General features: G+C 28.9%; 4 protein-coding genes across 6 annotated transcripts in view; 3 read left to right on the forward strand and 1 right to left on the reverse strand.

Annotated features, from left to right (window-relative positions):
- Positions 1 to 45,842: 45,842 nt before the first annotated feature.
- On the forward strand, positions 45,843 to 95,010 carry LOC107441029 (phosphatidylinositol 3-kinase regulatory subunit alpha). Of its 3 annotated transcripts, none has more exons than XM_087161387.1 (19): positions 45,843 to 46,256; positions 60,508 to 60,730; positions 73,796 to 73,867; positions 75,073 to 75,109; positions 75,192 to 75,293; positions 76,393 to 76,473; positions 80,104 to 80,214; positions 81,192 to 81,269; positions 82,132 to 82,260; positions 82,344 to 82,551; positions 84,014 to 84,114; positions 84,201 to 84,351; positions 84,899 to 84,997; positions 86,323 to 86,503; positions 87,767 to 87,966; positions 89,735 to 89,908; positions 90,874 to 90,957; positions 92,156 to 92,311; positions 93,204 to 95,010. In XM_087161387.1, the coding sequence occupies exons 2-19, from the start codon at positions 60,560 to 60,562 to the stop codon at positions 93,412 to 93,414; spliced, it is 2,346 nt and encodes a 781-aa protein (XP_087017513.1). In that variant the 5' UTR covers positions 45,843 to 46,256; positions 60,508 to 60,559; the 3' UTR covers positions 93,415 to 95,010. The 3 variants fall into 3 exon arrangements, with proteins under 3 accessions (XP_087017513.1, XP_087017515.1, XP_087017516.1); XM_087161389.1 differs by having other exon boundaries at positions 89,735 to 89,891; positions 90,872 to 90,957; XM_087161390.1 differs by lacking the exons at positions 45,843 to 46,256; positions 60,508 to 60,730 and adding an exon at positions 71,093 to 72,670.
- LOC139425834 (uncharacterized) lies at positions 94,175 to 101,884 on the reverse strand. The gene is made up of 3 exons (XM_087161386.1): positions 97,258 to 101,884; positions 96,443 to 96,536; positions 94,175 to 95,222 (listed from the first exon to the last, which is right to left on the reverse strand). Exon 1 carries the CDS (start codon positions 101,763 to 101,765, stop codon positions 97,920 to 97,922), a length of 3,846 nt encoding a protein of 1,281 aa, XP_087017512.1. The 5' UTR covers positions 101,766 to 101,884; the 3' UTR covers positions 94,175 to 95,222; positions 96,443 to 96,536; positions 97,258 to 97,919.
- A 4,531-nt stretch (positions 101,885 to 106,415) lies between these two features.
- On the forward strand, positions 106,416 to 118,281 carry LOC107441030 (ERI1 exoribonuclease 3). Its single transcript, XM_043054110.3, has 7 exons — positions 106,416 to 106,932; positions 107,290 to 107,406; positions 110,747 to 110,806; positions 113,415 to 113,506; positions 115,197 to 115,269; positions 116,382 to 116,478; positions 118,143 to 118,281. Exons 1-7 carry the CDS (start codon positions 106,690 to 106,692, stop codon positions 118,223 to 118,225), a joined length of 765 nt encoding a protein of 254 aa, XP_042910044.1. The 5' UTR covers positions 106,416 to 106,689; the 3' UTR covers positions 118,226 to 118,281.
- Positions 118,282 to 136,491: 18,210 nt separating this feature from the next.
- The window catches only part of LOC107439401 (pancreatic triacylglycerol lipase), a 14,261-nt gene continuing 6,573 nt past the window's right edge, over positions 136,492 to 144,179 (forward strand). Inside the window, exons 1-4 of the mRNA XM_043051299.3 lie at positions 136,492 to 136,500; positions 137,601 to 137,751; positions 142,141 to 142,424; positions 143,659 to 143,805. Of these exons, the coding sequence (XP_042907233.2) occupies positions 137,652 to 137,751; positions 142,141 to 142,424; positions 143,659 to 143,805 (531 nt within the window). The 5' untranslated portion in view covers positions 136,492 to 136,500; positions 137,601 to 137,651. The remainder of the gene's footprint in view (positions 136,501 to 137,600; positions 137,752 to 142,140; positions 142,425 to 143,658; positions 143,806 to 144,179) is intronic.

The following is a 144,179-nucleotide window of genomic DNA, read 5'->3' on the forward strand; positions in this document are numbered from 1 at the left end:
ATGCATTCCTATATAGAACCATTCAATCCAATATAGATAGATTCTACTATCCAACCATTCTATTCAATATAGTAGATAGATGCATTCCAATATAGAGCCATTCAATCCAATATGAATGCTTTCCAGTACAGAAAAATTCAATCCAGTATTGATGCATTCCAATATATAACCATGCTTTCCAATATCAGACCAATCAATCAAATTTAGATGCAATAAAAAAAATTTATTTGCGAATTAGAAAGCCTTCCTTTTTTTCTATTCGATTGCTTAAACACTGGGCCATTGCCGCAAGTAATATTTTCTACAATTAAAGACCAAATAAATCTATTACAATTCGATTCAATTGATTCTTGATTGAATTCAGTAATTAAATGTGATTTAAAAGGCTTTTACTTTTTTTCAAGTGGTATAGATTTTGTACTATGATAGCAAATTTCTCTAACGATAATCATATAGTTTAATTGAACAATTCCATCAAAAATAATATAAATAGAGTAAAGAAAATATTAGTGAGCTAGGAAGTCTTACTTCCTTTTTCAATTCAACTATACAAAAAAGATTTGAACTTTATTGTGGGCGATAAATTTATTGTGGGTTTTATCTATCTGTTTATAAATATACAATGTTAGTTACATCAATCTCGTTCATCCTTTCTTAGTTCAGGAGCTTGAAATTTTACAAAACTTTGTTTAACAGTCGTATGCTTTGTGAACTAAATTTCATTGAAATTGAAAATATCATGGTAAAAATAGACGTGCTTGACATTGAATGACCCATGAAAATTTATTTAAGTTTAACTTCAAAATAAAAAGTCGAAATATGATTTGTAAATTTTAGGAATCGGAATAACAATTGTTACAAAGCAAATTTGCTTCCTGTTTCCTTTAAAACAAATTGTTTTACAAATTTACATTTACACCATCGAAACACTTCTATTTTTGGAAATGTTAATTTACTTCCTCAACACCACAATGTATGTTTCTGCATTTTAAGTTTTAATACACAAACAAAACAACCTGCAACTAGAAATTTGAAAAAGAATATATCTGAAAGAAGAACCGAATGAAATTTATAAAATTCCCCATTTTAAGAAAGAAATTTTTCGTAAAATGTTTTTCTTCTTAGCTCCTAAGCTATTTCATATGCTACGTATTTCGTTGAAGTTTCTATACACATAATCTGCAACTAACTACAACATAATCTAAGCAAACGTACATTGTATGAATTTATTATTAACTGGACGATATAGATTATTTTTCAATCTTTAAAAAAGCAGGAATTTTTTTTTTGCTTCTTTTACCCAGCTATCAGGCAAACAGATATATTTTTTATTAAATATATATATTCAGAAATATATATATATAGCAGATATATATTCTATTAAAATATATAATATTTTATACTTCTTATTATCATTATTTTATTTATACCATGTGTAAAATGATTGTACAGTGCATCAAAAAAAAAAAAAAAAAAAAAAAAAAAAAAAAAAAAAAAACGGGCCACCCTAAATAATTGAATAATTTAGATCTAATGATTGATTCTTCACGTTCTAGGTCTCAATCTTAATGGTTCGAAGGGGTGACATCAAATATGCTAATTAATTGGTGCAGACGATATTTTAAGTTACGAAATAAGACACAAAAACGTACTTTCTCTGAATAAACATACCTTTTTTTAGACAGTTTCGATTTTCGGACTCCTAGAATTTAGAGGATAGCCGCAATCTAGGAAATATGGTCACAATAGTTTGGACAGAAGAACGGTCCAAAGTTTGGACACAGTGATGTTAATTTCACTTAACGTGTATTTTACCTTATTTCGAGATTTTTCATGCAAACGGGAAAATTTTTGCACCCAATTATTAAATTCATTTATCCAAAGATAATTCCATGCAAAAAATAAATTTTAGGAAATATTTATTATTTTTTTACTATTTTATTGAGTAATAGTTGAAAATATTTCGAATTGCGAGGTATATAATTTTTTAAGTCCTTTTAAAATATGTAATTTTGCATAGCAAAATGCAAAATTTGAGCGAAATCGGTTCAGTAGTTCCTGAGAAAACGAGATTTAAAGAAGTCATACATTTAAATAGTCCCTGAGAAATCGAATTTTAAATATATGACTTCTTTAAAATTCGATTTTTTAGGAACTATAGATCCGATTTTGCTGAAAATTTTGTGTTTCGCTGTATGAAATTAAATTCCTTAAAATGAAGTAAAAAATTTTATACCTCTCGATTCAGAAATTTTTCGTCTATCATTTAATAAAATAATAAAAAAAAGATGGATATTTTCAAAAAATTATTTTCTGCATGGAATTATCTTTGGATAAACGAATTGAATTGTGTAAAAAATTTTTTAATTCGCTTAAAGAATACTCGAGATGTGGTGAAATACACACAAAATAAAATTAACATTAAATTTGACCAAATCTCTCCTGACCAAACTATGGGGGCCATATTTTCCAATTTAAAGTTACCCCTTATATTTGGGGGTCAATAATTCAAATCCGTTGAGAAAAAAAAAGCATGTTCGTTCTTAGAAAGTACGTGTTTGTGTATGATTATCGTCTGCACTAATTAATTAGCATATTTGAGATCACTTCTTTGAATAATTAAGAATGAGTCCTAGCACATGTGTATTATCCGTATAAATATTTGGCTATACTTTATTTTCTCCATGCTTTTTTTTATGTTTACTTTTCTTAATGTTTACTTTGTGTTACTTAAATGTATTGAGAATTCGATTCTTAATCGCGCCTGGACAGGATATATCTTCTTAGTGGTAAATGTATGTTTATTTCACTTATTTATTTGTTAAAAAATAAATAAGAGTCTTAAGTTTTTTAGGAAAATAATTGGATTTTTGAAATTTCGTACTGTTGCATTTCCTAAGCAGATATTCAATTTGATTTACAAGCCCTTTATCTGTATTTCCTACCATTTTTCCATTGTCATACAAATGTATTCTAAACATGGTCAAGAGAGCGCTTATCAAGCATTTTACAAAATGTCATGCGTGACTTAAGTTCTAAGATGATATACTCATCTTTCCTTTCTTAAGTCTTTGTTTTACGATTCAGCAAACTCAATTGTACCATTTTTCATCAAGTTCCTCCTGGTCGCTTTGATCTTTATCTCCATTATCTCGCAGACTTGGGTAAAAATTAGAGCTTCGGAAGTGGTATGCTATCTATAATCACGTTCGCCGACACAGTAAGGCGGTGCTAGAAGATATTCTATTCTGATAAACCCCATCACTCATTCCATTTTCATTTGATAAGAACGAACAACTAAAGTCGAAACTTCCTTTTCATATCATCAAGAGGTTAGAATGGGGAGAAAAAAAATAGATCCTTTGGAACATAGGATATCGATTGGACATCTATAAAAAAAATGGTGCATCGAAAAGGAGGGGGGAGAAAGATTGAATGAGATTGAAATGAATGCTATCCTATCTAAGTGTGTACTAACTTGTTTATCTTCTTTTTTTTCTTATACTAAAAATAAAAATATGAGGATGTTGATGTATTGGCTTTAGACGATTTTGGAACAACGCTGCAAGTATTATCACTAAATAGAGACCACAATCAAAGTTTTATTATTCATCAGAATAAAATTAAACAAGGCATTAAAAAGCAACCATGGTTTTAGTCTATTTTGAAACAACATTCCATATTATCACTGAATAAAGATTTCAATTCCTGTTATCGTTCAGAATAAAATTCAACTATGCCTTAAATTATTAACTGAAATTTAACTTTAAATTGGATTAGTCGATTTTGGACCATTACTGCAAGTGTTATCACTGAATAAAGACTGAAGTCAAAGTGTTGCATTTTATGTATTTCAAAATAAAATTAAACAAGGCATTAAAAATCTATATATAAATGTTTAATCTATTTTGGAAAAATATTCCATATTATCACTGAATAATTAGTGTGTTAATAGTTGAGAATAAAATTCACTGTGTGTTAAACTATCTATTGAAAATTAACTTTAAATCGGTTTAGTCGATTATGGACCATTACTGCAAGTATTGTCACTGAATAAAGACTGAAGTCAAAGTGTTGCATTTTATGTATTTCAAAATAAAATTAAACAAGGCATTAAAAATCTATATATATATGTTTAGCCTATTTTGGAAAAATTTTCCATATTATCACTGAATAATTCGTGTGTTAAAGTTCAGAATAAAATTCACTGTGTGTTAAACTATCTATTGAAAATTAACTATAAATTGGTTTAGTCGATTATGGAACAACAATGCAAGTATTATCACTGAATAAAGACCGATATCAAAGTGTTATATTTTATATATTTCAGAATGAAATTAAACAAGGCATTAAATATCAACTATGTATAGGTGTAGTCTATTTTTAAACAGCATTCCATATTATCACTGAATAAAGATCTCAATTCATGTATAATCGTTCAGAATAAAATTCAACTATGCATTAAACTATTAATTGAAAATTAACTATAAATTTAGTTTATTTTGAAACACTGCAATTATTATCCCCCAATAATAATAAAGACTATAATTAAAGTGTTATATTTAATGCATTTCAGCATGAAATTAACAAAAGCATTAAAAATCAACTATGTTTAAGTTTGGTCTATTTTGAAACAACATTGCATCACTGAATAAAGATAATAATTAGTATGTTATGATTTTAACATTTCAGAATAAAATTCACCTGTGCATTAAACTATTAATTGAGGTCATGAGATCAGCTCCCTGACCTCATGTCAGAGAGGTCCCGGGTTCAAATCCCGGATACAGCATGGATGTTATTTTTCCTTCGCTTTTATGCACTATTTGTCCTTACTGTGGGAGCAACGTTGGCCCACCTAATATGGTGCCCCTGAAAGAGTTTTCTACAAATCTACCCTACTGATACTTAAATGAATAGTGTCAATCGGGTGGACATTGAAAAAAAAAATAAACAAATCTTTACAAACTTAATTTTGTCTCAATTGACGTTAAAGTAGGGAAAAAATTTAAATACGCAAAAGATTTCTTTTTATTTATTTATGCTCCCAGAAATTTTCAGCAATATTACTTTCATTTTGTTTTTAAGAAATAAAAATATCTAAGGGAATCAAAAAATCTAATAAAATAAAAATAATAATATGTAAAATAAAAATATCTAAGGGAATCAAAAAATCTAATAAAATAAAAGTAATAATATCTGAAACAAAAATATCTAAGGGAATCAAAAAATCTAATAAAATAAAAATAATAATATCTAAAATAAAAATATCTAAGAGAATCAAAATATCTAATATAATAAAAATAATAATATCTAAAAAAAATATCAAAGGGAATCAAAATATCTAATATAATCAAATTATCTAATATAGTCAAAATATCTAATATAATAAAAATAATAATATCTAAAATAAAAATATCTAAGGGAATCAAGAAATCTAATAAAATAAGAATAATAATAATATTTGAAATAAAAATTAAGGGAATCAAAAAATTTAATAAAATGAAAATAATGATATCGAAAATAAAAATATCTAAGGGAATCAAAAAATCCAATAAAATAGAAATAATAATGTCTAAGGGAATTCTTAAAAGGCCTTCCTTCTTGACTCAAAAATCATAAGATTAATTTCATCAAGACTAAATTTTTTATTCGCTTTTTGAGATTAAAAAGACGCAATAAAATGATATAGAAAAATTTTTTTATACCGTTGTACAGTTTCTAATCATTTGAACGCTTATCGTGACGTCAACCTGCGTTAGCAGCCTCATATCATCAGCACAAGTTACAAATTATAAAATAAAATAATAAATCATTCTTTTATGTTTGAAATACATTTTCATATTCGAAGAAATAATTTATTGACTACATAAAGCAATAAAAAAATTCTGATGTATGAAATAATGTGCAAGATGAAAAAGAATTACTAAATACAATGCGTACTATGGAACGAAAAGGAAAGTTCTAGATGGATCTTATTGCCCCCAAATAATGATTGTTTTGGTTTTATCTTTCTTATCTAATTTGATAAGAAAAATATATTTAAATAAAGATGAAACTTTACATTTACTCACACTTTGGCCGTTTTTATTATGAATTATAACTATTTGTTTATACTCTTAAAACAGTCTCCCATGCTTTATCTCTAATATAATTGATTTAAAATGATGTAATTGAGAAGTCCAAATCAGAAGTTGAACTATATCACTTGACTACTATCATTTAATCATTTGTCGTAATATTGTGGTTGCTTATGGCAACCAGTCGTTTACATTTTGAAATGAAACATATTCCAATTGATTGATCAGTGATAATTATTTCAATAAGCAAATATGTGAAGTGACGTCAGCTTTGACAGCTCTATAAGAGCTATTGATTGATATATATCTCTGAATGACAGAACAATCAATATCAATGATTGGGATAGGAGACGTGGTGGCTCAGGGAATAGAGCGTTCACCACCCAATAAGATGATTCGTGTTTGAATCCTAGCTGTGGCTGGTTCATAAGAATTCCACACCCGGTTCGCACTGACCACAGTGCTGACATAAAAATATACTCTGTGGTAAACGGATCATGAGTTAGAGTACCCTTGCAGTCAGGCTAACCGTGAGAGGTTTTCATGTCCTCTTCATGTAACGCAAATGCTGGTTAGTTCTCTAAAAAGTCCTCTACTAAGGCAGAATTCCCCCAATGCTTGATCCAGGTGTTCCTTTGTCTTCTGGATTAGGTTCAAAATTACAAGCCTATGGAGTTGAACATTAGTAGTAGCAAAACCAAAATTGGGTCTGCTGTTCAACGACGGTAATAAAATTATTGGAGTAGAGTCACCTCAGCTCAAAGGATAGACTGCTTGCCTCCCAATGAGGTGACCTAGGTTCGAAACCCAGCGGGAGGCAGATTGATACAAATTTTGCTACCGGCTCGCCCCGGCCATAGTGCTGACGCAAAATATCTGCAGTGGTAGAAGGATAGCGGGTTAGAGTCCCTTGGCTATCGGACTAATCGAGGTGATTTTCCTCTCCATGTAACGCAAATGCTAGTCAGTTTCCTCAACAACAAAAAAATCCTCCATGAAAGCAAGTTAGTCCCAATGCTTAACCCACGAATTCCCTTGTCTTCAGGGTTGGTTTCAAAATTGTAATCCTACGGAATTGAACGTTGATAGGCGTAAACTCAAGATTTAATCATCTGATGTTCAATGGTTATAAAATTATAAATTGATTGGCGAAAAGCAGCGGTGCCTCAGGGGATAGAGGACTCGCTTCCCAACAAGGGGACTCCAGTTTGAATCCCAGAGCTGGCTGGTTGATACGAATTCTGATACCGGTTAGCATCGACCACAATACTGACATGACATATACTCAGTGGTAGACGCATCATGGGTTTATGTAATGCAAATAGGTATTAATTTCATTATAATGTCCTCCAGGAAGGCTAGTTTGTCCCAATGCTTCAATCAGAATTTCGTTTGTCTTCAGAATTGGGTTCAAAATTACAAAGCTACGGAGCTAAACACTGATAGACGTAAAATGAAAATTGGGTCGGTTGTTCAATGCCGGTTATAAAATAATCGGAATCGCCGGTTATAATATCGGAAATATTCAGCTCATCTCACATGATCAAGGAGTGTTTAGGTATAGATATATTTAGCATTTTCAAGTACTATCTTGTACGTTCACGTACATAAGTTCTGAACTAACTGCCTGTAACACCAAGTCCTTAAAACTTACTCGGTTATTTCAGAAAGTCGTGATTCAGAATGTACATTGAGTTTTTCATGATTATGCTGGACAAAACTCTAAATCTGTTTAACATGCATTTATTGTACTTTCTAGGAAAATTCGACCCACGCGATATTTTGTTCAAGAATAATTTTGTACTCCTGAAAATTCATCAACGCGATATTTTTTGTGACATTTCAATAACACCTTTTTAAAAAATAGAGCTTTATTAATAACGTTTTTATGATTACGTAATAACAATATTCACCACAATTCGCTTGAAAAAAAAACACATTATTATTGCATAGAGAGGTATTTAGCGCTTTCATGTACCACCTAGTACGTTCACTTCAGTTAATTATGAAGCAACTGCACATGCGCGTGACACTAAGTCCTCAAACTGCAGCTACACAGTTATTTTAGAAAGTCGTGATTCAGAACGATTTGTTATTATGCGGGACAATACTCGAAACCTCTAAATATCTCTAATATGCATTTATTGTACTATCACGCCAAATTTGACTTATCGATATTTTGTTTAAGAACAATTTTGTACTCCTGTGAGCGACATTTTTCTCTGTAACCACTTTAATAATAACGTAATAATTAGAGCCCGGATTTTGATGACCTAAAAAATCTCAATTAATGCCCTTAAAAAGTGCAAAAAATGCCCTTAAAAAGTACGAAAAATGCCCCTAAAAATGCAAAAATTGCGCTAAAAATTCCCTATGGCATGACTTAAATTCAAAAAATATATAACAATGCAATACTTGTTCCACGTTCATTGAAGTTTGAAAAATATGTTTTATATCCTAAAATAACAAAAAAAAGGAAAATATATTTACTCCAAAACATTTTCCTTTTCTATCGAAGCTTTAATGAATATAACAACTTCCATCTCATAATAATTACTAAATATCAGAATTACATTGGATTATTAAATTTTTTTTGAAATGTAAACGAGCGTCTCTTGTCTGAAAGTAAATTTTTATACCTGGAGAAGCTTCTTTCAACGTCTACTCATGTTATTGGTGCGTACTTGAAAAAGACGATCTCACTTACTGACAATTCTTCTTCAATTTGAAAAGATGTTGCTTCACCTGTTAATATCCTAGAGATTTTCTTCATTGTTTGGAATTAAAAAATGATAAAAAAAAATAATAAAAATTGGAAAAAATTAACAAAAAATTTAAAAAATGCTTCAAAATGCAAAATACGCCAAAAAATTTAGAGAAAAATGCCCTATAAATCTAAAAAAATGCTCTAAAGGGAAAAAAATGTCCAAAAATGCAAAAAAATACAAATGTCATCAAAATCCGGACATTAGTAATAATATTAAAAATAGTTTAAAATTTTATAACTCATAGTGCGTTTAATACTAAATAAATTATCATATTTCTAGATTTAATTTCATTCATGCACGAAAATGATCACTTAAACTTTTAAACATTATTTGCACACATAATCCTTTGATGTTTATTGCCGGGAGTTAATTCAACTGAATTATTTTTTATTAATGAAAGTAAATTATGTCGGGGGAACTAAAGTGTCTTCAGTTCAATGAGGCATATTTCGCTTGAACTTAATTATCGTAACCTAATTGCACTTTTCTTTTGCATTCAATTAGATGGTTGAATTTACTTCCGGTAAAACAAAAATTTGTGAAATATTTCAGGAAGGTATGCCTGGAGCATATTCCCCTAAGACTGAAATGATGTTAAATAGTTTTCTTTTTTAAATGATTATCTCATCACCTGTCTTTTTATGAAATCTAGACTTAAAATGAAGACTTAATTATCTAATTATAATTATTTACTTTTTTTATTTAAATATATAGGTTATTCTTAGATAAAAAGGAAATGCGAATTTCCAGTCTTTTAGTCATTTATGTAAGAGTTAAAGAAATTCAAATAATAAATGTTTTATTAATACACTCTGTAACAAAAAACTCGAAGCACCAAGAAGCAATCATCCGATTGCTTTGAAATTTCGTATGCATGAATTTTTTCAACAGATATGGCTGGAATGAAGCCGACTGGGGACGTATAGTCTTTAGCGACGAATCCCGCTTCCAACTGTGTCCTGACGATCATCGAAGACGTGTTTGGAGACGACCAGGGCAGAGGGGGGATCTTGCCTTCACTACTGCACGCCACACCGGCCCTCAACAAGGCATTATGGTCTGGGGTGCCATTTCCTTTGACAGTCAGACCCCTTTGGTCGTCATTAGAGGTACACTTACTGTACAGCAGTACGTCGTCGACATCCTAAGACCTGTTTTGCTACCGTTCCTTTTGCAGCACCCTGGGCTGGTTTTTCAGCAGGACAATGCCAAACCACATACGGCTCGTGTTGCTATGAACTGTCTGCAAGCTTGTCAAACTCTTCCTTGGCCAGCCAGATCACCAGATCTCTCTCCCATCGAGCATGTCTGGGATATGATGGGAAGGCAATTGCATCTGGCACGGAATGTTGATGACCTCGTTCGACAATTGGATCGAATTTTGCAGGGAATACCGCAAGAAACCATCCGGGAGCCATCGGTCTATGCCACGCCGTGTGGCAGCTTGTATCCAGTCTAGAGGTGGGTCAACACCTTATTGAACTTGTTACTGTAACTCTGCAATAAATTATTCAATAGTTCTGAAATTTTAATCATTTACTATTCCGTACATTGTCTTTCTATCCACCAATTTTCGTTTTAATCGGACAACTCTTTCTTGGTGCGTCGATTTTTTTGTTGACGAGTGTATATATATATATATATATATATATATATATATATATATATATATATATATATATATATATATATATATATATATATATATATATATATATATATATATATATATATATATATATATATATATACATAAAAAATACTTATAATAAATATTTAAAGTAAAAAATATTTTCAAAAATTTAATTTTTTCGTAGAATTATCTTTGGCTAAACAAATTTTATAATTGTATGCAAATATTTTTCAATTTGCTTTTAAAGTTCTTGAGATATGGCGAAATAGACAAAATATAAAATTAATATTAAGAGGTCCAAGCTTTGGATCGCTTTCTTGACCAAACGATGGAGACCATGTTTCCCAGATTGCGTTTACTCCCTATATTTATTACTGTAAGATATGTGGTACCTTAAAAAAAAGCATAATGTATCCCACCTCTGTTTCTTGTCCTTAAGCTTCCAAAAGTAAACATGCATGATTGTACATGATTGAACTTAGTCACCTTAAGGCCTGGTTTCTTAGGACAGGACGCCGTCAGCTGGAAATCAGCGCTAACCTCTGATTGGTCCATTTGCGAGTTTGATAGTATACGTCATCGAATGCTCATCTTGAACTACAATTGCCGTCCAACTCAACTGCAGTTGGATTACAACGTGACGTTAACCACAGAAGCAATGGCGGACAACATCCAACAGCACATTCAAATCAGCCAAGATTTTGATTTTAACATTAAACATAGCACTCTTCATTTAGCTCAGCTATAATGTGTTTTTTCTTGGACAAAGTCATTATTTGTTCTCTAAAACACTGGTCGACAAAAACAAAATCAATACAAATTCAAAATAAATATTTGTTTACGTTATTAACCCATGCACAATGAGAGATAATGTCTGCGTTGGACCGACTGCTCACGCTGAGCTAACAAAAAAGCATTTTTTTGGCGTCAGCTCTACGTCAACTTTCCGCAGACGCCCAGATAAGGCGCTAGTTCTAAGAAACCAGGCCTTGAGCTAGCAAACCAGTATTTTGTTGGCGTCAGCGGGACGTTGACGTCCCACTGACGCTCAGATAAGACGCTTGTCCTAAGAAACCAGACCTTTGGTCGAAGTGTCCAACCCAGGCTGAATTATACTACTTGATAATTATCATATAACAGATTGCCTTAATAATGTGGTTGTCGATGGTAACCAGTTGCTCACAATATTGTACTTTGTTAAATATTACACTATTTTACTTTGTTAAATTAAATGTATTTCAATTGTAACTATTTTATCATTGATAAATTGTCATTAGGCAGGTAAATGGAGTGACGTCAGCTAAGGCATATCTATATCATGGTAACAATACCATAGCCCCTATCACCGTGGCAATATTTTTCACTTGACAAGCATTTTATGTATTCCACATGAAGTAACACACATTTCTTAATTTAAGCTTTGTGCTCCTTGTAATTACCGGCAGAGGTCGCTGCTGAAATGTTTTGAAATCTCTTACTTAAAATATTATTCTAACTACACAAGGTAAATAATCAAAGTGCAATTGCTTTAGATACAAAAAAAAATTATTGGTTCAAAATATTGCCTTTATCATATAATTCGATTGATAATCGATATATAACCGATCGATAAAGATGATGGCCGACTTTCAAAATATACTTTTGATGGTTAGCAAGTGCATTAACATTTACTTAAATATTTTAGCTTTGTCAATTTACTTAAGATTTATGAGATATCTCATTTTTTATGAATCCTCATGATTTGCAAACAGAGATGCATGATTGAACTTACACTCCTCAATAGAAGTGTCCAATCAAAAGGCTGAACTATATCATTTGACTATCATTATGTAGTCAATTGCTTTAATATTGTAGTTGTTAATGGGTACTCGTTGTTTACAGTATTTTACTTTGAAATTAAGCGCATTCCAATTAGTTGCTATATGTAACTAATTGATCCATTGATAAATTTTCAGTAGATGGTAAGTGAAGCTACGTCTACTTAGGCATCTCTATGTCATGGTAACAATACCGTGGTTCCAATCACCATCGTAACAATACCATAGTACCAATCATCATCATAATATTTTTCTGTTAACAAGCATGTTAATTATCCCAGATCAGATTACACATATTTTTTGACTCAAGTTTTATGCCCCTTGTCCACGCTGACGCCGCCCGTGGTCGCTGCTCCAACGTTAATCTCCAACATGAAATCTCCAACGTGAAATGTTTAACTGAGTACACTAATGAATCAATCGAAATACAATTGCTTTGGATACAAAAATACAATTATTGGCTCAAAATATTACTTTTATCATAAATTTCGATTGATAATTGATGTGCTATAAAACTTACCATTTGATAACCGACTTTCAAATTCCACTTCTGAAAGTAAGTCCACGTGCCTGTCCTTGAAACGGTTAAAAAAATATCTGGTTTTAACCTCATTAAATTAAAAGAAGAGTGAATTAAGGTCATTAAATTACCGACGAAAAGTACTCATGAACTTGAAATAACTTTGCAGTCATTTTGACAGTAAAGATCCCTCTCATTAATGGAGAAAACATTTTAACTACATGCTATCAGAACTTTATGCATAAATTAATGAATGAAGGTGAAAGGAAAGTTTTATTCTTTTTAAAAAAATTCTTGACGTAAGTGACGTCGTTTTTTTTTATTTTTGCATGTCATTACTTTTATTTACTTCGAAAATTTCTTTTGCTATCTTAAAAAATGTATTAAATGATAGCTGATGAGTTCATTAATAAATTCGGAAGCTTTTACTTTATAATAGCCATTTTTTATTTAAATAGTAAAAGTTGAATTACTCACTTCGTGAAATCAGAACTCTCACAAACTTGATAGCTGAATGAAACAGAATTAACTAAACACATTTTTTTTCTTTTTGCATTTTATTGCACTGTAACAAATGGATACTACTTAAATATCACTTAACTCGCTTCGTTTTTGACGAAACCGTTTCCTGCATTTGCTCCGAGCAAAAACTTTGTCAAAGTGACCTAATAACTATCGCCACTTCTTAAAAAATAATTTGCCATTCTATTTTTTCTCAAAAACAAAGGAATGCCTAATGTATCAAAGTTCTCTAACAATTACTTTAACGTGGGCACCATATAAGCGGCTCATCACAACAAGAACAGATAGATAAATTACACCCATACCGGGACTCGAACCGTGAATCTTCCCGGTACGAGGTCAACTCCCTGACCACAATATAGACCGGCCAGCTTAACTCTTCACTTTACTTTCGATTGTCTAGTTTCGATTGTCGAAAAATTTTTTTGTTATCTTAAAAAATGTATTAAAGCTGATGAATTCATTAATAAATAAATTCGGAATTTTTTTTAAGTTAAAATTCTAGTTTCGTCATTCTAGTACAATCTACCACAATGCTCATCGATGAGGTTTCAGGTTGAGGAAACATTTTCGTCTTATATTTGAGAGTTCGCGTTTCGTCACAAATCACGTGATTTCGTCCCGAAATTATTCTAAAAATCAACGTAATGCTAGTCAAAGATTTCTGAATTGTCAAAAGTGAGAGTTTTATATCTGAGAGTAAATAGCTACTATTTTTATTTATGTAGAAGTAGTTCTGAAAATTTTGTAAATATAAATTTCTTTAGCAAATTGAATTCTTCAAAAAAAAATTAACATTTTTAACTCTACGCTACTATGCAGAAAAAAATCTACTCGGGCCTACTTATCTAACCAACAAACTAGAAAATTTCCTCAAAAAATCAACTTATCTTAAAAAAAAAAAAAAAAATGGTTAATATCTAATTATTCTTCAAAAACCATTAATTTTCCTCAAGTCAACTTATCTGTATAAAATTGTATTTTCTCACTTATTGTGCGTTAAAAACCATTAATTCCCATTAAGCCAATTTATCTGCATTAAAATTGTATTTTCTCACTTATTGTACGTCAACAAACCATCAATTTCTCTCAAATCTACTTATCTGTGTTAAAATTGCATTTTCTCACTTACTGTATGTCAAAATCATCTAATTTCTCTCAAACCAATTTATCTATTTTGAAATTAAATTTTTTCACTTATTTGTAAGTAAAAAACTATTTATTTATCCCCAAGTCAACGTATTTACATTAAAATTATATTTTCTCATATATTGGGCTTCAGAAAACCATCAATTTCTTCCAAATCAACTTATGTTAAAATTATATTTTCTCAATTATTGCACTAAAAAAAAACAATAATTTCTCCCCAAGTTAACTAATCTGCATTAAAATTATTTTTTCTTACATATTGTGTGTCAAAAATCCATAAATTTTTCACAAATCAACTTATGAAAAAATTACATTTTCTTATTTATTGTACGTCAAAAACCAATATTTTCCCTGAAGTCAACTTGACTATTTTAAAATTATATTTTCTCAATTATTGTATGTAAGAAACCATTAATTTCTTCCAAGTCAACTTAATTGCATTAAAAATTATATTTTGTATCATATTGTGGGTCAAAAAATCATACATTTCTCTCAAATCAACTTATATTAAAATTACATTTTCTCACTTACTCCTTTATTTCAATAATATATTGTTTAATCGTTTATCTTTATGAACTCTTTTTAAATTATTTTTTTCATAATTCTCTCTGTAAAAATTACTACCGTGAAAATTACTACTGTAAAAATTTTTTTTTTTGATAAATTAATTACATTATTTAAAAGATGTTGTTATGCGTGGATTTTCTTTTTACTATTTATTAATTTAAATTTCAGAAAATTTACATTTTACAAGAAAATATTTCCACCAAATAAAAATAAATTAAGATAAATGTTTACAACAAAATAAAATTGAAATGAGAAAATTTTTCTTTTATCTTCTAATATAAATTTCAAAAAAATTTACAATTTTTTTTAAACAATTTAAAAATGGCACAAATTTACTAATATCTGTTTATTTGAATTTCAGAAAGATAAAAAAAGTGTTTTTAAGAAATAAAGCTACACTGTGATAAATTTTTTAATATCTATTTATGTGAATAATATAAAATAAAAAATAAAAATATTTCTGCCAAATGAAAATATAATAGGGCAAATTTTCTACTATTTATTCCTTTGAATTATACAAAAATTTTTATGACTGATAAAATTAAAATAGGATATATTTTCTTATGTCTTTAAATTTCAATTTTAGAAAATTTACCAAAATGTTTTAAACAAATTTAAATAAAAATGGGCTAAATTTTCTTACTTGTATTATTTCGAATTTCAGAAAATAAAAAAAAAATTACAAAGTATAAATAAAATAGAGTATGCTTTTTAATATCTATTCTTTTGAATTGCTGAAAAATAACAAAGATTCCAATCAAATAAAAATAAAATAGGGTATATTTTCGTTTCTACTTATTTTAATTTCAAAAAGCTGCAAAAGGCTATTTATACAACATAAAAATAAAAATTGGATACTTTTCATGAGATCTATTTATTTGAATTTAAAAAAATGATAAAAATATTTCTCCCAAATAAAAATAAAGTAGGATATATTTTCTGACGTCTGCATATTTTAATATCAGAAAGCAACAGAAATGTTTCGACCTTATAAAAATAAAAGTGAGATATATTTTCTGACATCTATTTATTTGAGTTTCAAAAAAACAACAATAATATTTCTCCCAGATGAAAATTAAGTAGAATATATTTTCTTACATCTACATATTTTGATATGAGAATGCTACAAAAATGTTTTGTAATAGCTTTTTTTTTTCGAAAAAATGAAAAATGACTTTTCGAAAAAATGAAAAAAATATTTTTAACAATTAAAACATAAAATACGATACACTTGAAAACCTTGATATAATTAAAGATTTTAAGAACTTATTTTTCGAATGATAGCCAAAATTCTTTGGATAATTCTGTAAATGATGGGTAGTAAATAGAAAATCACGTCTTCCTTCTTAGCAAAATATAATTAATCATTAATCGTTTTTTCCTCCCGAAAACTTTAAGAAAATTAGATATTGGAGCTGCAACTAATTCTGTGGAATATGAACATCAACGAAACAAACGAAAAAAATTCATGCGACAAAAAGTAAATTATAGATAAGTCTAATGACATTTCTAACTGCAATAATCGTTTTCTTTAATTCTCTTTTCCTTAAGTTAATGGAGATCGAATCATTCAGAAAAATTATTTATTTCACCGCTTTATATCCAAAGGCAAGTGATAAAAATTACGAATGCTATTAATAATGCATTTTTGTATGCGTGAACAGTTCTTTCCGACCATTCTTTTGTTTAAAGTTGTTTGAAAGAAAGGATTTTTTTTTTTTTTTTTTTTGGTAGAAAATTATAAAGCCCTTTACACAATTAAGAAACACGTGTGAAAATACACGTGAAAATAGATAATGGTATAATCATGACGGAAAATAGAATTCATGTATTGTATACAATATTGCAATCGCAATAATTTGTAAATTATAGATTTATGATAAATATCTATAGTATTTCCTTAAAAAAAGGCAAAACTGGAATAAACTGAACTCTTCCTATATAGAGCGAAATTAACGCGCTCTATAGGCCTTAGGATGACTAACTAAAACAAATGACGACTAAAATTTTATCTATCAATCGCACCCAAATCGCCATTTTTTTTCGTCGGAAAAGCATTCAAGCCGTGGTGTCTCTGTTCCAAGGGATAGTGCACTCGCCTCTCAACGAGGTAACCAAGGTTCGAATCTCAGCAACGGCTGGTCGATATGAATTCTGCATCCAGCTCGCACTGCACAGGTCTGACGTAAATATTCTCAGGTGTAGACTTATCAAGGATTATAATCCCTTGGCATCGGGCTAACCGAGGGAGGTTTTCGTTGTTTTCCGCTCCATGCAACGCAAATGTGGGTTAGTTCATCAAAATGTCCTAAGTGAAGGCGAGTTTGTCTCAATGCATGATCCATGAGTTTCTTTGCCTTCTGGGTTGTGTTTAAAGTTACAAGGCTACGGAGTTGAACATTGATAGTCGTAAACTCTGAATTGAGTTGGCTGTTCAAGCGGTTATAAAATAAAAGAAAAAGCCCCTGATGCGCAATTTATTATTAATATTTTATTAATAAAAATGGAATTGTTATAAATATTTCAAAATATTCTGAAAATTACTTCCCTTTTCGCTTCCAATTTTTCTTTTCTCCCAATTTTTCTCAAATTTTTCAATTTGTCTTCCTTTTTAAAAAATGTTCGCACTAGCACTCTCTACCCTACACTGTAAAAAATGTTCCCACTAACTCCTTCTCCCCTACTCTGCGAAAAAATGCCCCCACTAACTCTTTCTCCCCTACTCTCTGAAAAAATGTCCACACTAGCTCTCTCTCACCTGCCCTGTAAAAAATGTTCACACTAGCTCTCTCTCCCCTACTCTCTGAAAAAATGTCCACACTAGCTCTCTCTTCCCTGCCCTGTAAAAAATGTTCACACTAGCTCTCTCTCCCCTACTCTCTGAAAAAATGTCCACACTAGCTCTCTCTCTCTCCTGCCCTGTAAAAAATGTTCACACTAGCTCTCTCTCCCCTACTCTCTGAAAAAATGTCCACACTAGCTCTCTCTCCCCTACTCTCTGAAAAAATGTCCACACTAGCTCTCTCTCCCCTGCCCTGAAAAAAATGTTCACACTAGCTCTCTCTCCCCTACTCTCTGAAAAAATGTCCACACTAGCTCTCTCTCCCCTACTCTATGAAAAAATGTCCACACTAGCTCTCTCTCCCCTGCCCTGTAAAAAATTTTCACACTAGCTCTCTCTCCCCTACACTGTACAAAATGTTCACACTAACTCTTTCTTCTACACTGTGAAAAATTGTAAAGACTCTCTCTCTCTCTCTCTGCCTCTCTCTCTCTCTCTGTCTCTCTCTCTCTCTCTCTCTGCCTCTCTCTCTCTCTGTCTCTCTCTCTCTCTCTGCCTCTCTCTCTCTCTCTCTCTCTCTCTCTCCCTCTCTCTCTCTCTCTCTCTCTCTCTCTCTCTCTCTCTCTCTCTCTCTCACACACACACACACGCTGTAAAAAATGTTCACACTAGACCTCTCTTCCCTACACTGTAAAAAAATTTGGTATTGTTGTATTTTGGTCTTGAGGTAAACTAAATATATTTTTAAGCACAAAACTGTAACTTTAATGCAAAAAATTATATAAAATTCACCAAAAAATAAACAATTGCTTAAAAAAAATTAGGGCGAATATATTGCTAAAAATGTGGTTGTTTTTGTAACGAAATGTTTTTGCAATGAAGCTATCATATTGATTCTAATGTGCATGAAAATATGACTTGTCAGTAAACTAGCGAAAAAATTAATAAAATATATAAAACTATAACAATGAAATTGTAAATAGAAAATGATGCTAAATGCCCTGTTAAAAATGTTTGTTTACCTCAGCACCAAATGTGGTGGGAGCTATACACCAAAATATTTTACCGTGTACAACCTTAAGGTATTCAAGAAACATATCAATTTCAAGGTGATTGTCACTTTAAAACGAGTTTTATGATTGCCATACGAAAATGATTGGTGAACAGCTCGGAAAAGATGGCATTATGTCTAGACTCTATTGAGTTTTTTGTCTCAAAAGAAAAGGTTTTACTTTTCTTTATTTTGATAAAGCTGAATTTTCTTTCACAAATCGATATACTTTGTATTAAATAGTCAAGAATTCAGATTAAATATTGATGCAGTGCGCAAAATAATAACAAAACAAAAAAATGGAACAGGTGTATAACTTTAGTTCTTGTGATCGGATTTTCAGGTACTGTCTTCTCGGGTGCAATGTAATCTGTGAAAGTCTTTTGTCCAAAGATAATTTCATGTAGAGTAAAAATTTTTACGATCATTTACTATTACGGTGTTACTCTTATGGTTATTTACTATTATGGTTATTTACTATTATGGTTATATACTCTTGCGGTTATTTACTGTCACGGTTATTTACTCTTACGATTATTTACTATTGCGGTTATTTACTCTTATGGTTATTTACTATTATTGTTATATACTCTTGCGGTTATTTACTGTCATGGTTATTTACTCTTACGATTATTTACTATTGCGGTTATTTACTCTTGTGGTTATTTACTATTATGGTTATATACTCTTGCGGTTATTTACTGTCACGGTTATTTACTCTTACGATTATTTACTATAGCGGTTATTTACTCTTATGGTTATTTACTATTGTGGTTATATACTCTTGCGGTTATTTACTGTCACGGTTATTTACTATTAAGATTGTTTACTATTGCGGTTATTTACTCTTGATGTTATTTACTATCACAGTTATTTACTATTTTTTACGATTATTTACTATTACTAAATTTCTGAATGATCGAACATGTTTTGAGTTTAGTGCTTATAAACTTTTATCTGATTTCGAACTATAATGTTTTATTTGATAAAATCCATAATCTTAGTGTAATAAGCTGAAGCAATAAAGAAAAAAACAATGGAAATAAAAATAGAAATAAGAAATTCAAAGAAAGTTCTGTTATTATAGAATTAAATATTTTGTATTCTTTTACTACTGCAATAAGCTGAATAGTTTTCTGAAAATTTTAAGTAAGACTTTTTTTTAATTCTATTACTTCTGAATTTAACGCACTTTCGCTCAATTTGCGGATTTTATCGTTTAAATCATTTAAACTATTCTTTAAAAATATGTAAATTTTTTAAAAAATTTCTAATTCTAATTTCTTTTGCTTATATACGAAATAAATAAATAATCGTAAAATAAACATTCAGTGTTTGAAATTATATATAAAAAAATAATTTTTATAAATGTGTGCAATTTTTTTAAAAATTTGTTAAAATGTTTTAAATATATAAATGAAATACACAAAAAGTAAAATTAACATTAAGAGGAGAAGTTTTCGAATGCTCTACTGACTAAATTATTTTTCGAACCACATTTTTCAAATTCTAGATTGAGTCAAAAAATCGAATTCGTCGAAAAAGTTTGTACGTATTCAGTGAAAGCTCGTTTTTGTATTTGATAATTTTTTACAATATTTTGTTTGCACTAATTATCATATTTAAGGTTAGACCCTCAAGCCATTTATATTGTAACTTTATTACATTAAAATCCGTTCATTAGATGAAAAGTTATTTGAAAATAAATATTTTAAAATTTATAAAAAGTTATTATTATTATTATTATTGAGAAGTATATTGATGTATTGGTTTTTAAACTTTTTATTCCTAATTTTTTTTCAAAATTTACTTTTTTAAATAAATATTAGGAAATTCTTCTTATAGGAATTATGTTACTTTTCACTTTTCAAACATATAGTTGTGATTGAAAATCAAAATCCAATACAATCTTACTTGTCATCAAAATATATTTTTAATAAAAGAGTAAGATAAATAAATTTAGTCTACTTACCCTCAGTGCCCAAAACGTAAAAAGTTTTTACAAATTTGGTACGTTTTCACTATTACCGGGAAGATATGAGAAAATCAGATCCATCATAATGTACTTAATTTATAACTTAACAGTGTAATTTCTTCACATGACATTGACTTATAATGTAAAAGAGTTACACTTTCACTACAGGGCAATAATGTACCACTTTTATATATCTTTATGCATTTAATGCAATCCGTTCTTCCAACTCCGACTCTAGGTTTCAAAAATTTGTTTGACAATCAATAAAATAGTTTAGAACACATTCTATTGAAACATACAGAAAATTCATACGCAAAGATTTAAAATTCATCAGTAATGAAAAAAGAATATTTCATGTGAAAATATAACTTATTGGTTGAAAATTATAAGATTATTAAATATAGACTAGGAATAATAAATATAAAATATAAACTAGGTATAATTCTATCAAATTATACCTAGAAAATTATACATACTTCGAACAAATCGGAACCTAATTTAAGAGTTCTAAACAAGATGGAAGTTGTTCATTTCTATAAGACAAAAATAAGTTACAACGATATTAAAACTTTCGACACTTACAAAAAATATACAGTATGTCTAAAAATAAATACACTATGTTTATAGAAAACATTTGTAATTAAAAAATTATATCGAACGCATATTAAACTAAATAACTAGAAACCACTATTATAGACAAATGGTGATATCATGTAGTAATGATCGAGATGATTTTTTTAAAAATATCATTGAATGGTTTTTAAGATACCACCATAAAAGTGCTTAACATAAAACTATTTCATAAAATTATTGATTAACTATCTAAACTTAATAATTTTTTTATTAAATAAAGAATAGTTTTTTTGTTAATTTTTAAAAAAAAAATAGTTTTAGAAAAATTCAGAAGTTTTGAAAAATTATTAGGGGGGGGGGGCACTTGCCCCCCTGTGACTCCCCTCCAGATCTCTGAGCCTATGCTTTTAGATCATACTATGGAGTAAATTATCTTCAAACTATATTAGCGTGAATATATAATATAGTTTGAAGTTTAGGAACCACGCCAGTATAGTGTTGAACTATACTGGCTTGGTTCCTGAACTTGATTACTTGATACTATGAATCAACTTGAACATTAACATGCTTCAATTCCGCATTTTATCATGGTTTTGCACTGTATTTTGGTTCTAGGTACCGATACTAAACATCAATGTTGAACAAATGTTTTTTGAAAGTTTTATTCCTCCTGTATTTTGGTTCAAGGTACTGATACTAAACATCAATGTTGAACAAATATTTTTTGAAAGTGTAATTCCGCCTGTATTTTGGTTCAAGGTACCAATACTAAACATCAATGCTGAACAAATGTTTTCTGAAAGTGTAATTCCTCCTGTATTTTGGTTCAAGGTACCGATACTAAACATCAATGCTGAACAAATGTTTTTTGAAAGTGTAATTCCTCCTGTATTTCAGTTCAAGGTACCGATACTAAACATGAATGTTGAACAAATGTTTCTTGAAAGTGTAATTCCTCCTGCATTTCAGTTCAAGGTACCAATACTAAACATCAATGTTGAACAAATGTTTTTTGAAAGTGTAATTCCTCCTGTATTTTGGTTCAAGGTACCAATACTAAACATCAATGCTGAACAAATGTTTTCTGAAAGTGTAATTCCTCCTGTATTTTGGTTCAAGGTACCGATACTAAACATCAATGCTGAACAAATGTTTTTTGAAAGTGTAATTCCTCCTGTATTTCAGTTCAAGGTACCGATACTAAACATCATTGTTGAACAAATGTTTTTTGAAAGTGTAATTCCTCCTGTATTTTGGTTCAAGGTACCAATACTAAACATCAATGTTGAACAAATGTTTTTTGAAAGTGTAATTCCTCTTGTATTTCAGTTCAAGGTACCGATACTAAACATCAATGTTGAACAAATGTTTTTTGAAAGTGTAATTCCTCCTGCATTTCAGTTCAAGGTACCAATACTAAACATCAATGTTGAACAAATGTTTTTTGAAAGTGTAATTCCTCCTGTATTTTGGTTCAAGGTACCGATACTAAACATCAATGTTGAACAAATGTTTTTTGAAAGTATAATTCCTCCTGTATTTTGGTTCAACGTACCGATACTAAACATCAATGCTGAACAAATGTTTTTTGAAAGTGTAATTCCTCCTGTATTTTGGTTCAAGGTACCGATACTAAATATCAATATTGAACAAATGTTTTCTGAAAGTGTAATTCTTCCTGTATTTTGGTTCAAGTTACCGATACTAAACATCAATGTTGAGCAAATGTTTTTTGAACGTGTAATTCCTCCTGTATTTTGATTCAAGGTACCGATACTAAACATCAATATTGAACAAATGATTTTTGAAAGTGTAATTCCTCCAGTATTTTGCTTCAAGGTACCGATACTAAACATCATTGTTGAGTAAATGTTTTTTGAAAGTGTAATTCCTCCATGAAAACGAAATTTGAAATTCTTTTAAATGCAATAGATTTTAAACGTAATAACAACAAAATGAGATACTGTTATATCAAATCAATCAAATTGCTTAATTCTGAATTAACAAAAATAAATCTAGAATAATTTCTGCTTTGAAATGAGTATATTATCTCAGATAAAAAACAGATAAAAACAAGTTGTTAATCAATATTGCACTTTGAATCAGAAAAAAATAGGTCAATATTTCTAAATAAAGGTATTTAAATGAATAAAAATATGAAATATGTGTCTTATTAAGAGATATTATTGTACACATGAAGACAGATATGAACGGACAAAACATTGTCTGTTCAACTGATTAATGTATGAATGGTATCATTCACTTTCATTTTTTTTTTAAATTTTATCGCGTAACCTTGAATGTCCTTTACAAACCCTATGAATGAGTTTCTGTTTTTAGGTATTTTTACAAAATATAAAATCTTTTAAAGCTATTGTTTATTGTTCCAAGTTTTTAAAAATATATCTGAACTTAACTATCGAGAAATTAACTTTATATATTTGAAAAATAGTATGCGTTATATGGTATACATATACACCGAAGACCCATTACATTATGACCACCCTGCTAATAACATGTAGGACCACCTTTAGCCCTCAAAAGTGCTAGCACCCGCCGTGGCATTGATTCCACAAGGTGTTGATAGGTAGTCTGAGGTATCTGGTACCAAGCGCTCACTGGTCCTGCAATTCCCTCACATTGCGAGGGGGTAGCGTGGCAGCATGAATTTGGTTTTCCAAGTAGGATCACAAATGCTATATTGGATTAAGGTCAGGTGAATTTGGGGGCCAAGACATGACTTGAAAGTCACTGGAATGTTCCTCGAACCAATCCACGACGATTCGACCCTTATGACATGGTGCATTATCCTGTTGGTAAACACCATCCCCCGCAGGAAAAACTGTTGCCATGAATGGGTGAACCTGTTCTGCAACTATGTTCAAGAAGCTTACAGACGTCAGGGTTTGTTCAATGAGGATTATGCCTCCTAATGTGCCCTATGAAAACATTGTTCCTGGGTGAAAAACCATGAAAACCTGGGCGAGCCCATTGTTATAAATAGAGGGTGGTCATAATGTAATGGCTCTTCGGTGTATATATGTGGACGCATGGTATATAATGTGTATATGACAATAGATAATCGTAATCGGAGATCAATTAGAGAAATTCGCTTTTCGGTAACTTTTTATTTCTTTCTCATTAAAATATCATCCACGATTTTAAATAGATTTCATACATTATGTAAGTCACTAGTTATTACACATAACTATACTCAAGTTTCTTTATTTTATATTTATTATGCTTACTAATAAAATCTCTAATGATTATTTTATAACTCAATTACAATATTTTCTAAGTATTTACACTAGAAATGAACAAGGTTTATCTGCTTGCAAATGTTTTTAGACACAAGTTGTTGTCTTATTTATCTTAAACAATATAGTGTACCATATTTTTTTTATTTTAATAAAATATTAAGCAAATTGAGGAACTATTATGTGTTGTTATATATTTTTTTTCAAATTTTTATTAAAAGAAATGTTATTTGAAAAAAATGTATAAGATAATGCATAAAAACATAAATAAATTAATTAAAACGAGATACTTTGGTAACAGAACAATCCGATAAATATTTTATCCATTTTTACTCTGTTAGAAATTTCTCGGAGGAAATGGTTAAATAACGATTTATTTAATTGTTATTTCATCACATTTAACTGAAACAGTTAAATAACACTAAAAAAATGGTATTTAAACTGTTAACTTTGAGAAAAATCGTTTATTGACTGTTTTCACATTAATACGGTTAAACAACCAGAATTTTATCAGTACCAACTAGTCCCACAGCCAATGAGTATCGAGCAAACGTTCTTCGAAAGCTGGAAGCTTAGTCATTTTAAAAGGATTCATATTTTTATAAGGATTATATTTTATATTATTAATATTTTAAAGGATTCATATTTCATCATCGGATGCCTGAGATAAAAGCAGATGCCTTGTAATCTTATAGTGATAAGTGCGCGGTGAACACCTTATGAAACCACTTAGTTCCTTGCAGCTGGGTACATGGTTTGACATACAGGGCAAGTCTACCAATCTCATGACACAGGGTATCAAATCCCAGCATTGCACCACAATATTTTCTCCATTCCTTCAACACCTGAAGATTTTCCAGTTGCACTCCTGAATTGGTGACCCTGGAGTATTAGAAAACGAAAATCTTAGATGAACGCACCACACAGCTGCTTAACACAAGAGAGTCACATATTACTCATCTTTCACAATACACGACAAGATACACTATTAACGACAAGATTTTCCTTATACGGTTTTGAAACCATGTTAGTTGGAAATTGTTACAAAACCGTTTGTATTTACGGTTTTTTAACAATACCAGTTGTAAACGGTTCAAACCCGTACAGGTAAGGAAATGCTCATCACTGTAAATTTTGCGTTTAATTGGACAGACAGTCACAACTTCAAAAACCCCTATGCACTACGCGTGACATCATTTATGGATTGGCCCCTTAAATTATTTATGCATATTTTGGGGAGAGGGCTGAAAAGTGTGTTTCAGAAAATTTCAAGAAGTGTGTAAACAAAATAAGAAAATAAACTCTCAAATATACATATATGTCTTTCTTTTTTTGTCCCCACTGTTTAATAAAAATGAGAACGATTTGCTTCTAATAAAATAAGCGATAAGTTTACAGCTTAGCCTTTTTTTTTTTTTTTTTAAGAATATTGAAATATAAGTTTCAGAAAAATCAATCTATCAGTTTATATGTAAAAAAAATATTCCTATCGCTCAATAAAAACTTTAATGATTTACTGCTAGCAACATTGAATAACATAAAATAGAGCAACATTGCAACTTGTTTTTATCTTTAATTCACTAAAGTTGAAGTAAAGTTTGATTACTTCAAATTCGGTAATATTTTTTTATTTATTTATTTATTTTTACTTTTATCATTCCCTCGTGTTTTTTTTCCTTCTTTTTTTAAGTAAAATAAAATAAAAATTACCTTAAAAGTAAATCATTGTAAGCTGATTTCTTGTGTGAATAAATTTGTGATTGATTTCGAAAATCAATTATGCCCTACAACCATATTTAAAAAGTAATATATTTATCATTCTCACACTTGTTTATAAAATGAAAAAATTATTCAAAAGCATGAACAACTGAAAGGATAAGTCTCTATAGCTTAAAATTATGTTTTTTTTTACTCGTCTGAAAATAATTAGAAATTATAATAACAATAGAAATTACAATTCAATTTAAATATTTTAAATTTCGTTAAATTTACTTAAAACGACGGCTTTCAGAAGAATAACCCATACAGAAATGTACCTTTTACTAGTTTATTTGTGCTTTATGCGTTATTTACGCATTTATTATTGTATTCCATGACAAAACTTACCTTTTTCTTCTTTGGTTATCTAATAGCCCTAAAATTACACACAGAAGCAGCAAAATGAAAGAAAAAAATAATTATGATTAAGAGACGTGAAGATTTTTTTTTAATGTTTTTGCAATTAATACCACATGACCGTCATTTGCATATTAAGAATAACGCTAAACGTAAAAGAGAAAAGAAAATCCTATTACAAAATCCTTTCGTATATCTTATTACAAAATTTAATACATAAATAAATATAACTAAACAACCTTAAGGAATTTTAATTAAATGCTCAGATAATTATATGTCTTGAAAAAATTTCTCTGGTACATCCGAAATCTGATCTTTATTTATTACAAAATGCTAATTATGCAACAAAATGAAGAAATTTTAACTATAATTACAGAACTCGTGGAATTTTTAGCCGTTCATTCTATCTTAGGACAAATTCTTTGGGTTTTTTCTTTATCTTAGTAATTTCTGTCTTATTTCTTATCTTCATTTGCAGATGTTTAAACTGATAGTTTCATCTTATTGACAATTATACCTTGTTCAGACGAAGTCTCATAACAAAAATAAATAAATAAATAAAAGAGAATTAATGAACTTATGAAACTTTATCTGTTTTGGGGGGCCGTAAAGAAATTACCATTCTATTTTACAATGTTGACGCCAGCATTGCTTAGGGCTGTTTTTCAAAAGGTCTACTGTCACGTTAGATAACTCTTTTTAGCGATTTTGCATAACTGTTACCGATTTGTGACAATTATCCATGATTGCTAAGTTTTGTCTGTTGTTTAACATCCTCTACGCTAGTAGTTAAAATGGTGGAAAGTATCAATTAAGGGAAATTCTACAATTACGTTAAAAAAAAGCGTTTGCAATCTAATTTTTTAATAACTGGAAAATTAATTGTATTGTCTGATCTTTTTTAAAAATTAACAAAAATAAAGATCTATTAATTTTTAATACTCACATCTGGGTGAAAAAATATTGCAAAATTGGCAGTTTTTAAAAAATGATCTATAATACTTGAATATTTACAATTGTTAGTTACGTGTCCGTTTTAAAGCTTAGATATTCTTTACTATTCTTTTTATTCTTTCTGTACAGTTTTAAATCAAAGCTTTGCTTTGAATTTAAAGCTTTCATGTAATTTTTTTTCTTGTCGAAAGAAAATTGTGCATCGTTACATCATTTGAGCTTAATAAAAATTAAGAAAGATAAAGAATTGTTAATTTTAAATATTTTCATCTAGGTAGAAAAATTTCGCCAAATGGTAAGAATTTAATAAAATGTTCGATAATATTTTAATATTATAGAATTATTAGTTATGTGTACTCTTTAAAGACCAGATAATTTTTTTTACTCTTTTGTATAGATTTAAAGCTTTTTTAATAATTTTTTTTCTAGCTTCTAAAAAACACCCTTAATGAATTGCGGAATTTAATAGATGCTGTGGAAATAGATACCTAATATAAATACGCAGTTAAGTACAATATTATTAGTTAAATATTTAGAGAATTACATATATTTTAAAAAACGATTTCTGTCACTTATAAAATTTTACTTTATTTCTTGAAAAATATTGATCATACCACAAAATGCGGAAAATCTCAATTAATTAGAGAATTAGATATATTGAAATATTTCAGCTGCTATTATAGCAACCTTAGGAGAATTTTCGCTTAATCTTACAAAATCTCATCTATTTCTCTCTATATTAAATAATTCTAATAACTTATAAAATGCTGATAACATATAGCAGCGACTCCATCTACGCTGTTTTAATGTTTTAACTATTCAACTTTGCGTTGCGGGCCGGGATAGCCAGGTCGGTAGGGCGCTGGGTCCATGTCCGAGAGATCGTGGGTTCGAACCCAGCCGGCCGAAGATAGTTGGTGACTGATGCGCGTTAAAATTTTGTCGAGTCGCAAAGTCCTCCATGTTCCCATAACAGATCAATACCTCTGGGGGTACTGGATAGGAGATCCGTCATTCTCTGATTCAGGTCAAAATTACGATCTGTGGATGAATGAATGTATGTATAAATGGGTCCGCCTTATAAACAGGTGTGACGTATGGTGCGGCAGAAGTCGAATTCTTGGCCATAGATGGCGCCACTGAAAAACAAGAATCGCACAGTCGGCCTTAAATTTGCTCGGTTTCACCAAGCAGGCTTGCCCGTGTGGCAAGTGGCATTAGAACCAACCAACCACTTTGCATTACACTCTGTTTCGCAGCGCAAAAACTTTGAAAAATTAAATAATCGAAATTATTTTTAATTATTTATAATTATTTTAATTATTTGAAATTAATTATAATAATAACAGGGAGTACAATGGAATAAGAAAAATCAACTTTCAATAATTAATTCAAGAATTTTTACTTATTTAACTTGCTGTATAAAAAAAAACCCTGTGGGCCTCTCTGCAGTCAGCAGAAATACAACTACAAGTTAAAATTTTACCTGCTAAACGGGCCATTTTTAATTTCAATATGTGTTTTTTTCTAAATTCCAATTGGTTCGAAATTTATAACAATTTTAATTGCTTTTTCCTCGATTATTCTTTAACAATGACAAATATCTACTATTACATGATGACACAAAAATGAATCGAAGCAGAGAGATATTGCCTGATTAAAAACTTAATATTTATATTACATTTATAAAAAATATTTAAAACAATTAGTGAGAGATAAAGCTCGTTTCCTATTAGAAGAGATGTAAATCTCATTAATGAGTACAATTATTTCTCATTTATTTCTTAGTTTTCAGTACTGCAATATGCATTCTAGTGTTTATTTTTTTATAAATTAGTTCATTATTGTTCAAGGTTAGGTTTATTTCGTGACGATTAACATATGGGCCCGGGATAGCCTGGTTGGTAGGGCGTTTGGCTCATGTCCAATAGATCGTGAGCTCGACCCTCCATCGGCCGAAGACTTCTCGTGTAGTAAATAGTGACTGGTGCACGTTAAATCTGTTGGATCACAAAGTCCTCCATGTTCCTATAACAAATCATGCCTCTAAGGGTACTGAATTGTAGATTCTCTGTCAGATGTTTGTTCTCTGGTTCAGATCAAAATTACGATTTCTGAATGAATAAGTGGGTCAGCCCTTTAAGTGGGCAGTGAAGGTGTGTGTGTGTGGCTGAAATCGTATTCTTGGCCATAGATGTCACCACTGAAAGACAAGAAACGCACCCTCTACTTATAATTCCCTTGTTTGCACCAAACAGGCTTGCTGGCATTGGCAAGTAGCGTAAGAAACAACAACAATACGATTAACATATTAAAAAAACTCCTCTTACATAAAATTATAGAAAATTATATATCAAAATGTTCGTTATTGTTATGCTTAAAATATCGATTTTTAAGAAAAAATACCAACGAATAATTAGAGCGGAACGAGCCTAGTAAGTAAAGTATCCTAGTCTTATTATGAAAGTTTAAAAAATATCATTAAAGAAGTCAGGATATCTTAGTTAATAGTTTAAACAATAACGTATTCCGCAAAATTTTCATTCTTTTTAAATTTCATCTTATTTCGTATAAAATATTAATATAAAGATATAAAATAAATGATAATCTGATGGAGCATGGATGGAGCTATGAGGGGGATGGCAAATTGCTAAATCTCGTGTATCTTTAGAAACACTTACGAAATTATTGGAGCTTAGATGAGAAGTGTTGTTGCATCCTTTATATCGTCTCTACATTGCGCCATCGAATTATAGGTGATTACAAAGTGATACAAAACTTTTTAACTGTTAAAAAATTCAGTGATAATGATTACATCTAATTGCACTGCTAATTGACATAATGAAGAAAGGTGTTATATCAGTTGCGACTAAAAAAAATAACAATAAAAATTAATTATAACAGAAATTCAATTTTTTATGTCCTTATTAAAAGCTTCCTTTTATCTTTATTCCCATTAACTTGAAATTAAAACTAATCAATGCAAACTATAATATTATCTTAGTTCACTAATAATTAAAGAATATTAAAAATATTGTTATTGACAAAAAGCATTTTTATAAAATGGCTTAGTTGGTACTATATAGTAAATTGTGATTTATTTTTAAATTTATATTTATTACAAAATAATATGAAGTTTTTTCGTTTTAACTAATTAAAATAAAACAAAAAAGTAAATGCCATGAATTTTTTTAGCAGAATATTGAATTTAAACAAATTTATTCTTATATAATTTTTTTAATAATTTACTTTTGCTGACGTTATTTTATGATATCAACAATGTTTATCAACAAAGTATATTGTATTCTAAAATGAATTAAAATTGTCTGATTCAATGGGAGACAAAAATTTATCATTTTTATAATATTTTATGATACCAATATTGCATTCTAAATTTCTGAAATATCACTTGATTTCATGAAACACAAAATCTTTCCGATTAATTTTGTTATTAGAGTTTGAAGTTGTTAGGGTAATTTTATGTCACCAATACAATTTAAGTTGCGTTTTAAATTTAAAATAAATCATGTGTATGTTTGAATCAATGAAACACAAAACCCCTTTTTTATTACAGTAAGATTTTATGCGTTACATATTTTATAACACCATACTATTAAGATTGTATTTTATATTTAAATCAAATCATCTGAATCCATGTGCACAAAATATTTAATTTTCTTTTCTTCTTTTTTTTTATTGGGATTTATTGTTTGTTGATGTTGTTTACAATTCGATGCAATGTAAATTGCATTCTAAATTTGAAATAAATCGTCTGAAACCATGAAAAACAATTTTTTTTAATCTTTAATTTTTTAGACTTCATTCATAAAACAGAAGCAATTTTTTTCTAACAACCGTAGTTGAACTACTCATTCTGTTGAACATTTTATGTTACCCTTTGGGCACCTGTGAATTTAGATCGTGGAGGCGAGCAACGCTACCCACGTCATAGTGCCATAGATGGACTGTTCATAGGATGGGCCACATTTACACATCACAGAACAACACACAGATACATTCATACTCAGAACGAGATTCGAGCCCGCGACAGCTGGGTTCGCAGTCCAGCAGCATAACAGCTCGGCCACCTGATCGACCCGAAACAATTTAAGTAGCACTCTAAATTTGAAATAAATCATCTAAATCCATATAACACAATATTCTTTTAGTATAATTTTTGTTGACGTTACTTTAAAAAACCAATTCAATTTAGATTACATTCTAAATTTGAAATCAACCTTTTCAATCAAATTTTTCCTTAATTTCTGTTGACGTTTTATTATGATATAAATTCGAAGAAAATTGCATTCTAAATTTGAAAGAAACCATCTGAATCCATGAAACACCTTTTTCTCTTTAATTTCTGTCGACGTTATTTTATGATAGCAATTTATTATAAATTGCATTCTAAATTTAAAATAAACCATCTGAATCCATAACAAAGTATTTTAGTGTAATTTTTATTGTTGATATTTTATAAAACCAATTCAATGTAAATTGCATTTTTAATTTGTAAGAAACCATCTGAATCCATGAAACACTTTTTTTTCTTCTTTAATTTCTGGTGACGTTATTTTATGATACCAATTTATTGTAAATTGCATTCCAAATTTGAAAGAAACCATCTGATTCCATGAAACACTTATTTTTTCTTTAATTTCTGTCGACCTTATTTTATGATACCAATTTATTGTATATTGCATTCTAAATTTGAAAGAAACCATCTGAATCCATGAAACACTTTTTTTTTCTTTAATTTCTGTTGATGTTATTTTATGATACCAATTTATTGTATATTGCATTCTAAATTTGAAAGAAACCATCTGAATCCATGAAACACCTTTTTCTCTTTAATTTCTGTCGACGTTATTTTATGATAGCAATTTATTATAAATTGCATTCTAAATTTAAAATAAACCATCTGAATCCATAACAAAGTATTTTAGTGTAATTTTTATTGTTGATATTTTATAAAACCAATTCAATTTGAAATGCATTCTAAATTTGAAAGAAACCATCAGAATCCAAGAAACACTTTTTTTTTCTTTAATTTCTGTCGACGTTATTTTATGATACCAATTTATTGTAAATTGCATTCTAAATTTGAAAGAAACCATCTGAATCCATAACACAGTATTTTAGTGTAATTTTTATCGTTCATATTTTATAAAACCAATTCAATTTGAAATGCATTCTAAATTTGAAATAAACCTTCTGAATCCATGAAACCATTTTTTTTTAATTCTTTAATTTCTGATAACGTTATTTTATGATTCTAATTCAACGTAAATAGCATTCTAAATTTTTAAAATGTACCATCTAAATCCATGAAGCACATATTTTTTATTATTTTTATACTGTAATTTTTGTTTGCGTTATCTTATAAAGGCAGTACAGTTTAAATTGCATTCAAAATCTATTATAAATCATCGGAATTCATGAAACAAATCTTTTCTTTCTTATTTGTTTATTGCTATCAGAGCTAAACAAATACAAAATGAACGAACTGTTGACCCACACTGCTCAAGGAGAGAGAGAAAAAAAAAATAAGTAACACCATACTGAAATAGAGAGAAAGAGAGAGTTTTAAACGGCATTCATTAAAGTCAGAGTTTATTGCCCTCACAATTCAATTCTTAATAATTTGTGCAAGCGTACTTAAGAATTAAAATATATATATATAAAAAAAAGAAGGACGACCGAGGAAAAAAAAGTTAGGGCGTTGCCATGCATATAAGTTAGCAATAAAGGCGGTTTTAGCAACTCCAACATTAGTTCTCGGCAATCGTTTTTGTCTTCTTTTTTTTTTACATACTTTACTTCAGTTGATTGAATAGGTAAAGCCATTAGCAACCTGTGCGACGTTTACACCTGTTGCGGCTTTGGAAGTACCCAATCCTATCTTTTTTTTTTTTTTCTTCTTTTCTCTTCTCCTTCCCTCTTTTCCCAAACGCATTTAATAAAAAACTGAGTTGCTTTATTGCTGAGGTTAGTTTATTCAAAATCGTTTGCGAATTTTTCATTTATCGTTTGCGCGCGTGTCATTTTTCCATTGTGATAAAAGTTCGAAATTTGTGAAATAAACAGTTTTAAAGTTGTTGCCTCCATATGTTAACGTATAAAAATTCCCCCAAAAAGAATGTAAATAAATAAAAATAAATAAATAAATAAATAAAAAAATAGCGTTTTTACTTCTTATAACTATTGTGTGAAATTCAATTTTTAGACTTTTTAAAACTTAAAATAACCTGCTATCGAATTATTTTTTTTTAATAAACTGTCCTAAAAATTAAAAATTTTCTTAATCGTTTTAGTTTTTTTCTCCTTTTAAAGGAAAATATTGTCTCCATGATTAAGACACTTTCAAAAGTGCTTTGTAGTTTTAACGACTTTCAAATTTGAGGATTTTTTTTCCCTTCAAGAAGTTTTGGACATAAAATCTGAGTTTTAAAGTAAGTTTCCAAATTGATGTAGTAGCATTTTTTTTTCACATTAAAGCAATATCAACAGTTTAAACATGTATAACTAATACTGTTTATGAACAAATATTTATGTTGATGAGATAAACAAAAATAATCAAAAAATTATATCTTTTAAGGTTTACTTTGTTTTAGACTATAAATTTTCACTTATAATAAATAAAAAAAAAAAATCATACGTGTTCCAAAATACCATGAGAATATACTATATATTAACGACATCGTTAATTTAAAATAGATGGACGTCTTACGATTGACCGATTTTATTGTTCAGGTTTAGTAAAAGAGTCAGATATTTTTTATTTACTTACCTGAATGTTATTAAAATATTACATGTGGCTATGTAATTATAATTAGTTAGGCTATGTAATTATAATTAGTTAGGCTGTGTAGTTATAGTTAGTTAGGCTATAATAATTCTAGTTATATTAGCCTATCTAACAAATCCTTGTTCATTATATTAGCCTATCTAACAAATCCGTTCTCAACGTTTTCATTCATATTTGGAATAAATATCATGTTTTAATAGTTAATCATCATTTTAATATGATTATCAGTTTACAGTGGTGCCATGTTTTTGTTTTATCGTAAAATTATTTAAATTTTACTATCGTAAAATATTAATAATTGACAGCACGATATTTTTTCAATTCATCAAATTTACATTATTTTTACAATTGTCAATATTTCTGTTACTTAAATGAAATTTATAAGTACTCGAAATAATATCGTATTGTATAATTATCATTCTCGATAATGCTCCAAATATTATCGTTCTCGATGTTTACATTTGTTGATAATAATCTCGGCATTAATATTTAATAACATTCACCACATTATCACTGCCGATAATGATTTCGCAATTATGACAATTATCGTATTTTTGATATTTGTAAAAAAATATGCTTTTAAAAAAATACCGATATTTTGCGATACATTGATACTGTTCTAACTAAGACAATTATAATAGAATTATATTATAATTGTGTAAACTAGAACAGAATCAATGCATCGCAAAATATCGGTATATTTCAGACATCGTCTAAATATCGTCAATGACATGTTTTTCTTATAAATATAAAAAATACGATAATTATCAGCATCGATAACACTGGCAATATAATCACTGTCGATAATGATTGCGATATAATCACTGTCGATAATGATTGCGATATAATCAATGCTGATTATTATCGTACAGGTGATATTTAGGTAAAAAAAATGTTATTGACGATGTTTAAATAAAATACAGTTATTTTACGATACATTGATACTATTCTAGTTTATACAATTATAATAGAATTACATTACGTTTGCGGTCACGAGCAACGAGTTGTACGGTTAACATTATAAGTAATAAATCATATCTTAATTTTTAATGCATTTTTTTCTTCAAAACACTCAATGTGAAGAACAAAAAGCGTGTAGCATATTATTCACGCAAATATTAATCCAGCGCATATAACAATGGAAAAAAATCATTTATGATTTTACTTTTACCATTGAATGTCCTGGTTTAAAATTATATTAGTAATATTTGCATATATAGTAGAATTATATAGTAGAAGTTGACATCTTCAATTCATAATTTGAATTTTATAGCGTATGCTGCCAACATCCATCGCCGCTAGAAAATAAGAAGTTTCAGAAAAATTCATCACAAATTTTCATTTGCAAAAAGAGAAACTTACCTTTAAAGCGAATTTTAAAGCTCAAATACTTAGCATTTGTTTTTAAGGCAATATTGAAATCGAAAATTTATATGTAATGAATTTATGTATGAACAATAAATATGACACTGATATATATATATATTTTTTTTTTCAATATTCAGAAACAATATTAAATGAAACAATGTAACTATGTTTGTTAATTTTTTTCATCATTTGCATTATACTTTTTAAGAGAAAAAAACATAAAGGTGAATTTGATGGTGAAAGGTGAATGCATAAAGGTGAATTTGAGACTTAGTATTTTTTATTTTATGTCATTTTTTTTAAATACTATCAATGAAAAATATAGAGTAAAATTGATTATTTGCTGAAGAATGAATTTGGTTCTAACATATTTCGTACTTCCTTTGTTTTAAAAAATAAGAAAAATAATGCAAAATGATAATATCCAGAAGAATAAATTTGGTTCTAATATTTTTTATATAATTTATTTCAAAGTAATGCTTTAAATGAGAAAAATTTTGCTAAATGATTACATGAAATATTTTTTTTAATTTTTTTTAAATTAGAAAAAATATTCCAAATGATTATCTGAAAGAAAATGAATTAGGTAACATTATTTTTTGTTATCATTTGTATTAAATGAATACTTTAAACGTGAAAAATAATGTAAAGCAGAATACTTATTTATGTGATTAAATGTTTTTAATGAAATAAATTTCTTTTCTGTTAATATCAAGCAACAAAAATTTTTTTAAAAAATAATAATCTTTTTTCTTTGCTTTTAAACCTCTTACCTACTTGTTATTCATTTAAAAAGACTTGTACCTCTTTTTATGTCAAAACGAAACCTTTCTATTTGATATAGCCCATCCCCCTCTGCTCCGCCCTCACCGATTCCTAAATGTCTTTAATCTGAAACTCTCTTTACCTGTGGCAATGTAATTAAAGAACGCATGCGCACTCGAGACTCAGCACTTGACGAGTTATTTCGGGTTATGCTCCCCTAGCAACTGGGAAGTTTTGTATCTCCTCCGTTGTTCTCACTCACTGTACGCGTTTTCATAACCCCCTCCTCTACCTACCCGACGAAAACCGGGGCCTTGGAGTGAACGAGTCACGTGGTGTGCTTTAGTTGCCGGGGTCTATCCTCTCGCGTTGCTTTCCGCTTGGTGACTCTTTCGTTTTTATCCTTTTTTTTTCTTTCCATTTTTTTTCTTCCCTTTTCTCTCTTTTAGTTTTAACGCGTTTGTTTGAAGGTTGTATTATTTGGCGATAAATCGCGCTTTTGGCGCATTTGGATTTTTTTTTGATCAAAGCTTTTCTAATAGTGTATTTTAAAATGAAAGTAATAAATTTAATTTATTTTATTTTAGATTATACTATTAAATTAAATTACACTATTATAATAATTAATTCTTCAACTATTATAATAATTGCGTAAAATGATGAAATTATAATTATTATCATTTTAAAATTATGATTAAAATTTTAAATTATAATTATTAAAATTATAGTTATTATAATTTTACTTATTTACTTTTAAATTATCATTTGTATTTGTATGAAAATGCGTTATTTACTTATAAATTATTAAGTGTAAAAAGTTGTATAAGTATTTAGGTTCATAATTACATAATTAATTAGCTAACTAGAGTTTCTTAATAAATTAAATAATTCATATTATAATTATAAACTTATTAAGAAAATACTAATTTCATACATTATTTTTCTTTTAGAAAAAAACTGTATGTCTCATTAATATGAAATAATAATAATTGTTTATTTTTCCTTAATAATAAACAATTCTAAATAATGTTGCCATTCACAAAAATATTTATCACTGAAACCGTACAATATTTTTTTTAAAATTGTTAACATTAGAGAATAAAAGAATTCTTTCTGTCATTTAAATCATTATTAATTTAACGTACATAGCTAAAAACATATGATTTAATAATTAGGTAGCTTAAACTTAAGTATTAAATATGTTGTGATATTATTAATAATTAAACATGTTAAATCGAAAAGTTTTCATTAAAATATTTTATAACATAGTTGCTAACAGTTTTATTGGAATTCCTATTACTTAATAAACTGTTTACATTTAATTTTTCCCATTACTTAATAAACTGAAAGCTCTCGTCTCTATTTCTTCTTTTTAAACAAAATTATCGAGGCAAATATGCGTGTTATAAACTGATTGAATTAATTACGATTGTGTGAATGTAATAAAATTTATTACATCAGTACGAAACTGATAGAATTTTCTTCATTTCTCCATTCATTTGTTGGCAATTAATCGTGTTTTACAATTTGATTTAGTTCTAGTTATAACCGAGTTAAATTAGCTATTTTAACCTAGTTGTTCTGATTTTAACCAAGTTACAGTAATTTTAACCTAATTTTGGGCTCGGTATAGCCAAACCACGGCTCTTGCGCCAAAAATTTCAATCAATCAATTATTGGCAATTAAATTTAATTACGAAAGGTTGTGTTCTTGAATTTATATGTTAAGTTTGTTCTTATTAAGCTGAAGGTTCTATTGTAGGGGGGGGGGGGAAAGACAATTGTAGATTTGAGATTCAATTCTGTTTTTTAATTTTATTTTTCTATTTTCTAATTCAATTCTATTTAAAAATTCAATTCTATTTTTCTTCTCTGGAAAAAAAAAGTAGAAGAAAAACAAAGTTTCTTACTTTCTCTCTTTTTTCTCTTCCCCGCTTGTAATTGTAAGAGTGTGAATACTTCCTTAATAAAAATAAATAAATCTGCAAAGAAATATAAAAGAGAAATTTGCTTATTCTCCGTTAATCTTGCATCGAACTCATAACTCATTTCATAGATCAGTTTGATTACCATGATTGTGTACTTGCAACTCGAAAAGAAGTGATTATGCTTAACCACGTGATTTGAATCAGATTTAATTACATAAGTGTGAGTGACGTCACGCATGTGTGACGAACCTGATTGGCTTCTAAATCGACACATGTCTCGATCTACCTACGATGGCGTCACTTGCAGGAATCCAAAAAGTCATCCACCTCTAACTTTAGATTGTTTCCTCTGTTGACTAATTACAAAATTACTAATTTTTGGGGAAAATCAAAATCCACTTAAGTTGGCAGCACTCAATATGTTTTTATTTATTTCTTTTAAGCAAGGATTCTTATTTTTAGAATTGATAGATAATTAACTACGTTCCACCAAAACTTCTACAAAAACCTACCGTCCGCTAAACGTGATTACTATTATTTCTTATAATTTTTTCCCTTTACAAATCCAACTGATTTAGAGGAATTTCCTCTAATTTGGCATCTAAATCACTAAAGATGAGCGTCGCGCCCGCGGCACGAGTTCTAATGTTTAAAACTTTTGTCGTATCGAAACTTAGGATAGACTTGGGGGTTTTAAAACTTATTTCATTTTTAGTAAATAAAGAACTTCATCGTGAATATGGAAAAAAAATTTCTTTTCTCATTTTGAAAGTTATTTATTTTTATTAGAGAATAAGGTATAGAAATCAACAACCTTTTTGAATCATATGATAGATTCATAAAACTTTAATTATTTTCCTTTTTAAATTAATTAAATTATTTACTGCACAAAAACCTCAGGTTTTCTATCCAAAGTCCGGAAACCATTTTAACTAGTTCACAGTTTTGTTTAGTTTTTAACTAGTTTTCCAAAACCTATCTGATTTACAAAAAAATTAATTAAATTAGTATTTAAAATGTTTTTTTGTTGTGTTTTCTTTTTTTTTTTTAAATTATAATTTGCGCAAACCTACTAGTGAACAATACTTCTCAAGAAATCAAATTAGAGTAGGTATTTTCCTTTTTTTTAAATCTTTTTATAAAAAAAATCTATTTGGCATTTTTCAAATACTCATTTTGAATCCATTCTTTGCCTCATGGCATTACTGGTTCAGTGACCGGCCATTTATCAATATTTCTCATCAAATACAACTAATTTAAAACAAATTTCAATTGTTGAATTAAGCATGACATTTTTAATTAAAATATTACTAAATTAATTAATGTATACTAAAAATATACACTAAAAATATAGCATAGTATTTGATAACTCCCCCCCCCCCTTCTCAATTGGCTATTTGTAACTTTAGAAGAAGGGATGTGATTAGGCAAAACCATGTGATTTAAATCAGATTTAATTGGATACCAGTAAACAACGTCACGCGTGTGTGTCGAACATGATTGGCTTCTGAATAGACAAATGCTTCAATTAACTTACGATTCAGTCACTTGCAAGTATCCAATTGGCGATATTTTAATATTAAAATAGTTTTGATGATGAAATGTAAGAAAACTAAAATAGCAAACTTTGAATACAGTTACATCATTTTATTATTTGATAAAAAAAAGAAGAAAAAAAGCGTTCATCTTAACTGATAAGACGAAATTAATCTATATCTTCTGGAAGTTAAGGATTATTGTCTATATTTAATGCCCTTGATAAGTTTCATCATATTGCTCAATGAAAACAAAATACTCATTGAATCGGCTAAATGATACCAATTATTATAACTTCGTTTTATAATTGTTTTGAAAATAAAAATGAATCATTTTTACAGTTACTTTTCTTTTATTATTGAATGGTGCTTATCAATAAATGTTTTGTTTGTAACTTGCTAGAAATAAATAATAGTACAAGCAATGGCGTGCAAAGAGGAGGGCTATTAGCCAAGGCATCTAGCCGGAGTGGGCCTCCTATAGACGACTGAGGATTCTAAAATTAATAATTGATAAAATAATTAATAAGATTAATAATTTTCCCCTGGTAAATATTTGGCTTGTGCACAAAATTTCATGAAGAATAATACATGATATTTAATATTGAAGTTTTATATTATTACAGTTTAGGATTTAAGAAAAAACAGAAAAAATAAATTATTTTTAGTAAATAACAAAATTAAACTATTTAATAAAATTAATATTATTAATTAATAAAATAAAATTGCGTAATGAAATTAATATTAGTAAATAATAAAATAAAATTATGTAATTAAATTAATATTAGTAAATAATAAAATTAAATTACATGGTAGAATTACAATAAATTAAATATTAGTGAGTGCTAAAATAATATTGTGTAATAAAATTGAAATAAAATTTATATTAGTAAATCATAAAGTAAAATGATAATGTTTCATCATTGTAGTTTACACTTACGGTTCATATCCACTTACATTTTTAATTCTAACATAATGGATTTAGATTTTTATTTTGAATGTTTTTCCTTAACTTTTTTTTTCAGAACTATCTAATATACCCCATAATTGAGGAGTTTGCTCTGGGTATCCAAATGCCCGTGCACGCTGCGGAATTTTAAAAAATGAACATAATTACTCAGGAAAATAAAAATTAGAAATATATGATAATAACCCTAATTTTTATGGTTGTCCACCGTAAATTAATGGTCTAATATTGCTGGATACATTTTAGTCATATTTGAAATAATGTTTAAAAATTTAAATTTTGTGCTCTTAGTTTAAAAATTAAAATGAAACCAGTCGAAAGTTTTTCTAAGAATGAGATCTAAAATTTAAGGACTGTGTCTAAACGCTTTTCGGTTAAATCTGTCACATTGACAGTTTTCTTTCAGAAAAGTTTTATGATTATATAGTTTATTATATTTTTTCTAGAAGAACTGAAGAATAACGCATATTGCAATGATATTAATGTGAAAGAGATTAAAAAGATTGCATTAGCATAATTTAGATAAAATGAAATTTATGAATTCATTCGTATTAAATTATACTTGATCTACGTATTTCTTAAAAAATGTAATTTTAATGCATGCAAATTTTTTCACTAAATTTTAAACTTCTCATACTATTTAATACATAAGTATACTTTATTATAGTTATTATATACTATAGAAATATAAACTATTTTATACCTAGAAATTATAATTTGCTTTAAATTAGGGATTTTTTAGTTTAATTAACCCGTTGACGCTGATGAGATCACGGAGTCCCTTTTATATATTTTTTTCTGACCTTCTAATTACGAGTAAAAATATATTTTGGTATTTTTTAAATGTAAAAAGCAGTCTAATAGCTAATAAAAAATTCAGTTAGTTTAACGGAATTATATTTGTACTAAATAATAAAAAAAAGCATAGTTTGAAAAAAAAAATTTTTTTTAATTATGTTTAGAAATTTATAAATAATTAATTTTGAAAATTAAAAAAAATTTCAGTGATGAATAGCTGTCTCTAGTTGCTTTAAATGACAGCAAATCAGTGAAAATTAAAAAAAATTGTTGTTTGGGAGTGAGTAAGATGTGTTTGGAAGATTTTACTTTTAAAGCAGAAAAAGACAACGATGTTTCGTGCTGTATTTCATAAGCATAAGTTATTGAAATGTTAAATATAATGTTTCTCACTTCTTTTTGCCAAAATTACTGCTAAATAATAAAAATAATATGAAAAATATGTTAAATAAAATTTCTGCCTTAAAAAGGTTAATCAGCAATAATTAGTTTAACAAATTTGTTAATAACTCAGTACTAGTTTATTTAACTTTTACTTTAATGAATAAAAAACTCGTTACAACGCAGAAAAGTAGTGAAAAATTCAATAAAAATATTAAAAAAAAAATATATATATATAGGGGAGAGTTGGATAAAACGGGATAGTCGGACAAAACGGGATACGTCGCCTAGGGACCAAACTATTGCAGCTATCTAGTGGACAACGACAGAAACGTGTTATTCGACCGTGATTATATCATTCTCGGTGCGTCCCGCCTCGAGATCACTATTTGATAGAAAGTTGTAGATCTCAGAACTTTTTTACTCTATTTTTTTGCCATTTTCTACATTTACGTGCGTTGTTTTTTACATTGTACTGCCTACATATATGGGAATAAAATTCCGGTGAGTATTAAATTTAATTAACCATTTATTTACCAATATTTTTATGTGCAGTCTATCTAATTTTCTTTTCACATTTAGGCAGCTGTCATGTTTGTTTCAAAAAGTGTCGGAGTCGGACAAAACGGGACACTTGTGAGTTGGATAAAACGGGATAGAGTCTTTATGTCCCGTTTTATCCACCTATTTATTTGTTGGATAATTACATTTTTAAAAAGGCATATATTAATGTAGGCCTATTAATGTAGACCAACTTATTTATATTAGCTATATATATTTTTGAAAAATTCAGTCTCTTTACATAGTAATGCAAAATTTGTTTATTAACGTTCATTATTAAGCATTTAATTTTCGACTCTAGGATTTCACATCTTTCTTTAGAACTAATTCTAATGCATTTCTCTGATGAAGTCCTGAGCTTTTTTATATATATATATAAAGAATATTATTTACATATTTGAATTTTATATTTATATATATGCAAAAAATTAAAAATTGTAAACCCTATCCCGTTTTATCCAACCCAAGTATGCTAAAACGGGATATGTAAGAGTTTGGAAATTAATTTTTTTTTCTATTTCGCAATCATTAAAATTAGTTGAAAATATGTTTTTTGTGTGCTTCAATAAATGTTGTAGCTACAAAAAAATAATGTATGGTTTACCTTAACAGATATTCCGTAGTAAATAAAAACAATAATGGTATCCCGTTTTATCCAACTCTCCCCTATATACTTTGGCCATACCTTGCAAAAGTGACCAGGTTATTGTGATTAGCAAAAATGAAACAATGTGCGTAATTTTTAACTCCTATTACCTTTCTGGGAAATAAAAGCCCAAATTAATATACTTTGCTTTAGGCCAGTATAATCAAGTTATGCATATTCACTTGTTTTATTTTTTTATTTATTTCTCAAAAAAGTAACATGCGTGACTCAGATGCGCATCATATAGCCAACCGTGGTTTATCACTTGGCCATTTCAGAGTCTAATCTTTTGGAAGCAATGGAAGGAATGCCACGCAATGTTGACCCCAATCAGACGACAAAGGCAGCACCTGAGCTGGTACCTCTCTCTCCGAACTTATCAAATTATTTCGAAATCATTTCTCGAATCTCTCGAAATCATGTGTTTGATAATATATTCGACTCATTATATTATCAAATTATTTTGAAAGAAGCATCTTCTGGCAATAAAAATTCCTGGTCCATAAATTTTTGCAATTTTTTAGTTTTTATTCAATTTTTCAAAATTCAATTTTTTAATTTATTTATTATTTATTTATTTATTTGATTTTTTTCCTGTCAGAAATCCTATTGATTTATTTCAGGATTTCCTTACTTTTGAAGTCCTGTATATCCGATAGTCAATAATATCGAATACTTATAATATATCATATAATCAATAATATATCAAATAATCAATAATATACCAAATAATCAATAATATATCAAATAATCAATAGTGGTATAATATCAATAATATCGATCGATATTTGAACGCACAGAAATCTGTAAAGTATTTTTTTTTTTCCAATTTTCCCCCCGTCAAAACGCGCAAATATGATTCAGTCAAAGAAATTACGATTTATTTTAATATGTTTTAATTTCTCCTTTTCTTTTTTGTTCTGCATTTTTTTTTTCAAAGTTGAATATAACACGTATTAACATAGATGACATGCACCATTATTCCTTTTAAACTTATGGAAGAATAATAAATACAAAAAAGCACGTTATTAATGATGATTTTCTTCTTCTTCTGTTTATTGTAAAATTTATTATATGACAGAGTAGAAATAATCGGGAGAAAACGAAAATTTGAAAGAAACATTTTTTACGCGTATAATAGAATTAAGTTCTAAAATAAATGTTTTTACATAAATGCAGTGTGTGATAAAGTTGCAAAACACTAACATAAACACGCATCCAATCTTAATTCAAACATTTTTATTGAAATAAAGCATAGCATCTTAAGTTTAAAACAATAAATCACAAAGGATTGTTTTTCATTTATGCTACAAATTTAATTGTACAGAAAATACAACTGTGACAGAAACACTACATAATGTATTGTTGAGTGACAACTATTCAAATCTACTCTATCAATTGCCTATTTCTTTAAAGTGTTGCCCTGGGGCCGGTATGAGTAAGAGAACGTCAGAGTGGATCGTCCCTAGTATTATCGTTCATACTTTTAAAATTTTAAAACAAGCTTATACATCTTAGAAATTGCAAAACATTACGTAATAGAAGGCGAAATGCGATTCTAAGACGTATGTTTCAGTTTCATCCAACAGTTGAAATGGTTTAATTGCTTTCAATTGCTCCTTTACTGTGATGTGCCTCAATAATGATTCGTCAAATTTTGAAAATGTTTATTTCGGACTTCAATATTAATTTCAGATCATTAATGTTTATACAATATACTTCAGTCTACTATATATTTCATTTTTCACAAATAATCGAAAATATAGGACAATAATTATTGAACACTTTGTAAAAAAAAAAAAAAATGTTCAGTATGTATTCTTATCTATTTGCAAATACTATGATTTCTATAATTTATCCAACTCTCTACTCTCCAAAAGGGAGTTTCACTTGGAGAGGGTGGGTGTGAGTGCCATAATTAATTTGAAACAAAAATTAATAAAAGGAAATTATTCTTTTTTCTATTATCTTTTTTTAGAATTAAGAATAATTAAAGTTTTAACTTTAAATATCAAGTGATGGTATGAAAATAATATTATCAATTATATATTACTAAATATATTATTATATATTACTAAATATATTATTATATATTACTAAATATAATATTATAATATATATATTAAATTATTATTAATTATAATATTTTATTTATCAATGTCTTGTTATTAGTTTCGTGCATAAAATAATCTTTTTTCCTCACTACTAAAATTACTAATAATTTAAATTTAATTAGATAAATAAATTTAATTAGTAATTATTAATTATATAATTATAAAACTACAAGCCGTGAGACGATAATCAAAATCTTTTTATGTGTAGATAAAATATTCTTCCATAGAAACGTTCTTCACGATCTAGGCTGCTTGGCGACAAAGAGCAGTTCACTTTTAGGCGACAAACTTACTGCAACAACCCTATACATCGGGGAAGAAACTGAGAGCGAGAATTGTACACTCATCTATAATTCTTTAAACCAGCAAGGCTTATGGAAGTGGGCAATAGTAAACAAGTTGCTGCTGAATTGTATTGAAGTGTTTGTATTCTTGACATCGTTACGTTTGCCGGGTGATTCTTATGTATAAAATCTTCATGTAGGATTGGATTAAATACCATTTGTGTGCTAGCTTGGACAGAACACGCAAGATCGTGTTTATCAGTGTGAACCGATTAAATCCCAAATTGGAATATCTGTTTAGTCTATAAATTAAGTGCTTTAAGGATATTACTCAAAAAGTAAGTTGTGTATTATTATTTATACATTTAATAATGTTAAAATAGCTTTCCATGTTGTTAATTACGTTGGCCTTGGAAGTGCATGTTTCTTTAGCTTGTTTATTTGGGCCTGAAAGGAGTTAATCCAGACTATTTACGTAAACGAGACCAGCTTGTATTTTTAAAATAACTTATGTACTAGTCACATAAACTGTTTTTAGTAGATTTTCAATGTGAATAAAATACCTTACGATATGGGAGCTATGAGTACTGTGCTATCAGTATACTAATATAGGTATGTGCTTAAAGAAGTAATATTAGAAAAAAAATAATTGAATACTGATTTTGATTTAAAATAATTTTTTTCGTGTTATATTAAAACATTTTTAAAATTTAGATGTGATTAATATAAATTTTAAAGCCACGTACAATTTTTCTTACGCTTGTAGTAATTTATCTTTGTTTATTGTTAAATTGCATGTTTTATTTTATACAAGGAATGCACTAAAATCATTTCGCTATATGTCTACATTTCCCGTAGTGTAGTTTAATATTTTCTTGAGTGTTTCCATAAAATAGCTTGACTCATACTAGAAACTTCCTGGTTTCATTAGGATTAATTAATATGTAATTTAATCGGATTTATCACTGGTACTTAGAGGATGTAATATTTTGCTTTGCATTTGTATGTAATATTTTGGTATTAGCATTTTCAGTTAGTTTAAATTTGGTAATACCTTGAATAAGCAAACGATTTATTTGAAAATTTCTATAAAAAATTCACCATTTACAAATCTTGTTGGGTTCATTTGTGTATGGTATAGCGAAATATTCTAATCATTATAAATACCATTGTATTTTTCAAGTGTATGTCACGATCTTTGTGGTAGTTAAATATTTTAGTGAATACAATGCTCATATTTATAAGCGAGACATTTATTCTTTATTTTTCGATCGTTACATAATCGTGAAATATCCAAGTTTGAATAAACGCAATAGATTCCTTCTTTTTAAGTAATTCAAACGATAGAAGAATGGAAATAGTTAAGCGAATTTGAGACCTGTGTGTGTTTTTGAAATTTTTTTCTTTCGTTTGCATACAAATACATTAATTCATTTATGATTTCTTAGCATAAAATGAACTTTTTTTTTTTAGGAAAAAAAATCTGACCAAATATTTGTAACTGTTAATTTGAAATATGATTAATTTTATCCATTTAATGAAACTTTTCTTGTTAAGTAGATGTAAAGTTATATAAATGTTTTTGCTTCTAAATAGTAATCTGATATTTTTAATATTCTAAATTGTACTGTATTATGTATTTGTCAGATTGTGTGTTGTCTAATCATGTTGCCTGAAAATTCAACTAATTATGAGACTGTATTTTATAATTTTGCTAATAGTGCGTTTTTAGATTTTTAATCTATTCATTGTTGCGGTTTTAAAATAGCTAAGAGCATATTTCTGAAGAGTATAAAAAATACTTTGTGAAATGTAGATTAAAGCCAAAAAAAAAAATGTGAATAGAGTACAGATTAAAGTACAAAAATAGACATACAATAATTTCGATTCTATGAACAAGAACCTATTTAGTGTCTGTACACTGAATGATATACTATCGTTTGGTGTTAAAACACTGAGGATGGTTCTTGTTTATAGAGCTTAAACTTATGTATGTCCATTTCTGTACTTTCATTTTTACATTTATATTTTTGTTTCAAGAGTTCATAATTTAAAGATAAAGATTTTAGATTGTAAAAATTGATCCTTAAAATTTAGCAGTGATTATAGCAGTGAAAATTTAGCAGTTAATATTTTTAGCAGTGAAAATTTAGCAGTTAATAGTTAATATTTAGCAGTGAAAATTTAGCAGTTAATATTTTTTTGCCAATTAGAATGTGGATGATTTACTTAACAGGTGATTATGCTACGGGATAGGTTTTATTTTTCTTCCAACATTTTTAGTTGTATATGTATGCGAGTCTTAAAAGAGAAGTTTCGAAGAAAAAAATTATCTTTGTATTTTTTTATGGTACTTTTAAAAATATGCTGAGTTAATAATATTTTTTATTTCTTTATGAAATATTTTTAAACAACTAAAATAATAATTAACTAATTGAACTTTAAGAAATGCATGTAATAATCTTGTTAACTAAGTAAACTATGATCTAATTAAAATTAAAAATGTAAACAAAATGATTTAAGCGTCTAATTCATTTGGTTCTACTATTTCAATTGGCTATTCTCTCTCAATTGGCTCTAATTTAATTGGCTATTTAATTCAATTGGTTCCTTTTTTTTTTCAAGATTTGAGTATTTCAGTTCATATTTATGTTTAATTTATTTTAAATTCATATCCATCTTAATGTTTGTTTTTTGAGTTTTGGTGTCCTTTTTTCCTATTATTAGCTATACCAAACCTGAGAATGTATTTCTTTATGTAGATTGTAAAGACGCGTTCCCCTCCCCCTTAAGGATTTAAGACTAAGTGTAAACAAATTAATTTTAACTTGAGCAATTAATTAAATTATTTTTTAAAAAATATTTTTGAATAATGAAATTATATTCGGTTAAGAAATTAATAAAATGTTCTAGACAACAGCTTAAAATAGAAGTACTGGAAATAATTTTTACTTAATGACATCAAGTGCAACTGTAGCATAAATATAGCTGCGCCTCAAAAAGTAACTGCAATATTTATGTTATTTAAGGTTGCTTTTTTTTTAAAAGATTGCTTAAGGTTACTTAATTTAAAAAAAAAAAAAGTTTTAAGTTGGTTTTTCTTAACCTATTGTGTTTTTCTCCCAGAAAGCCATAGCAATCATATGACTAGGATTATGGTGTATGTGAATAAACTAGTTTATTTAAAACCATTTTTGAAGAACTTGTTTAAATAATTACTTTTTTAAAATTGAAGTTTACAAATAATAAAACTCAAATTTAATTCAATAGTAATTTCAGTTTTATCTATGTAAATTATATAAACAAAAACTTCAGACCCTGAAAAGGTAAATTTCAATAATTTAAGAAATTTGTTTGTTCATATAACAATATTACTTGTACAGTTTACTAATGTAAAAATATATCTCACACATTATCTAATTATTTTACAAGTATTAATTTTTAAACTAAAGACTCATAGCTAGTAAGCTTTATGTAACATAAAGCTCACAATGTTATATCAAACATTGTGAGCTTTATGTTACATAAACTTATGATAAGTGTGGTATATGCATTATGGGTTTACTAAAATATAATTAGGTTTAATAAATACTGCTTTGTTTTGTTATAAACTGTAACAGCATTAGGTTTTTAAATTCTCTTCTTCTGAAATATTTTGACCAAATATTGATAAGTATCTTGGTCGTTTTTGTTGGTTCATAATTAACACGCAGAAAAGTTCAAAGTGACAGTTTAAAAAAAAAAATCCTGATTCCTGATCCACAGTCTTGAACTTTATGTTTCTTAAAAATTCTTAAACAACAGTATCTGTTTTAATTCCTCTTCAACCTTTTGATTGTGTTATCGCTAACAAGAATATTTAAATCATCCAATTTTTTTTTTCCTGGGAGATATTAAAATTAAAAACAAATGATAACACACAAAATTCGATTGATGAAAAAAAAATGTTTAATGTTTAAATTTCGTTCATCTGTTATATATTATAGTGACAAAATTTCATCTTTTTAAGTATTTTTTTAACTTAATTAGAATTTAAATAGTCGACAATTTGTGAAAATTTTCTAAATTAGTTTAAAATATTGAGAACTTTTATAGAAGTACCCAGCCTTCCCCATACCAGCCCAAAATTACTCTTCATTATTTGTGATGTATTAAATAAGCGTTAAGCCACATTCTTTTAAACAGGGTCCTGCTATTATGAATTTGTGCAAATAGGGTCCGCTTATTGCAAAAAACTTTTTCAAGGAGTTTTTAAATTGTAAATGGTGACAAAATTATGCTCAGCACTGTAAAATTATAATTAAAAAAATTAAATTTACGAAAATAAACAACAATTGCTGCTTCAAATTAGAGATGCTACATGCAGCAAATATTTGGTATTTAGCCTATACTGCTGAACGCAGAATATTCATTTTAGACGAATAAAGGAAGAAGCGTCTGCTGAAGACAAAACTTAGTTCGTTTACATCTGTCTTTCCCCCCCCCCCTTCTTGGGAAGGGTTTATTCGATTAACAAAACAATTATGAAGATAAACAAATTTTTGCAGGGTCGGATTAAAAGATAAATTGTTTTGTGAAGGGTCCGTTTTTAAGTTAAAATATTTTGTGAAGGGTCCGTTAACTGACCCAAATTTCTTCTAAACAGACCCCTGCCCATGCTAACAATACCCAAGGTTTCCCAGCAAGAATATATAGAAATTTAATATTTTGGACTTGCAATTTATGCCTAAACACTTCCTTCTGAGAGTTGTCACTGGTGTGACAAGGCATCTTTAATAATTGGGCAAATGGGAAATGACGGGCCATAAAATTGGGGCAATCTTGAGTTAAAATAGTAGATCCCAATAGGTCTTGAATTTGGAGAAAAATACATGAAAGTATTACTCTTGTCATTATTACTCTTTTCTTATATGCTGAAGTTCTATGTGAATTTTAATATGATAAAACTTTATTTTTCTTCCTTCAAATATTGTCTGAAGTGAGAACGAACTTCTTCTTAGACTTTCAAACAAATCTCAAAACCCGAGGTCAGTTAAAAATTCAGCTATTTTTATGCTAAATACCTCAGTTGTCATCATTTTTCTTTCACTTATTTAACTGTGGGGTCCCTGAACAGGACAAAAGAATTATCTTCATTATGCATCCTTTAAAATCTGACTGCTGAATCTTTCTGTGAAATGACAAAAGCTTGACATTTCTTGAACTCTTTAAAATAGGTAATTAATTGCATTTAATCTTTTTTGTTCAGTTTCTGAGTTAGAGTGTAAAGAAATTTCTTTTATACCATTTCTAAAATTCTGTAATCCTCTTTTTGAGAAGAGACAAAAGCTTGGCATTCATTATGAGAGTCTTTTACGATGGATAATTGTTGACAGATTTCTTTTATTCTAACAACATTATTGAAATCTAGGCTTTGCTTAATTTCTTTTAAATACTAAAATCATTGATTAAAATTAGAATACAAAATTCGTTGTGTTTGAAAGAGATTTTATTTATTGTGAACTAACATACCAGGGGTCTGTCCTAGCCAAATTTACTACCGTTTAGTGGTACCTTCACAAATTCAACTTAAAGAAAACACAAAATACTTTTTCTTAAAATTTTATTTTTGTGTCTCGTAAGGAACGATAAATCCATATTTTTACAAACAATACTTTTGTGTTGATTTTTTAATATAATTTTTAATCTTCACAAATTATGTTTAAATTTTCACAAAATAGGTACCTCTCAGAAAAACCTAGACAGACCCCTGCATATTTAATTTGTACCTGACATGTTTACTTATAACTAACTGATGTTAAGAATTTTTTTATCAATGCTAAGTTAGAGAGAAAGAGATAGCAGAAATTAGGTGCATATTTGGCAAAAATTTTACCTTTGCTATACTTTAGTTTTATTTTTTTATTTAAAACGAAAAAAAAAACTCTTGTAAAAACTGCAATTATTTTTTATTTCGTTATATTATTCAAAATTTTATAACAATAGTTTTTTTTTGTATTGCCTCTTTTAATATTTAAAGGTAATCATTAAAGTTCTGAATATAGTAACATTTAATTGATTGTTTTAGTGCCAAACTGCTAATTAATATAATTTGCGTGTAATTTCTGATACCTTTAATTATTGAATTGATGCAAAAAAAAAAATGAATGAATTAAACAGCATTTATACTCCTTTTATATCAAAATCTTTTCTGACTCAATTGCCTTATTTTTACTCATAGGTGTGTAATCTACGTGATATTAAATTACTTAGTTTAATATTACATAATTTTAAAAGTTTTACTTTTGAAAATTTTAAATGTTTTCGATAACTATTCAGCTGTTATCAATACAACTTTATAAATCAATAATTGAAAACTCAATAAATTCAACATTTTGGTTAATAAAAGATGGCAAAAGTAAAAAGTTATATACATATTTCGTTTATTCTTAAATCCTTATAATCAAACGAAACTTTATTAAGAAAAGTTAATGATTCTGATTGCAATATATTTTTAAATTTCAAATTTTGCTCTCATAGTATTATTTAATTTTTTTAAATTAATCCAAATTTATACAAAATAATATAATGAAAGGAAATATACAAATCTTTCATTACACGAACTATACTAACTTAGTCATTTGGATTTTTTTTTTGTTTACATCATCACTAGAAAGTCTTTTAAAAAAAGATACATAATACAAGTAATGATCAATTTAAGAGTGCAATTTTAGTTACGTTTTTCAACAAGTGAAATAATGTTTCAAGATATTTTTCTTGACCTACTTTCAAGTTCAAATTTTCTTCTTGGTGATGTAATCAAAGCGATCTAAGAGATGATCTGCCTATTGATTGACATATTGGCGATGCTCCTATGATTTTTCTTTTTTAGCATGAAATTGGTATCATTTGGTCTTTATTCTGCTGAAATAATTTTTTTTTTCATATTCTTTTTCTAAAAAAAAGAAGATAAATATGCATACAGTGTATCAATAAGACCATAAATTTATGAGGAACATTACTATTATTTTATTTTTGTATGCTTATAAATATGCATCTGCTTTCATTGTATCAAATCAAAAGGAACAATGATTATTTAGGAGCATTGATATTTTTATTTATTAATTGTGTTTATCTGCTTTGAAAAACTAGTATAATTCATGTTTTTTATTTTAATTATTGTGAAAAAGTTAGTACATCCAGACAGACACTTACATATACTTATAAATTAGGCTTATATTTTCTTTTTTTAACCATTATTGCAAATTTTATCTTTGTCAGGGTGCTTAGCGTTTTTAAACAGTGCTTAAAGGTGCTTTTTTCGAATTTTATTTTTTAAAAGCCCTTAAAGGTGCTTTTTTCATTGAGTGTTTTTAAAAAAGTGCTTAATTTTTCCTCTTCCAAAATAAGATTTTTTTTTCTTTTCCATGTTGATTATCACCACGAATTATGCAAAAAGACATAGTTTACATTGTAAGAACAGTTTGAAATTTCGGTCTAAAAACTGAAAAATGAACTTGGAGTACTGAGGGCAGAGAAGTAAATGAAAACTGATTTTACATAAAAAGAATATGATTGTTAAGTGTTTTTTTTTTTAAAGATAATTGTCTTTGTATTTTTATCCCCAATATTAAGCAAAGTAAGGGATTGGATTGATTGCAATTTGACACATTTTTATTTAAAATTTTCTACAGCAAAATTTGGGTTTTTAACAGTAATTTTCAAAACAAAAAGAGTTTAATGTTACAATAATTCAAGAACATAATTGTTGAAGCACTTGTAATTTTACAAATATGTTAATTTAAAATTGCTTAATATTTATAACAGGGTTGGGTTTTTGACGTCAAAAAGTGGTTTTTGACATGACAAGGGTATAATACTGGTTTAAACCGTCAAAAACCCGTCAAAAATGTCAAAAACTAAAGTTTGCCAAAAAAATATATAAACTTCAAAACTACCAACTATTCAAACTACCATGCATTATATTGAAATTTAATTATACTATAGGTAATCAGCAGGTTTTAAAATATTTTTTAATTAAAATTAAGGTAAAATAACAGATTTAAAATCTCAGAAATTTATATTCAAATGCATGTGCAGAAAAATTTTGCACAAAATTTTTTTAAATATTTATATTTTGAAAAAAAAAAATTTTTTTTTTTTGATACTTAAGAAAATTAAAAGTTTATTACTATGCATTTTTGACATATAAGGAACATATAACTAATATTTATAAGGAACTTACAAGTTATGTTGTATAAATACAAACTTGATACAAGTGTATGAAAAAATTTTTTAATGTTATATCGAATATCTTTATTATCCAGATTGTTAATTTGAATTTAAAAGTAGTTATATTTGTGAATAATGATAAATATAATTCATATTATTTATTACATTTATTTATAATTATTACACTTATCATTTTAAAACAATTTTTACCTCTTAATTTTTTCCCTCACTTGTATTAAGAATACAAATAATGCATATCTTGAAAGCAAGAAGTAATTATTCAACAGCTGAATATTTAGATATTCAACAAAACTATGTATATAGTATTCAGCAAAATGAAATTCACAAGTATTTGGATAAACTAAATTTTCAGCATAGTAAATGAATAGGCTGAATATACTGTAAATCGACGGTAACTACTCTGTGTATTTAACAGAAAGCACTTAAATTTGTATTGTCTTATGTTAAAAAGATTAAGAAGATTTAAAAGAATATTAAAAAGATTTTTCTTTAAAAGATGTCTAATGTGCAAAACTGCTAATGTTTATCTTATGTTTATCTTATGCTATACACTAAATTTGGTTATAAATAAATTTCTTAATAATATCACTGCAGATTTTCAATAACACATGAAAATGAATACATAATATTACAAAAGATGTGAGCTTTCAAAAGTACAAGATTTTGGTTACTATTCAAAATATAAGTGTTTCTTCAAAATTTTAAATTTATTTTTTCTAGAACATATTTAGAAACACTATCCTTTATAAAAAATATATAAATTTTATGTATTAATTAAATTTCACATATGAATATAGGTTTTTGACATTTTCGACATTTTTGACAGTGAGGTTTTTGACGTGACGGTTTAAACCATGGTTTAAACTGTCAAAAACTGTCACGTGTCAAAAACCTGCCAACCCTGATTTATAATAGCTAATAGTTATCCTTAGTCCAAAATTTTGGGTTTTTGACAATTTTCAAAAATTATCTTAAAAGTTTTTTTTTTTTTGACATGATGGTTAAAAAACCGTTAAGTGTCAAAAATTTGCCAGACCCTGCCTAATTATGATATATTTTTTTTTAAGTGCTTAAAAATACTTTTTGAGTGCTTGAAGAGTGCTTAATAGGTACTTAATTTTTGTTGAAAATTTGGCTACGCACCTTGTTTCTAGGTTCCTTAATTATTTTATTAATGTAAGCATTTTTCTCGAATAATTTAGAATTTTAAAATTAGAGCCTGGTTGCCTTTTTTTTCTAAAATAGAAGATTAAACATTAATAATAATGTAATTTTAAGGCTTTGCAATTTAAAACATTTTCGTCAGATAGTGAACGCACTCGATAGTAAGAATTGTAATTAGTATCACGTTAAATCTATGCTTTGTAAATGTTTTATATCGTTTTAAGTGCTTTTTTTTCCTTAACACGTTTAATGCCACGGGTGTCACCGGTGACCGGCGAAGCCAAGATTATTAGAAACACATAATTCGAGTAAATTTTTAATGCTTTTAATTTTTTTGATAATATTATCGTTAACAGGGGTCTGTTTAGAAGATATTTGGGTCCGTTAACGGACCCTTCACAAAATATCTTTTCATAAAAACGGACCCTTCACAAAATATTTTAACTTAAAAACGGACCCTTCACAAAATATTTTAACTTAAAAACGGACCCTTCACAAAATGATTTTTCTTTTAATCGGACCCTTCACAAATTTGTTTATCTTCATTATTGTTTTGTTAATCGAATAAACCCTTTCCAGGGCAGAAAACAAGAAAGATGGATGTAAACGAATTAAGTTTTGTCTTCGGCAGACGATCCTTCCATAATTCGTAAGAAATTAATATTCTGCGTTCAGCAGTATAGGCTAAATACCAAATATTTGTATTTTGCATCTCTAATTTAGAAGCAGCAATTGTTGTTTATTTTTTAAAATTTAATTTTTTTAATTATAATTTTACAGTGTTGAGCACAATCTTGTATGTCTTTACAATTTAAAAACTCCTTGAAAAAGTATTTTTTTTTGCAATAACGGACCCTATTTGCACAAATTCATAAAAGCGGACCCTGGTTGAAAGAATGTGAGTAATTTTTTCACAATTTCACGAAAAACGGACATTTCACAAAATGTCTGGACAGACCCCTGGTTAATAAAATAGTTTGAAGAAATTAATGCAATACATACTGAGAAAATCATTTTTTCCAGACGGGCAAGCCATGTAAAATTAGCGTGGCATTCAACGTGTTAACCTTTGTTTGCCATGCTTTTCTAATGTTACTAAGTTTTAAATTTTAGTGTTTTTGTGAGTTTAGTGTTTTTAACTGACTGACTCTATAAATTGACTGCTTACTAATACCGATTTTATTTTGCTTTTTAAATATAAAAATTTAGAAATGAGATTTATTGTCGAAAAAAAAAAAGATCGAATTTACTGTTCAGCTAATCTTGGCGCTCCTAATGCTTTTGATTTTCCTCCATTTCCTGTAGAAGTACAAAACAGCTATCTACTAGGGCAGGGGTTTCCAACTTACATGAGGCCGGGGGCCGCAATTAAAAACACCAGTCAAATGGCGGGCCGCAACTATATCAAAATGTTATATAGTACTCTTTTATGTTTGAAGGCACATTAAATATAGAAAATTTCTGATACTCACATGCTAAATTTAAATTATATTCACAAAATGCAAAGAAAAAAACGAAATAAAAAAGGACAACATACATGATTATTTTTGTATTTGAATAAATATTTTCTTGGATGCAAAACCTGTGACCGAAAAATCTTTTGCACCGTTAGTATGTTAAATTTCACAGAAACGAAGATTTTTTTTTTTTTTACGAAAGAAAAGTATTTAAACTCTTATAGATTTTCTACGAAAATTGTCCGCAAAAAAATGACAACTAATATATTTTAGTTCACGTGCCACAAAAAAACATTCGTCGGCGGATGCGGCCCGCAATCTCCCAGTTGGTAACCACTGTGCTAGAGAAAGAGTAAATCATCTCAATTATCACATGGCGCATTTTTGTCTCCTCCAAAATCGCTGATAGCACGTGACAGGGGGCCATGTGATCCTTGGGATCGAAGAGAGATGGGGAAATAAAAGAACATGCTGGCTGCTAAGGTGTAAAACCTATAGTAGAGAAAAATTACCGCGCTAATTAAAGTACAAATTGCCTTTGTATCAAAAAATACGAATGTTATATTCTAATTTAGACGAGGCTAGTGTTTTTGTGGAATCCGCACTCTTATGTGCGTGATCATATTCATCATTTTTCTCTTATATAAGTAGTGCCGTTAAGTCTACCTTTTACAAGCTTTACTTTAATAAAGTAATAGTTGAAGGAGCTATAAAACTTGATCGATCTCTCTCCCATTTTTTATTGACTTATTCTGAATAGATACTTTATGCTTAAAACAGCTCTCCAAGCATGATCGATGACTCAATGCCTTTCTTTATGACCTTCCATAACATCTTTCCGTTATTCTCTCTCAACTTGTATTATATCTGTACTACTAGCTAAATGCCTTGTTCATACAATTTTCAATGTATTAAATTTTTTTTTGGTGTAAACCGAGTTTACACAAAAAAAAAAAAAATTAACTTTACACTTTAAAAAAATTTACCTTACTTCAATTTTATTATCATTTGGCATTTTATCCGGTGATTTTAAATTGTTTGATTTAGAAAAATATCTTTTTAGAAATTCAAATAAAAAACTTACTTAAGAATTATATACAGGGTGTCCCGAAACGACCGCATAAACTCTGCGCAGCTAGATTCCTCGTTGGGAGTACATAAAAACTGCCCGAAGAAGCGTTCCTGTACGATTCATAGTTTACGAGAAAAATTCGAGAAACAAAGTATGACGTCACAGCCGGTGCAAGGGGAAAAAAAACATTTTATTGGACATATCAGCAACAGTATTTGAATATCTTTTCAGACGATAATGTTTAAAACGGGCACTTTGAACATCTGATTTAAATTGTGCATTGTATACTGCTGTTGCAATAAAGTGTTTTTTCTTGCACCTGCAGTGACGTCATACTTTGTTTCTCGTATTTTTCTCGTAAACTATGGATCGAACAGGAACGCTTCCTTGGGCAGTTTTTATGTACTCCCAGCGAGGAATCTAGCGGTGCAGAGTTTATACGGTCGTTTCGGGACACCCTGTATTTATTATATTGGTGCTTTAGTACTAAGTTCCTCCACTTTTTTATCTTCGCAGAACGGCCAACGTTTGATAATTTTACCGCTGGAGGTGGGGTAGGTGGAAGGTGTATTTTAGATTGCTTTGATTTCATAATTTTAATTTAATTGTATTTAAACATGCCCTCAAAATGAAATACAATTGGCTGCGCGGTATTGGTGCGGATTTAGGTAACGTATTTATTAAAAATAATAAAAATTTATAATTTTTTACTAAAAGTTATTTTTTGAATGGAATTATCTTTGAAAAACGAATTTTATAATTGTGTGCAAAAATGTTTCAATTTGCTGAAAAAGTTTTCGATGTATGGTGAAATACGCAAAAAGTAGAATTAGCATTAAGAGGTCCAAAATGTGGGTTGCTCTACTGACCAAATTATATGCTACTTAACGGTATGTACAGTATTCAAATAAACGCTAGATTTGATCTACCTTTATGTTTTTTTTTACAGCTTTATAAGCGAGATCGAACCTGAATGCTTTACTTTGCTACTTTTTAGGATATAATACGTCTTTTCTTTCGTTCCCAAAATTAATTTTGTTATTCTTAAAAATAAATTATAAGCCAAGTTCCCCCTTCCCTCATCTGCATGAAATTGTAAAACCGTGTTTTGTGATTACTTAGCTGTTTTTTTTAAATATTTTTTTAAATTTTTTTTTAGCCGAATGTACAGAATTTAGCATGCTAATTTTGATCACCCAAATACTATCTACAACGGAAGATAGTACCTAATAACGGCTTTGTAAGCTTGATCGAAACTAAATCTTTATTTTACGACTTATCGTCTTGTGTTACATTTTCCCCCTCCAGTTTCCTTAAGCTTGTTACACTTATTTATTAGTTAATTACCTTAAGACATAAGCTTTTTTCGTGGATTTGTCTTCTTAAGTTGAGGGTCGATTACATGCTTAACTTTTTATGTTAGCTTCTTACGTTATTATTTTTATCTTCTGGCTGTTATTATTCTGTACAATTATAAGGTGTTCTTCAGTTTATTATGTCTATTTATGTTAACACTAGAAAGACTGAAGTACCTATATTGCCCAAAAGCAGTCAAAATGAAGTCTGCATTGTGAAAGAATAACTAATATATTTAAAAAAAATTTTAAAATTAAATTTTAATATTTTTGGTATTATTTTCTGTTTAATAACAAGTTATAAGTAAATATCAACAATAAAAATATTTATAAAAGTCACAAAATTCTAAGAAATTGTGTCATTGAAATTAAAAAGTTTTCTAATTGAAATTAAAATGCAGTCAAAATGACTTCCTTGGGCAATCTAGTGTTAATGCTGTTTTTCGACGTTTCTGTCACCAAGTATCTGTGAGTTAGCAACAGTTACTTATAACTGTCAGTTCAAATTTAGCATATTTTTGACCAGCCCCCTTTACACTATTTTTTTTTCCTTTGTTTAATTATTAAAAAATTACTCCCACTCTGCATTATCTGGACTCATTGGAAAAATTGAGAATTGGATACCTAAAAGTGACATCATAGGTAAATCTTGGCATTCGTTGATTCAAAAGCCAATCAGATTCGACACACGCTCGTGACGTCGCTTACGAGTATCCAATTAAATCACTTAGTTAGATATGATCACTTCACTTCTAGAGTTGCAAGTACCCAATTACTCATTGATTTTTGATAATTTTCACCTAGATGGGAAAATTCCTCAATTATTAAAAACATTTAATAATTTTATTTGAACACGTTGAATGCCACGCTAATTTTACATGGCTTGCCCGTCTGGCCAAAATTATTTTCTCAGTATGTATTGCATCAATTTCTTCAAACCATTTTTGTAACGATAATAATATAAAGAAATTAAAAGCATTTAAAATTTAAAAGAATTATGTGTTTCTATTAATCTTGGCTTCGCCGATCACCGGTGACCCCCGTGGCGCTACGAACAAACTCAGTGCCGGTCACCGGTGACCCTCATGGCATTCAGCGTGTTTAAAGTTTTTTGTCCGTTCTAAAGCCTATTTGATTCTTAACGACAAGATGGTAAATTTAGTTTAAAATTTAGCCTTACCTCAAATGTAAATTACTTAAACTTTTGTTTGTTTATCTATTTTTATTTCATCTTTCTTGGCGAATGACTTTTGAAAAACCATGTTAATGTCTTACTCTGGCGGTAATTGTGAAAATTTTGTTGCTGTAGATTGACCAATGCTGAATGTAAGTGAAGAAGAAGATTGGAAAGTTGGCGAGTGATGCATTTGCACACCTTCACGCATCCTGATGGCAAAGACAAATGCTGTTGCCTATGTAGAAAGGACATAAGACAATCCTTCAATGTTTCCAGGCCGTGGCTCTACACGTCCTTGCGCGGATCTGAACTCGTCAATAGAATGCCCTTTGAGAGTGCCGTCTGCCAAGATGTGGTGAGTACTGAAAAACAATTGCTTCTATTGCCAGTTTTACAAGAGATCAACGACTCTAATCTAAACTCAAAAAATCCTGTTAGTGCTGAGAAATTACCTAAAAATCTATTGAACTACATGAAATAAACTTGATAACTTACGAGCCACTGACAACAATCAGTTAAAACTTGACGTCTAAATGCAAGGTATTTTGGATTTTTTTTGTAAATGCACTCTTATTGCACAATTTACTGTGAAAATGTCAAAGCACTTCGTTTCTTTATAGGTATATATTGATCATGAATTCCGCACCATTTATTCTCTTAATCCATTTGACTAATTTTTAAAACAGTTAACGCAAGTAATCTCAAAAGATTCTTTACTTTTAACGAGTTATGCAGAATTTTGCACTTTGTCTCGATCATATATTTCTATTGTATAAACATGTTCATGAACTAGTTCTAAATATCTGCAAAAATGTTAAAACTCGATAGTTTTGGATTTATTTTTTATTTCATACAGCACAGTAATAGGAACCCGGAGTCGAAAAATTTTCGATGCCCAACTCCGTTCCAAGATAATAAGCTAGGCTGAAGCTCCACTTAGGTTCTGGCAGTTTTAATGTATGTTTATGCGTGTTTCTGAGTTTTAGATTTCAATTTGAAATTTTTATTACTATAAGAAACAAAAAAAAAAAAAAAATAACATAATCATCAGCTCACACAGAAAATACAAAGATTCATTCACATTTGAGTTATTTGTCCATTTTTAAGAAAAATTTTGACTCTATTAAATCCACCTTCATATTTGATCTCAAATGATTATAAATGTATCTAAATGCCGAGAATAGTCTTTCTACGGCAACTTAGCAATTGGCAATACCGTTCCATTGCAGCATACCTCTTAAATTTCTGTTTGATACAATGAAATTGCTGGAGCACGGGAAAGTGTAAATCCCCAGCTCCGGGTCTCTGCACAATAATTCCTACCTTGTATTTTTGAATGAGGAAGTCTGTTTAACTGTACACAGTACTTATATTTTTCGGGAATAGGTAGAAAGTTGGGCACCATCTCTTAACAGATCCAGTTTACAATCCAGTTTTTTTTTTTAAAATATCTGGAATATTATGGTTGTTTTGACTCTAGAAAAATATTTATGTAACAACAGTTGATCATATCTTTTTGGTTGTCACTCTCACTGACGCGTGCATTATGACTTGACAGCTTTGTTCCAAAAACTTCCACTTCTTAAACATTTCAGAATATTCTGAAGTACACATTGAGATTTATCTGCCGCTGCGATCTACTTTTTCGAATTAATATTTTTCTTACTTTTTATTTATAAAAGAAATGTTAGTAATTATGTCCATAAGCTCTTTAATAAATTTTTCTGTTACTTAGATGAACTTAAACTATGAACATCTAGGTAATGAAACTTAATGGCATTGAACTGATTTTTATTTGATGATAAGTTGTGTTTTTCAGATTAATAAAATATGTATTATCTAATTTGTTAATCTTTTTTTATCCTCATTATATTCGAAAATGCAAATGGGATGCGATGCGCAGTCGTTCTACGTTTTGTGTTGTGATATCAGTATAAGCGAGTATGAATCACTGTGCTGTAAATCATTGCGCTCTATTTTTCTGTAAACTGATAAATGCATGCAGAGCTTTAATATAGTTGGATGTTTCGAAAATTGGTTTTTGTCGCAATACTATTTTACTTAATGTTATTTTTTATATTGCTACATCATTTACGCGAATACTAATCTTCAGTAAAAATTCTGAGCTGTAAATTAGTATGCTGTATTCTTTATGAACTGATTGTTTGCGTTATAGAGGTGTATATGATGAGTCGTAATGTTAGTGTAGTATTATCGGAAAAATTATTTGATGCTTCGTCTTAATAACAACGTTACCCTTTGTGTTGATATGCATCAAAATCATGACGTAAAATTTTTGAGCTGTAAGTACTAATTTTTGTGAACTTATTATTACATAACTATGCGACTAGTCATAATATAGTTTCATTTGCTAACGAATAAAAATTTACTTTCATGAAAGCGACGTCTTTAAAAAAAAAAAAACAATATTGATTTCAGTTTAATTTAATTATATGATTTTGTTAGTAGGTTACAAAGCTAATTCTTGGTTATTCTATTTATTCGCTTAATCATAATAGAACCTTACCAAAAATCCAATCCTTTGCTTCGTTTCTACATTAATCGCGGAAGAGGTTGACAAGTTTCGTTCTAAGAAAGCTTTATATTGTGAATATTTAAGTAACTTAGGTAAACAATACAATCTGAACGGAAATATATATTATATGAAGATTTGGCTAGATAAGCTTTTACACGGAAAATAGAATAGCCTTTTGTTCTCCCCATTTTTTTTATTATTATTTATTTATTTAGTTAGGTAATCGCCAATCTGCATTTCTAATTTTCAGACCCTTCCGCGCGGAAAAGATTCGGTAACTCTTCCGGGCTAAGCAGTTGTAATCTGCTTCACGCTGTTAGCTTTTGTCCTTGGACGTGAAGTGCGGTGAAAAATAAAAATGAAGTCCAGATACTTCTTGCCCAACGACGAATTGCCATGCTGTGATGAAGTGAATAAAAAGAGGCTATATATTTCTATCGACCTTGAGATTGAGATGGGGAATGAAGGGAAAAAAAAGTATCCAGGAAATGCTGGCTGATGAGTGTGACTGTTATTTTCAGCTATTATCGGAGCTGCGCTTGCGCAATTTAGGACACACCTTCGTGGGCGGAGTTGTATCTAATATACTTGAAGCTAACCCCGCGAAGTATTTATTAGTAGTCAATTTAGTTTAGTTAATACAAGTTAAATTCTAATTAGAACAAGAAGTCGATTAGAATTTTTTAAATCTAAATATTTCAGAAATTTTTTTGTTATTTAGTATGTAAATGTGATATAATTTGTTCCAATGACTTTTTTAGGGTAACTGATAAAGTATACTATGGAAATAGTTAAAATTACATTCCATTAAAAAGAAAAGATTTGTTTCATCAAATATTCTGTAGACTCTTATTTCACAAATTTTTAAGATGAAAAATTTGCAATAAAAAAAGTTTGAATTCCTTAAAAGGAAAATAAAGAGTATTCTGCAAACTTATTGAAGTTTTTTATTGAATTTGACACCAATTGTGGTGTCATGAAATTGCCCCAAATATGCTAAATTTCATCCTAGTTGTGCTCCAAGCTGCTACAAAATGAATATTTTTGAAAAATTTGCCATAACCGCTTGGAGATGGTCCCCCAACAAATAGAAGTAATTTCTCTAAACCCTCCAAAACACGCCTTTACTGTTGCTATTACTTGTTCTTCAATTGCATAATGTTTGTTGAGATTACAGTTCGCATTATTTTGCAGTTTTAAAGTTTAACATTTTTAATCATTTTTATGTTGTTAATTATTTAGTTTACTACAAATGTTTCATCGTGTTAATAAAATGTCAAACTTTTTGGCTGTTATCTTCGAATGTAATTGTGTTGACAAACTAGCGTTCATTAATTTTTTTAAAAGAATAATGCTACAATTGGCTGTAAAATTTTGTACATCTTAACGATTATTTTTGTAAAACAGATTTATTGTCTTCTAATGCATTCGTAAAAGTTTCTTTTCAGAAAATTATTTAAATTTTATTTGCTGTCAAACTTTGTTCATCAAAAAGTTAATTGTAAAATTAATTGTTGTCATTAAATGTTATAGATAGGTAAGCTAGCATTCTTTTATATTTTCTGTAAGAAAATACTATTAGCTTTCCAATATCGTTCACCTGGTAGATAATTGTTATTAAATAATTTGTTACTGAGGAAATTTTTTCATGCTTTCAACAAAACAAGTTTAAATGGGAAAAGTAAAAAGCTGTTTCAAAATTCGCTCTTTACTATCAAATAATTATAATATAATATAAACTGCTGTTTGTAGAAAATGCAACACCATGAAGGAATCATCAGAATCAAATGAAATTCGCAGCAAATGTCAATTATAGGATATTATGCAAATTAATAAAGTTTCAGAGCCATCGCGCGTGCGTGGCGCGCGCAGCGCCCTCTGAATTGATGCTGAAAGCGTATAAATAAAGTGCTGTAGCGGGACGTTGAAAATAGTCTATGATTATTTGTTAGTGGCAAACGTTTAGTGAGACCTGAGTATGCCTCCACGACGGAAGAATAAGAAATTCAAGCAACTTACGGAGTTTGAACGAGGGAGGATAATCGGCCTTCGAGAAGGAGGATTTTCCTATCGCGCAATAGCAGCTCGTATGCAGCGGAACAGTTCCACAGTGATGCGAGTTTGGAAGCAGTGGACCGACGAGCACCGAACAACTCGAAAAACAGGCACTGGACGACAGAAGGTGACGTCAGAGCGCGATGATCGACACCTGCTCCGCATGGCGGTGAATGATCGCACAGCTTCCTCCAGGCAGCTGGCAGCACATTGGTCTACTGCTACAGGTGTACAATTGTCGGCTTCGTCAATTCGTCGTCGTCTGCTGCGCCGTGGATTGCGTGCAAGGGTGCCATTATACAGGATTCCCCTCACGGCGGATCATCGACGGCTGCGTCGGCAGTGGGCTCTTGAGCACAGAGACTGGCGAGCTGATTGGCACCAAGTTGTCTTTTCAGATGAATCACGCTTCAATTTGTGGACCCATGATGGCCGTGTTCGTGTTAGACGTTATGCCGGTCAACGCTGCCTTCCTGAGTGTATTATTGAACGACATAGTGGTCGAACACCCGGAGTTATGGTCTGGGGTGCGATTTCGTATCATGGACGATCCAATTTGATACGAATTGAGGGTATTCTCAATAGCAACAGATACGTCCGTGAAGTGCTACAGCCCGAAGTCGTTCCTTTCCTTCAAGGCATCCCTGGAGCTATCTTTCAGCAGGATAATGCACGCCCACATGTTGCGCGGACTGTTAGAGACTTCTGTTCAGCACAACGCATGCAACTTCTTCCTTGGCCTGCTTATTCGCCGGATATGTCGCCTATTGAGCACGTGTGGGATATGGTTGGTCGGCGTCTCACTCGTGATCCGCGTCCTGCAGTTTCCAAAGACGAACTTTGGTTGCGCATAAAAGCGATATGGAATTCTCTTCCTCAAGCAGATATTCAACATCTGTTTGACTCCATGCCACGTCGTATAGCAGCACTTATTGCAGCGCGTGGTGGCTGCACCAAATACTGATTTCGGACGCTTAATTTGTTTCTTTTGTTTTGAAAATTTCATCATTTATTTGTATCAGTACAAGTCGTTTCTGCATTAAATTTCATTTGATTCTGATGATTCTTTCATGGTGTTGCATTTTCTACAAACAGCAGTTTACATATCATTGTGACACATTACTTTCAAGTATATAAGTTTAAATAGATAAATTAAAAAACAAATAAAATTTCTCAAATTTTTTTGGAAACGAGTTAAAGAACAATAGTTTGTAAGCTATACGAAATTGAAAAACTAATTTTAATATATTTCTATCAAAGAAAATTAAAATTAACGCAGTGTTTTCCTATACTTATAACACTAAGCATCAAGAGTCTTAAAAAGCTGCATTATTTGAGATCTTCTGTAACCCTTTGAAGCAGAATTTTATTAAACATAATTTTCATACTTTTTTCATTATTCCATAATAATTTAGGTTAAAATAAGTGTTGTATTGTATTTAGCATTTTAATAATTTATGGTTATGAAATATAGTAGGAAACACCGGGGTCTTTTTCTGCGTTTATGGTAAAAGCTTCTAAACACGACTCATTTCTATACAATATTTTTTTTAAAATTGCACTTATTTGCAGTTATTTAAATCTGAGAGAAACGGTTATTCATCATTGAAATTACGTTAAAAAATCTATTAGTGATAAATTTTTAAATATAAATGAATTTTCAAACTACTTTTTTTAGAATTTATTGTTTAGTGCAAATATAATTTTGATAATCTAAAAGATTTTTTTAGTAGCTATTAGACTTTTTTTTTATTTTTAAAAAATGCCAAAATATATATTTTCTTGTTTATTAGACATTAGTGCGCCAGAACGAAAATATATAAATGGGAATATCAAATACAGGGGGCGTAGCGTTTTTAAAAACTGCCTAAAGTTGCTTATTTTCGATTTTCGTTTTTTAAAAGCCCTTAAAGGTGCTTTTTTCATTGGGTGTTTTTAAAAGGAGCTTAATTTTTTCCCTTTTTCAAAATGAGATTTTTCCTTTACTATTTTGATTTTCGATTCGAATTATGCAAAAAGACACAGTTCACATTGCTCGATTCAACGTTTTCACAATTAATTCGACCCCAATCTATTTCGGCGTATTGTCAGTCCGTAGCGTATGAAAACGCCATTCGTTATACATGATTCAAAATTCCATGATTTTTGACAAATGTCAAAAACGATGTCAAAAGCTTTTTTTTTTTTTTTTTTTTGTCATGACGGTTAGAACAAGATAAAACCGTTTATTGTCAAAAACTTTCCAACCCTGCCTAATTATAAGTGCTTAAAAATATTTTTTGAGTGCTTGAAAAGTGTTTAAAAGGTGCTTATTTTTTGTTGAATAATTTGGCTGCGCACCCTGAAATAAATAAAAGAAATTATATAAAGGATCCCATCTGCAAGGGGGAAAGGGTTAAAAGAAATAAATACGAACTCTTATATTAGAATGGCATCACCCCTTCAATAAAAAAAGACCTGCCAAGGCAAGAAGCGTGTGAGAAAGAAGAAAATGTTCGATCACTTCCGTGTATTGTAGCACCTGTTCACCTGCCTAATGCAATTACTTGGGATTAAGGGGAAACCAGTAAGAGAAGAGTGAGGATAAGAATTAGAACAGCGTTCATTAATTGCGATGCTTGTGTGCAGGAGTGCTCAAAGGGTGAAATGACCCGCATATATTCTTTCCTTTTGCATCTCATTTGGGTGGAAGATTTATTTAAAAGTTTTTTTTTTCTTTCTTCTCTCGATGTATTTATGAAGTCCAGTTTAAAAAATTTTGACGGCATTATAGATTCAAAACTTCATGGACACTCTGGCTTTTAGTGTCCTATTTATTGAGGACATGTTAAATGATTAGGCGTAGTGCCAAAACTCCTGGATTTAATTCATGTTAATTGTATTGGCGTCGTTTGTAGAGTATCGGAACAAAAACTGATAATTGGAGAGCTCTTTCGCCGAGAAAAAAAAAAGTCACAGTTCAAGTTCCTTACACTCGAAAAAAACCTGTAATTTTCAACTGTATAAGCCATCTTGCTGTAAAGAATTACCTGGGCTATAGAGCGGACAAATAACTAAGACCAGAATATTTTAAAGTTATTAAAATAAATGTTTTTTCTTTAAAAATCGTCAATCTGGCGACATTTTTCCATCAAGAAAAATTAAAAAAGTCACAGTTCAAGTTCCTTACACTTGAAGGAAAGCTATAATTTTCAACAATCTATGTCATCCTTCCGTTAAGAATTACTTGGAGCTTAGAACGGGCAAATAACTAAAATATTTCAAACGTTATTTAAAAAAAAAAAAATTCAAAAATCATTGAACATTTTCCCACCTATATGAAAATAATCTAAATCCTATGTTTTATTGTTAATTTTTGAAATTTTTTGGAGTCCTGATAATGCAGCATTGAAGCAAGTTTTAAAATAATTAAAAAAAAATAGAACTCTTTTCATTTTCTCCATACTGACGTTTTGCGCCATTTTCAGAATAAACGCAGAGAGTGCTGGCTGAAGGTAGGGTAAACTTGATCCAACAGTTATGAGAAATTGTTGCAACCTCACAATGCTAAACTTGATCCAACAGTCATAAGAAGTAAATGTTGCAACCTCATAATAGTTTTGAAAATGGGATATTATTCGTAAAAAAGCATCATTTCATACGACTACAAAGCTTTCGAAAAAACTGTCTTAAAGAACTGTGTTGAGTGACATTTAACGCAATTGGAGGATCTGAACAAAACTTGGGTATTAGAGATCTCATTTGAAGACGTAAAGCAAACGTAAAAGTTAACTTAATTTGATAGTTATAGTTATCAGGGATTGTGGTGCGGTTAGGGACAGAGGCTGAATATTGGGAAACTTATTCGAAGAATATTTGATATTTTACGTTACCGCAAACTAACATTTTAAGCAATTTCGAACTAAAACTCATAATTGATGAGCTTATTTAAAAATGTGACATTTTTCGCAATTGTGTTGGTAGTGACCATTAAAGCAATTGATGAGAAAAATCTGATAGTTGAATATGTTAAGTGACATTGTATGCAATTGTATTGGCATGCATTGTGGAGTGTTGGATCAAAAACTAAAGAGCTTTGTTAATGAACATGTTAAGTAACAATATAGAATAAAGTAGACCCAAAAGCGACCAACAAGCCCTCCAGTGGTGTATTCTGAATTCAAAGACGATGAGTTTGAGTTTAATCATTCAATCATTTTTAAAATATTGTGAAATTAGGAGTAAGCGGAGATATGGCTGGACAAAATATTTCGAATTAATTTGAATTGTATTTACAAAATTAAATAACCGGCATAAATAAATTCTGTTATGTAAAGAAGTTACCTTATTATAAATACTTCAAGCTATCGTTAAAGACAATTATTTATATTAATCTCAGAACGTATGCAGAGAAGCATTATTTGCAATGACAATGCAAGAAGTTCGAATTAACGTAGGGTTAAATGACCTCAGCTCGTAACTAAGCCTCGTCTTCTCTGTATCTCATTTAAATTGAAGATTAGTTGCCTTTTTTGTTATTATTCAGCCATCGCCCTTGTGTTTAAAATCCAAGGATTTTTTTTAATACTTCATTTTGATGCATTGTGCCAGGTCTTAAATGACGACTGTAGCAAAAGAATAAATCTAAAACTTAGTTGACATTTCTGGATTTCTTAGGTTTTATTTTGTATCGTGTAAGATAGTTGCCGCCTTGATTTTAAATCCGCGACCTACATTGTGTTATCTAGCAATTTAACAGATTTTCTCTTAAGTAGTTTTATAAGTGTCACTTACAGTAACTTTATTTGATTTAATTTACATACTGTAAGTACGATTTAATCAAAACTATAACTTAAAAATATAAATGATATGTATATATAAATTAATTGAATGTGAACATTTTCCATCCTTTTCAAATTTAAATTTTTTTTAATAAAATTTAGTCAAATTTTGAAGAAGTTTTAAATTACCAATGTAAAGAGATCTTTTATTGATATTAGTGTAAAAAAGGAGATATTTCTTTAATGCTAAGGTTGATTGTTTATCCAATTTCAGTATTATTTAAAATTAATAAAAGTCTATAGATAGACTTTTACCTTATAGACCTTACCACTGCATAATGGAACTCAATAATTAATAATGGAGAATTTTTTTATTTTTTATAAAACCATACATTTTTAGACATCTATTTGATCTATTTCTTTTAGAAGTCTATTTGATCTATTTCTTTTAGACGTATATTTGATCTATTTCTACCACAGTCTGTTCTGTGCAAATATGGAACTTAAACTATTTTTGCAATTCACTAACTTTTCTCAAAAATACACTAAAATAATAATTGTTACATACCATTGAAATGTATGTTAACTGAACATTTTATGAAAAATAATTTAAGATGTTAATATATTTAATGACTGAAATTTAAAATATCATTTAAATACTAGGAGTAAAAGATATCGAACAAAAATAGTTACCGCTTTTAATTTATTCAAATATAGAACTAATCAGTATTTGTGAAACTTTTATTATTAAAGCTTTAAATTTATTAATAGCAAATGATTAATAATAACGAGAAATATTTACTTTTTTGAATTTATTCCAATATTCAGTAAATTAAGAACAATATTAAACGCTTTATAGTTTAAAATAACATAACTTATAGAGCATTCTAATAGGGTTTGAATGATTTATTGTAATAGTCCATACGTTAATTTAGTTTTTTTTTTTTTTTTTCCTTTAAGTAATCTGTAAAAATTATACGATTTTAAAACTTAATTTAGTGTAGATAAAAAAGAATGTAAAAAAATCTTAATCATGAAACAAAAATAATAAACCATTCTAAACTTCGCCTTGGACAATTGATGTTCAATAGATAGATATTCACAGCACGTCCTCACACCACGTGACCTTGCTGAAGATATCTAAGCTGCATATCAATATACCGCTTAGAACTGGTTCTCTCTCTTGCCCCCTCTTTCTTTTTTTAACGTAATATATTTTATTAATTTTTATTTATTTATTATGTTTTACATTACGAACGTTAATTTCAACAGGTCATATTCAACTCTGTAAATCTTTGCTACGAGTATAAATTGAAATTCGTAGCGCTCTTGTATATCACTAATAATTTTCAGTTACTCGTTTTTTTTCTTACTGAATCTTCAATAATTCACCTATTTATTAAATAATAAGTTATTATTATAGCTTTCTTACAACTTCTAAGTGTTCAATTATATTTTATTGCTGCTATAAACTTTTAAGTCATAAAACATAGGTAACGTGTAGGGAAACCACGTTTACTTGCTTAAATACAGCATGCTATTGAAATTTATATAACATCGAATATTCGGAAATATTGGTGTTGATTTGATATATTATCTGTTTAAGGCGTCAAGAATTGAGCGTCAGATTTAAAAATTTTTTTAATGGTTACGATATCTGATTGTTATTAGTGAGACTTTGCATAGATTAACCGTAAAGATAACTTTATTTTATAAATCCTTAGCTACCCTGCGATTTGTTTGGAAATTTTCACGCATGCGCGGTGAATCTGAGTTACGGTAAGCCACAACTCTTTCCAAAATCTCCATTGTAATTAATCAGATTGACAAGTTGGCCTTAAATGGCTAAAAACATGGAGTTTCCTCATCTTCTGGGTTCGGTTCAAAATTTTAAGTGTATGCATTGAAAGCTGCAAATTTAATGATATGGGTTTACCGTTCATTGTCGGGAATTAAAAAGATCTTCTCAAGAAAGGCTAATATTTTCTAATACATCATTTATGAATTCTTTTGTTTTCTGAGTCACGTTTAAAACAAAGTTACTGAGTTTTTACATTTTAAATGGCACATTTATGATGCCTGTTTATAATTTTACTGGATTCCCTTTACGTGTAATAATAGGAAGTTTTCTTGTCTTCTGAGTTTGATTCAAAATTAGTATAATTCATAAATGAAAATTAATTACCTCAAACTCTTACTTGGATATATTGATTAATTGAGGAAAAAGAACAACGCGCGTAAATAATGCACCCTTAATGTTTTGTTAAGATATCTTTAACACATTGAATACTTTTTTAATTGCATGTTTCTTAATTAAAAAATCAATTGGAATTAAAAATTGGTAAAAAAAAGGACATTGACTATTACATTATATCTATGTCGATTTCCAAGTTAATTATTTAATCTTAAACCTTACTTTCACCAAGGCCGTTGAACTATTTCAACCGAGTATCGTCTTAAGTGCCACGTTTATGAGGAGATTAGATATTCCAACAGTTCGTAATATACTGTATGCAAAAAAAATGAGGCTCTCTCTTGATTCATTTCACTCAATTTTGCCTCAGTAGATGTATTCATTTTTTTTTCTTCCTCTCTCTATTAAAGTAAGTTTATCTTTACTTATTGATTTATGTGCTATCCCGGGCTTGGTGTTTGAAAGCTTAAAAAAACGAGCAATGTCCAAGGCCTTTCTGTATCGCTCTCGGTTGATTTGTGAAAGCTTTTTTTGTATGCGAGAAACTTTTTATCGCTATGGCAGTGAACTTTAACCCTCTTTATCTTGGTCACTCTTCTCTCTCAGCAGCGCAAACGGGTCGAGTCTTTCTGCCACTACCTGATCCTTTCAATCCTTTCATGACTAAAAATTCTCATCCGTTTTCGGATGAGTCCGAGATTGGATCCTTTCCGACATTGTCGGCCCCCATCTAGGTACTCCATTGCACAGGTTCGTTTTTAATTAGTGTTATTAAAGTTAAATTTAATTTTTAAATATCGTTTGATTTTTTTAAAAACTTTATTATGATAATCGTTTTCTTTTTCTTTCCTTTTAATCGTTTTTTTTTTATTTTTTATTTAAGCTTTTGTAAACCCCATATGTCTTGTTATTTATTTAAACTTTTAATTCTGATACTGTAATAGTTAGGTTTGATTCTGATTAGATTTTGACGCTAATCAGCGTGTAATATCTGTTTTAGAAAACAGCTGTTTTGCCGAATCTTTAACTGTGCTGTTTAAGAGTGTATTCTGTATCATTCGGTTTCGCAATTAAAATCAAGTGTAATTATTTTAAAAATTTATTATTTTGAGAAATAATTAATTTTTACAAACAATATATGACATGTATACTTTTACATGCACGTATTTATGATTTAATCGAACTTGATATTTACATTATTTAGTTTACTATTTAAAACGTTCGTTTTAAATCTTTGGTTTTTCAAGCTTCTAAAATCGTTTGGTTTCTAAACAGATTCATTATTTAGTATTTCAGGCCCTAATTCTTTGGTATTACATTACATTATTTTGTATTTTTATGTGGAAGTCTATAAAATCGTTTGGTTTCTGCTAACAGCTGTTTTGTACCTAAATTTGTTTGTTTTTTTCCTATCTTAAGTGGTTGTTTCAAATATTTTGTAATCTGATCCAATAATAATGATTTGTATATAGTTAAGTTTGATTCTAATATTGTTAAGTATCACAAGGTTTTATAGAAATTTCTTTTATTTATTCATATCCGTTTTTCATATTTAAAACCAAAATATCTAGAACCAATCTTTTTTTAAAAAAGTTTTACAAATTTATTGAAAAAAATTTTTAATGCAGGTTATTTCATTAATTGTATTTTCTTAATACTGGACCCTATTAAAAAAAATTGATTTTTTTTGTGCGTTTGTTTAAGACAGAGGTATTTATTTTATAATTTTTATCATTACACTTATTAAAACATTATTCTGTTGTAAAAAAACTCTTAAGTTACCTTAATTTATATAATCTTCAAAATTTTAAATTAGGATGAATTAAGAAATTAAAAAATTTAATACATTATAAATATGATTATTTTCTATTTCAGAAAATGGGCATTAAAGAAGAATATTACCAAAAGGCCATTTCTGCTGGGGTAGAACACCTCAGTTGTGGTGCTGTAAGTATTTATTTTTTTCCCCTTTTTAATTCATTGATAGCAAAAACTTTTCATTTTTTGTCGTAAATAAATCTAAATTTAAAAAATATACATTCTTTTTTTAAATTTTATTTATCTAAGGAAGAAAAAAAACAAAAAAGTTGTATTTTTCGTTACTCCTGGATGTAGATATCTTTATTCAAATACTTATTTTATTATTTTTTAAAAAGTTGTGTTTGACTGTTTAATTATTTTGTAAATGTATCATTATAAGTAAATGTAATTAATATTTGACTAAATGGATCATTGTAAATAAATATTGTTGAAAAAACAGTAAATATTGTTAAGACATAGGATATTTCAGGTCTTAAATCTTTTATCTGTATTTGTATTATCTTAGTATTCATTCCTTATGTCCTTTTTTTCTTGACATTTATGTATCTTTTTTAATGCAAATTATATGTTTTCATTTTCTGTTGAAAAATTTTTAAACTTAATGTTTATTGTATTAAAACAGTCAAATATTGTTGATTTACTTGCAGTTTTTAAGATTTTATTTATCTTAATAAAGTTTTAAAATTGCGTCTTAATTAAATTTCAAGATTTAATTATATTAAATCATGTACAAAGTGTTGAAAAATTTAAGAAAAAATTTATTGAAATAATTAAAATTAAATCATTATTATTAAAAACTAAAAATAACAAAAAGAAAGAAATTGATGGGAAAAATTTTATGAGTAAATAAAAACTTCATAGCTTGAAAAGAATAATTCAAATTTTGAATAGTTTCATAAAAAATGCCAGTATGAAAAATGTCCTTTGGATATTACAAACTGGAACAAAAAAGTATAGTTTATTTTTCAAAAAATAAAATGTGAAAATCTAAATTTAGTGTACACATTTTTTTTTGTTCAAAATTTTATTATAATACAATAATTTTATTATTTCATATTATGTTTGTCTTTTTTAAGAACATTAAATGATAATGAATTTGCTTACAATAATTTTATTTTATGTATTAGTTGTATTTTTTAATTTTTTATTTTAATATTGAAATGATCATGAATTCGATTATAATAATGTTATTTTATGTTATAATTGTATTTTGCAAATACAATTTTCAAAGATTTTAAATTAAAAAAATTTTATATAAAATTTTTTTGGCTTTGAAATTTAATTACTTGTTATTAATTTTGGAACTGACATCATATTTTTATTCAATTTAGAATCCAATGCAAAGTAGTTCATTGTTCAAAGAAGATAGTAAGTTCCACTTAATTATTTATTTTAATATATTTGTTTTATTTATTTTTTACTTATATCTAATTTATGGTCACATTTTTAGGTGTATCTTCAACTACTAAACTTTTTGAACCATCTTTATTGCACTGCGAAGAGTGCCATTTACGTTTTTACAACTTGATGCATAAGACTCACTTGTGTCAAGGTTAGTTGTTTTAGTTGTAGAGTATAGTAGTTCTTTGTCTTATTAATTGATGAAAAAATTAACACTTCTAATTTTTCATATAAAAATCTGCTTTCATTCTTTGCAGCAGTAGTTTTATAATGAGCTTTATAGAAACTTTTAACATTCTTAAAAAGCTAAAAATTTCATTACAACTGCAAAATTTATATTGGCACTTTAAATTAAATAAACATCTATAAAATGTACCACAGCTATAAAATGTACCTGTTCTTAAAAAATATTAGTCAATTTTTTTCTTATCATTATCTTGTAAATTTACTAAAAACTTTTGCATTCTAAAATAATAATGCATAAAAACAATGATTTATCATACTATAGTGTAATATTTTAAAAGAAATTTTAATTGAAAATGATTAATTTCCTGATAAAATATTTTGATTTATAAATAAGTTTTTTACAGGAATAATTCATTACTCTTTTTGCTGTAATAAGTAGCTTTAAACTTACATTGCCTTTCATTATTGCAGAAGTAAATTTCTATTAATATTTCTTTTATTATTATTCTTATGTCTGCAAAAATCAAAAGTATTTTAAAAGTAAATTTTAAAGTAATGTATAAAAACAATGATTTATTATACTATAGTGTAATATTTTAAAAGAAATTTTCAAAATGATTAATTTCGTGATAAAATAATTTGATTTATAAAGAAATTATTAATTATCTTGATTTATATAGAAGTTATGATATATCTTCCATTGATTGAATATTAAATATTTTTAAATTAAAATTTATTAATTGTATTAAAGTTAATTAATAATTAGCAAATGTTTTGTTTTTAATTGTGATCACAAGTTTATTAAGCTATTTATTGGCTAAAATGTATCTTAAGAATTTCAAATAATAAGAATATTTAGCTCTTTTCATTTTACAAATATTGATTAATTTAACGGAGATGGAAAAATAGTGATTAGTGTAAAAGTTCCTATAATTATATAACAATGATTCCATCTGAAATCTATTGGCTGCCTTTTAGTGAAAAAACATGAGAAAATGTGATAAACAATTTATATAATTCCAATTTGTTACAAATTTAATAGAAATTTTTATTCTTTATTTTAGTCTGTGGACACTGTTCACACAACTCAAGCAATTTCAATACACTCTGCACTTCCCAGAATAAGCATGAGAAAAATTCTGCTGGTAAATGTGCTTTTTTTCTATTCACTGACTTAAATTATGATGTAGTGATTAGGTTTTGCTATATATTTTAGTTTATTTCTATATGTATTCATATAAATTATTTTTAGTTCATTTGGTTTTTACGAATAGGAATATAACAAATTTTATGAACTAACAAACATTCTGTCTCATTAAATAATCATTTTGTTTATTATGTATGGTTATTGCCAGTTAATGGATATCCATAGTTATCCAATCATTGCTAATCCCCTACGGCTGCTTTTTGCAGACTCTGCCTTTTGATCTTGGTTAAGCAATATGGTTGTCCGACATAGTTGGAAGATATGTCACTAATTCATTTAATTAATGTTTGGGGTTTGTTCTTTTAGAATGTTTAAAGTAACAAAATAGCTTTTTTGCTAAGATATTAGCTCTCTTAATTAAAGTTATTCTGCGTTTATAAAATATTCTTGGTTATTTCTTATGTATGTGGACTCTTGTCAGGCATTGTAAGTAAAACATTTTAAGAAAATTTTAAAAAAAAATTTAAATTCACATTTTAAATTCACTTTATGTTTATTGTAAAAAAATATTTAAAAGATATAAAATTCCCATAATTTAAGAAAATGAAAGTAAAGACCATTTTAGACAAGAATATAAATAAGATATCGAAAGGAATATAGTGGAATATAATGAGTAATGAAAATAAAGTCCTTAATGGTTACAGGTTTTGAAGAAAATTGTCATAAAAGTGTTACTAGTTTTATTCTTCTTTTTATTAATCTATGTTTTAGTATTATTAAGAAAATTTAAAACTAAGTGTACGTACAATGTATGTATTCATTTATAAGTATTGAATTAATTTTTATTTTACTTGTTTGAGTGCTTGTTTAAAATAAACTATCTCTAAACACATTGCGAACAGTCTGTAGCTGCCATCTGGTGTATAGATTCAATCTGGTGTATAGTTCAGATAGCAAGAAGTAAGGGATTAAATAATCTAAACATTTAAAACGCCACTAAAAAACATTTATTGTAAATTTTTTAAATGAGTGAATGTAAAAATAGGAGTAAAAATTTATTAATCTAGCAAAAGATAAAAAAATATGCACCTTAATTTTGAAATATTTAATTAAAAATTTCATCAGTTTAAATAAAATAAAAATATAGAAGTTGAAAAAAAATCCTGCAATACTAAAAGCACTATAATATTCACTATACTGCATTTAACTTTTTGTGAATCTAATATCTATTAAAGTTATTAAATCCTATTTATGTAATACTATGCATTACTTTTTAATATTAAAAAAATTAATAATAAAGTTGAAATGAAAATTAAGGAAATGTAAAATAGCCGTTACTGTTAAAAGGATTCTTTTTTAACTTACTATGTCTTTGATGTCTTAAAATAACTTCATAATAATATTAAGGGTGGAAGTTGTTTTTTTCGTCAATTTTATCAGGAGAATATTTTAAATTACAGAATTTGTCTGATCATTAAAAAACTCAACAATATTGTTCAAAGTAATTACTGTATGCAAATATCTGGAGCAACTAATAAATATTTTAAATTAAGACACTTGGTTAATTCTGTTCTGTGTGCAATTGTTAAATTTTTGGTTAGTTTTAATGAGCATTTTCTTAAGTTTCCACCTGTGTTAAAAAAGATAAATGCATGTGTGCCTGTGCTTAAATTTAAATATTTCTGAAGAATGTATGCATCATTGAGTGCTAGTCATCCAACCATTCTGCCTGTTGCATCAAGGGATTAAACAGGTTTTTTTTCTTCTACTTTTTGCATTGAATCCTTTTTTGATCACTTTTGTCCTTGAAAACACACGCTGACTTTCATGAAATGAATATAGATGAGATGGCAAGGTCAGCATATTTTTAAATTTAACCCTTTCTACCATTTTTTAAGCTCAGCTGATTGAGTGGGATTTTCAAGTTGTAACATTTCTGTGTAAAAGGGTTTATAAGCTGAGTTTAAGAACTTTCTTGAAGAAACTATATTTCAATTGGTGATCATTAATCTTGTGGTGTTTTGTTATACATAGAAAGTGCAAATTTAAAACTAATCTGGTATCATGCAAATACTTTTTTTTCTGTTAGCTACTTAAGTTGTATCAAATATTACATCACATTATAAATTTCATTTACACACAACAAATTATTTTTAATACCTATTTTTGGCTTGATCACTTAATTCTGAAATAAGCTTCTAATAATAACTTATATTAATTTCTTTAATTCACAAATAATTTAAATTCTTAAACTTGTTTTATATTGAATAATTATTTTTTACTTCTTTGTCAGAAAAACTTACTAACAAGAAATGAATTATAAATTATACTTACTAGCAAGAAATTATTTTTAAATTCTTATTTTTAACTTTATACTGAATAATTAATTATAAATGATTTGTTAGCATTTAATTCTGAAATTAACTGCTTATGATTAAAAATCGAATAAGGCACAAATATTAACAAATATTTCATTAACTTAAAACAAATTTTCATGAATTTTATTTTGTGTAGACAAACTAATTTTTTCCTTATTTATTTATTATATATTTTTTTTGGTGGGGGGGGGAGTACAATCTTCTAATAACTAGACAAGCCATTTAATGAAGGTTTATTAACAAATCGAATTAATTACTTTTGTTACTTTTACTACTTATCACCATATTTGAATAAAAATGACATTTTCATTGTTTAAACTTACATGAAATATGTATTCCTTTAATGTTAGGGAATTTCCATGTTGAAATTTTTTCTGGAGTTTAAATTTTAGTTTCTCCGGAATTATATTGATAGGAATTTAATTCACTATTTTCAGAGATCTTAGGAGATATGTTCATTTAATTTATTTACTATTATTTTATTAAAAATTGCACTTTTATTCTTTAAACTTACGTGAAATCTTAGCATTTACAATATTTACTATTTTGTGAGCTTTACTGTTATTGCTTATTTTATAGCTTAAAATTAAAAAAAATTTCCAGAATTTATATTAAAAAAAAGAATTCTTTTTTTATTACCTAGGCAAAAATCTTAATGCAAGTGTTTATTTTATTCCTTATATTTTATGGTAAATAATTGGTATTTTACCAATAATTGAGGCTTTATTAGCTTATTTCCTAAAGAAAAGAATCTAATACAGTAGGGAACCGATTATCCGGAACGATCGGGACCATAGCTATTCCGGATAACTGATTTTTCCAGTTTTCTGAATCGCTACAAAAACCGTTTTTTTTTTATTGCTAAACCCAACTAAAAAAAACAAATATTTTTGGAAATAATCTTAAAAAGAAGAAAAAACGATGAAGTAATACACTAATGATTATTTCCAAAACGATGGTAAGGTAAACATCTTTCGAAAAAGAAAGAAAAATCCTAAAATCCTATGAGGAAAAAAAATTTTTTTTTAAAAAAATGGCGGGAAAACTTATTGAATTTCGTTCCGGTTTTCTGATTTCCAGATAACGGGTTCTGTACTGTATTACTTTTTTTTTCTTTTCGTTTTTATTTTGTCTGAAGATTTTTTCAGTTAATAAATTAGCTGTTTTACTGTTCATCTGATATTATTCCTATTAATTAACAGTTCGGATGATTAATTTTTTTTAATTAACTGGTTTTTCATTTTTTCCAGCTTCTTTGGGACAAGATTTGTCTTTAGAATTCAATGTGGCTGATCAGCATGCCCCAACACTAGTCCTAAAATATATTCAAGAAATTGAAACCCTAGCAAAACAAAATAAAGGTAATATTTTAATATCAGTAAATTTATTTTTAGAGTTTTCAAACTTTTCTTAGTATTACAGATTGAATGTAAATTTAGATTTAATGAGAAATTATATTATATTTACAGTTTTAACTTGATTCAGAAAAAAAAAAAAAAATTTTTTCTGTATTCATTTTTGCTAAAAAATTTTACAAGTTATTTCTATGTTTTTTTAAAAAGAAATTAACAAATAATTTATCAAAAAATTCATCTTAAACTATCTTTACCGCTTAATTCATCTTAAACTATCTTTACCCTTAAAGTCCCTGGATAGAATTGTACAAAAATTTTCCTGCTATGCACTACTCTCCCATTAAATTTCATAGCAGAAACCATTTTTTATTTTATTTTTATTTTTTAAATGCGGGAAAGCTTGCAGCTAAAAGTTTTAAAAAAAGCCGAAACTCATGCTCAGCAGGGTTAACAAAATATTTTTTATAATGTATTTTTCATAAACTTTTATTCAGGGCCAAAACCTAGAATAGTCAGGGAATTTTATTTTGACTCTAAAAATCAGTGAAAGTTGCATTTCTTTTTTCTTTGCAAAAGCCTGAAAAATACAGTAATCAGTTATTGAGATTCAAGTCAAATAATTCTAACATCCTTTATAAATATTTATTGTTAAAAATTTCACATTTTTGTGAAGCTTTTCTACTTTTCCATACTCATCCAATATTATTTTGTTCATAAAATCGAATATTCGACATTACAAAAAGGAAAAATCAAAGTTTTCTGATAAGAAATTGCATAGTGCAGATTAAACATGATCTGGATTTTCTTTGAAATTTTCCTAATATACTTGGAAAAGTTACGGAATTTTATTTTTTCTGAAATGGAGGGGGAACTCTGATGCATGTATTATGAGGAAATTAAATTATTTATGCCCTATTTTTAAGAATTTACTTAATAACCAATGTGTGCAATGGGCAAACAGTTATATTTTTTCCTATTTGCAGATATTGATTTATACTTAGCCTATAAAACACACAATCATAGTCACACTCAACTTAAAAGCAAGCAAAGACAAAATGAAGGTAAATGTAATTCTGCTATTATTTCTTTTCAATCTAATGTTTTTAAGTAAAAATTATTTTTACATTTGTCATTGATTTTATTTAAAGGAGTTATTATTTATCCTCCACAGTTTTTGTAGATAAAACATCCTCGCAAATTTTTTTAACTCCATTATTGAAAAATTACTGGATTTTAATTGATTGAAAAAAATTCTTTCCTTAAAATAAAATTTAACTATAAGGATTTTTAACTGCAAAGCTACCATGCTTAATTACTAAAGGGAACATAGGCTATAAGTTGCGAAAATATTATTATTATTATTATAATTTTTTTTTCTTGCTTCACTAAGATTTAAATTACTTTTTTTTGTTAAATATTACAAATTTGACTATTATTAGTTACATTATTTTAAAAAAGGTAATAATTAAAATAAAATATAGCTACTCTACAAAATTGAACCCTTGTACTTAATTGAAATACTATATCCATACATTATTTATTATAGGTTTATATATAGTTTATTATAGTTATTAGAAATTAAATTTAAATATAGTTAATTTTTAATTAAGGAGCTATTCAAATATTATACTTACATCGTAAAGGAGAAGAAATTTGCAAATTCATTTTTTTCTTCCTTTCTTGCAGTGGGTATAGTTAAAGTGATGCCTAAATTTGACTCAAATTGCCATAGTATAAAAGAAGAAAAAAGAAAGAATGAAACTGTAATTGTAAAAAAATTTGTGTAATATAGTTTATTAAAAAAATCTTTCAATGCATAGAGTAGTTCAATTTTGTTGAAAATGTGCATTTGTAATATTTAAACAGCCTTTTTTATTACATTAACTTATGTCACTCTAATACAAATAAAAATTTAAATTGCAGATACCAAAAACGTAGAGTTCAAGGGATATCCTCTCTCTTGCATAACCAGTGCCTTAATCAAATACCTTCGGGAATTGCCCAATCCTGTGATACCTGTTAAAAGCTATGAAAAATTTGTTGATGCTTCTAGTAAGTAGATTCTTTTTTTTGAATATGTCGCATATTAAATGTGCTAATAGTTCCTGTTTAAAAATTCTCTGCTATTCTTTCAGAAATTCATAATGACAAGCAATGTGCCATGTACTTAGGAGAACTTGTTCAGAAATTGCCAGTACACCACAAAGTAACTTTGCAAACATTGATGGCTCATTTCTGCAAAGTGTGTTCTTTGCAATATTCCAGAGGATTTAAAAGTTTTCCAGATGCCATGATTAGAATCCTGAGTCACACGTTGCTCCGTCCAGCTTGGGATAAAATTGAGTAAGTTTCTTGTGTATTTATTTTGCTAATTTCCAATCAATCGTCAAATGTAACTTATAAAATTTGAGAAAAATCTCTAAATTTGTAAAGAATTAGTCAAAGTTTAAAATGCTAAAAATTATGTTTAAATTTGCTTAAATCATCCTATTCAAACTTCTCCAAAGCTCACATTTGCTCAAAATGTTAAATTAAAAATAAGATTTAACCTACTGTGTAATAGCTATCTTTCACAAAATTGCAAATAATTTATTTTTAGGCATATATGTCAGAAAGTTGGTCTTTTTTATTTAAATTTCTGACATTTTTAAATTATGTAAGGTGTATAAAAAAAACTGTTTTGAATTTTAAGTTAATAAAAATTTATCCAGAAAAAATTTGCTTCAGTATCTAAATTGCTACTCCCAACACCATTAAAAAATGCTGTTCCCCAACACCCAATCACATCACAAACATAAATTTAATTAGTGTTTCCAAAATTTAATCTTTGTCTCAATTTGTTTTGCTGCATCAGAAAAAAAATTATTTTTCCCTCTATATTTAATTCAATTATTTTTTCATTTCTGTTTGATTGGACCTTCTTTCCACTTTCCACTTCTTTCCACTAAAATTTTGGTAAATATTAGAAAAAAAGAATTATAATAAATATTTATTTAAGAATCTACATGCCTGTCTATTAAAAAATAATTAGTACAGTAGGGAACCGATTATCCGGAACGATCGGGACCATCGCTATTCCGGATAACAGATTTTTCCGGTTTTCTGAATCGCTACAAAAAGCCGTTTTTTTTTATTGTTAAACCCAACTGAAAAAAAATTTTTTTTGGAAATAATCTTAAAAAGAAGAAAAAAACGATGGAGTAATACACTAATGATTATTTCCAAAATGATGGTAAGGTAAACATCTTTCAAAAAAGAAAGAAAAATCCTAAAATCTTATGAGGAAAAAAATTATTATTTTTTTTTTTAAAATGGCGGAAAAATTTATCGAATTTCGTTCCGGTTTTTTGGTTTTCCGGTTTTCTGATTTCCGGATAACGGGTTCTGTATTGTGTAATCAATGTAGAATAATTAGTTTGTTAAAAATTTGAGGCTTAGTTTAACTTTAAAAATGTCTGTTGATATTTTAATTAACATTTCATAACCATTCAAGATAATATTATATATTTGGATTTTTTTAAATTTATTTTAATCGATGCCTTTTGAGAGATTTCAGGTTATTGTATTTATATAAATTATTTCAATTCTTTTTTCCTTAAAAATACTCTACTAATGCATTTTTAACTATTTTGCTTTCAATTTTAATTATTGCATTTTAGAATTCTCTGTTCTGTGAAGTAACACTTTTTTTATTTGGAATGTTTTTATTGCATTTTTTTTATTTAAAATTTTTTTATCGTGAGATTTTTTTGCAAATTTATTTAGCATTGTGTATATTAACATTGTTTTTATGATATTGTTTTAGGCAACTTATTTCAAACTCAGAAGCTCACATTAGGATTATTAAATTGCTTCTTTTGAAAGGAGAGTGGGGAGAAAAACTACCAGATTTTGCATCCCAACCAAGTACATATGATTCTTTATTTTGTGTTCTTTTCATTGGTAATATCCTTATTAATTTTATTAAATAGAAAACAAATTTTTTTTAATAGGTCAACTACCACACATGGCTGTAGTTATGGCAGACAACATGCAAGTTTCCATTCCAATGGACTTCGAAAAGCTTCAAATAGCCGAAGATTGCCATAAATCAGAAGACAAAGCTCTTCAAGAAGCTGAGTGGTTTTGGGGAGACATTTCACGGTAAGATTTTTAAGGTTTGATCTTTAACCGAGTCTGCCTTGCTTTCTTTTATCGATACAGAGCTATAAGTATTCCCTCTTCTAAAAAAGTATACTAACGTTTTTGAAAGAAGGTTATTTACCTTTCCAGACTATGCCTATACTCATTCAGTTTGCGGGTAAAGAGATCTTCGATCTTGGGTCTTTTGCTTCAGATTAGACTGAACATACCCTGTTTGTGATGCTGTATCTGCTTAAGACTATTAAGCTCTTTTGGATATTGGGGAAAACACTATTTGTACAGAACTGTCTTTTCTTTGTATTGAAATTCATACAGTTTTTCTAATTAACATAGAATTGGTCAGGATGCAGTCTAGCTGTATAGCTGCTATCTCACATCAGTTGTAAAAATTGCTTAGCATTCATTAAAAGTGTTATTTAGACAAAGCCATCAAAGAACTGACTTAAGCCCCTAGTTTTAGAATTGTATTTTAATTCTTTTGATAAGTATTTTTTTTATATATATAATTAGAAAATGTTGATTTGACTTTTTAATTTTTTCATTGCAGGGAAGAAGTTGATGAAAAATTGTCCAATACTTGTGATGGTACATTCCTTGTGAGAAATTCTTCTAATAAAGGTTCTGGAGAATATACATTAACATTAAGGTAAGAATAGTAAAATATAATTACTGAAACTTAATATTTGCTATATAATTCAAAAGTTGTGAATGTTGACAGATGATTTAAATTTCATTGATGAAATGCAATTCAATTTTAAACTAATGTGATTTAAACATAATTATCTATAGTTCTTTTCTTGACAGAATTTTGTTTATTTTAATATTATACTGTTTAGTGTTTTATTTTATTGTGATTAGTGAAATAATTTCATTAATCTAAAGTTTTTTGTTTAAAAAATGTCCCCTCGGAGCACTGTTAACAATAAGAATATGTATATAAAGTACTATATGTCTATGAGTATTACGAAGAATATCTTTTTAAGATAAAAAAATCTTCTAAAATAGTTACAATTTCTTTAAAAGTTTTAATAATAGAGGGAAAAACATTTATTGACTTAGTATTTGTTGCAGTTTTTTTAAAAAATAATTTGTTTTTCTACTATGACATAAATACTAAATATTTTTAATTGAACAATGGCAATATAATTGATTGTTTACAGTGTGATTTCATTTGCTTATAGTGATTCCGCTTATGCGCTATACTACAAATATACCAAAAATCGTAGGGGGATATGAAAAATAAGTTAACAGTTCGTGGACATAATAAAGAAATGTCACTCAAATTTATGTACTCAAAATTAAAACCAAACTATAAATATAAATACAAGAACATTTCTTTTGTTGAAAGAAAAAATTAGACTTATTCTGAGTATCAAATTACAGTTGCTTTTCCTTGATCAGCCCTTATCAAAACCGTTGATTGCTCATGTATAACTTTTTTCTTGTTTTGAAATTCTTTATTTTTTTCTATCAATAGATATAATAGTTATGAATATGCATATTAATATATGGATAAAGAAGTTGAGAATTCATATTTTGAATAGGGGCAAGTTTTTAGTAAAAAGAAATGTAGAAATAAGGAAGTCTAATAAGGTTCTAAGGACCTTAATTACCAATGTTATTAAGTCTATAAACTGCCAAACCAAACTGAAAAAGTTTTTGGTGTGTTTTAAAAATATTATACTTGCTTTGCATATAATTCCTATTTGTGAATTTTGGTTGTTTCTTAGTAAATGAAAGACAATTTCTACTCATCAAAAATTGAAAAATAAATATGAATTAAATAAAATTCGCTCTCAACTTATAATAAATTATATAATATAGTATTTAATTTTTTCTTACTTTGTTTAGTTAACAAACTTATGCTAAAAATGTGAAGCTGATAACTTGTATTTAGCATATTCTGTGCATTACTATTAAAAGTGATATCATATTTCCACGTGTGATTCATATTCCAACATTCGTTTACAGGAAAGGAGGTAGCAACAAACTAATAAAAATCTTCCACCGTAATGGTAAATATGGCTTCTCTGAGCCCCTGTCCTTTTCATCAGTAGTAGACCTCATAACACACTATCAGCATGTCTCTTTAGCTCATTACAATCATACATTAGATGTTAAGCTCATCCACCCTTTCACCAGGATTTCTCAGGTAAGGCTTTTTTGAAATCTTATACTTCATACCGTTAAATAAATTACAATAATCATGTCAGTATCGGTAGTAATTCACTCTGCTTAAGTAGAAGTGGTAAATGTTTGAAGTTATACAGCATTAGAATATTTTGTTCAATTTCTTAAAAGATTGTTTTCTCCTAACGAATGACCCATGTGTGTATGAACCTTTATATACATAGGATATACGTGACTTATGCATACAAGTATAAGGCCTACGTCTGATTCTGCCACAAAATGTATCAGATCTGGATACCCTAACTCGATTCTGGGTGCATTAACTCGATTTTGCTCATAAGTGATATTTAAAAAAAAAAAAAAAATTTAAATAGAAACGACCAAAAAGGGAAAATTTTCTGTGTAAGCCTTAGAAATAGCAATACAGTACAGAACCCGTTATCCGGAAATCAGAAAACCAAAAAACCGGAACGAAATTCGAAAAATTTTCCCGGCATTTTTTTAAAAAATTTTTTTCCCCCCATAAGATTTTAGGATTTTTCTTTCTTTTTTGAAAGATGTTTACCTTACCATCATTTTGGAAATAATCATTAGGGTATTACTTCATCGTTTTTTTTCTTTTTAAGATTATTTCCAAAAAAATTTATTTTAGTTGGGTTTAACAATAAAAAAAAACGTTTTTTTGTAGCGATTCAGAAAACCAGAAAAGTCAGTTATCCGGAATAGCGATGGTCCCGATCGTTCCGGATAATCGGTTCCCTACTGTACTAATAAGTAGCCAGTGGAGTACAAAATATTAGAGTCAGTAATTTTGATTATCAAAATTGAGCTAAAATATTGCATTTCATACTATTATGACTTCTTATTACCTAGGTTTAAAATATAATAATAATTATTTGTATTTTCCTTGTACAATCGTGAATTTTTCTAAAACAATATTTTTAACAAGTAAATCTATCAGGGCAAGAAAAAGGTATATTTTTTTTTAATTTAAATTTTAAAAAATATTAATGCTTCAGATTTGAAACATTTTGTAAATTAGTTTCGCTATATATAACTATACCTATTTGTGTGAGCAATGAAAATAGTGATACAGTCGGACCCTGTTCCAGTAAACTGTCTGCTAACACAGGAATAGGTCCACTATTGTGGTTCTCCATTACAAATTTTTTGAAAAATTATTTTTTAGCATATGACAATAATATTGTCGGAAACAGTTATTAGGATAGTATATAATTTGTTCATATATTATGCATTTTTGCAACAACTTCAAATAATTTTGCAGGACTCCAACAGTAGAATATTGCGGTCATTGAATCAGGATTTCCTAAATGCTGCTCAATTATATGACAAAGTTTACAAAGACTTTGACAAAATGCAGAATGAAATACTTCTGAAGGAAAACGTCTTAGAAGCAATTAGTGACTGTATTGGACTGCTTGAAAGTCAGCTTGAAGAATACCAAAAAAAGCCTGGTGAAGTTCCGTAAGTCTTTATTTCTTTCTGCTTCTTTCTTTTTCTTACATGAATAGCTCCGCTAGTTTTTTTTCTTACGAGCTCCATGTAGTTTTTTTTTTCTTCTTTTCTTAAATTAAAAAAATTATTATTTATAACCGATTAAGTACTTATAGAGTTTAACCGGAAGAAAGTTATAAAAACGATTTTTTCATGCAAGAGATTTCTTGGGAGGAAGATCTTATTTGCCTCTACAACATAAATTTATTTTGATTGAGTTTAAAATTTTGTATATATGTACAGATCTGGTATACATACGTACAGTGAAACATCACGTTACGGACACTTCTACGAAACGAATTCCTTTTATTTTTGATCTTTTTTTTGTTCCCTGTGAATCTTTTATGAATAAAAACCATTATGCACTTTCTGCCAAAAGCATGCATAACTGGATGCAGGCAGTCCCTTTGCCTGAACTTTTTCAACAGCAAATAATGGCTACAAGAGTGATAATGAAGAAACTGATGCTCAATTGATGCTTCCTGAAAAATAAGCGAAGGTTGAAACTTTATGTGATGATGAAATTTTTATTGAGGAACTGGGGCATTTTTTCTATCCAAAAATGATTAAGTTTGTGAAGGAATGATAAATGATTTTAAGAAAGTACCATGAATGATATGGTAAGTCGCAGCCACTTAACATGAATATCGAGAATCCAGAATTCAAGGATTACTTAATTGCTGGGCAGGGATAATTAGCATGGAGGATTTTTTCATAGGAAACGTGAGAACTTTGTCTATTCTTTCTGTGCTGTAAATAATATAATTTTAGTTTAAATAAATATCAGTGTAAGAAGTTATAGATTATTTAGCTATTTCTATATTTTAGCAATTATTTCAGAGTTCTTCCTAGGATTCAAAAAGGGCAGGGTGCTGCCATTCAGAAAAGGGAACTCATTTGAAACTGTAAAAATTTATCAAAATGTGTAATATTTGGTGATAAATGAGTTTAGACAACAGTAATTTTAAAAGTACCCTCTTAAAATATTTTATCTGTATATTTCAGAAAATAGTTCTTTCTTATTATGAGAAAAATTTGTAGTGTATAAAATAATTGAAGACATTCTAATAGACAATTTCTGGACATAAATATTTTTCAAAAGACTGAACTAAAAAAAAATATTTATTGATAAAGAACTTGAAAGCTTTTTATATAATTTAAACTGGAATCTATCAAAAATAAACATTTAAAGTGATATTTTTTAAAGGTATTTATTTAAAAAGTAATTTTAACAATTAAAATTATTCAAAAATTTATTAATATCCACCCCTTCTTGAAAAAGAGAGATACTTATAAACATTTTACGAGTTGAAAAAAATCCAATCAAAGTAAATATTTGTAACAGTATTAATTTAGCAGAATTAAGCCTATAAACAAAGATAATTTTACCGGTGTGTAATTATTATTTAAACAGTGAATATTTTTTTTAAAAAGTGGAATATGAATAAAAAAGCAATGTTTTTTTGGGGGTGGCAAATTTTTTTTTTTACATAAAGCACAAAGAGGGCGCATTTATGGAGATCAAAAGGCAAGCAGGGCTGACCGCTCTTCTAAAAACGCTAATGGAGAACATTGTTACATTACAAGCAATTAAAATAAGCTTTAAAGATTTTTCTAATGAGAAGCTAACTGTGCATGTTTTTATTTCTTACAAAGTGTGCTTTAAACTATGTAAGACACGCCTTACTTATTAAATATTTTAAAGTTTGATATTAACAAAATAAAAAATTTTTGGTAGATGCAAAGATATTGAATCTGTGAAGAGAAGGATATTATCCCTTCAAAGTCACCTTCAAGAGCAAGACGGTGCCCTTAAGCCTCTAATGTCCTTTTACCGCACATTAGAAAGGGAAATTTCTGCCCAGAAACCAAATTTGATCTCATTATATAAGCAAAGGGAACAAGCTCAAATGTAAGTTTTTTTTTATGGAATCAGTATTACTGTAAATGTAATTATCTATTTTCTTTCCAGTACGAGTATTTTGTTTTACTACAATATATTTTTTTTACAATAAAATAAACTTCAAAAATCATAAAAACAAACTTTTTGTTATATCAGTGATATCCTGCTTTTTGAAAGCTACAAAACACAATTTTTGGAAGATTATGAAACAAAGTTTAAGCAATTATACTTCACAAAAGCTGTGCTTTAAAATTACCATTTCTCAAAAACTTCTTAAATGATTTTGTTCAAATTTTAGATTTTATAAAAAAAAATTATTAATTAAAGAATGATTAATTAAAAATTATTAATTAAAGAAAAAAATTATTCAAGAAAATCCTTTATGTGCTGCTAAAAACTTACATTAAATATTTATATATTTAATTACAATAAATGATAAAGTTATAAAATCTACAAGTAAATTTACACAAGTAGCATGAAAGATCAATTCAATATTTTCCTTCTTTATCGTTCAATATATCCTTGTATTTTTGTGTACTTCAATATCTACAACTAAAGCCAAAAAATTCTGTTAAGATTTTTCTTATTTTTCCAAGACTAATTTCAAATAACTAACTTTTCCAAGCTTATAAGTTAATAATTTTTCCAAAAATTTATGGAAAAATAACATTTCCTTTAATTTTTTCTTATAAACTGCAATAGTCATGATAATTTTTTTCTTGTTTTTACAAGCATCAGATTTTAATTTTGCTAGTTTAGAAATAAAGATTTTCTATAAATAACATAGTAATATTTTTAACTGTCGAATTTTTATTGTAATTGTTTTTGTTTCAACAATTGTTTTAGAATTGCTCAAATTTATCCTAACTTTTGGCTTTTTATAATCGTTATTTGTTTATATCTTAAATTTTCCTTTTTATAGTCATATGTATATGTTTGTTAAGATATTTACTAAGTTATTTTGATATATTTAGGCTGATTTCAACTCAAGATCAATCTAAGGAAAGTATTAATCAATTCTTACAAGATCCATGCAGTACGAAAAAAAGTACCTCGAAGTAAGTTAATTTATTAATGTGTTATGAATATGTACTTAGCCCTTTTTTCACAGCACTTAGCCTGATGAAGCTTATCATTCTTCTTCACTTGAACCAGCCGTAAACAAAAGATTAGATTTTTCCTTCTTCAATTTGTTGATTATAAAGTTTATTGTTTTGAAATCGCACTTTAGTGTAGAATTAAATTTGCATTTTCAAATGATGTGTACTAAACTAAATATTATACCTAAATGTAAGCCATTTAAAACTCCAAATTCTTATTATATGTTAAATAACACTTTGTTTACTAGTGGCTTAGAATAGATTTTATACCTAATATATATTATAATAAGTAGGAATTAGGTTGTCAAGATTTAGCCTGATTGTTGTACCTTTTAGATGGTTTCAATTAGTTTAAGAGTTAATTTTTTCAATTAATTCATATTTAGTAATGAAAATGTTCATCAAATGCTTATTTATTAATTACTTTTTACATATGTCTTTTTACTTTGGTATATTAAACTTTCTCATTTTTAAAAATTCTGGGTAAATTAAAATAAAAATTAAAGATCCTCCTATGACTATCATAGTTATAGAACTATGCCACATTAAAAATATTTGAATGATTTTCAAAACTCTTGCAAGAAATTTTTTTTTCAAAACTGATTTAAAACTTTTAACTGTACATTATATTTTATTTTTGATTATTATTTTCTTTCAAATGTCTTTAATTTCATCTTAATATTTCAAAACTGAAATTTTTTATCTATTATTAGTGTTGCTATTAATTATTATTATTATAAGCAATTGACTTTTTAGCATTCTTATGCTTTTATGTTATTTTGTTTGTTTTGTGATTAGGACTTGATGTTAGACTTTAATCAAAAGATGATTTTATGAGGCATTAAAAAATTTTGGCCTTTGAAAATTCATGGTTTTTCTTCTAATATTTTTAAGGTGATAAAATTTTGTTTATTAAAAATAATTTTTTTTAACTGTGGAAATTTGTTTATTAGGCGTAAAGGAGATTTCGGACAGTGATATGCTAGAAAATTTTATGCTTTCATTCAGATATATATAGATTTTAAAAGAGAAATACCAAGATAAAAAGGTTAAAAGTTGATGGCATGAAATTTCATTTACGTTTGTTTGTGTGTTATGTTTCAGGTTTTGACATGATTTTCTAAGTTCATAATCTTATTTTTTTTTTCATATTTAGAGTTGTCTCTGTTAAAGAACTTCCTCATAATAATGAGACTACGTGGCTGCTGCAAGATTGCTCTCGAGCTGATGCTGAGAAATTACTTGCTGGTAAACTCAATGGGACTTTCCTAATCAGAAATAGCCGAACCGGGGATTTTGCTCTGTCTATTGTGTAAGTTGTAACAGTTAGAACATTTTTATTTTTGTACTTAACCAAGATTTTAAATAAAATAACTTTTAGATATTTATTATTGCTTTTTTAGGGGACATCTGTGAAGTGAATAATACTTCATGTTAAAACTATTTTTTTAATGCTGTTATTTCCTTGACACTCGGTATTATGCTTTATTACAAAGCTTTGAAACTGCATTTTTTCACAGTATTTGAAACATCTTATAAAAAATAAAAATATAGGTAATTTCAATTTAAACCAAACGAAATTAAGTTTTAGCCTTTATTTTTTAAAATGCATTAAAAATCTTTATAATTCAAACCTTGAAACAAGTAGATTTACTGTATAGTGTTTTGTGTTATATAAATCATTTCACATACTTTTAAAAGTATCCATTAAGCATGACAATATTAGTATGGGAACAGATCAGTCTTAAAATACTTTCAAATAATTTTTAGATAGAAGTACTTAAAGGCACAAGTACCCATTTTGGTATTTAAACAAATTGTAAATTATTAACAAATTTATAAATTTTGCTTATCTTTTAAAATTATAATCTTGTAGCAAATAATTAAATGTAAAAATTTAATAGCTCCTGCCTTAATTGGAGATATTACTTAACAGGAAATTTCATTAATTGCACCTGTGAAATTAATTTACCTGTACTTATACCTATAACATTAATGACTTATGGAGAATGGCAGGTTTTCTACTGGGACACTTTAAGTAGTTTCAGAACTTTATTTATATAATTTACTGTTAATTGCAATTTCTTATCTAGAGATATTTGCTTGTACATAAATAACACTTTTATGAATTATTAATTTATCGAATTGATTGAGGTTTGAAATATTTTATGTTTTCTTCTTATACTTGTTTTTTAATTTTTCAGTGTGAATGGTTCAATTGGTCATTGTTTGATTCGCAAGACGGATGATGGGTATGGATTTGCTGAACCTTACAACGCCTTCCCAACCTTAAAAAATCTTGTTCTTCATTACGCACAGACCTCTTTAGAGGATCATAATAGTTCTCTAAAGACGACTTTAATGTACCCAATATTTTCTTCAGAAAGTGAACAATACGTGAATATTGCCAGCTAGGTTTTGATCACCTTTTTTCTATTACTCATAAAACCTAGAGTTTAAAGAAAATGGAAGTTTTCTATTGCCATAAATTTTGAAAACTGAAAATTCCCTAGAGTGTGAACAATTGTAAATTTTCTCAAATGGCATCTGTTACGACATGTTAATGGTTAAAGTTCATATTTTCTGTTTGGACTACAAACTTAGATAAATTAGACAGACATTCACTATATTGCATATTTTTTGTTATGATTGCATAAATTTTTTTGGGTAAGATTGTGAATAGCAAACTGAATGACTGATATATTTTGTTTGAATTATCTGATGGACTTGATTGTAATAATTTCAACAAATATCCTATTAAACGGTGATAGTCTATATCAGAACTGCTGAAATAGGCATGACAAATCTTTCAGAGAAGAAAAAAAAAACTTGTCCCAAAGAATGTGTTTAAAAAAGAAAATCTTTTACTGTGATAACCACTAAAGCTTAAGAGAGTACTTATTGGTTTATAATTATTTTTTGTGCAGACTTTTTTCATTGCTAGAGGTGCAGCTGCTTCAAAAGAAATGCCAAAGGCATAAAAATGTGTACATATTTTTCACCATGTTTCACTCTTGGACTGATTTGCATCTATTTGATAGTATTTTTTACTATAGAACAGATAATTGATGTCTTTTTTCCCCCTGCTGTATGTAATCTATTTCAAAATATCATTTTGCATAGCATTTGATGGCTTTTTTATTAGTAAATGTGGCACCTATAGAATTCTTGAAGATTTTTTTTAACTGTTTTTTTTTTTATTTTGTAGAAACAATAAAAAAATGTAGTTGGTTTGCAGTTTTTCTTGTAAAATATTGTTTATGTAATCAAATGGAATATTTATATTTTCTTTGAAATGAAAAAGTGAGCCATTAGAAATAAATTTATTGGTGCATTATGTATTTCATTTTTTTATACTTTTTATGATGTCAAGTGCTTGATGTAACTTCATTATCAGATCTGTAATGTGTCCAATAAATTTTCAAAAATGCTACACTTCTTAATTCCAAAATTTGTGCAATCGAAACTTTCTTTATGTGTCATCTTTATTAGTCAAAGGTAAAAAAGAAAATTTAATATGGCATGCTATATATATTGTTATGGAATAAAATGTATAGCTTTTAAAGTTATTTAAAATTTTTGTCTGAAAATTTTATGGATTTACTTTATTTTTAGTTATTTTTTCCCCTAAAAATTCTATGCTCCACACTATGTATAATCCTTATACAGAAAATGTTTTGCTAGTCATTATGTATTTTTTTTTTAATGAAAAAATGTAAAGCTGTTTAAAAAGAAAATGAAATCAAAATCTGAAGTGTGTCATGATTCATTTTTAAAGTGTAGCATGATTTTTTTCAATGAAATCCTGTAAAAAAAATTTTCAATTGTGATATGATGTAAAGTTTTTGAATGCTAATCAAAAGCATTGAAATTCTGACTTACAGAATTATAAGAGCTGTTCCAAAAGCAATCTGGCAAGTGTCCCATCTTTCTGTGCAGAGTACAAAAGAACTGAGGGATTTTGCCCAAAAATTTCATAAGTACTTTAATAAAAGCTGTTTTTTTAAATCATAGATTTGGTTTTATTTATTATCTTTGATACTATCTTAAACACATTGATAATTTTAATTATAATTCTGAAATAGTTATTTTATCTAGTTTTCCAACTAATATCTAATTTAACTTTTTTTTGTTACCATGTTCTTTTTATTGGATTCAACTGAACTAAATGTTTCGTAGTGATGTGGTACATTTAGTTTTTTTGAATCCAATGAAATTGGGAACTTGAATCCTTTGAAACTGTGCTGGTTTATCTTAGTAACTGCAACCTGTTCCAAAGTAGGACATTTTTACTCAATATTTTTCCTAACGTATTCTAATCCTGTTTTAAACTGCAAGCATTTTTTATAATTGCAAAATTGTTTTCACAAATATTTTTCATAATTGCGAAACAGGTATATTAACAAAGGTATATTAGTTTTTTTTCTTTTGCGAAGTTGCGATTTGAAATAAACATTTTATAATTGTTAAATTATTTGTGCTATATTCAAACAAAAAAAATATTGAAATTGTGAATAGAATAAAAATATTATAGATATATGCATTTCATTGTAACTTTTCTATTTGTTTTTTAAATCCTTTTCAGAAATGAAATCCTTTATTAACATTTAAGTGAGAAAAACAAAGCAAACAAAAATGCTATCATAATCTAACAAATAGTAATTATTGAGGTAAACTTAATTAATTTTAGAAATAAAAGCCTTAAAAAACTAGTTATTTTGATGAAATTGATAAATTAACACCTTTCTATGAGAATTACAATTCAATTATACCCAATAAATAAACTGGTTTCTATTTACTTTAATTCCATTATTACCTTTATTAATGATTTTGCAGTAATTATCTTATTTTAATTATTTTTTCATTAAAAATTATTTTTTCTCAATGAAATATTTAATTGCGACTCCTAATGCTTCCATGTATTGATTACAAAATGTCCTATTTTTGAATAAATATTTAAATTTACATAGCTCCTTTCAGGCAAGACGAACCATGTATTGTTAAAAATTAGTGTTGCTTGCACTCGTGGTATCTCTAATTAACATGTGCTTCCTGGACAATGTTAATTGAGTTACAGATGCAGCCCAAAATCACTTCCATGTCTGCTCTCTGTTCACAATCATTGACGGCCTTCACACAACATTTAATTTACTTTGTATGTACTATGATGTTAAATGGGTAATAGCCAACATCGCCGGGCCCTCAGCATGAGAAATAAAGTAGTGTTAAAAATTTTTTTTGACAATTTAAATTACTTAGATGCTGTACTTACTAAATAATTGTGCAGAAATGGCTTAATTTTTTATGTATTAATGTGCTCTTGCTTAAAACCTAATCTGAAAATAGAATTAAGTATTTGAGGTTTACAATTATTCAATTAGTAACTTCAAGAATGGTTTTGTTTTGTAAAAAAAAAAATCTTTTTATATTTGTAAAAACAAACTTTAATCTAAGCATCTGCTTTTAAAACTTTTTAAAATACATAGTTTAAGCGTCAGGCCTTTTTTTTTTCTTCTTTAGTTTCCTCAGAACTAAAACTTTTACTGGGTATGTAGCGTTTTTAAAAGATGTTTTTTTCGAATTTTGTTTTTAAAAAGTGCTTAATTTTTCCTCTTCCAAAAAAAGATTTTTCTTTCTTTTTCTTGTTTATTATCACCATGAATTATGCAAAAAAGACATTGTTTACATTGTAAGAACAGTTTGAAATTTTGGTCTTATTCATACAAAACTGAAAAATGAACTTGGTGTACAGAGGGCAGGGAAGTAAATGAAAACTGATTTTACGTATAAAAAATAAGATGATTGTTAAGTGTTTTTTATAAGATAATTATTTTTGTCTCCAATAATTAAACAAAGTGAGTGATCAATTGCAATTTGACACATTTTGATTTATAATTATTTAAAATTTTCTATGACAAAATTTGGGTTTTTAACAGTAATTTTCAAAATAAAAAAAACTTTTATGTTAAAATAATTCAAGAACATAATTGTTTGAACACCTGTTAATTTACATATATGTTAACTTAAAATTACTTCATATTTATAATAGCTAGTAATTATCCTTCGGTGAAAATTTTGGGTTTTTCACAATTTTTAAAAATTATGTCAAAAGGTTTTTCTTTACATGATGGTTAAAACCTTCAAGTGTCAAAAATTTGCCAATCCTGCCTAATTATGATATTTTTTAAAGTGCTTAAAAATACTTTTTTTGAGTGCTTAAAAGGTACTTATTTTTTGTTGAAAAATTTGGCTACGCACCTTGTTTTATCGGAATCACTTGGTTTTAATTTTGTACTATTGTTTTTGTAAAATAAAATAATTTATTAAAAAGAAAAGGGAATAACGTCTCAATTTAATAAATATAGATGACTTTGCGTATGTTTTCATCTAATATGCTATTCTACTACAGTAATAAAATATTTAATATTTTACCGATATTTTTTTTCTCTATAAACTGGTTTTGATATTTGAAAAACATGAATTAACCATTGCACAAATAATATGAGTTGAAGTTAAATAGCATTCATATTTCCCTTTATGCTCACTTATTTACCACTATTATTTTGCCATTCCTCCTAACTTAGATTACTGCCAAATGTTCAATATATAAAACCAAAGAAAAGTTTTTTGCAAATAATTTTTTTTATGAATCTTTAAAACGTTAATTTGAAAATTCAATTTTTTTTTTTAAAAAAAAGCTATGATTGAAAAGTGACACTTATTAGGATATATTTTATTAAAGAAAAAGTTTGTATTACATTTATAGTAGTTACAAATAATTTGTTTTCATTCCTAAAGGAACAAAACTAAATACTACTAATGATGTGTTTCTGTATATGTTTGCCTATTAAATATTTTGAATAATATTTCAGTTAGGCGAGAAATAATAGTTTAACATTATACTGTTTGTTTTTGTCAGTTCAGAACGAAAATTTGAAAGAGGAGTCGTTTTCTGGTGATTTAATACCACTTGATCCACCAAAGTTGAAAACAAAGTCAGATTTTTTGTTACTTTCATTGTCGTTTTTGCTGGCATCTGCAGCAAAAAGAGGAAAGAAATCTTTTGGTTGTGCTGGAGATTTTGGGGAATCTTGTCCAAATGAAAACATAGATTTTTCTTTCCCTGTTTCTAATGTTAATGGTGGGGAATCAGCCAAATAATCGTAATCATCAAAAGACAAAAATGTATTTTTTTCTTGGTTTTTCTCAGGCTGTAAGTTGTTGCTCAAGTTAACCATGTTGATGAATGGCACTGGCTCAAACAAAGTATCTACGGATATATCTCTCAAACTGGCATCTTTTTGGTTTCCTTGTACTGATGTTTTTGTGGTGTACATAAAGCGAGATGGATAAGTGAAATCTGGTGATTTATTAATTTCATTAATAACCTGCCTGTGTTTCTCTAAATCAAAAGGACTTATTCTTGGTGCCATCTGTTCTGATTTATCTGATTGGGGTCTCTTGCCTGAGGAGTTATCTTCAGCTTGTGGTGTATTATATACCTCAAGGGATGTGGAGTGATCACTAACTGTAGAATTCCCTGTATCATTAGTTTCCATTGATGTATGGAATGTTTGTTTATTTGCCTCACTACTCACTGGTTGATTAATTTTATTTGTCGTTTGTTTGATCTGTTTAATTAATGGTCTGTCTAGTGAGGATCTTAATTCTTTAGTTTCACCCATAATATGAGATGTAAAAGGTATTTCCATAGGTGTGTGGAACTCTTCCATATTTTCCTCATCACTTGCTGATTGATTATGTCTGTTTATTTGTTTGTACTGGTTAATCAATGGTTTGTTTGATGAAGACTGTTCTTTAGAAGCTTCTGTAATAATAAGCGAAGTGAGAGATTTTTCATTTGATGTATATTTGGGAGTGCTTGAACATTTTGCTTGGTTATTAATTTCCATAGATATGGAGAATATGTGTGTGTCGTTCTGTACATTCTTAGTCATTGCATTTGATATTTGAGTTTCTTCAACTTCCATTGGTTTATCCCTTGGAATCATTTGTGACTGTGTTGTTGGAGAATATTCTACTTCCATTGATTGATGACTAGAAGCTGATTCTTGAGTAATAACATTCTCTTGAGAAGATTGTGTTTGTTTTTCTCTACTTTCCATGCCATTATTAATATCAATTAGATTCTCTGACATATTTTGGTCCAGAGGTGAGAAAACTGTTGTTATAATCTCGCCATCGCCATTCATTTCTGAATATTCTTGTCTGTTGGTTTGTGAGGAAGCGAATGGTTTTAGCAATTCCAATTTATCAACCGAGGATGCCAATTCATTGTTGCTTATTTGTGAAATCTTGATATTTTTTGGAGCACTTGTCTTCTGATTTGACTCCTTGTTAATATTGCTGATTTGTTGCTTTACAATAGTAGCACATTCAATATTTGCCGTATTAGCTTGATTTTCTGACATATTTAAATCTTCAGGGCTTGCATTAGTTTCTAAATTTTTGTGCGTTTTAGTGCTTGAAAATATCTGTAAACTATCCTCTGAAGTAATACTTATATAGTTATCTTTTGATTTTTTATTTTGATTGTTGATATCTCTTTTTTCGATATGATCTTGATTTTCTGACTTATCAAAGAGATTATTCGGATCTTTGAAACTTGCACTATTTTCCCCTTTATTCTTTGAAAAATAGGGAGAGGTATCCTTCAATTGTATTTTACCTATTGAAGAGTTTCTAGTTTTGGGGGATTGGTTAATAGAATTTTCTTCTTCATCAGTATGGGTTTTGTTTAAAGGGACAAAATTCATTGTCTTCAGAAATTGAGTTCCAGGTATTGTTGCATACATATTTTGATCTCTCGTTTCTATCTCTATTTCATTGCTTATGGAATTCTCTTTATTAATAAGTGCAAAATCCATTCTCTCTTGAAATTGACTTTCAGGCATTGGTGCATTCTTATTTTGATCTCTTCTTGGACTTGTGTGATTTGTTTCTGCTTGAAAATTTGTTCGCATTATCCTTATTTTATTGGGTTCATTGTCTTCAGGAGGAACAGGATAGAATTTCTCCTGAAACTGCATTTTAAGCATTTGTGCATTCATATTTTGATATTTGCTTGGAATTTTGTATGTTGATTCCTGCTGTAGATATGTTTTCATTATTTCTATTTTATTCTGTTGAATTCTTTCTGACTTCTCTCCTTGAGGTGATAAGGTTTCTTCTTCATTTGAATTTTCATAAGAAATTTCCATTCGATCTTTTGATTTTTCTTGTTGGTTAGTGATGGCTTTGTTTTCCCTGATGTATGTTTCACTTCCTTTAATAGCTTGTGGAATTTTTTTTTCTTGATATCTTATTTTCTTCCCCAAGGTAGTGTTTTCAAATTCCATCCTATTTTCACTTGTAATAGCGTTTGGTTCAGTTACCTCATCAGTCTTGCTCAAGTAATTATTTGATACTGTAGTGGATGATAAAGGGTGTCTTTGGGAAATAACTGTTGCTTTACTTTTATGCTCATCCTTTGCAGGTGTTGGAAAAACATGAGATATCCTTCCTGGGTAACAGAAAACGTTAGAAATTGATGCCTTTTCTGTTGGAATAGATGGTACTCTTTCTGTTGAGACAGTAAATGATTCCTCTATAGGCGGGGAACTGAATACTGGTGTGTATAATTTTAATTTTTCCATGCGTTGGCGTATTTTACTCCCTTGACAAGAAATTTTTCTTTCTGTAGTAACTAAAGCATTTGCTGTATTTATAGTTGGAATGCAACTGTTTGTGCCACTAGTCTGGACATGATTGTTTCGTTCACCGGTAACTAATACTTTTTGTGTATTTGTAGTTGGAGAGTAACGATTTCTCATCAATGCTTCTTTTTGATAATTATAAGATTTTGAATTGTGTATCATTGTAGGACTTGTGCACTGGTTGCCCATGTTTGGTGTTATTTTATCACAAACATTAACTTCAGTCCTTTTTGTAGTAAAAGCAAAATCTGGTTGATTTTTCGAATCATAAACATTTTGAATGGATTGCGTATTCATGAATGCATTTGAAATGCTGTTTTCCGTTGATGTATGCGTTACAGTTTCTCTCTCAATTTGTGTAGTCTGCTCTTTAAAGGCTCTACGGACACCTATTTCTTCTTGTAATTTCGAAATTTCTCTTGTAAGTGTTATTTTATCACTTTTTAATTTAAATATTTCAGTTCCTATTCCAGCTATTCGCACAATAAAACTTTTTAAAGGATAGAAGCCACTTTCTTCTGCATTCCTTCGACCTCTTTCACACTTCGCCTTAAAAACGTCTGCCTGACATTGCCTTAATTCTGACTTCAGGCATTTGAGCTGCTCTGTTGCTTCGTTGAATGTTTGTCTTGCTTGTTCAAGCTCTTGTATCCAAGGTATTTTAGCATAACGATTATTATACCGTTCATCCCATTTTGCTTTATGCAATGAAAGTGCATCTTTTAATTTTTGTTTCTTTTTTTCTAATTCTGTCGATGATTTTTCCTCTTCTCTACGTAGTTTTAGCACATTTTTCTTTAGCTCATTATTAGACTTTCTCAAAGTTTCATTTTTGTTTTCTGTGCTTCTTAACTCTTTTTCCAAAAGAGATCTTTTCTCATTCAACCTCATTATACTTTCTTCTGTAACCGCAATTTCTTCTTTTTTTGAAATGGCTATTTCTTCGCATTTTCCGATTCTCTGCCATTCTGTATCTATGTTATTAATTATGCTTTGAGTCAGACTTAATAGGGAAGCATCGAAATTTTTAAAGTATTTGTCTATGGACATTTTTTCTTCCTTAAAAAGCAAAAAATTACCAATGAGAAAAAAAAATGCTTGATAAGGTTATTAATATTTCAATTTTATTTTATTTTAGTTATATTTTATAATTTAAAATTATTAATAACGTGTCTACAAGCGGTAAAATATTAATTCTGATCCATAAGTTTAGACATTTAATGAACAGCTCACATTTAAGAACTTTTAAAATCACTGAGAAGGCTTACGAAGTATCGTCTTTTTATGGATCAATTTTTGACATGATAAATCTGTTATGTCTATACACACACTGGACTGGCCAATGAACTAGAAACCTTAATATTTTAATGAACTTCTTTTTGCGTGGACAACAACCTGTATTCTAGAGGGCATAGATTTTAAAGGCTTCTGAAGCGCACTTATGCCCAAAGAATATTATGCATTGGTTAGTTTCCTCAGAGAATTTATATTTTAAAAATCTTGTAAATTAGATGAAAGAGAAAATTGCCGTCGGATGTGTCCTTAACATGTTAGGTTCAGATCCGATCTTTGCAGTCTCCAGGAAAAAAAAGTGTTGAAAGTCGTTTCGGAGTTTTGAACGCTTCTGGCACTATGTATTGTACACTATCTTTTGTGAAGTATCCGCAAACTTCGGAAGAGAAATTCATGCCTTTGTGGGATTCAAGCTGAATTCTGCTTGTTCAATCAGAGAAAAACACGATGTGATGTAGCGTGTATCATTAGTCCAGATAAACCGTGTAGTCGTTACTGTGTAAACGAATTTTGGCATTCTAGGCAGAATGAGAGATTTCCTGACAGGCATCTGAATAAGTATTCGCCTCCTCTGCAATTATCTGCGCATGGCTCACCCCGAAATCAGTTTGGATAAACCTTGTTAAGACGATGTCCATCACCGTGTTCGAACCTAATTTACGTCTTCTAGACTATGACTTTTTTTTCCTCTTTTCTTCCAGACGTGGACACGTACCTATAGGTTTGCAAAACCCTTAACCGTATAGTCCACGTCTGGCCGACAGTCTAGCTCGCACAATAAACAGAACATAAGCAAACAATTACAAAATTCATAACTTCGCCACAAATACAAAGCACAATTGCGTTATGCAGATGACAATAATGTGTATCACATTAGTTAATAAAAAATAAATAAAAAAAGTGAAACAACAGATGAAGCAAGAACAATAGTGAGTACACCAGTGAACAGCAAATGGATATGAAAAGTAGCATATGTAGTTGTTGACAAGAAGAAACGTATTTCTAGACTATAACTGTGGGTTCTATTTCAAACTTTTGATGTGGTCGGTTTCAAGAACCCAACGGGTTCTGTTGTCTCCACGATCGTGCCACCTGCTCCCGCTATATATATTGGCACCAACAGTAAGCTCAAATTCAAATGATGAAACATCTGTCGTTTTTCTCCAATCATACTGTGATTATTCTGAAATGCACCTTAACCATTTTGATGAGATTTACCGCTCGTCATAAACTGATTTTGCTACTAACGATAACAAGCAATTAACAGAAAATCTCGATTGGTTCTAGTACATTGGCCATCATGTGTATATATTAGTTAATAAATAACAATTCCTAGTAAAAATTAACTACTTATGTAGACATATCTTTAGATGCCAATTTATAACATATTTAGTAGTCATTATTCATAAAAATTTGTGAAGCTCAAGCACCGGAGTTGCGTTTTTTAGAAGCAATATGCGTGAAAGAATTAAAACGGCATTTGAAAAGGGAAAAAGTTTAAATTCGTTAGTTAATAGCTCTTGTTTTGGTTCATAAAAATTTTAATTAAGAAATAGAAAGGTATTTGATGAGACTTTTATTTTCGTTTACAATATTTATTAACTTCTACTAGTTAAGATCGTAAAAAATATCGTGTGAAGTAAAAAAAAAATATATAAAAAATACATATAAAATAATCTATTAGTATAATTATAGATTTGACCATTAATATCTATCTACAAACACATATCCTAAAAAAATTACAGATTTTTTTTGTTTTTTTTTGTTACGACATCTTGCTACACATGTATCAATTTGCAGCATTGGTAGGATAGGAAAGCTATAGAAATTTATTAAGGTATCTTGCGCTCTTTTGCAGCTAAGAAAGAGAAATGCAAATTTTTTAGAATTGGAGGATTTGAATTTCTTAAACTATTGCAAGCCGTATAAATATTTTTTAAAAAATCAAGGGATTTGTTACAAATTTGACAATATATAGCACAGCTTTCAAATTTTCTTAGTTATTATACTAATAATAAAATCTACTAATAAAATATTTAGAAAGCAGCATCCTTTTTTCTCTTCTTATTCTTTATATCTATTATTAATTCACCCACCGGCCTGTGTAGGGGTTAGGGAATTGCATCAGAAATGTTCGGGGTTCGAATCACGGGCAGAACAAATCTGCCTTTACATGCCTGTATGATGCCCAAGTGGATCATTCTAAAAAAGGTGGTCATTGGAAAAAAAATTTATTCACTTCTCTTAAAAAAATCTTGCAGACATTTTTAAAATTAAATTACAAATCAAAAAATCGAATTTACACAGGATTCTTCATTTTTTAGTGAAATAATATAAAAAGGAAATATAAGATGTTATATTTCAGAGTTATTGTTGCTCAATATACTTCAATAGCTTTGTAACAAATGCATTTAAAGATATTTTAAAAGTAGCAGTATTTGTTTAAATAGTTCTGTTAATTTAATTCAAACAATTCTGGATAAAAATAAATAAATTAATTAAAAAATATATAGGGTTATTTTGAGATATATAAGGTCAAACGTTAAAACAGGTTATCTTCATAATTTGACCTTGATACAGAAGGTCAAATAGTTTAATTTTACTTTGCGTCAGAAGGTCAAATATGGCAAAAATTGAAAGGACAATTTGTTGGCTTTGCAATCGTGTTTGAAATTTTCTTTTACAACAATTAGGAGAAAAGTTACAATCATTTATAAATTATGCAAGTTTGTAATTTTTTGTGAAAGTTTTAGTTTTTCACAAGTCTTTAACTTGGACAATTTTCAAATTAAAATTCTAAAAATTGGCCAAATTTTATACTTTATCGAACCATTAAGATTAGTTCCAATTCAATTTGTCTTTTTGGTAAGTTAAGCAAACTTTAATTTTGAAAAACGAGTTTTATTTTTGCAAAAAGCTGACAAAATATAATATGCATTTTTGTTGTAGGTAAAATAAAGAATAAAAACTATAATATAAGTGAAATCAGGAAGGAAAAAAAAACATACTTTTCCTAAGAGTTGAAATAGAAAAATTAAAATTCTTTTTTTTCTTCATTAAGAAAAAAAAATTTTTTTTTCTTTATTAGGAATATAAAAGGTAAGATAATAAAAAAGAAAATCTGAGACAATTAAAATTTGTCTTAAAATTCCGAAGACAAATTTAATAAAATTTCGGCCACTGATGTTTCATTGTAACTAAAATCACAATGCATGTGAATCAATACAGTTCACAATTAATACGCATGATGACGAGTGAAATTACTTAAATGCGAGCAGAAATGATCTTTGAATCATCAAAAACGACGATAGTTAAAGGGAATAGCTAAACAGTGCACCTAACTATAAATATTAAGATAAAAAATTTCAGTAACATAGTAAGAAAATAAATGAGTAAAAAAGTAATTTTTTTAAATTGGGAAATTAGGAAAAATATAAAGTGCACTAAATGAAATTGTTTTAATTACTGAGGCAATTTTAATAAAAATTTCGGCCATCATTGTACGTTGATCACAGTACATATACATTGATACAGTACTGTATTTAATGAATAGTCTTAATAGTAAGGAAATATAAATTCGTTCAAAAATAATTTTCAAATGATTGAAAATTTGATAATGATGAAATTGCTAAACATTCCAAGGAACTATAAATATTAAGATAAAGTTTTTCAGTAATAATAAAGTGAAATAGTGTAAAAGAAATTCTAAATTGTCAGATTTAAAAGGATTTTTTTACATTAGAATTATTCTAAAATTAGGATAAACATAAAAAGCACAGACTTAGGTGTTATCATTTTAATTACTAACAATAATTTTATAGCTAATTAACAGCAATGCAATCGCAATTTTTATTGTGAAAACCCAACTTTTTTTTCATTTATTAAATATTTTGAGCAAACTTATTCATACCTTATCTTTCACCAACTTGATGACTAGAACAACCTATTTTAGTACAGAGGAAAAAATGTATAATAAATTTGTAAAAAATCGTCTGAATAGTGAAAAGTGTAGAAATATTTTTTCTGTCCCTTTTTTTTATGCATTATTTATAATTATGCATAATAAAACTTTTTTTCATCATAAAACTGTATAAATTTATGCAAGATCTTCGAAAAAAATTTCATAAAAAATTTTGTTGAATGCAAGAAATACAAACAAATAGTATGCAAATGAATATTCCAATTTAGATTGGTGTATGCCCATCCGTAGTTAAGCTAATAATTTTATAATTCCTTGCATACATTTTCTAAATATCGTTCAAAGGTCACGCAGCGTCACTGCGCGAGAATTTCTGAAAAAAAAAAAAAAAAAAAAAAAAAAAAAAAAAAAAAAAACGCAAGTGCTGCTGCAAGTGAAAATGCTCCCGCTAGTTTGTAAGAAAAACCTTAATGTTTACAAAAACAAGTAGTTGAAAGCGTTTTACTTCACTAAAAATGTAAACAACAACATGCAGAACGAAAAATTTATTAGAATGAATATTTTCAACGAGTTATTTCAGTAATAGATTTTAGTAAGAGTATTATCAAATAAATATTGAACTGAACAAACCTTTCAAATGTATAAAGTTTAAAAATTTGAATATATAGTCTGAGTGTTTCATTTCAGTGATTTAAGGACATGAATATGTGAAGTAATTTCAATAATCAATACACCACATTATTATATTAAATCACAGCGACCATGTTTAAATATCGAAGATTACTTCAGAAAGCTTCACAAATACTATATATTTCATCTTGCAGGCCTTTACAGCGAAATTTTGTAGATATTGCTGAATCTACTAATGAAAAGCCGAGCTATACCATACCACCTTTTTTAAAATTACCACCTAGAAGTGCCGAAATAAAAGAACAGAGTTATGATTATATCCTGGTTTTAGACTTTGAAGCTACATGTGATTCTCCCGTTAATGTTGTCCCCCAAGTATGTGTTTGATTTTAATAAAATTCTTTTAATATTCAGATTATATTTGCTTTCTTTTGCCCTCCTATACAGTTATGTCTGTTGATGATGTGTCTATAATTTAATAACTTCCATAACTCTACCCTAAAGACTGCTTTTTGATTTTAAGTTCATATATAAATAGCACTACTTTCATTAACCTTGTAATATGTAGTTGTCATTTTCTATATCCTGTTATTCATTGTATTGTACAATTTTTGTGTGATGATAATGCATTATTAATCTCATTAGTTGTGGTTAATTCCATAATATTTTTAATGTTTCTTAATTTTTAGAATTGTATTTTGCCTTCTTAATTTGTTTTTTTTTTCCTTGTAGGAAATTATAGAATTTCCAGTTCTTAAAATATGTGCAAAGACATTTGATATTGAATCAATCTTTCATGCATACGTGAGACCTATAACCAATCCAACTCTTTCAAAGTTTTGTTCCCAGGTAATAAGAATAATTTTTGTTTATTGTACAGAAAACAGTTTCTTTCAAGAAACGCATAAACTTTTAATGAAATTATTTATTTATTTTTTTAAAAAAATAGTAAACCTTTATTTATTCATTTTGAGTAATTCATAAAATATACGTAATTTTCGGTACAATAATATTGAATAAGTTTCAATTGAAAAAATTAACAATTTCTTTCTCACATTCATGTTAAATCTTATAAATAAAGTTTTAAATTGTGCTTTGAAATCTCTCTAACTGAAATTGACAAAATCATGAAAATTTTTAGGATTTTATTCTGGGGATGTCAGGGAGTTTTGTTTTGTTCGAAGAGTGGTCACGTTATTTCTTTTATGCTACATATTATGATTTTTATTTTATTAACACATTGTACAAGTTTTGATATTTTAACATGATGTTTTTCAATTAGTTCATAATGAACATTGCAGGGATCCAAGTTTTGTAAAGGGCAAGATTAAATTGCATAGTCATAACAGTTCTCTGAATTTCACACAATTAAAAAAATAAGAAGTAAATGTACGAAATACCTGCAAAAAGATTAATTATTTTATCACTTTTTAGTTTTTTACTTTAAAAAAATTAAATTGATGATAATTCATGAAAATATTCTTTATTTCTCTGACATATTCAAAGAGACTTTCAGAGTTTTAGTAAAGAGGACATATATATATCAGGGTTGGGTTTTCGCCGTCAAAAACTGGCTTTTGACATGACAGGGGTAAAAACCGTGCTTTTACCAGTAAAACCGTCAGAAACCTACTGTTTTCTTTAATTTATGGCATATAGCGGACAGTATATTATTTTCACTTAATTGCCTTTATAAATATGTGTTGTAAATGATTGCTATTGATTTTGCAACTATATACACGTATTCTTATAGAAGGATATACATTCATACAGAAATATTGTAGCATACTTATTGAAAATAGTGATACTTAACTTTTATCATTATAGCTTGATTTGCAAAGGATTCAAAATTTTGCACTTCTTAATTGTTAGAAATAAACAAACAAACTAAAAAACTTGGAACTATTAATAAATTCAAGAACTAAAAAGAAGAATTTAAAATTTGGCTTTTCTTAAATATTATAAATAAGCTAAACAAAACTTTCAAAACTTGTAACTACTAACAAACTCTAAGTCAGGAATGACTTGACATTCTTCAGTAATGTAATATGCCAAACAAAATGATGCTTGGAAATGTTGAAAATTTTGTTTAGTATCCTAATATTTTACTTCAAATAGTATGATTTGATATAATCATGTTGGGAAAATGCAAAAATCTGTTCTTAAATATCTTTTAACAACTTTTTTTTCTAATTTTATTGCCCAAAAATGAATTAATTTTAAATCTTAAGCAGTTAAACTCAAATTAAAATACAGTTTTATCAAAACTATGGGTTTTTGATGTGACGGTAAAAACCATGGTATAAACCGGTAAAATCTGTCATGTGTCAAAAACTTGCCAACCCTGATATATATATATTAAAAAAAAAGTGATAGCTTTCATTAATATTTGAAACTCTTTAAATAGCAGTACTCCATTTCAGCGTTCTAAAAAAAACTTATTATTATAGTACCTTGATTAGAAACTACTAAAATACCGAAACAAATTTTTACTACAATTAATTCTGCATTGGTAGCATCAATAAATGCTTAGTAATTTTTTTCTACCCCTCCCCCCCCCCAAAAAAAAATGAAAACAGATAAGTACCCTCTGATCATTGTCCTTTTCTTAATTTGATGTGTAATTTCCCTAAGTGATAGAATGCTGAAATAATTCTTGTTAGAGGAGAAGTGTAAATAAATTATGGAAATGAATATACAGTCGAACCCCGCTATAGTGAACCGTCTGCGGACTCAGTAATGTGTCCACTATAACCGATGATTCACTAAATCCAAATTTTTTGAAGAATATTTTTTGCATAAGACAGTTGAATGATTGAAAATTGGCTTTGCAATTTTGCATAAGTTATTTAAAAAATTATTAACTAATTAACAGATAATAAAGCAAAAATTGATGGAAAAAGTAATTATGTCGCTAAATATTAGTTTTATTTTCACTTTTTATGAAAAAAATTTGTGATTTTTGATAAACACAATTTGATTTTAAATTGAGTTCATCAATTTTCTTACCTACAGTGTGCAAAGAATGCAGGATTTTTACATTTTGAACAAGATTTCGAACCATCTTAACAAAGCATCTTCTACGTTTTCTCTTTCAGCTACACGCAGTTTTTTCGATGAAACCATGTTTTTGTCGTATGCCGCAAGAATTGCACTTCGATTTTTCCAAATGTTTGAGACTGTAGATTTTGACAAGGAAAATTTCTTACACAGTGTCGATTGATTGGTTCCATCATCAATACGCTTTACAATTTTAACTTTGTCCTCTATCGAAAACGCTTTTCTCTTTAGAGAATTTGCCATTTTCACTGCTTTTGAAATAAAAATCTTGTCTCAAATAGATAATGTAAGAATATGAAGAGAGCAGCTGTAGAATGAGTTAAATTGTTCCCCTTCTTGATTGTCAAGGGGTGATTTGTAAAGAATATGGTTTGAACAGATAAGAAAATTCCAAATATTCAGCAGGTGGCCAAGTTAACTAGTTGTAGAGCAAGCTTGGGGAAAAGAGGTAAAGTGAGGCTTGTCAGGGAGGGGGGAGTATAAGATAAATGATCTGTTTGACATTTATTACAGTATAGTTAAAAGTGATAAGCATAAAGGAGAGTAATATGACACATTTTATAGGAATGCATTCATTTTCAGTCCCAACACCTACAAGTTTAAAGATGGAGGACTGAAAAAGATATTTGAAAAAATGAAATTTGAGTCCACTATAACAGAGTTTCTAAGTTCTAAGCTGTTCACTATAAGCGTTAAAAATAACATTATTCAAATTGGAATGCGGACGGGACCGCTAAAAAAGTTCACTACATCCGAGTGTTCACTATATCCCAGGTTCACTATAGCGGGGTTCGACTGTATAATTGATTATACAGCAATTTTAATGTAGGTTATGCATGTAAAAAATATTCTGTTTTAATTTATGGGATGGCTTAATGCTTCTAACTAAAATATAATATTTCTTTAATTTGCTTATTATCATTGTGACAATCCACATTTTTTAAATTATTATTTTAAGAATTGCTACTGTTTCATATTAAACGGTTTATTTTGATTTTTGTTTTTAGTGCACTAGTTTCTTCTTATATGTTGATTTTAAGTTAAAAAGGTTTTTTAAATATTTTTTCTTGTGTTAACTTTTTTTTTTGCATCCATTGCTTTGGAAATAAAAATAAAAAATTTATTCTAGTTAACAGGTATAACTCAAGAAATGGTTGATAACAGTCCAGTTTTTGAAGATGTGTATGAGGTAAAAATATGGTTTTTTTTGTCACTGAAATTTGTAATATTTATTGAAATTTATACACTGTTTAATTAATATTTGTTTCATTACTTTGCTCTCTGCTTACACAGTAAGTCCCTGTAACTATCTAGTATAATATGGTGACAGGATAGGATAAAAACAAAATGGTTCCACTCATTATCCCTTCTTCCAATCAAATTAAAAATTAATGAAATTGTATAATTAAAATCATATGTTTCACATTAATGATTAATTAAAAAATACTCATTGTTTAGAAATAAACTGCACAAATTAAAAAATTATGATTAAGAAGACTCAAAATGTACAGATGACTATTTTAACATTCAAGTTTTGTAATTGTTCTGATTTTCCTAACAAAAAATACTTTATCCTCGTTTATCCTGATTTTTAGTTTTTAGTCTTGATACTTCTGATTTTTGTATGTGTTCATAACAGCTCATTTTTCAAGAATACAAAAGTGAATTTTTTAAAAATGGATTTGAAGAATCACAAATTTTTGATTTGACATCTTTTTATTTTTTCATCACGAATTTCAGTGGTTCTAATTCAGGGACCGTCTAATAAATATATACATGGCTCAGTCATTTAGCCTTTACCCACAGGGTTCTTTGTTTCAACTTTTTTGAGAATTCACTCAATTTATGTAAAAGAAACTCTATTAACAATTTTATATAATCACATATTTATGGCGATGTATTCAGGTGTCATATGCTTATTTATTATTTTAAGCAATTTCAGTAAGAAATCTTATGGATCATTCTTCAGTAATTTTACAATAATTAATTTGTCTCTTTGATGTAATTTTAAAAATGGTTGATTCCAATCAACAATACAATAATTATTTCATTCACTAAAATTACTTTTGTACAAAAATGTTAAGTGACATATTTACTGTGTTTTCATTTCGAGATGATTGAAATCCCACTTTAAAATTATTTTATTAGGAAAATTTTAGAATAATTACAAATTTTTAATATATATTAATATGAAGGAGTATTAACTAATTGATATTGATTATTTTTCTTAATGCAACAATATAGACATTTTCCATGTACTTATTTGAAATTACTATTATGGGTTTTTCAACTCATTATATTGCAAAATTAGGAAATTTTGTTTCTGGAGAGTGGCCGGCTGTGACATTCACTTTCGCCAGCTGTGACAAGGCAAATTTCTCCCAATACTTGATCTGAGAGTTTCCTTGCCTTCTGGATTGGGTTCAAAATAACAAGGCTATGGAGTTGAACATTAGTACAGCCGTAAACCCAAAAGAATTGGGTCAGTTGTTCAACGACAGTTATAAAATAAAATATAGTTTAATTAATTATGAACAATGGTTTAAAATTTTTACTTAGATTAGGTATTATATACATATTTTTTACTTCACTAAATGTAAGTGCTTATATTATTTCCAATTTTGGATTTCTCTTTTTGACTTACATGATAATGCATGATGTATCAAAACTTTACTCGTAGCCTAAAAAATGTCGCTAGTGAAATCTCCACTATTTTATTTCTCCAATGTTGGGAGGTATGTTAATGTAAGGCGAAAATAAAAATTGATTTAGGGATATTTGCTTGCTTTTACAATACTGGGTTATGTGTCATTTACACAATGCAAGTGTAATGTAAGTTACACCTGGTCTGGTTAGTAGGACACTGGGCCCATGTCCAAGAGGTTGAGGTTGTGGGTTCGATCCCCACTGGCCGAAGACCTCCTTTGTAGTAAATGGTGTCTGATGCACGTTAAATCTGTCAATTCACAAAGTCCTCCATGTTCCCATATCAAATCATACCTCAGGGGGTACTGATCCAGGAGTTTCCTTGTTTGCTGGATTGGTTCAAAATTACAAGCCTATGGAGTTGAACATTAGTAGTCGTAAACCCAAAATTGGGTCTGCTGTTCAACGACGGTTATAAAATAAAATAAAGAAATTCAAGTTCAATGTTAAAACTTGAAATAAGATAATAACCTATATTCCAATTTAAACAATGGAGTAATGCTTTGGAATTAATAAAAATTTGAAAATATTGGTAATTAATTATGATTTTTTTTAAAAATATTCATTTTTGTAATTTATCTAATTTCATAAAAATTGAGCATATTACATATCTTAAATAATTTTCTAGTTTTTGATAAATTTAATTCTATTCTCTATTCTATTCTATGGTGGTAACTGTTTTGAAATTGCCATGATTTTTTTTTTCGATTTATCTATATATTTATTTTTAAATTCTGCTTTATAATTCTATATATTTTGAATGTTACTCCCATCTTGATATTTAACTATGGATTTCTTAAATTTATGACTTAAGGTCAAAACTTAAGAATAAAAAAAAAATCAATAGATAAAATTAAGATTTGTTCAGTGTAAATATTTGAACAGGTATAATGAATTAATTGTTTACTACTAAAAATGGTAAAATTAAATTTAATCATATCTCTTGTTAAGTGAATCCAGTTTTTGTTTGCAACTTAATTGAAAAAAAAAATTTTTTTTTCTTCTTCAGTACATGTTTATATTATTGTTGAATAATTAATTACTCATTTTATATTTTTTAATCGATGTTATTCTCTTTCATTTATATTTAGAGTTTTCAGAGATGGCTTCAGAAAGAGGAGCTGTTAGACAAAAATATAAAATTTGCATTTGCCACTTGTGGAGATTGGGATTTGAAATATATGTAAGAATGCACTTAATCTTTGTAAGTTACTCTTTGTAAGTTATAAGGTTTTAATTTTAAAGCACAAATGTTAATCTTGTCTAAATTTGAAGAAAAATGACTGATTAGAGAGGTAAATTATTATTATTTTTTTTTACTCTTAGAGATTTGTGTTAAAGTTTTGCATGAAAAATATTTTTTAAATAATAATTTTCATTATCCGAACCACAAAATAAATAAATAGATAGTTAAGAAATAAATAAATTAAAAAATTTTGAAACTTAACATTAACTTGCCTTTCTCTTTTTTTGAATATCATTTAACATTTAAAATTGATTTTTATATAACATGTTATTTATGTTTTTCATTTTAATGGTATATTTCTTATAGATTGTGAAGTAAATTAAAGATAAATATTGCAATCTAGTTGTTTAGCATTTCTTCAAAATTTTATTCAAGAAATAGCTGTATATCCTAGGAGAGATCATTTACAGAATGTATCCCAATTTGTTATGCAAATTCAATATTAAACTGATAATTTAAAAAAAAATTAATTATGAAGTCAGTTATTATGAATAATTTTTTCGAATATTGTGGGGATAGTAGTTATCGACAATGTCACCCTTCATCTATGAAAAAGTACTCCAACATAAAATCGAGTTAACATGTCTCAGACACTAGTGATTTGGAGTGAATTATTAGTCATTTGCAGTTTATTTATTTTTTTTTTTTGTTGAATTATATGTATTTATAGATGCTTATTTGCTTAGTCTGAATTATGAAACTAAAGTAAATTTTTTTCTAATAAGTTAGTTCAAGTTGTTTTTTTACTTATATCAAACCTTTATATATGTTTAAAAGCTGTAAATTAGTCTGAATGTTCCTTCTCTTTACAACATTTTCATTATATAATAACGTAAAATAAACAAATTTTTTTCATGGAAAAACGTGCAGGTCCAAATAGGGTTTTCTGCATTTCAGGATCCATGAAGAGTTAAATGAGATTTAATTAAATTTTATGCTTTTAAATTAACAAAATATTTTCTGTTTCTTAATTATAGCAGTCATGCATTCTAAGATAGCTTATAGATTAATTTTATTTCTTGTAAATTACTTTTCTCCTTAAAAAGTGACGTAAGTAAAACATTATATTAAATTCTGAATTGTGACACAGAAAATATGGAGACAAAAAAAAAGTAGTTTGTCCTCTTTCTATACCCAATCACAATTTTTTTTTTGCTGACTTTGTCTATTACTATTTTAATATTTTAATTTTTTATTAAATTTTCCATTATCAGAAATACATAAAATACCATCACTCTTCATAATACCTAGGCATTTTATAGAGTCCTCGGTAATGTGTGTGAAATGTTTAATTGTCTCATACTTTATTGGCCAGTTTTTAGCATTTTATTAAATACCTATCTATTTTATATAAAAGCAGATTTCAAACTTTGTGGGTAACATTTATATTATGCCTGCTTATAAGTTTTTGTTTATCTTTTAATATATATTATTTTAATTTTATTGCTAATAGGTTTATTTTTTAAAAAATATAAAGAATCTTTTCATTTTATTATCTTTCTGATTATGTAACAAATAAATTAATTCCAAAAATTCTGTATTGTGAATTAATTACTTTAAAGGAATGTGTATTTCTTAAACTTCATCACATGGATCACTTACTTTAATGAAATATTTATCACTTTAGATTCCCAATGCAGTGCAAAGGTTTTAAACTTCCTGTTCCTGATTATATGAAAAAGTGGATTAATGTAAAAGTTGTAAGTATATATTGCAACTTTCGTGGTTTTATATATGTTGCTATAATGTGGTTTTAGAAAAATAACTTTGTAGTTTTTTTCTGTATTTATTTATTTGTATTTTTCATTTCTTTAATCTTCCTTGGGTTTCTTCTTTTTGTGTATCTTTCTCATTTATTATTTATTTATTTATTGAATAATCAAACTAGAAATGGTTTTGGATTTGTGAATTGTTCATGAAAGCAAAGTTTTTTTAGACAAATATATTAACACTTGCCAACCTAGGATTGTTAAATGTAATGCTGTTCAAAAATTATTCGCAAAAATGAATTCGCTGTGTTATGATTCACAAACAATAATCAATGAAATAATTTTTTTTTAAATCTTGAAATTTATATGCTATTATATTTATGAAGTTATATTATAATATATCATTTCATTGGTTTTATGAAATGAAGACTTCTCAGATGAAGCACTTATATTTGGTTGCTAATATGGTCTATTTTTGTTCTCATGTCTAAATGTAAAGATATTTTCCACAATGCTACAACAAAAATATTAAATCGAGTTAAAATTAATAACTTAAACAATTTGCATTCAGAAAATATTTTTATAAATGCAGTTATAAATTTTTGTTTTCATTTATGGTTTATATTTATTTTTTATTTTAGAATTTTGAAATAGGTTTTCATGTTTATCTCAATTATTTTGAGAATCGAAAGAAAACACATTTTCAAATATTGCGCTTGAAATTGTTTTGAATTCAGGGAAGAGAAGGCTGTATCAATTTGCGAAGTCATTCAAAAATTATAGACAACTTAAATGTATAATGCATCTGTACATTCTAAAGCTGATTATTTGAATATTTATTTGTATATTTATTCGCATTCTCCACTAAACTCTTACATTTAGTTACCCTTATTTTTTTAAAAATATTTAATGTAGTAGCAATGACTTAAATGTTGCATAATGCTTCGATGCATTCTGAAATTGATTATTTGAATATGATGATAATTCATATTCTGAACTAAACTCTTAAACTTAGTTGACCTTGTTTTTTTTCTCTTTAATACATATTGGGATGGAAGTACAAGCATAAATTTGTAAAAATTATATTTTTGTGTAATTTATAGAGTTTTGCTGAATTGACAACAGTATATCCAAGGAACATGATGACAATGATTAAATACTGCCAGTTAGAGCATGAAGGCAGATTACACTCTGGTGTAGGTAAGTTATAATTAGCTTACTAAAATGATGCTACCTTTCATATAGTAAATAAAGGAAACTGGAAGAACCTTGCTGTAGATAGCAAAGACTTGTAATAGCCTGTAATAGTGTACTGGTTAGTGTTATTCACTAACCAGTACAATAGGCTGACGTGCCTTGAAATAAGAAGAGAATCGTGTTATATATATGCAAAATTTGAACGACCGATTTCACTCAAATTTTGTGTAAATTTCACTCAACTTTTGTCTAAAAATCCAATGTCTAAAATTACATATTTTTTAAAAATGATGTAAAAAATTGTATATCTTACAATTTAAAAATTTTTCAACCATTCTTAAATAATGTAATAAAAAATAATAAATCTGAACAAAAAGTAATTTTTTGCATCAAATTATCTTTAGATAAACCAATTTTATAATTTTTTAAAAGGGATTTTCAATTTGCTTGAAAAGTTCTTGAAATATGGGAAAATACCCAAAAAGTAAAATTAGCATTTAGGAATCTAAACTTAAGAGCACTATCCTGACCAAAATATTGAGACCATATTTTCCAGATTGCGGCTACCCCTATATCTTTTGGGTCCGAAATTCGAATCCATCAAAAAAATTGTGTTTATTCAAAAAAATACATTTTTGTGTCTTGTTTCGTAACTTAATATATCGCCTGCTTTTATTAATTAGCATATTTGAGGTCATCTCCTCGAGCTATTAAGTTTGAGACTTAGAATGCAAAAATCCGATGATTAGACTAAAAGCTATTCAGATTGTTTTTGCTTCTTTTGCACTGTACACTAAATTCATTGTAAATCAGTTCAAAATTACTGATTTGTATAAGATACATACATATAAACATTCTGCTAAATTTTGTATATATTTAACTATCATATTAATTTAATTAAAATAGTTTTCAACATTGGATTTCTGTTTTTTTATTTCTTTCTCCTAAGTGGCAACTTTCTTCAACAAACATATTTCGCTGTTCTAAAGCTTCTCATTTCACTAAAGTTTCTAATTAGTTAAAATTCTGCTCAAAAGTAAAATGTGTGGAGCTTAAACTAATTATTTCAGCTTGATTATTAAAAAAATGATTGAATATATGGATTTCCAAAGCTACGAATATTAATAGTTTTAAGGTTACTTTAATTCTGAACATGGTTGTATCTAACAGTACCATTATTGGATAGCCAGAAAGAATTTTTCCTGGCCATACTAATAACCTGGTAATAACCGGATAATTGCTGTGTGTCCGGCACATTTCTACTAAAGATTACTGTACTATCTAGAAGTTAATGACTCTAATAATGGTTTGAAAAATTAAAATTCATAACTGTTAGTTATGTAAGTATTAATATTTTTTAAGTAATTGTGTGTTTTGTAAATTTCTTTATTAATTTTGTTTGCTAGTCTATGATAGTCTTTGTATATATATTTTTCAGATGATTTCAAAAACATATCTTGAGATTTTAAAAATTTAAGTTAAGCAGTACATTACTCTTACAAATAACGTGTGTTAAAAATTCTTATGATTTATTAAAATAAAATTCATAAATGTTAGTTATATGAACATAAATGTTAATTATATAAACTATGACTTCATGTTTTGTAAAGTTTGTTAATTTATTTACTATTTAATACTTATGTTATTAATTTATTTATGCTTTTCAGATGATTGCAAAAATATAGCAAGAGTTATGAAAAATTTAGCTGAGCGAGGGCTTGTTTATGTTTGTAATGCTGGGATACATTAATGGAATCTTTTTCTTTGAAAGTATATTTTTTTGTAAATAAAAGATTTTATCCATCAGTGTTGCTTTTGATATTATATAAAAAGGTATTTTGATATTATAAACGTCTAACATGTGTTTGAAGCCAAGTAGACATGTTTTAATATTAAACACATTTGTTTAAATTTGATCAATTATAATTTTACCTTTAAGCTACATATATTGAAACAATTTAAATAACTATATTAACTACTAAAGAAATAATTGACTAATTAATCTGCAACAAAATATTTGTATTAATATGATCTAGGTGTAGTTTCAATGTAACTGTGGTTGAAGACACTGAACTGTCACTGGGAAGAATTTGCGGGCTTTATTCCATGCTTAAGGCTTGAAGCCCACTTAGCATCAGATCAATGGATACCAGCTTATCTGGGAAGTAAACTCAGGTGGTGTGCAATGCCAATCCTCAAGGCAACCACCATACCGTCACCAAATTGCAAAGCCTTGACCTTCATGACCCACTTGTCCAACACCAAGCTGTTTCTGTAGCTTTTTACGTTTTATGATAGTGAATAGCCTCTTATGGAGCAATATTTCCCTTCTTGTGTACCATGTCATTATAATTTTTATCAAATTCATTACATATTCTTAACCTTCTGGCTGCTCATCCCGCAATTTCCATGGGCAACTCAAATGTAGCAAAATTTCTTCATGACACAATTTTTGCTACCATGTGTTTTTCTTAATTAATTGAGGAGCACATCCCGCCTTTCTAACGTCAAACCAGTGAAATAAATTATATACAGTATTAGACGTTTAATTTAGGATATGACCAACAGGTGTCGTTAGTCGTCCACTTAATTGCGTCATTCAAAGGTACTTGGTATTTATCGCTATAACTTCACTATGTTTGCCGCCTTTTTTTGATCAGAAATGGTTGCTGGAAAATATCCAGCGATTGACGTTATATTTTTGTCCTGCGATGCAATCTAAATATTTAAAAAAAATATATATCTACAGTCTATAATATACACCGAAGAGCCATTACATTATGACCACCCTCCATCTATAATAATGGGCTCTCCCAGGTTTTCATGAGGCACATTAGGAGCCATAATCCTTATAGAACAATCCTGACGTCTGTCAGCTACTTGAACATAGTTGCAGACCAGGTTCACCTATTCATGGCAACAGGTTTTCCTGCGGGGGGATGGTGTTTATCAACAGGATAATGCACCATGTCATAAGGGTCGAATCGTCATGGATTGGTTCGAGGAACATTCCAGTGACTTTCAAGTCATGTCTTGGCCCCCAAATCCATCTGACCTTAGTCCAATGGAGCCTATGTGGTCCTTCTTGGAAAACCAAATTCGTGCTGCCACGCTACCCCCTCGCAATGTGAGGGAATTGCAGGACCAGTTGGTGAGCGCTTGGTACCAGATACCTCAGACTACCTTATCAGCACCTTGTGGAATCAATGCCACGGCAGGTGCTAGCAGTTTTGAGGGCTAAAGGTGGTCATAATGTAATGGCTCTTCGGTGTATATACAGTCTATAAAAAAAATTTCCCAATATATATGGATTTAAATATGAAATGGAGCCTATGTGGTCCTTCTTGGTCCATTTGACTGATGCACCAATTAAAGCTTATATCTATTTAGATTGTAACAGTTGCATAGGTTTTAATGTGTTAAGAATTTTCTCAATTTGACTTCTAAAATGTGCAGGCAAAAATGTATAAAAAGGAAGGTTAAAAGCAAAACACATTTTATATGCTTCACTTTTAATGCCATTACCTTTGTTAACTTCTTACTTTCAATAAAGAAATTGTTGTCAATAAAGAAATTGTCCTTAAGGGTACAGAGGACCTTCAAATTTGAAAAAAGTGACCAAAATTTCGATTTTGAGATTTTTATTTTTTCTGAAAATAGACGTTGTAAGCTTTCAAACAAAAAAAAAAATTTGGAAATGGAACCCTTTTTTACTGAGATATGAGGATTTTAATTAGGCGACGCCCCTTTGTTTTCAAAAAACAGAAGTCGGTAGTTTGAATCAGCCGATTTTTTTTAGTTTCGTTTTAAGCTAAAAGCTGAAAGAACTTTATATTATTCATTTCAGAAGGGTTCTTCTGAAATGAAAATTAGTGACAGGAAGAAAATTAGTGACAATCAAAATTATGTAACAGTAGAAGGACCCTCCCATTGTGCAGGAGGATTTAAAAAAAAATTTCTATCTTTGACACTTCTATATTATATATATCGCACACAATTAGTTTTTACATTTGAATCAATGTTTCATTTTTCGGTTGATATATCATTCATATTTTTTAAAATAAATTAATTTCATGCTTACTAACTTATTTTATGTCATTACTTTAGTGAATTTTCTTGCGTTAAATTTTGAATAAGTAAATATGCTTGCTGAGTACGTTTGAGTATTTCTTTTCATAGGCACATATTGAATTGAATTTTTATCCATTTTAACCTAATAATGGAGATAAAAGAACAGATATAAGCTTAATTAGTCATTTTTTAGATATTATACACAACTAATAGTGTTATTTTAAATACATTTTAAAAATTGCTATTTTCTCGAAATAAAATTTTGACGGATTTTTGTGTTTTCGAAATGCTCCATTTGTCTCAATTTTTAGTTTTTTTGTTTGAAACTTGTTTTATGTGTACTATGTATGTATGTAATTAAAACTTACCATGTTTTGTTACCTAGAACATTGATAAAATTTGTTTATAGTAAAAAAAGTTCAAGATTTTTTAAATTTTTCCAGAAATTTTCATGAGATACATAAAAAGTGTGTTTTTTGAGCTAGAGCACTATAATTTGCCACTGAATGATGGTAACTTTTATTTGGAAGTCAAAAACGAGTCATATAAAAAAAAGTATGATTCTGCAATGAATTTTGTACCCCATGGAGTGTTTTGACTTTATCGGATTCCATGCTATTTTAAAATTTTAAAAGTTCAATAACTTTAAAATTTATCATTCAAATTACATGAAATTTTGCATACAGCTTTTTAAAGATATTAAAGGTAAATACTGCAAGTTTCATAAATGTATCATAAAAACTCTGAAAGTTGGTTCTTAAGGTCCCCTGTACCCTTAACCAGTTTGACAATTGAATACAAATGCTCTAAAGTAAATTATTTAGCAGCATGAAAAATAAAAATTATATCCTTAATATTTTGCTTACTGGTCTTAATCATAATTTTTTTGCATAACAGTTTCTTTTATATTTCACATGAAATACATTTAAACTTAAATGCACTTATGTTTAACCAACATGGGCTTGAATAATCTTTGCAAAGAACTTGAATTTAAAATAATTTTTTAAACGACCCCGAGAAACTGACTGACTCCGACCCCCCCTCGAATTGAAAATTATAGAACATACAGAAGGTGTGCATATAATATATATATATATATATATATATATATATATATATATATATATATATATATATATATATATATATATATATATATATATATATATATATATATATATATATATATATATATATATATATATACTATATATATATATATATACATATATATATATATATATATATATATATATATATATATATATATATATATATATATATATATATATATATATATATATATATATATATATATATATATATATATATATATAACGTCGTTGCCGAGTGGAAGGATTAAAACAGGTCATAGGTCGGGAAGGAGGGTACAAAATATATTTATTAATTTTTAGACAAGAGCAGTCATGAGAGCGAGTAAGAGTGCACATGAAAAGTTGCGCTCCTTGGTTATATGTTAGGGAAAATCTTGCAAAGTAAAATCCGTAAAATGTCTTAATTTAGGGAAAGAGGGAAATCTCAGCAGTTGCCATTGGTTTATGAAATAGATGGAATGTTTCCCACACAGAGCAAAGGGGAAAATGTCCTGCTCTTAATTAAATGCGTACTTGAGCCAAAAATAGATTTAAGAACAGGATGTGGCTTTTAAAAGTGTGAGAAAGTATTTCGTTTAGAATAATTAATTAGTAATAAAGTAGGAGTTGTTTTATAGCAAAGAAACTAACGTAAAAAGATTAATTGAAGCTTTTTATGTTACATATATATATATACAGTCACTCGAAAAAATAGCTGAGCACCGTGACCCTTGCAAAATAAAATTGAAAACGCAAAACGACACAATAAATAGTCTCAAGCCTCGATACTCACTGCTCTTTTGTCGTGACACCATGATTGGAAACGTTCTCACTGCCCTCTCGTGAAGCAGTTCATTGTGTATGTGAAATGGTCCCCAGAGAGCCCTGTCCAATGCATTTTCAAGGGGTCTGCACCCAAACGCCCAATGTTGGCGTTGTGTGTGTTTTAAAAAAATGGCTTTTGACACAGAGTTAGATTTCGTGTCGGCAAAGGGGACATGTCCTGTGTGGACGCGTGCGCAACCAATTGTCCAGACACTGTGCGTGAAACACGTGCTGGCAACGAGTTGGATGAGGCATTTCCAACATTTCCTCCAAACAAATCGGACAAGGCTCGGGTGGGGCGTAATACCAGCTTTCAAAAGGTAACGAGAACAGACAATTTCGAATTTCGCTGGCTAGGCGAATCCGCAAATCGTCTGTCAAGTTATAGCCTTTCCTAAACCAGTCACACACAATATTCGACAACCATCTCAGGCCGAAGCTATCAAAGCTCCGGTAAGCTGGGCTCACGTGACTGACATTATTCTCGAAACGCAACTCTCGATCGAGAAATTGCTTAAAAGCACCCCTCACCTGCCTCACATCGGAATAGCCTTCCGGGTCGAGGAATCGAAGCACTGGATGCGCCTCGTCCCCCAATTCCACGACCTCTGGCTCTCCCATCATCAACACCTCCCGAGGAAAAGCATAGCATGGAAACACCTCATCGGGGGATTTGAGAACGAGATTTCTTACAATAAAAAGATTTGCCATTTTGAATCGACTCTATGTCAAAAAATATAACGGCTCCTCGGCGTGCAAGCCCTTTTTATAGACACACAGAGGGCGCTCCAGTCGTCCTGAAATGTTCTAAAAAATGCCACGTGACCCGAAAAGACGATGCATTTCCAGAAAGTCATGCGATGAGATTCACCTCACCGGATGCACTTTCAAGAAATCGAGCGACACATTACATCCGCCAGATGCACTTTTAGAATGTCACCGGATGTATTTCCAGGAAGTCGAGCGACACATCACATCCGCCAGATGCACTTTTAGAATATCACCGGATGTAATTCCAAGAAGTCGAGCGACAAAACACTTTCACCAGATGCACTTTTAGGATATCACGTGACAGGACATGGGTTCGAAACCACATGGATCCAGAGGATGTGGCACCAACCCACTTGACATCTTTGAGAGGGTTGCGTCACGTGGATCCTTTGAAGGGATGAACAGCTTTCCTGGACCTGGCTCAGACAATGGACTCTGTGGCTTTGCGTCACGTGGCTCTGGGATCTGGGAGGTTGTGAAATGAATTGTGATTGAAAGGTCAATGACCCAAGGACATTGAGATGTTTGGACAGCTTTCCTGGACCTGGCTCGGACTGTGTGAGAGCGACTCTGTGGCTCTGGGATCTGGGGGGTTGTGAAATGAATTGTGATTGAAAGGTCAATGACCCAAGGTCATTAGAATGTTTGGATGATGCATGGAGAGATTGTCTCGAGACTCGAGGCTCGGGGCTCAGCTGAAAAAAAATTTTTTAAACCGGAAGTGGGCGTGGCCAAATGACAACTCAAAACTTGCATTTCGAAAATTTCAAATTTTGTCTCGACCCAAATTTTGCTGGACCCAAATCTGTGGCCGAGTGAAAAAAAATTTTTATAAACCGGAAGTGGTGAAAAGATAAGTGTCTCAAGGCAAGGGTTTTCCAAAAAATGTCACGCGATTCCAAAGCCCATTTTCACCAAAAACCCGCATCCCAATACACGTCAAACCTATCCATTGGCATGTGACGCATCCAAAGCAATGCGTCCATTGGTCTACAGTCCAATCCATCCATTGGCATGTGACGCTCGATGGCCATCCAAATTCGTCTCGATCCAAATTTGACTCGACCCAACTCTTTGGACGAGTGAAAAAAAAAAAAAAAAAAAAAATTTAACCGGAAGTGGGCGTGGCCAACGACAACTGAAAACTTGCATTTCGAAAATTTCAAATTTTGTCTCGACCCAAATTTTGCTGGACCCAAGTCTGTGGGCTCGAGAAAATTTTTGCTCAACCCAAAATCTCCGGACGAGTGAAAAAAAATTTTTTTCAATTTTGTAGTTAAAAAAAATATTCTAATTTTTAATTGAATAAAAAAATTCTTATTTGTAATTAAAAAATGCTCAAACAGCAAACCTACCCTAGTTAACAGTTTGCACATTCAAAAAAAACATCGTTTTTTCATAATACACACCTTCACCAACCCACAAAGCGTGGGAAATATCGTTTTAAACGATGAAATATAATAGATTAAAAAATCCAACCCAAAAATCTGCTCCAGGATGTCAGACCCAGGTGCCATGGATTTCAGAACCCCCCCTCCATGGATGACCCTGCACCTGTCCAGTGTCTAAAAAAAAAAAAAAAAAAAAAAAAAAAAAATTTTTTTTTTTTTTTTTTTTTTTTTTTTTTTTTTGGTAGTACTAGGGTGATGGCGTTGAACCAGCAGCTACATTGACAGTGATGTGTACTGTTGACGCGATTTGTCTTCTCAAATTTGCCACTTCTTCAGCCTGAGTGGCAATTTTTCGCAAAAGTGTTTCAATTTCGTCTTGTTTCTGCTTCTTCAAGTTTATAATTTCCGTCTCCAGCTGGTCAATCCGACGTTTCAATACATTTTTTTCCGATTCGTTTTCTGCATTGATTCGTTTCATCTCCACTCTTTGCTTCTCCCTCATGTATTCCACGACACTCATCTGACGGGCTTGTGGTTTACTCAACGTGTAATAAGCATTTGCCATGCGTTGGCGCAAGGAATTTCCCTTTTGAATCTGAAACATCATGGCTTGTGCGTGATTCGAAAATGTAGGTTCACCTCCCGTGGGCTGGACGCGCATTACGTCGTTCTCAAACCAATACGCTCCGTAATCTCCGTCTGGATGAGGTGCCCAATCCCATCGCAATTGAATGCAACAGTTTGGAAGCGTCATATTCTCAGACACTTTCACGCGATACGTTTTGTAATTTGAACCAAACTTTTCACACTTCCAATCCAGTACGAGTTTATCACGAAGTTTTCCGTTCAGCCATGTCATCACGCCGTGGCGGAAGAGACTGGCCATGTTCATGACGGAATGCTCGTGTAACGGGCGATTGATGTAAAAATGTCCGCGTCGCCCCTCGCCCGGCTTCTTGGATCCGGAGCATTGGGATTTTTCGCTCGATACGTAATGAATGGCATTGGCCAAATGCATGGGCGAAACAATTTTTTTATGTCCTTTGCAATAGCGCTCGTTGGCACGAGATTGTTTAATCGACCTCCAAACCTTCAGGTAGGCAGCTCGATCTTGAACAGCCACAATCATGTGGCGATGCAGTTTATTAGGATTTATGGTATTTCGTATGTCAATCTTGCAACCATCGCACAAGCACCAAAAGGACGACACCACCAGTTGACCCTCGTCAAACACGGACATTTTTTGTTTGAAACTGGCAAAGGCGTAGGATCGAATAAACACGTGATAAAGTGTCCACGCTTTGGAAAAATACATTCGAAACAGGGCCGCGGCCTCGCGTCCCAAATTGCTTTCGTCGTTGAACGGGTAAAGGGAACCCGTGTTGGTCAATGCTCGAAAGTCGCCGGGGTAGTTGTCGTAAAATCCAACTTCTTGTAAATCTGTGTCGAGGACTCTATGTTTAAGTTTGCGACGTAATAATGAAGGGTCAAAAGATTTACATTCACATAAATCGGGAGCGGCAGAATGGATTGCAGAGGCAGTGCTGGTTCCAGCAGTGGCGTTGTCAGTGTGGATGAAGCGTTTTTTTTGTATTTTTCTATTCATCGTTTTGAACGAGTCAAAGCATTTTTTTCTGTGAATGTCGTCTTGAGATGAATTTGAAAATGTATATCTGCAAAAAATGCATTGAGTCTCTTCATTTAAATTGTGTTTGGATTGAGAATGAGTCGTTCGATACTCTTTAAATAACAATTTTTCATCGCAAAATGGGCACGAGATGATTTGCTCATTCCAATATCGGTATGAAAAATACATTTTTCTATCCGGTTTTGCTTTCGGCATCTTGATGAGGCGTTCAAAGTTCAAATACTTCTCAGTGATGGAGCAATGGAATTGGCTAAAGCGTCGTTACTCGATCACAATCTAATGGAAAATTGTCAAGACGCTAGCTTAGATATACTGAGCTTGTAAAAAAAAAAAAAAAAAAAAAAAAAAAAAAAAAACTTTTTTTTTTTTTTTTTTTTTTTTTTTTTTTTTAGACACTGGACAGGTGCAGGGTCATCCATGGAGGGGGGGTTCTGAAATCCATGGCACCTGGGTCTGACATCCTGGAGCAGATTCTTGGGTTGGATTTTTTTATCTATTATATTTCATCGTTTAAAACGATATTTCCCACGCTTTGTGGGTTGGTGAAGGTGTGTATTATGAAAAAACGATGTTTTTTTTGAATGTGCAAACTGTTAACTAGGGTAGGTTTGCTGTTTGAGCATTTTTTAATTACAAATAAGAATTTTTTTATTCAATTAAAAATTAGAATATTTTTTTTAACTACAAAATTGAAAAAAATTTTTTTTCACTCGTCCGGAGATTTTGGGTTGAGCAAAAATTTTCTCGAGCCCACAGACTTGGGTCCAGCAAAATTTGGGTCGAGACAAAATTTGAAATTTTCGAAATGCAAGTTTTCAGTTGTCGTTGGCCACGCCCACTTCCGGTTAAATTTTTTTTTTTTTTTTTTTTTTTTTTTCACTCGTCCAAAGAGTTGGGTCGAGTCAAATTTGGATCGAGACGAATTTGGATGGCCATCGAGCGTCACATGCCAATGGATGGATTGGACTGTAGACCAATGGACGCATTGCTTTGGATGCGTCACATGCCAATGGATAGGTTTGACGTGTATTGGGATGCGGGTTTTTGGTGAAAATGGGCTTTGGAATCGCGTGACATTTTTTGGAAAACCCTTGCCTTGAGACACTTATCTTTTCACCACTTCCGGTTTATAAAAATTTTTTTTCACTCGGCCACAGATTTGGGTCCAGCAAAATTTGGGTCGAGACAAAATTTGAAATTTTCGAAATGCAAGTTTTGAGTTGTCATTTGGCCACGCCCACTTCCGGTTTAAAAAATTTTTTTTCAGCTGAGCCCCGAGCCTCGAGTCTCGAGACAATCTCTCCATGCATCATCCAAACATTCTAATGACCTTGGGTCATTGACCTTTCAATCACAATTCATTTCACAACCCCCCAGATCCCAGAGCCACAGAGTCGCTCTCACACAGTCCGAGCCAGGTCCAGGAAAGCTGTCCAAACATCTCAATGTCCTTGGGTCATTGACCTTTCAATCACAATTCATTTCACAACCTCCCAGATCCCAGAGCCACGTGACGCAAAGCCACAGAGTCCATTGTCTGAGCCAGGTCCAGGAAAGCTGTTCATCCCTTCAAAGGATCCACGTGACGCAACCCTCTCAAAGATGTCAAGTGGGTTGGTGCCACATCCTCTGGATCCATGTGGTTTCGAACCCATGTCCTGTCACGTGATATCCTAAAAGTGCATCTGGTGAAAGTGTTTTGTCGCTCGACTTCTTGGAATTACATCCGGTGATATTCTAAAAGTGCATCTGGCGGATGTGATGTGTCGCTCGACTTCCTGGAAATACATCCGGTGACATTCTAAAAGTGCATCTGGCGGATGTAATGTGTCGCTCGATTTCTTGAAAGTGCATCCGGTGAGGTGAATCTCATCGCATGACTTTCTGGAAATGCATCGTCTTTTCGGGTCACGTGGCATTTTTTAGAACATTTCAGGACGACTGGAGCGCCCTCTGTGTGTCTATAAAAAGGGCTTGCACGCCGAGGAGCCGTTATATTTTTTGACATAGAGTCGATTCAAAATGGCAAATCTTTTTATTGTAAGAAATCTCGTTCTCAAATCCCCCGATGAGGTGTTTCCATGCTATGCTTTTCCTCGGGAGGTGTTGATGATGGGAGAGCCAGAGGTCGTGGAATTGGGGGACGAGGCGCATCCAGTGCTTCGATTCCTCGACCCGGAAGGCTATTCCGATGTGAGGCAGGTGAGGGGTGCTTTTAAGCAATTTCTCGATCGAGAGTTGCGTTTCGAGAATAATGTCAGTCACGTGAGCCCAGCTTACCGGAGCTTTGATAGCTTCGGCCTGAGATGGTTGTCGAATATTGTGTGTGACTGGTTTAGGAAAGGCTATAACTTGACAGACGATTTGCGGATTCGCCTAGCCAGCGAAATTCGAAATTGTCTGTTCTCGTTACCTTTTGAAAGCTGGTATTACGCCCCACCCGAGCCTTGTCCGATTTGTTTGGAGGAAATGTTGGAAATGCCTCATCCAACTCGTTGCCAGCACGTGTTTCACGCACAGTGTCTGGACAATTGGTTGCGCACGCGTCCACACAGGACATGTCCCCTTTGCCGACACGAAATCTAACTCTGTGTCAAAAGCCATTTTTTTTTAAAAAAATGGGACGAGTCCCCCTAATTGGGGACTCGTCCCATTTTTTTAAAACACACACAACGCCAACATTGGGCGTTTGGGTGCAGACCCCTTGAAAATGCATTGGACAGGGCTCTCTGGGGACCATTTCACATACACAATGAACTGCTTCACGAGAGGGCAGTGAGAACGTTTCCAATCATGGTGTCACGACAAAAGAGCAGTGAGAATCGAGGCTTGAGACTATTTATTGTGTCGTTTTGCGTTTTCAATTTTATTTTGCAAGGGTCACGGTGCTCAGCTATTTTTTCGAGTGACTGTATATATATATATATATATATATATATATATATATATATATATATATATATATATATATATATATATATATATATATATATATATATATATATATATATATATATATACACATACACACTACCTTACAATAAAGGAAGAGACACTTTCAGTTTTTAATATATTTTTGAATTTCTGAAGAAATACTGATCATACTATTTTGCAAATTTAGAAGCGCAGGGTTGCCACAGATGACTAAAATGCACTCTTACTTTGCAATAAAGTTTTCAGGGGTTTTAAGGACCGACAATAAGTTACGAAAGAAAAAAAGTATTTTTGAACCCCTTATGCCAGAAGATCAAGCAATAAGCCTATTATTTGTATAAATTACTTTGATTTGCAGTTTCGTAAATCTAGCTTAATTATTTATGGAGATATGAACATTTTTGTAAATGGCAAATTTTTTTTGTCATATATTTGTTTGCTATAACTATAAAAATATTCAGTAAAATTAAACAAAATTTTTAGAGCGATTTGAAATTAACTAATTATTGTTTTAAAATTTGAAATTTTTTTTTAAAAAAAATGTGCAGGGTATAAGTATTTGAAGTAATTTTTTTGTACTGCGCATGCGCAGGAAAAATAATTTTGTAATTAATCGTATTTGACAACTAATGGAAAAAACTTGATTTAAGTTTCTTGAAAACGTAAAAAGTTTCAAGTAATTTTACTATATTGTGTAGAACACCAAAAAAAAAAGTCGGAACGAAACCGGTTTGTAAGCAAACTTTTATTAAAATAAAACTTAAATCGAGAAAAGAAAATAGATGACAAGTGCTAACGTGTATCTAGTAAAAATGATTTAAAAAATATAATAGTTACTCAGTAACTAGAATGCAAAATATGAGTTCTATGTATTTGCAGCTTATGTGAAGTTATAGTAGTAACTTCATATGAGCTTCACATACACAAATAAATCGAAATATTTAACTTTTTTTGCATCCTTAATCTCTTTGTCTTATATCTATATATATATGTAACATAAAAAGCTTCAATTAATCTTTTTATGTTAGTTCTTTTCTGAATGTCCTTTTCTTTTCTTTTATTTGCTTTTATAATCAGAAAAGGGGATCAGTCTTCTCAGATTTTACATTACAACCCGTTTCACACAATTTATCGCTAATTGAAATCCAAAACAAGCTTTCAAATTTAATATGGTATTAAGGTAAATCAGTTTTTAGTTTTTGACTGATCTAGCTATTTTCCTTATTTTTAATCTGAAGTGCAAGTTTGGTTAATTTGCAAATTACCTTTTATTAATTTATTTTTTTACATTTATATCTTTCTTACTTTCTTTCTTTTTGGACATTTTTTAAAGTAATTTTTGTGCAGAGATTTTAATTGGTAATTCAATTTGTCACAATTGTTAGGGAATTCAATATTTTCATTTCCATTTCTTACGTGTTTTTGAAGTGAATTTGGTTACTAAATTTTTCAATTTGTGTTTGATCATTTTCCTATCTGTATGCTGGAATTAAAGTTCAGGAATAAAGTAACGATTTGTTTATGGAAATTACTGAGCTAGAACAGAGCTTTGAACTAATTACCAACGTCGGACTCAAGCATTAATGTTTGGTTACTCTTCAATTCAAATTCTAACAACAAGTATTTTGTTCATTTTTCTAACTATTTGTATGAGTTATAACATTTCCTAATTTAATTTTTGCCACACCGTAATTGCATTCATATATCAATATCTATACCAAAAATCAATTTTTAATAATTATTGCAGTTGAATTTAGAAGAGAATTTTTTTTTAAATGTTTTAATTGCATTTTTATCTTCACCCTAAGCACTATAGTAAAACAAAAATATAAATTCTACTAACCAAAAAATCATAGAAGCTGTAACACATAAAACAATAAATTTGAAAATAATTTCTCGAAACATTTCTTATGACAATCAATTCACTAAAAATAAAAATTTCAAGAAAAAAAAATTTCAACAGTAAATACGATTAATATATAAAAAGTAGTTTCACTTTGAAACATCAAAAATGATAAAAAATAATTTAAAATAATAATCAATAAAAATTCAAGAAATTGTTTATAACGTCGTTGCCGAGTGGAAGGATTAAAACAGGTCATAGGTCGGGAAGGAGGGTACAAAATTTATTTATTTATTAATTATTAGACAAAAGCAGTCATGAGAGTGAGTAAAAGTGCACATGAAAAGTTGCGCTCCTTGGTTATATGTTAGGGAAAATCTTACAAAGTAAAATCCGTAAAATGTCTTAATTTAGGGAAAGAGGGAAATCTTAGTAGTTGCTATTGGTTTATGAAATAAATCGAATGTTTCCCACACAAGAGCAAAGGGAAAAATGTCCTGCTCTTAATTCCATGCATAGTTGAGCCAAAAATAGATTTGAGAACAGGATGTGGCTTTTAAAAGTGTGAGAAAGTATTTCGATTAGAATAATTAATTAGGATGAAGTTTTATAGCAAAGAAACTAACATAAAAAGATTAATTGAAGCTTTTTATGTTATATATATATATATATATATATATATATATATATATACAGTCAGACCTCGATATAAGGGGGCGATCTTTACCTATTATAAGCGGGGTGACCTTTTAATCGATTCATTAGCAGTTCGTAACTAAGCATGTAAATATTACACATTATGATAATTTAAAAATGGTAACGAACAAACAAAACGATCGGCCATAAATTAAATATTTAAGTCAATAAATTTTAATATAATTAGTAAAGAATTAAAGAAAGTTAGATTTTTAAATTTTTTTTTTTAACTTAAAATAAAGCTGTTTGCAAATTTCCTCAAAGTGTACATACATACATTACATCTTACCTTATTTAAAATAAATCATTTATGCAGGTCTGTCTCGTTTTTCGTGTCATTTTTCGAACAATGTTTTTTAGATTTTGTAACTTCTAAAAATGTTCCTCAGCAGCTCCCTCATGGTTTGTACAAAAATTTCGTATGACATTTATTGCATTGAAGGCTTCCACTTGGGTTACAGCTACAGTCTCAGGATCACTGTTATTGTCCTCACTGTCCACAACTTGTGAAACAATTTCAGAAATTGTAGCTTGTTCGTTGGTTGCGACATTTTCCTAGAACTCGAGAGGTTTAATTGCGTTGTAAGGAAGTTAAATAGGCTTTTGTTAGAAAAGAGCTATATATATATATATATATATATATATATATATATATATATATATATATATATATATATATATATATATATATATATATATATATATATATATATATATATATATATATATATATATATATATATATATATATATAATATATATATATATTAGATATATTGATGACTTAATTATTAATTTCCAAGATTTTACTGTTTTATTGAGTGATATATACCCTGAGGAATTAATCTTACTTCGTAATCATGATGATAATATTAATTTCAATTTTTTTGGATTTGGGTATTATGAAAGTTGAAAATATCTGCTTTGTTGATTTATACGATAAAAGAAATGATTTTAATTTTAATATTAATAAACTAGTTACTTGGAATTCTAATGTTTCTAGGAGCATCTATTTAAATACCACTTTTAATGAAATGAACAGAATTAAAAGAATATGTAGTAATATTTATTTATCCAAAATACAAATCGATAAACTCTTTCAAAATCTGATAAAAAACAATGGATACCCAACTAATGTAATAAAATTTTATATAAAATCATTGAATTAATCGTATATTTTGGTGGATATATTTTCTAAACATTTTTTTTTTGTTAATTTTTATGATTTTTCCATGTGCAAATCCATTTTAGGCCAAAATTCATTGCCAAAATTATTTACTAAATAATTTCTTTGTTAATTTATGTAATTTTTCCATGTGCAAATCCATTTCGGGCAAATCCGTGGTTAGAATTATTTACCAAAAATTCCTTTACTAAATAATTTACTTTGTTAATCTATACAGTTTTTCCATGTGCAAATCCATTTCGGGCAAATCCGTGGATAAAATTGTTTGCTGAAAATTTCTTTATTTATACAATTTTCCATGTGCAAATCCATTTCGGGCAAATCCGTGGCTAAAATTATGTACTAAAATTTTTTCTTTGTTAATCTTTCCATGAGCAAATCCATTTCGGGAAAATCCGTGGTTAGAATTATTTACTAAAAAATCCTTTGCTAAATAATTTCCTTTGTTAATCTATATAGTTTTTCCATGTGCAAATCCATTTCGGGCAAATCCGTGGATAAATTGTTTGCTAAAAATTTCTTTTTTAATTTATACAATTTTCCATGTTCAAATCCATTTCGGGCAAATCCGTGGTTAAAATTATCTGCTAAAATTTTTTCTTTGCTAATTTTTCCATGTGCAAATCCATTTCGGGCAAATCCGTGTTAAAAATTATCTATTAAAATGTTTTCTTTGATAATTTAAATAATTTTTCTATGTGCTAATCCATATCGTGCAAATCCGCGGCTAAAATTATTTGCAAAGCAGGCAATTTATGTTTCTTTTTTCTATTTTATATTTTTTCTTAAATAAACATCTATCTTCTGAAACTATTTATGATCAATTTTTAAAATTATCCAGTATAATATTACCTTGCCCACATCCATTTCGGGCCCATCCTTGGTAACTAACAAATCAAAACTTAGAATAACAAATCACTTCAGCAGTGCAGTAAGAACGACACTTTAAAACCCTTTTGTTACACTCAATTTGCGCTTTTGTTTTCATCTTTTGTTTTCATATTTTGTAATCTGGCAATCTTCCTGCGAAAACATTTTTAAATCATTCTTGAAAAATATCCGTCAATGTAAGTTGTTATGATTTTGCTACTCGCTTTATAGTCCCCCCCTTTTTAGTGTTTTTTCTTTATATTTTATTTTATTATCTGTTTTTACATGTTATATTTACTTTTTATGATCTATTTTTATGTAGTTATTTTATAAAAATTTTTTTTGAGTGCTCCTCACACTATTGTATTAATATATTTTGCTTTGGCTTTATTGATACAATATCAGAAAGCACTCTGTTTTGCGGATATAATCGTGTGGGCTGAAGAAAAGATTATATCTTTTTTTTCCGGCTTTTTTTCCGGTTTTTTAATTAACATTTCACTTTTTTTTTTTTAATAAGATGTTGTTTGTTATTTTTTACTTATTATTTCCCACCCCCTTTTTTTCATATGTCTTTAATTTTTCTTTGTTTTATTCTTCATTTTGAACTTATATATATATATATATATATATATATATATATATATATATATATATATATATATATATATATATAATATATATAATATATATATATATATATATATATATATATATATATATATATATATATATATATATATATATATATATATATATATATATATATATATATATATATATATATATATATATATATATATATATATATATATATATATATATATATATATAGCAATTATGAAAAGTTGATTTCATCTACAATTGCATTTCAATTGATCATTCACTATTGCTACGAAAATATACTTTTTCGGAAACAATCAAAGTTGGCAGTTTTACATTTTATAACCAGCGAAGAAATTTTAGTGTACGACTATCAATGTTTAACTCCGTAACCTTGTGATTTTGAACCTTACCCAGAAAACAAATGAAAGGACTAACAATACGTTCTACTTGATGGAGCAAATCCGCATTTGCGTTAGATAGTGATAAAAGTCTTGGATAGCTCATATGGATAATCCGACGAAAAAAGGGATTTTTACCTATGAGCCATATATAACTGAGGGTATTTGACGTTAGCATTGTGGTCGGTGCGATCCACAAGCAAAATTGGTATCGACCAGCCATTGCTGGGATTTGAACCCCTCACCTCATTGGGAGACTAGTGCTCCATCCCTTGATTCACCACGGCTCTGGTAGATAAAGTTTTTATTGTACGTTGTGCGTTTTACGAAACCCGGTATCGATGTTGATGAAGTTTGTAATAATTATCATAATTCATACTTTGTTAAAAAAAAAACTTAAGGCATTCTATTAAATTTTGCAGCATATCATCAATCTCTGGTAACATCAGCGCCGGCTTATGCATGTCGCGGCCCCAAGGCAATGCTCGTCTCGGCCCCCCCCCCTACCGTCTTCTAATTTCCTAATATATTTTTTTGCTAACACAACACTTTATTCATAATTACGCTGTTTTTTACTACACAGGTATATTATCACATTATTCAATAAAAATATTGAATCAAACGAAAAGAATATAAGTAATTAATATATGCATTAAAAAAAATCATACAATATGCCTAAATATTAACTCTTCTAACATTTTTTGTTACAAAATCGTTCAAGACATCCTGAAAGTTAACCTTTTCCAATACATCATTTTCAATTGCCATTATGGCCAATGAATTTAAACGGTTTTGAGACATAGTTGAACGAAGACAGTTTTTAATTCATTTCAATTTGGAAAGGTTTAGTTCACCAGTGGCGTTTGTAATCATTAGACTTCTATATATTTACAAAGCTGTCATTACATTCGGGAAAGTTGATTGTGCCATGTAACCAATAATCAGTTTGTAAGACTCTTCGGCAGGCACAATTTTTTTTCCGGCGTCTTCTAATTGTAAGATGAAGTATTTATACTGCACCATTTCGTCTATAAACTCAGGCTCAATGTCCTCGAAATAATGTTCCTTAAACTTTGTACAAGCCTGTCTAATTTCAGCGTCGGATTTTGTCGAGAAATCTGTTAGAAACCCAAACAGATCATTTATTTCCCGGTAAGCTTCTAGGCGCAGCGACAGTTCTGTACACAGCATGTCTAGTACTGGCAAATATGTATCAACTTTTAATTTCTCTTTTCCTCTTAGGTAGTTTTCTTCTTCAACTTTGGTAGCTTGGCCATAGAATATACATACCTATGGTAGGTACCAAAACAGTAAGTGTGCATTCACAACGTAGAATTTTGCGCGTTTTTCAAGCGTGTTGTGTTAAAAAAGCTGCTCTTGCTGTATAGTCTTCTGATTAGTCAGCGTTAAAATTACCGAGATAAAATTGTTTGCGATTATATTACTGCGTTATATATGAACTACCATAATATTAATATCTAATTTGGAATGCCTTCAGAAATGTACTAAAATAGCGTCGATGTAATGTACAGAGCAAGACAATCGTCATTGAAATTTCGAATTAAATTTTTACTGTTTAAGAGACATTGTCAATTTTTTTCTCTGTAGCACAGGGCCCCTGAACGTGGCGGGGCCCCTAGGCAGTTGCCTACAGTGCCTAATGGATAAAACGGCCCTGGGTAACATACACAGGTTCTACCAATTTTTTTATTCTTGATTATTCTCATCATTATTATTTTCTGTACTAACTAAAAAAATGAGTTTTAACTATCTCCAATCGAAGAAAAATTTTCAGGTATTGTCAGCGTTATTAAAAAAACTAGTAAAATGAAGTATGAAATTTTTGGAGTCTTACATTAGCTCTCTAATATGACGTAATTGATTAATTTAACGTTTAATACTAATCTCTCTAATCCAGTGTTTCCCAAAGTGTGATACACGTAGCCCCAGGGGTACGGGAACAGTTTAGCTGTGGTACGCGTTCTTATGCGAAATATTTTGCAACAAACGAAGATTTTATTTAAAAGTAAAGCTAGCCATGAAAATTTATGATTATGTATTTTTCTATTGGCTATTTTTTGCAGAGTTAACAGTTAATAATGAGTGATATCAACAGCCAGTTGTGATTTTTAACTTTAGTGAAACTTTTTTTATAGTAAAAGATACATTCATTTTTTTATTAGTGGTGCACGGCGTTACGAAAAATTTAGAAAGGGTACACAAAAGTCATGAAATTGGGAAACACTGCTCTAATCGAACAACGGAGTGAACCGTACATGGATAAATAAGGGGCTCCCAAACTTTAAATATCGTCTACCGTAAACATCTATAAGTTTAAAACAGCAGCAGTTTCAAAAGCAAGAGAAACGCAGCCCATTAACAAAACCAGATATTTAAACAGACGTTGATGGATTTAAGCAACAAAGTGATTAATTCTTCTCGAAATCTTTTGTTCTATTTTTAACTTATTCTCAATGTCTACATTGGGCAAATAAGCGACATGTTGTAAATATTGCTCTTAATAATATTCAAACAGAAGAAGAAAAAAAGAAACAATAATTTTACATATTGATTTAAGTATTTGAAACATTCCTACTGTTTCATAATTATAATCAGTTGATCACGTTTTAAAACTTATAACGTTTTATGATAAAGCGATTTTATTATATCAGTTGGATTTGCTAATTATAAAAGACTTAGATCATGCGAAGTCATATTTTATGTCAATAATGTATTCTTGATAATTATTCTTTATTCTTCGCTCAAATACCCGTCTTTTCTCTTCTCGGCAGCATTCAGAAAAAACAGTTCGAGAGGAGATATTCTTTTCTTTAAGAATAAAAATGTTCTTGTTTACTTATATAATTTTTGTACATTTATGGTTCGTTTGCATCAAAGGCGACGATTGCTATGTACCTGAATCAAGTGGTGTAAATAATGATGGTAAATATTATTTTTTTTATCTATTAATTAAAAATAAATAAATGAATGCGTTTCTTATTTTCTATTGTTTTATTGAAAACTAGGCTAAAGCGTTCTCATGGCGTGTGTTTAAAAAATAAATAAATAAATAAATTGTGTGAGTGTGAAAGGAGATAAATTAAATTCATCAGTTCAAGATTTGTTTTGGAAAATTTCGAGCTAAAGATGTGTAAAACTGTAAAATTCCAAACTCTTCAAATTATTTTTAATTGGATTGTTATCGTTTTTGTTTTTATTAAAACTTTTTTTGATGTGATGCGGTATTGTATTTAATTAACTTTATGTTAATTAACAGTCTAACTCATGTGGAGAAATTTAACTCGACTTTAACGCGTCATCTTATTTAAAAGCGTTATATATATATATATATATATATATATATATATATATATATATATATATATATATATATATATATATATATATATATATATATATATATATATATATATATATATATATATATATATATATATATATATATATATATATATATATATATATATATATAATAGAGCTTCTAAAATATTGTTATAATATAGTTATAATGTTAATTTAATTTTGATTAAACATTTATAAAGTTTTTATAATCATAAATAGAGCTCTTTCAGTGTATTAAAATTAAAAAAAATCTGATTTAAATAAATAAAATCCGATTTAAATAAAATAAAAAAATCAGATTTTCTTAATTTGAAAAAAAAAAATTCTCGAACCCTGGTCTGTTCATCAGTGATCGTCTTCTTTTCGAGTTGCAAGTACCCAAATCTTTATATATGGTGCTAAGTTGAAACTTTTTATTTAACTTCTTAAACTTTTGATACTTGGTTCATCATATTATGAACTTGAGCAGAATCAATTAATATACTTGGTTCAATTTAATAGATTATTAAGGTTTCAGCCAATTGGCATGGTTTAAAGTCTATTATTATGGATAAAAAATGAATTGCATTTTTTGAGAGAATAAAAAAAGACGTAAACAGTTAGAAATTCAGCTTTAGATGTGTATTCATTCGTTTTGTTAGCAATTCTTTATGTAAAACTGCTTTAAAATTTGAAACTATATATAAATACATTTCTATATGTACTATATTCTATACTTACATTTCTCATATGTGGCACCATGAATTCGGTTATTTTTCTATCTGTATTGGCAACATCATAATTATTATTCATTTTGTTAGATTGTCTTGAGTAATAATTTAAGTTGTGTTGAATAGATAGTTATACGTTAAATATTTATTTGGAATAATTTTGTATTCTTATATAGTATAACTTAGTTGCGAAAGTAATTATTTTTAGAGTTATTTTTGATTCTTTCTGAAATGGCCGTTGAAAATTTAAACGTAAACCACACTACCGTAAACCGGGGCGAGTCTACCCATTTTTTCAGTTTGTCACCTTTCAAGTGGTCAAACTTTCGTAAATATTAAAGAAAAAAGGCTTTTAATAGGTGTTTCGGAATCGCTATTTATCCCTCTTTAAAGCTGTGAAATCGATTTTAGAAAATATGAACAGTTACGCTGTTACTGTATATTTTTATAGAACTGCTGACAAATCTCTCGCATGGGGCGAGTCTACCCATTCTACTAAAATGAATGTTAACATTGTAAATAATCAAATTTTACTATTAAATTGTTATTTTAGTTACTATATAGGATATTTATGAAGTAAAATTCTTAACTTTATTATATATTCCATTTTTTTATTCATAAAATAACACAAATTGAGTATTTGATCGATTATCACATTTTGATCACAGTTTTGTTTTTATAATCATTAACATTATAAAATAAAATTTTTTTCTGATTATTGCTGATAAAAATAAATTAAAATTAATATAAATTTACAATTAAATAATTAATAAATAATAATAATTAAAGATTATTAACAAAATCATGGCATTTTTTTGTAACATTTAAATCCCTTTGTTTTTCGAATATAATTTCGAACCATCTGTAATAATAAATAATAATTTATTTAACTTGCATTAAATAAAAAAAGTTAATTTTGTAATATAAAAATTGAAAAAATAGGTAAAATAAACATATTTTATATTTACATTTATATTTAATCTATAAATTTTCTTATTAATGATGAATTTATCAATGCAGAATTAAAATAATATACTCAAATTCATTTGAAATGACTTAATTTTAATGTAAACATCGTTCTAAATTATATTATTATGCTTTATTAAAACTAAATACGAATGGGTGGACTCGCCCCGTGAATTCTGGCTTTTTGTTTACATCAGCAAAACTTACATTCTTTTTGTTTTTTTTTTCATATAAAATTAATGTAATCTTAGTCTTAGATAAGTTTATCACTTAACCAAAGTGAAAATAGTAATAATAATAATATACTTACGAAGCACCAACTAAAAGTTTGCTGATTTTCAATACAAATCTCTCAAAAGACGTTTGAACAGGTCGGTTAAAAAGACACCAAATAAATAAAAACGGATCAAACTACTACAGCGCCATCTTCCTTAGAGTCTGAACTAAGTCCTCCGTCGGTAAAATTTTTTTTATTTGCAATTTAAAATTAAATAAAACTAAAATGGGTAGACTCGCCCCTGGATGGGTAGACTCGCCCCGGTTTACGGTATGGATTTAGCATACTGTCATACCAATGATTGTGGCTATTTTCGCTGGCGAAGTGTCCCGAACTCATACTTAGGGTGGCTCATGTTTGTTCCAGGATGGAGTTGAAATTAAGACTATCCGAAATTGTTGCCTTTATTGGCAAAAAAAGTATCGAAACCCGTGACTTCGAAGAAGCCTGAAAATAGCCTCCACGCCAGAGGGCGTACTCGAGCGTTGCGATCGCGAATAGTTTAAAACTAATTAAGGAATTAAGAGGGGTTGAGAAATTAAAATATTTATTTACAGCTAATTAAATAATGAAGTTGATTTACAAATTCAGAAAAGACAAAATAAGTAAATAACATTTAAATAATAAGTTATATATAAATTGCCAAATCATTAAGTCTAATGATTTGGCATAATGTTTTCTAATAATTTGGGAATTTACATATTATTTTGATTTGGTCATTCTAACTGTAATTTAATCTTTATTTATTTTTTTGTATGTGGGCGTATCATTATTTAGTCTTACTCCGTGTACTTTAAAATGGCGTTTGTTTGTCATTAATTTTTCTTTACAGTTACATTTCAATTTTTCTGATTGCTTTTTCTTATTTGTTTATCCATTATGGCGCTTCGGGGCACTCACTGTCAGTTTTTGGAATTACCACTAACAACAGAAAAGCTCCTCTGTGTTAGCAGGCAGTGTGTCCCCTGATGAAGTGCTGTCTTTCTAACATGCATATCTTATAACTTTTTTCGTTTCCTGATTAGATTAGTATTTCTGACTTTCTAAATTAAAAGTATTTATATGCAGTAGTTTTGCTCATTCGGTTACCATTATCGGTTTGGTTACCACCATTGGTTATCATTATCAGTACCTTGTACAAAGTTTATATATTGTATAAGGTACTGAAAGTGACGTAGCTGGTCGCCAAGGATGGCTAGTACAAGATTTAAAACAATAATTCACACTGTTCAATGATAATACAGTCGAACCCCGCTATAGTGCACACAGTTTATAGTGAAATCCCGGATATAGTGAACGAAATGTTCGGTCCTTGCTATACACGTCTAATGTTATTTTTTGTGGATATAGTGAACTAAAAAAGTGAGGAAGTTGGATGTTATGAACTTTTTTCTGTTTTCGACTGATTTTATTTTCATTTTTTAAAAATAATTTTGAAATGTCTACTTCAAAATGAATACTTATACTGATTTTTAAAACCATCAATAGAGTGGAATGTAGCGATAAGCATTTTTTCCTGCTTGCTCCTTTTATCTCACTTTTCCATCCCTAAACAAAAGCCTACCCCGGCAGATGCATGTACAAATTTTTACTAATTTTTTTTTTTGTACACAAAGCGAAGAGTAATAAAAAATAAATGCAAGTCAATGCATTTTTTGTTATTAAGTATTATTTATCAGTCATTTTTGTATTTCATTTTCTTGGTCATTTATTTAAATAATGTTTAATAAAAAGAAGGAGTTCGGAACCATAAGTTAAAATTGTTTGCGGAACGGATATAGTGAACTTTCGGTTATAGTGAACTGAAATTTTGATCCCTTGAAGGTTCATTATAGCGGGGTTTAACTGCAATAATAAAACACATAGAATTTTTTCTTCTTCTTTTCATTAAAAGCAACATTTAGTTCTTTTTACTGAAAAGATGCGATTTTTATATTACAGACTTTTTGAGAATTGTTTTTTTTCTGTTTCTGATGCTTAATATAGTGTGACTTTTTTTTATATCTTCTTTTCCAGTCATACATTCACAAGAACAGATGACAAAAAGTGACCCGAAAAATTTTACTGATCACCTACAGGAAAATCTTCAGGAAATAAGGGTGAATTATGAAACTGGGAAACTGCCCGATTGCGAAAATATTTATTATTATCTTTTCACTTCAAGGAACCCGAACTTGGCCTTTAATGTTACCAACTCTTCTAAATTACTCCAGAATAGTCTCTTTGACTATAAGAACCCACTTGTAATAGTCATTCATGGATATCAGACTGAACTTAATTTACGAGAGGGAATGATTGCTGTAAGCGCTCAGTTTATTTTAATTATAAGTTAATAATTTATTTTGATCATTGCTTAATATGATTTCTTCAAGGACTTAAAAAGATAACAGGTATCTCTGAAATGATAGATGACTTAAAAAAATCAATTAAAGCGAAATGGACGAAGTTTGCTGCGTTCTGCTTAGGAAACCAAGCCTTTGTTCTTACCAAGTTTTAATATTGATTACAAAGTTTAGTATTGCTAAGTGTAGCTATAAAACAGTGTTTTCGAAACAGCTCCGACTTGTAGTGGGTCTGGTACATTTTCCTGACAATCGGTTGCCCGATAGCTCTATTTCTAGACTCCGTTTGCCTGACAGGTACGTTAGCTCGATATGTACTTTTTCCGACAGGTACATTGCTCGTCAGCTCTTTTTCCTGACAGGTATATTTGCCAGACGTATTCGTTTGCTCGACAACCTAGTAGGCGAAATTTGATTAGCCATCGATGGCTGATCAATACGAATTCCGCATCCGACTCGCACGGATCACAGTGCTGACGTAAAATATCCTCAGTGGTATATGAATCACGGGTTAGAGGTTAACCATGGTAGGTTTCCGAGGTTTCTCTTTCCACGTAAAGGCAAATGCAGGTTAGTTCCATCAAAAAGTCCTCACAATTCGTCCACAATACTTGAACCGCTTGTCTTCTGGTTTGGGGTCAAAATTAAGGCTACACAGTTGGACATTGGTAGTCGTAAACGCAAAATTGGATCGGCTGTTCAACGAAAGTAACAATGAAAGAGCACTGATACTCCGTGTGTAACATTCGTAAATTCTATTTTATACCGTAAAATCTTTTTTATATCGTGAAAGCAATTTTAAGCGTAAAATTTTATACCGTAATTTTTGCACTAACAATTATTTAATTACAGTGATTTTACATAAATTAGTAATTTTCGCAGTAATATTTTTTTAATTACAACCTGATTTACAGTATTTATTACTGCAAAAATTACGGTGTATTAGATTTTTGTTCTGTAAAATCTTACGTTTGAAATGGATTTTACGGTATCCTAAAGCCGGTACTTTTTACCGTAGTTTTATTATGAATTTTTTACAGTGCATCTTCTGGATGGAGCAGCTGTCAAAATTAAACATATACACAATAATAAGTTCTTTTCCTTATGCAAAATAAATAACTGCATTTGTGTTTATCAATACAATTCTTAAACTATTAAATAATGATTAATTATGATCAATTTATTCCTTTAGGCTTTGAAAAATGCTCTTCTTGGACGCGGTAATTATAATGCACTTTTTGTCGATTACACAGAATTAAATATGGCACCATTCCTAGAAGCAATCAAGAAAAGCTTTCTTGTTGCAAAACAATTATCCGACTTCCTGAAATTTGTAAAGGTAAAGTGTAAGGAGTTAATTTCCAAGTTTTTTTACCTTCCGTATTCTCATCTTGTTTTTATTTTTGCACATATTTTTCATGTTGCGTTGAAAATATAAGAACACAAGCTGGTGCAGTCATTTGCATTAAATACTTTTAGGAATAATTGAAAGTGTTGAAACAATTTATAATACTTACAAACATTCTGTCAAGTTTTAAGATATGAGTGATATGTTGAGAAAAAAAAAAACGGATCATAAATAGATAATAATTGAATAATAATACACTGGTGGACAAAATTAAGAGATGGAAGACATTTTCCCAAATATCTCAGAAAATACTGAATATAAATAAATGAAATTTGGTTTTGATATAGCTTATTCCATGATAATAA

Source organism: Parasteatoda tepidariorum, chromosome 4 (assembly GCF_982258835.1).
Source record: "Parasteatoda tepidariorum strain Cologne lab strain chromosome 4, Ptep-v5.0, whole genome shotgun sequence".
Classification (NCBI taxonomy): Eukaryota; Metazoa; Arthropoda; class Arachnida; order Araneae; family Theridiidae; genus Parasteatoda; species Parasteatoda tepidariorum.

Bases quoted from the DNA above. Each gene is read 5' to 3' on its own strand.
- LOC139425834 (XM_087161386.1), bottom strand. From the start codon at position 101,765: ATGTCCATAGACAAATACTTTAAAAATTTCGATGCTTCCCTATTAAGT.
- LOC107441030 (XM_043054110.3), top strand. From the start codon at position 106,690: ATGTTTAAATATCGAAGATTACTTCAGAAAGCTTCACAAATACTATAT. The intron at 106,933-107,289 runs GTATGTGTTTGA...TTTTCCTTGTAG, and splicing joins CCGTTAATGTTGTCCCCCAA to GAAATTATAGAATTTCCAGT. The intron at 116,479-118,142 runs GTAAGTTATAAT...TATGCTTTTCAG, and splicing joins CAGATTACACTCTGGTGTAG to ATGATTGCAAAAATATAGCA.
- LOC107441029 (XM_087161387.1), top strand. From the start codon at position 60,560: ATGCATTTGCACACCTTCACGCATCCTGATGGCAAAGACAAATGCTGT. The intron at 75,294-76,392 runs GTTAGTTGTTTT...TCTTTATTTTAG, and splicing joins TAAGACTCACTTGTGTCAAG to TCTGTGGACACTGTTCACAC. The intron at 84,352-84,898 runs GTAAGATTTTTA...TTTTCATTGCAG, and splicing joins TTTTGGGGAGACATTTCACG to GGAAGAAGTTGATGAAAAAT.